Here is a 142,967-nt window from a genome sequence, read left to right on the forward strand (position 1 = left end):
CTGTGTGTGCGATGTACTTCATTGTCATTACTGTCATTAGTTCATTTTCTGCTTTTTCCTTTTTCATTTTGTTGTGTGACTATTTTTCGATAATGCAGTTCTTCATGACTATTAAATCTAGTTATATGTCAGACATTGTGTAAGCGTCAGAGAAAGAAAAGAAATAATATGTCTATCTCATGTCTATATTTGTATATTTATATGCATGATATACTACGCTACCCTTGTGTAGACAACTCATGCTTTGAAATATACAGCATGCGCGTTGTGTGGCTGGAATTCAAAGAAGAGTAAAATCAAACGAACATACAGTAGTTTGTCGTGACAGTTTTAATGAATAAAGTTTAGACATCTTTCTCTTATTCACATTAGCTAACTGAAGCAGACCAACAATTTTCCCCTTACATGCCTTACCATGCCTATTGCCTGCACTACTTTTTTTCTTATTCAAACAGGAACTGCTGGTGATTGGAGAAATGTGACATCGTATCACAGTCCCTGCAATTCATGTTTCAGGAAGATATCTGAACTTTAACTGCTTTAATTGTGTTGTGAGAAGTCATTTAAAGTCCTCCTTGATATTGAAATATAAAGGCCGTGTCACACCATTCCGGGCAAGCTACGCGGGCTTGTGGCGAGGAGATATATAGTTTCCAGCACGTAGAAGATTTTCAGCCGGCGAACAAGAATGTTTGCAATTTTCATTCATGCCTTGTCATACCGTACGGGGGAAGTTTTGCGGCTTGACTTGCGGGGAAACAAATTTACTCCCCGGAGCTCTCCGCAGTTGGTCCGCACCTGACAGTATCTAGCGCGTAGTTGCCCGGAGGTGCTCACGCAAGTCCGATTTAACCGCAGCCAAGTTTTGAGCATGACCAAAACTTTTTCTGGGTGAGTCGCGGGAATGCCCGTAGAGGTCCACGCAGAACGCCAGTAGGAGGTAATAGTGGCAGCACTTCCCAGGCACTCCCACGCAGGTACTTCGCAGTTCCGTATGCAGCCAAGATAATGAAATTCTGTGGGATTTCAGCCATTCCATTAGAGGAATTCCTTCACTGAGTTGTCAGCCTCCACGCGACTGGTACAAAGGTCACACAGTATACTCGCAAGTATAATTTAAGTAGAACGCGTCCAGCAAGTAAGACACATGCACTGACTCGCTTAAATCCTTTTCCGCCCTCAGGAATGTCCGGTATGCTAGAAAATCCCTACACGTAACAAGCTTGAGTAGCTTGCAAGGAAAGGTGTGACAGGGCCTAAACACGGTTGCGGGTAAAAATATATGCGTGCGCACCTCCGGGCGACTACGGTTGAGATACATGCTAGGCACTGTCATGTGCGGATCATCTACGGGGACCTCCGGATAGTCAAAAATGCTCTTTGCAAGTCGCACGCAAGGCTTGCCCGGAAAGGTGTGACACGGCCTTTAATATCATTGCGAGAGCTGCAAATCAAGCCAGGCTTAAAGGGGATGGCTAGTAACCGATCAGTGGGAATCAGTGGGAATGCTGAGGGATGATTGTTCCAATCCTTGTGGGATTCATTTAAGAGTACATTATATATCTACTGTTGTGTGAAAATTAAATGCTTCAGAACGGTCTCATATTCAAGTAATGTGCAGATTAATGCCCCGTCACTGACCAGGCACGCTAACCTGGAAGCATTAAACTGCACATTACTTGAATATGAGACCATTCTGAAGCAAATAATTTTCACACAACAGTAGATTTATAATGTACTCTCAAATAAATCTCACAAGGATTGGAACAATCATCCTCCAGCATTCCCACTGATTTCCACTGATCAATTAGGGTGGGATTTCACGGAGCACGCGAACGATTTGCGAAGGACGCGAATGACAAAATCCAACATTCGGAAAAGTTTTTCTCCGAATGCGTTCCGACAATGAAGCCGAAAACTATTCTTGCGCAATTTGTGCGAAGTTTCCACGACGTATGTGCGAATGTCGTGTGTATCATTGCTAAAGTACAGCATGTTACGTACACGAAGAACACGCGACGGAAATGCGAACAACGAAATTTATTCCATAATCATGGGAGAAAATGTACCCAAGGAGAGGTGGATACTGTCTTCAGTTGATTTTTTTTTTCTTTCCTCTATTTCTCCTTTCTTTTTCTCTCATTTTTCTATCGTGTGCTTGCCTACATTTTTTTCCTAGGACCTATCTCCACTAGTAAAGCATTTGATATTTTTTTGCAGTTCCTCCAACACATAATCTCTATAGTTCGAATGAAATTCTGCATACTTTAGATTAATATTAAGTGTATTCTGCGATTTTTTTTGTATATCAAACATTTCTTTCTCTTTGCTAGTCTTTAATTTATTTTGTTACTGTAGTTGTTAATAATTGTTTGATGTTTAGATGTATGCTACGATTTTTATTTGTAGAAAACGTATAGGTCATACATCCACCAAACGTGCGCTAAACGTTCGCGAGAATGTCTCAAAAGGTACGCGAACAGTTTGCCATTACGTCGTAAAATGATCGGAAAAACTTCGCAGATTTCGCGTAACATACGCAAGACATTCTCCAAAGTTTCGGAGTCTGTTTGGAGTTTCATGAACATTTTGCGAACATCGCGCGTGTCTTGCGAAGGTCTTGCGCATATGACGAGGCTTTGAAGACACTTTCGAGAACAATTCACGAGCAAATCACGACCAAGTGTGCGGAAAAGGTTCGCAAAAAATTTCAAACTTTTTTGAAATTCTCGCCGAAGTAAAAACAACATTCGTGAACAATTGACGGCGCTTCCGAACCCTCACGTTCGTTTGGCGATCTTTTGCAGACTAAAATACGAATGCTGGATTTTGCCATTCGCGTCTTTCGCAAATCGTTCGCGTGCTCCGTGAAATCCCATCCTTACTAACCATCCCATTTAAGCTGTAGCCCTACTGTATTATTCATTGTACGCTTGTATTGTGATACGTTTCTGCTGTACACTGTGTGAAGGCAATGAAGAAAACATATTTTGTTAACAACTGACGTTTATGTGTATGTATGGCTCCAACAATGTATATATATATATATATATATATATATATATATATACGTGTACATGTATGTTCATGTACAATGATAATACAGCAATCAATAAATCAAATTAAATCAAAATCAAATCAATTAATACATGAAATATATTGAACACTATATATATTTTCACCCTTGTTGTAGGCCTCGCATAGGTCTTTAAAGACATATATGGAATAGTAGGTAAATGATACAAATACCCAGAAAATAACATGATTTTTGTCTATATGAAACACAGATGTTTTCGATGCACGAACACCATAATATGCATTTTCTTTAACGAGAAGGTAATCTTAACTAATATGTTCATAACCTCCCTCCCTCTTTCATTTCGATACCTGAGAACAATAATGACATAATAGTAAATTTCTAAATAGTCAATAGTACTCAAGTCACGCTTGTCATAAAAGAAATTGGCACTTGAATAAAACAGATAACAAGACACGATACATTCTATTTAAGGGTTTTAACCACAGACCTAATATTCCAGCAGTCAGGCGTTTCTTCTCGAAAAATCTTGTCGTAATAACTAGATACTCTTAGCTTTCAGACCCCCTGTCAACTTGAATACTAATGTTATAGTGAATCATTCTAGTACTGATTAATTCCTTTCAGCTTGGTACCGTTGAGAGACACCGTAGAGAACATTTTGGACAATATGGCGTCAGTAACTGCATGTTGTCTCGAATTTGCATACTTGATCTAGGAGCCGGGACTGCTACGCAACTTGCTCAGACAGATAAGTTTTTATTGACCGCTGTAATTGGAACAAGAAAGTAGATAGACAAATTGAATCATAATTCAAAGTCTAGTATAGATGATTTTACAACTCCAACGCCATTGCTAACCATGTTTACATCACGTCAACCCCTTTCATTAAGTTATAAATCTTAGGCACAAGACACAATGCATTTTAGGCGTGTGTAGTTAGGTCAGGGACTTTGTTGTGCCTCCCGAGATATGACAACATGAATCGGGAGCTCTTTACTCAATCCCCTTCTCCCACCCCCAACAAAGTGCTGAAAGGGGCATTTCTTCACATAGTACAGTCTGCGTAGAAGATGTATCCAAACGAAGTCAAGGTCTAGGCGAACACAGACTCTTACACTAGCTCTTATGTATGGTGCGCTCATGATCTGGGACGTCCGTCAGTCGTGTAGCTGAAATTTCAATCATCTGAAGAAGACACGAGGAAATCTAAAGAAGCACTTTCAGCAGACGGTATAAAATCTAGCGGGAATTGAAATGGGGGCCAAGGCTGTAATTACGTTCCTCGCCTTGTGTGGATATCTAACGATTTATACAAGTAAGTGTATTGGATCGCTGAAGACAAGAGTCTTATTTGAAAGTTATGGTATAATAAGTTAATTTACACCTTTTGTCTTGTCTTCGCTTAGATTTAAGGGAAAAAGACGATGAAAAGTACCAAACATTTTTTTTTCGGAAGACAGAACCGCTGCAATTGTGTTAAATTTTGCTTTTAAGGTGGTGTCCTTCTATATGTCTATCATTTGCAGAGAGGAGCTGCTGTGGCTCAGTGGATAAATCCACGGGTTTTAATCAAGAAGTCACTGGTTCAAGTCCAATGCCAACAGTAGTTGTGCCTCTAGGCAAGGTACTTTATCCTCATTGCTAGTCTCTCGGAGGTTACTTTCTTCTAAGCATTTAATGCCGACATCTAATGTTTCATCCAGCAGGCATATAGAAACAATTTTGTGAGGGTAAGTACATAATATGTTTTACATTATACACATTAGGAGGTAAGACCACAACATATATTCCATTGAGTTTCTTTGAACAATATTACCCTACCCAGCAGTGCCCGCTTTTGGAGACATCTCTTGTGATTTCGAGATAGACATCTGCAACTTTACAGACGATTCAACAGACGATTTTGACTGGACCCGCAAGAGTGGCTCTTCAAGTACAGGCGACACTGGACCCGATGTCGACCACACACATGGTACTTCTCTGGGTGAGTGTTTTAATGTTTTTCTTTAAAGTTATTTTGGCTTTGCAGATTTGCAAGGATCTTTGTATCATTGGAAATAAAGCATAATTAGGACTGCATTGACGGTCATCCATGATAACTATACTTAATGATTATGACCTGCAGTGATTACGAATCGTATAACAAGATCACTTTTTGATTATTTCTTTCTTTTGCTGGGACCTTGTGAAATTAATCTGTTCTTTGGCTTCAAGTTATGAAACGCGAGCTTGTCACGCTCATCCTTATTGGAAAATTTCTGAAACGGACTATTTCACACACACAAAAAAAAGCGAACATTGCACCCCCTCAATGGGTGGATTGATATTGCAATTTCCACAACACCGCTCATGCTGTACAACAAAATCGGCGTTCATAACCCCCTGTTTAGCTGGTTACAGTTCGTTCGCACACATAAAGATCAAAGATATCACTTTTCTATATGAAAATTAATCTACACAGATTTTTTTTTCTCAAATAGCATTAACAATGATAAAATAACAAAACTGCACATATGCACTTGCACCGTAACTCACCGTTGCACTGATGCATTTTGAAGCTACCCTTTTCGTTTATACAATTTGATATGTATTAAATGATTTGTAAAGAAGTATAAGCCATATGCTTTTCCAGAGGCCGCCATCAAATTCAAGCTTCAGCTTAAGATGACGGTCTCCTGCATTTTGTATGTATTAACTCGATTGAAGAATCAATGATTTTCCAATTGTTTTTGTCTGATTATAATTCACCTATACAATATTTCTTATTGGCACATTATGACTATATTTCTAATCATCTTGTGTTGGATGTAATATGTATGATATTGAAAAACTGTTTGTTATGTCGTGTATACTTTGTGAAAAATGCAGAAATAAATCGAATCAAATCAAATCAAATTATTTCGAAAGGGAAACAAGATTCGTGTTTCCGAATGTTCGTTCATCCAAAAATGAATAAAACAAAAAGAAGAAGAAAGGCTGTTATTCCGGCGGGTCGTTGATCCGAAAACGAAATAAGATGATTGTTTTTCCATTAGTTCTTCTTTTCATTTTCGGATAAAGTAAAATTCTGAGTAAGGATCCCCACCTGTTTTGATAGGCAGAAACCACAGTATCGAGACGGGTAGAATTCAAAGTGAAAGGGATGTCATCTGAAGATATTCTCTACAGGTTACTACGTGTATGCCGAGGCGTCCAGCCCGCAGACGCAGGGCTCGGTAGCCCGCCTTATCAGTCCGTCTGAAGATGCAACGCAGTCGAAGTGTGTAGAGTTCTTCTACTTTATGTTTGGGGATCACATGGGGTCATTGAGGTAGGTGATTGTTAGATACTAACATGTTCCAATAAGCATGAAATCTCCGTTTCTTTCTTTGATTTCTTTGTTGTTGTTGCATTATACATAATGTATCTGAATGAAATACAATGCCCCCCCCCCTTGGGGGAAGGGTATAGATGTCAATTATATTTCACATTTCGAGGCACAAAGTCTTGATTTATACATGACAGAACACGTAAACATACACAATTGTTGATATGAACCATAAACATGTGGATGTACTTATGTATTTTTATCTCCTTGTGATATGTATTGACTCTGTTAAAAAAAAAGAGCACCATGAAATCGGATTCCTTCATCGAAAGCTCATATTCTCATATTTTGTTTTTTAACTTAACTTCGTGCTCGTATATTTTGTTGTTGTTTTTTCTTTGATTACAAGTCTTTATTATATAACTTGTGTAATATTTATGGTATATTGTCCTGAAAAGAGTGTACGTGAGAGATAGCGATTCGGCAACACTCGGTGATCCCGTTTGGGAATTTCACGGGGAGAGTGGGAGACAGTGGTACAAAGGACGAGCCAGCATCCAGCAACAAGCCGGCTCAGTTGAGGTGAGTACTATCAAAATATGGTGAACGAGACATTAAAATCAAGAAAATCCTATAAAAGAATGTTTCCTAAAACAGCTTTTTAATGTGACTTAATAAAAGATATTCGCGCCACTGAGAAATCGCGAGTTAAAACTGACTTGATTTGCTTCACCGATATTCACTCCGGAACAGCCGTCTTTTTCGAGCCCTAAAATATGACGTCACGAAATGAACAAAACCCTTTACGAGTGCAGCGGGACATCGAGGCCGCCATTCATAAAGCACGTATTTCTTGGTGAGCGGATGCATTATCTGGCCTGTCTTTAGTCGCATCTACTTCCTCGGCTGAGACATTAAAACGTCAAATTTTTATCTTATATTGTACGGAAAGACTTTGTGTTTGACATCGAGAGTGAATTGAGTGATGACAGCGACAATGACACTGCTAGTGACAGTGGCAAACTCGGGATGGTAGAAGAAGCGAGGGAGAGGCGACGGATATGGAAGGCCGCTGCGGACACAACTCGTTTGGGGGCATACATGGAAACGGGCATATGTATGCAACTGCCTCTCCATACGTACATGTATGCCCCAAACGAACCACGTCCGCAAAGGCCCTCCATAGACGGAGCTCACTGTGTGGGTGGAGTGCGTATAGCAGAGCGCACATTTCGCGACGTCATAATTTTGGTCACCAAAATTTCGCCGTCAGATTGGGTTCAGGGCCCTGTTGCATAAAACCCTTACCGCTGGACTTACCGCTCCTTTCTAGCGGTAAGTCTTCAAATTAGCGCTAAATTTTATAATCCTTGATGCTGATTGGCTGTGACGGCTTATTTTGACGGTAGTTACCATTGAAATTCAACGGTATGTTTTATGCAACGGGCCACAGTTGGTCTAAAAAGGATCTCAAAACACCATATCTCCATCGTTCTGAAGACGTTTTTACCTTCTGAAAATTAATTATTTATGTTCCTAGGGACTTAAGCTTTCCAGAAATGTATAAATTACCTTGTGTATGAATATCGTCCTTTTTTCTCGTGCACCATGCTTTAAAATGTATTATAGTCTGTTTTCGTATAAAAAAAGAGTGTTTATAGACACGAACATAATAATGCAAGGTGTGTGTGTATGGGGGGGGGGGGGTGCGTTCAGGGGTCACAATGGAAACCCTCACGTCGGAAACCAAAACTCTTAAGTATTAAATTGCACCAGACTTTATTAGTGAAGTTCACATCTTTTATTACGCTTTGATGATTCGTAATGATTCAGGCTATGAAGCATTTTTCACAGGACTGTAGGATAAAATACGTGATCTAAACATTCTCGATTTTGGATTATTCATTCAATGATTAGCATAAGTTATAGCATGAAGCAGAGGATATAGGTCGTACGTATTTATGTTCTCATCAAGTTGTCTGTGCCTGATGGGTTTTCATTCAGATGATTTTCGAAGCTGAAATCGGTTCCGGGGAGCGATCGGACATTGCAATTGATGACATCGCCTATTCTGACGGGCTCTGTGCATCAGGTAACTGCGTTTCGCATAAACTATCAACTCTCTCCTTTTGTTTTCATTCGTCTCTTTCATTACCAAAACGAAAGAAGCTCATATATAACAACTGACACTTATGAAATTTTCCCCACATAGCAGCTCATTAAACTGTCTCCGTAGCGGAGCTCATTATATAGGTCTCCACGTTGGAGTTCTGAAAGAAAAACTATTCAGCATGCATCATCCTCATACGTACGTATCACACGCGCTCGTGCCAACACGAGCACATACGCAACTGTGAAAGAGAACCAGAATTAGCTTGAATACGAAAATGGCAGAGAAGGAAATCTAATTATATCAAAAGTGCATTAAGGAGTAACGTTACACCTTTTTACGAAAAACACACACCAATAATTTAGCTAGTACAAAATTGATTCAAAGTAATGACTTGATATACGAACAGTTGATAATAAACAAATGGTTAAAAAGAAATAATAACAAAATACACCATCATACCATATTTGTAAAAATACCCATCCCCTCCTCCCAAAAGAAATGGTGGATATGAAAGACAAAGATAAAGGGAATAATAACATAGTAATGTATTGTTTGAAAGTCCAGAGTGCGCTGCATTATACTACCACACATTGGTTTCTTAATAGGTTTGTGTTGGGCGAGTGTGTTGATCATCTTGTAGAGCGTCGAGGATTATTCACCAAGCGCAAGGACACTTTCACAGAAAAGGACTTACATCACAAAAACAAAGTTTCATCATAGGCCCCCTTCATGCTATGTGGCTGACGTGATTTTTGGCAAGGGTGATGGGCAATTACCAGGACTAAAGTAGGCAGTCTTATCTTCTGTACATGTTGTAAAAGGCACAGATGTATATATACAGAAGGTAAATAAATCTGCCCAATGTCAACCCACTTTGCTGATGTGTGTGATCTACGCCTGGTGTCGGCAGGCACAGTACAGCACAATATCACAAGTAGGCATACACTCCTCTGCAGTTTATACCGATATCAATTTCTCAACTGGTATCTATGGCATCAATAGAATCCAGTGTACACAGCTTTTTTCCCCCTTAGTTCTACATGTGAGCATGATCATCTGTCATGCATGTCACAGCATGACTTCTAATTTCAAAATACAAACTGTATACGAATATATATATATATATATATATATATGTACGAAATCAAAAATGAAACTTCTGCGTCGGTGTGTAATAAATAGATAGCAAGAGTAAAAAACACCGCAGGAGCCAAAAAATTACTCTGACGTTTCGGTCAAAGACCTTTGATAAAGGTCTTTGACCGAAACGTCAGTCCTTTTCTATATATATATATATATATATATAATCATATGATAGACTATCACATGCAATGCTTATGAGCATTACCGGTAGCATAGTAATTTTTCCTATGTTGTCTGCCCTCCAGACTTCGTGAACTGCACCTTTGAATCAGGTTGGTGTGGTTTCGAGCAGGACGATACGGATGATTTCGACTTCATTCGCCAGGCAGGTTCCACTCTCTCCTACGACACAGGACCTACCGTCGACCACACGCTAGGCACAGACGATGGTAAGAGCTCCCACCTGCTTCCCGCTATGTGATGGAGTTTGGAGTTAAAAACAAAGCCTCATTCAAATTCAAATTCAAATAATTTTATTTCCATATGAAGTAATACAGAGTAATATAGGCCTCTACATAACGCTTACATAAGTACCGAATATTTTAAGATATTTTGACACACATTGGCTTAAACAAAACATTGTGTAAATTACAATAAATCAATTTGGTATTTCGACAAATCAATGAGTAAGCAAATACAATTTTATTTTTTAACTGTATATGGAAAAGAGGAATTCACAAGAAAAGCATAGCTTGTAATTTTAGTGAATTACTCTGGGAGATAAGGATAATATATCAATCCGACATAAAATGTACTCATTTATTTATTATGCAGTTTCACAAGGAACCGTACCATAGCGTACACCCATTTCCACACTAGCCAGCCAGTGAGAGTGCATGGACCCTTTTCTTAAACAGTGTGAAAGTCACATAGCGTTTTTCAATTTGTCGTTTCACATCTTGACCATTGCCAACACCGAGAGCTGATGGCGTACGAATGGAGACATTGCAACACTCTCAAATGAATACGGATCACATTGTTGTGTGTGTGTGTGTGTGTGTGTGTGTGTGTGTGTGTGTGTTTAATCACGGTATTACTGTGGCACTATTTCAGGAGAGAAAGCAATTTAATGTGTACTTTATACTATCGCACATACATTGCTTCTGCCCTATTGGTAAACTGTGCATTTTCATCCAAGGTCCTATATAATCCGTTAATGTCCACATCACCATTTTTCTTAACTCAGTTCTTCAGAGAGATCTTGCTGTTTGCCTTTTCGACTCGTTACGTGGCTCTTTGACAATCGAAATCGGAGCCCTTGTCCAGTTTCTACATTTGAAAATGGCAGCAATAGGTGTTCCCACTCTATGATTACAATCATATTTTACATCTTTATCAGTATCCGCCCATGAAGTTTATGTCCCATTGTTCGTGTTATCCAACGAAGATCGATCGACCAGGAGGCTGTTATATAGGTCGCTGTGCAAAGTGCAGAAAATCTGGCTGTATTGTAAGGTTATAAACACACACGCACAAACACACATACACACGCACGCGCACACACACATGATATACACAAATTCAAAGCTTGTGTTGATTTGGGGTGTCACAGGAATCATTGCAAATTTAGATCAACAATGTAACTGCATGATTCAATAATTTCATTATATCTCCTTTGCTTCAAAATCATTTCCTCAAAAATATACAATAACACGATTCAGACTCGCTCATTATTGTACTCAGGCCTACGGAATTCATGAAGATAAAAAAAAAACACATTAAGTTGCCCTAAACTAACAATGTTTTCAAACGTGCTGAATGATAAAAATTTATTCAAAGTTTAAGTATGTTTTGCATGATACTATCATGACTATATCTTATATTGTAGGAAATGACTGTAACTTCAGTAGAATGCAAGAAGAAACGATCGAGCACAGCATGTTTGCAAATATAAAAGGTTTTCACCGAGAGAAAATCTCACAAATACAAGCATCAAAATACAACTTCTCGTGTAAGCGTCACCGAAATTCTGTAATGCTCGTTTTTCTCAATATGTGATGTAATAGGATTACTTTATTCTTCGGAGATATTCGTTGTGATGGTAATTTCCGTCACCATTAAAAGAGCCAATTTCCACCGCATCGTCCTGATCATAACATCTGTTTTCTATCATTGACTCTGTGGAGCTAATCTATGCCATCATAGAAACTTTACGATTACACGTGAAAAAAAAATCGCTGCAAACGTAGAATTACGCCTAATATAAGTGAACTTGGCGACGTTGATGAAAGCTTTAAATGTTTTTGTAATGTCTCTACTTTTATACAACAAATAAAAAATTAATCATCTGCATTTTCCTATCATAAGGCACGATTTCCACCTAGTCACCATGGAACAGACATTGAATTGCAATCAATCTATTCTTCACTTTTCCTCACAAAGGTTTCTATGATCTAATCATCTGTTACATAACGTTTTCCATCTGAGAAAGAAAATGCACAGATAAACATGACTTGCACTCGACATCGACAATGTAGTTCACAAATTTTCACTTTTCTAGGTTTTTATGTATACATCGAGGGTTCAGTGCAAGACGCTACGGAGGTGGCCCGCCTGATATCCCCTCTTTTCCAAGGCGTTCAAGAGAACGATGCAGAGAGTTTCTGCGTGGTGTTCTATTACCACATGTACGGCGATGACATCGGCGAGCTCAACGTCTACCTGCGTAACGTCACGTCCCCTGATTTAGGCCGCCCCATCTGGTCCCTCGCCGGCACTCGCGGAGACGTGTGGCGGGGCGCCGAGGCAGTCATTAACACGCCGCATGATTTCAATGCAAGTATAACTACCTGAACTCCACCATCTTGGCCCTTTATCTTAGGCTTTATTATAATGTAGACTGTCAAGATACTATCCTCTCGTCGTTTACTATGCAGGGTGTGGTTGATTTGATGCGTACACTTACGTAGAACGGATGAGAAAGTGTCGCTGTTTCCTGGTAACAAAGGAAAGGGGCATTGCAGTATCTGGACCATGATGTCAAACTTTATTTTCTGAGCTAACAAGAGCTTTGGGTTACGTGAATGAAAATTTAGAGAATGACAAGTTGGGTGTAGATGAATGTATTCGTTAGTAATCATGACGTCTTTAAAAAGGGGCGTCAATTACAAGCAAGAACATAATGGATATAGCCGTTTGGAGAACATGAATGTCATGAGTCTTAAGAGTTTTGGATGGATAGGAACAACTTTATACATTCTTATGTTACTATCATTTCATGCCATTTATAATTTCATCCCTATCTAAGGTTTTGGTAAAATTGATATTTACAAGAACGATTACATTTCTTAATTATCATAATGTTTTTAGGAATTCTCAATTTGGGTTTCGTCAGAAACACAGCACCATTCATGCTCTTTTGAAGTTTATTGACAACGCCGCACATACTATAGATGACCATTCCCATCTTGTTGGTATCTTCCTGGACTTCTCCGAGGCCTTCGATACAATTAATCACGAAATTTTACTTCATAAATTGTCCCATTATGGTATACGAGGGAAGGCCTTGGAGTGGTTCAGGAGTTACCTGCAAAACCGAAAACAATATGTATCCTTAGACGAGCACAGCTCTAGTCTTGAAGTTATTAAATGTGGCGTCCCTCAGGGTAGTATATTAGGACCTTTACTTTTCATCATTTACATAAATTATTTTTGTAGATCATCGGACATACTTTCTTTTATACTTTTTGCCGATGATTCAAATATTTTCTTCTCCCACCAAAATCCAATCACTCTTGTCGATACTGTTAATTCCGAATTTAAAAAAGTGACTCAATGGATAAGAGCCAACAAATTATCACTGAATCTTCAGAAAACTAACTATATGTTATTCAGTAAGTCTATAGAAGTTTTACCCACAGATATCATCTTTGATGACGTTCACTTAGAGCGAGTATCTCATACAATCTCGGTATTACAGTGGATGATAAACTTTCGTGGAAGCCTCATATTATTAATATTAGTAAAATAATTTCGCGTAATATTAGTATTATTAATAGACTTAAATCTCATATCCCGTTGTCTTCTTTGCTGACGTTGTATTTTTCATTAATATTACCTTATTTAAATTATGGAATCTTAGCATGGGGTAGTGCCCATCAAACTTTATTAGATAGATTATTGTTATTACAAAAAAAGGCACTTCGTATTATTTGTGGCGTTTCTCCACGTTCCCATGCAGATCCATTATTTGTTAGATATAAGATTTTAAAGATTAAAGATTTGTTTTTCTTTCAGCTGGGTCAGTTTATATTTAATTATAACACAAATGCACTTCCCAGCATTTTTGATTCAATGTTTCCACGAAATCAATATTTTCATAATTATCCCACTAGGCGATCAAATGAGTTTCATTTACCCCTTCTGAGAACGTTATTGGCTCAAAATACATCTATATACACTGTCCCTAGATTTTGGAATTCTTTAAGTTGTGATATAACAAATTCTTTATCTTTGAATTCGTTTAAGCGTAAGTTAAAATATTTTTTGTTGAACTCATATTAAGATATATACGATTCATTACTTAGCTAGTCTTTACAGCCTAAGGGTTCATCGTCAATCATTGATTTCATCATTGTGTATTTTTTTTTACATTATCTTATTTGTATAAACTTTGCTCGGCTGATTGAGCTGAAACACCTCAATTCTCTCTTACGATCCCGATGTTCAGCGTGTTGGCTTTTCCTTTCATTTCCTTTTTCTTTCTCTCCTTCCTTTCCATTATTCTTTGTGTTTTATTACTGTCATGGTATACCCTACCGTAAAGTCATGTAATGTCGTTGTGTTTCTACTGTCTTGTTCTGTCCTGTCTTGTTCTCTCCTGTCTTTGTAAAAAAAAGTTTAATGTATTCACAAGAATCCTTTGAGTGGTTCACAATTTACAAGCATGCTTTTCAGTGAACCTCTCAGTTCTTTCTTTTTTTTTTCCTCGAAACATAACTTTGTATTCTGCCGGTATGCATGTATAATTTCCTATTTGTTAACCATTATCTACCATGTAAAGTCGAATACATGCCTATGTTATATCTTCTGATTAATTTCGTGTTATGTTTGACGAAAAAGAAAGAAGGAATGAAATAAATGAAATGAAATGAAATGAAATAATTCATTTACACTATAGCATAATAGGTCGAACAATGCCCCACCTCTTAATTCTTATTGTTTTCTGCTGTTGTGTAAGACCTTCATCACATTTTGTGGAAGAGAAAAAAAAGAGAATGGTGCACAGTCTAATGAATGAAATAAAACTAAACCTTAAGTTTCCTTCAATGCAAAAATCATTTTAAAAAAATCCCATTTTAATCTCGCCAGATCGTTTTCGAGGCCATACGAGGACCTAGCTTTGAAAGCGACATTGCTTTGGATGACATAGTCATAACTAACTACGCATGTCCTGGATATCGTAAGTAAATAACTTCATTTCTGTCAATCTCCCACCTTTCTAGATTTTCTACATTATACTAAAGGCTGGGATCATAAAACGAACAGGAAATTGTGTTTTTGGCAGATTTTCTCAAACACTTTTTGGTAGAATAATGATGTCTAAAGAGCCCCCTTTTAATTTCTTGAAACCCTGTCCATACTCTTCAATTCAACTCTAATTACTATGATACTGCTTTGAAAGTTGCCAGTCTTCATCTAGAGAATGCGTTAATAAAACATGTTCGATTTCAGTTTCATCTGATAATCCCTTCGTTGTTGTTGCTCCGGTGGTTAACACCCTGTTTTTAGTTCCATTCATCGCACAGCTAGCACGGCTTGGTAAAGATCAAGTGCTTGAGTACACCCTGTACTTCACTGGGCTCTTTTCTAAGTTCACACTTTCTAGAGTGTGTGCATTCTTTCCCATATATTTAGATGGGTTAGGAGAGTCCAATTGAACTGTATGTGTTATACATCATTTTAGAATATAGTCTGCTCTTTCAGAATCTGCTCTAACTAAAAAAACCATGTCTGTCGACTTTTTGTGGTTTTGTGATGCAAGGTCGTATATATAATATACATATACATTATAGCACACACACAAATACACACGCGCGCGCACACACACACACACACACACACACATATTTTTTTCTTTTTTTTTAATCTCGAAAGAAAAAAATCCAATCCATGCAATCTCACAATCTACTACATTTCGGGTTTGTTTCGTTGTTTGTCACAGTAGAAAATGATGGAAAAGACAAAACAGCTCTTTATTTTGTATCTTCCCGCGGCCTTTGTTTTCCTTTAAGACGTCATAAAAAATGAGAGCAGCGTGACGTGCGATTTCGAAGAGTACGAACTGTGCTACTACACACAAGACCAGACAGACGACTTTGACTGGGAATGGAGAAACAGAGCCACGCCGGACTCATACTCTGGGCCCGATGCAGATCACACCCGAGGCGATGAACTAGGTAACCCATATCATGATGTGTCTTTGGCCTTATAGGTTATGGTATCCCGCCGCTAAATCTTACATGGACACATCACAGAGTATGGGATTTTATTGTCATCATATAATGTTTTGAAATCAATTCAAACAAACTGAAAAACGTATCACAATTGACTATATCAATCGACGTCTGTCTGAGACTATAAACCATGGCTCTGCTGCATTAGGAGACATATACCGGATATCTTTAATTCTGACTTAGAATTATGTCTGATCTCAACTTTTATGCAACAGGGCCCAGATCTTTAGGTAGGTCTATCTCTTTACTCCAACGCGTTGCTGTATGTCCTTTTGATGACGATGTGTCGACTATTTAGATATGTACATTTTGGGCATACAGGGTTCTACATGCTGGTCGATAGCACCTTCTGGTCTGTTGCAACGGACAAGGCCCGTCTCATATCGCCCTCCTTTGCCGCCAAGAAAACACCCGAGTCGTGTGTGGAGTTCTGGTACCACATGTACGGGACTGATGTCAACAGGCTGAATGTGTATGTGACGAAAGACGACCAGTCGGACCCGGGGACACTCTCTTTCATGATGACCGGGGACCAGGGGAACTTCTGGCACCGCGCTTCCTTTCAGGTGTCAGTGGCGAGTGATGGGGATTACAGGGTGAGTTGTTGAAAAATGGGGGAGGGGGAAGATCTAGTGCGATGAATAAGGCGAGTTGTGAGATCTCGCCTTCTCGATATCTCTGGTCCGAGAAGTACAGAAGAAGAGATGTCACAGCCTTTTACTGTAGGTTAGTGCTGGTTAGACACAAAAATACTCTTGCAGTAGGCTTCGGGAAGTGGGTTGGAACTGGTGCGAGCATGCATGGTCAGGAACCTTTTATTTGTGTTCACAGGTATTCGGGTTACGAGAGGTTGTTTAGAACCAGTTTCCATATCGATCAATGGATCTGATGCGAAATTCGGTAGTGTGAAAGTACGTTGGGAATCATATGTAATTCAAGTGAGTTTGTGTTTGAGTTTGAAATCCCCCCTTTCCCAATAGTTATCAGATTGAAAAAAAAAAATCACGCCGAGATCGCATCCGGATAAAACAGAGATCCCGATAAAAGGAGGCCGGATAAGGAAGGTCGGACTATATTACTTTTTTTTGCATAATGTTTTTGGTACACTTAATTCTTTGCTGACCAAAAAAAAAAAAAAATGGATTACAGAAATGAATCTGAAATAAACTTAAGTTGTCATTGATAAGTAAAAGGAATGTGTATCTCTATGACAAGTGCGATTTCGTGGAATTTTCGTAATATTTTCATTATGTCGTTGTCCTACTGTGACATGAAGAATTGTTGTAGTGTTTTTATTCAGCGATTTGGTTTGATTTGATTTGATTTGATTTTTATTTATTTCGACAAGGTAAAAAGCCTGCTGTCAGGTTTGAAGCTGCTTTTGAGCAAGAATTTACCCCCCCCAAAAAAAAAACAACAACAACAAACAAACAAAAAAAAACAAAAAAAAAACAAAAAAAACAAAGCAAAACAAACAAACAAACAAACAAACAAAGACTAACAGGTACAGCGATGGCTGTACAGAGCTTTAAACATGGCGAAAGAAAAAGAAATAAGGAGGCAGGTTAGGCAATGCAAATTGCTAGAAACTTGCAAATAAAACTTTTCGTTTTGCGGCGCACTCATCAAAACACACACCCAAAATGACTCGATCACACACGCACCTTCACACACACGCACCCGCAACCACACAAACACAGTTGACACAGACTACACTCAAAACACACGCCACTTCCATGATTGCCTTTAACGATGCGATCGTAGCATTCACAATCGATTCTGTACGGCATTCTTGTCTTTACGAGATAGTTCGTAGGGCAACTCACCGTTCTTCGGATGTAGCGATGTAAACAAGATTTATGTTTGTCTAGGCCTGAAAGCCTATGTTTGTACACAAATTATGTACCTGTGCGGAACGTCGACAGTTACTGTTATGTGGAATGACTTCAGAATGTTTTTGCTTCAAAGGATACTATTTATTAAAGCTTGAGGAAGATGAATAAGAAAGTAAAGTCTAATAAGGCTATCACATTTTCTCTTACAAATACGTAGCTCGTCATCGAGGGGATGCCAGGAAGCGAAGACAGGGACGATATCGCAGTAGATGACGTCACACTTCACCAGGATCAAGCCTGTCCCGCCTGTAAGTAACACTTTCTACGTCACACCTTATGTTCCTCTACTCCCACAACAGCGCGTGCATATTATATCTGTCTTTCCTCTTGCATGGAAGCCTACCGATAAAGCTGCTGTATTATAGTATAGAGTATCCTATGCTAGCGTAAGGGAGGCTCGTAATACCAATCACCATAAGAAAGGGGCGTTTTGCTTACAAAGAAAATAACAAAATAAAACCTCATCCATAATTGTTTGCCCCAAAATCATCATGCCCCGTTCTCATCTCGAACCAGTTACCACCTTAGCCCCCGAGGTCCCCACGATGCCCCCAGCTACGGACGACATCTCTTGCGACTTCGAAGAGGGCTTTTGCGGCTACACGCAGGATTTCTCCTCCGATATGGCTGACTGGAACCGGTATCGTGGCAACCAGGCCAGCTGGTGGTCAACGACAGGTCCAAAGGTTGACCACACCTATGGAACAAGCACAGGTAAGAATTCGGTGGTTGGTGCTACCCTTTTGCACTGATTTTATTTTTGTACAGTAGATTTCATATCAAATCCATTGTAGGTGATGAAATTTACTATGATAATAACAAAATCAACAATCCTTAATATTTCTTTGATCATGATAATGATGATGAAAATGATAATGATAATGATAATAATAATAATAATAATAATGATATCGATAATGGTAATAACCGTTACAGTAATTATACACACTGACATGATTGATGATGATAACATATTCACTTGTAAAAGAGTTAATAACATATTCACTTGTACAAGAGTATGTACTCAAGTAAACTTACAAATTACAACGTAAAGTTCAAGTTTATTTGACAACACTAAACAGAGAGAAATTTCAGGAAAAAAAATCCGATGGAAAGGTTTATAAGGTATATTTTCAAGGTTGTACGTGATAGTTAAGTACGGATGTTTGCTAGGGATTGATTCCAACAGATGAGTTACATGTGATTACAAGCGTTGCCGACTGGCGTAGTAAAAAATGTGATACTATACTTGCCAGTTATCATATTGTGTGTTTGTTTGTGTTTGTGTTTGTGTGTGTGTGTGTGTGTGTGTGTGTGTTTCTCTTTCAACCGCACCTGCTTGGACAGACAACTGAAGAACAGTTACTGCGTGACTGATGTGCGCTTCCGTATCGGAATGTTATAAAACGACCTAATTTTGCATTTTATATTATTTTTTAAATTCATTTCAAAGTGAATATTTAAAAGCTTTATGCTGTGGTTGCGCCGGTGCGGAACCATTTCAAGACCATTACTAGTAGGTGTTTTTTTCTCAGAAAATTTGAAACCACTCCTGAATATATTTCTTGTAGACACACCCAAGCCTGAAAATGCTGAACTTTGCTGGAAATTTTGCCAGTAATGCACTTAAACATGTCTGAACATTGTCTTAAAAAAATCCAGCTTGAGGACAATGATGGGTACAGGTATAAATCACATAACCCTGAAAGGTATGCCAATGCTCACCCTGCTATTTTGATCTTTGCCTCTTCTTTTTGTCAGCATATTTCGTGACCTTTAATCACGCCCAAATGACTGGCATCAGCGACGGAGACAATGCCATTTTAGTGTCGCCACTCATCGCGGCAAACCCGTCGTCGCGCTGCCTCACCTTCTACGCGTACTTGGACGGCTACAATGTGGACTATCTCAACGTCTACGTCAGAGAGTGGGGCAGCACGCGTTCCATCGACCCGCAGTATGCCACCTACGGTGACCAAGGCAAAGAATGGATCGAACATAACGTTGATATTCCAAGTTCGTCGGTCGATTTCCAGGTAGAGTCGGAAGTGAGAAGAAAAATACATTAAGAGAGAGAATCAAATGATGCAGCAGCAATAAGATGCGAATATAACCGAACTGACAAGGTTCGTGTAAGGTCGGTGATGTATCTCAAGGACCTAGAGTTCCATGTCACACCCATTGCAACTACAACAATATCTCTCACAATGGCTACAAATGTATACACCAATCAACAGTGAGCATCATACTCGTTTGAAAATGCGTTCTGCTTGTTGTAACTCTCCACGATTAGAAAAGTCTGCACAAGGTTGGGCTCTGATTTGATATTGGTAAACAGCAAAAAAAAAAAATAATAAAATAACTTGTCAACGCAAATATTGAAGCTACATGTGATCCTCATGAGCCTGTATTATAGCATGATGATTTCTGAGTTCAACATCACTCTTTCCTTATTTCTGCAAACGGATCATTTATCCGTCCTCTTCATGATTTCTCTGTTTTTCAGATATTATTCGAAGCCATTGCAGGTGGATATTATTCAGCCCAAATCTCCATGGATGACATATCGTTAAACAACGGCCATTGCACCACAGGTACCGCACTGATGACGTGATATCTAAATTTATTGTCGAAGGAAACCTCATATTAAATGTTTTGAGGGCTGACAGTAACCTTTGCCATGGAAATAACTTTTAACCATGAAATACCAGTTCACGTCAGGCAAACTAATCAATACATAGTAGATTTAAGCTATGGAAGTGACATTTATGTCATCAGATAATTCGTGATATCGTAACAGTCACACTTGATGAGGAATGAAACTTTGCAACAGATTGACAAATTGGCCTACATCGACATTGATCGACGTAAATTTTTACGTCGATGTAGGGCAATTTGTCAATCAGCTGCAATGAAAGCATCTCGACGGAAGAATTTCATGAATTTCAATAATTACGCAGTACCCGCTGCATGCTATAAGGATTAGAACCAACACTTGCTGTCGGGCGCAAGCTTGGTGGTCTAGTGGAGCTGACGCCCGTCCGCAGATCAGACGGTCGTAGGTTCGTATCCTGCTCGAGTATGTACGCCCATGATTTATTTTTATCATGGCTATTACTAAAACACTGGTCAATTCAGTGCTTATGTCCGTCGATGTAGGGCAATTTGTCAATCAGTTGCAATGAAAGCATCTCGACGGAAGAATTTCATGAATTTGAAGAATTAAACTTTTATGAAACAATGGAAAAATATTAACAACCTGACCTGGTTGATGAACTAAATATTGTGGCAGATTATGTACAAAGTAAGATATAACATAAATACAAATCGAGTAAGAGACTGTAATTTTAAGAATTCAGTCCCACCCCTTTTAAAAGTTGATACGGCGCCGCTATATTCTTTCTGTTGCCATAGCTACTGAGGAACCAATGCCTTGGGCTGCCGACTGTAGCTTTGAAACCGGCGACTCCATATGTGGCTACACGAACGATGCCAGGAACTCCATGGACTGGATACTGCACAGCGGCAGTACGAACTCGGAGAACACGGGGCCGACGAATGACCACACCCACGGGTCTACGGAAGGTTGTATATAATTACAGTGAATTATGTACATTGAACGAACATGAACACCGTAGCACGCTCACCGTCTTCAGTTTTGTGCTATTAACTGAACCGTGCCAGAGCATTTAGAGCGATCCCAATCTTGCTTAGTGCGTCGGAAGCGTGCTTCTTAGGTACCCCCACGCCTTACTCATGCGAACAATGTTTAAAAACGCTTACTAGATTAGAAAAGAGGCCAGATTATAGCATGCACATTCTCTTGATCTAAAAATGATGATGTTCCCCGTTTTTTTTTTTTTATTGTTCACACGAAAATATTCCCCACCCATCACGTGCCCATGGAAGAACAATTCAAATAATTCGCTATCGCATGAACATAATGATTCCTGACTGGCATTTTATGTTATGACAATTATTGTATTAAATTATTATGCATAGGTCATTACGTATACTTGGAGGCTTCCCAGCCGGCCCGTCCAAACGAGTACGGCATTCTGCGATCACCGACCATCAACAGTGGGGGCCTAGATTTCTGTCTCCGCTTCTATTACCATGCCTACGGGGTCGACATCGGTGTACTCAGCGTGGACATCGAATCGACCGATGGCAACAGCTTTAGCGGGCAAATTTTCAGCTTGGTCGGTAACCAGGGCAACAACTGGATCCCCGTCAATGTCAACGTTGCCGCATCCCAGACAGGATTACTTGATTTTCAGGTTGGTGGAGACGTACGAAGCAGATGGCTAATGGTTTTACGAAAATGGAGCCGTTTAAACAGTTTTAGCTTAGTCCGTTGTAGATAGTGCTCCTTTTGAACCAGAGAATCGACACAACACCTCTGTTGCCTGTTTTAGCTGTTTAGCAGCGTTTAGAATGCGCCTTTCTAGTCAACCGATTCTGTATTGAGGTTCCATAACTTTCTTTTTGAATATTAGGGGGACTTGCTTTAAAAAGCCCATTACGAGGACTTTGTTTTTCACTTCTCTTATATATAATATTCAGCCCCAGTTTGAATTGCTCTGTGTTGAAAAAATTGAAAAAAACTGGTCTAAACATTAGATGGACAATGTATGTGGTATTGTAAAAGACCTCGCAGTGTGCGTTTTTGAAGCGTGTAAGGTCCATCTAAGGTAGGCTTTGTGTGTGTGTATATATATAATCAGACTTGAGACGGACGTTGCTCTCGATCTTGTTCTTCCAGTCATCAGGCCTTCATCAGGATCTACCAACAGAACAATAATGTTACCTGACTGGCATAATGTGCCATGATTATGTAATGCTTTATATATATATATGTATATATATATATATATATATATATGTACGAATAATGTATGAGTTGTGAGTGCATTAGGCACGAATATCGCACGAGGCGCCAGATAAACCACTGGTCTATTCAACAAGGCGCTACGCGCCTTGTTGAATAGACCAGTGGCGAATCTCGCGCCGAGTGCGATATTACGTGCCCCAATGCACGAACAAAATCATAAATTATTCGTTTTATACAACACCTTGTCCATAATCGCAGTACTAAATCAGTGAACGGCAACTCGGGAAGGTCCAAAAATAAATGTATCAATTAGGCCGAAAATTCTAAACCAAACACTCGCAATAATTCGACCACAGTCACAGGAATCGCAAACTCTGCAGGGTCTAACGTTAGGACCTACCCATTCTAACCGTTACGGCGTTTACTGATCACACTATCGTTAGATCGAGAACGCTAATGTTAGGTCTAAGCCGATCTGAGATGTCGGTAGATCGTTGTAGGCGTAGGTCTAGACAATGATTTTGTATAAAACCACAGAAAAAAAAAAATCAAATTACGGCTTCTCAACTTGATTTTGAGATCACTGTGGTCCACGTAGCAGATACGAGTCAAAAGTAAAAACACAGCCGTAGGCCCTACAAAGGCCCGTGTACCGAGTATGCAATACATATCACTCAGCACATGCAACTAGCTGCAGCTGCGCGCACACGTTGCATGTACTCAATCGCTGCGCCTTTCCTGTGAATGAACCAGTGCAGCGCTGCAGCCAGCACGTACAGTACATGTACTCTGCTTGTGAAGTCGAGCGGCCGTGCAATAGTAGCCCCCCGCGACGAAGCCGTGCATTAGTACCTGCGAGCCGTGCAATAGGGGGCCTAATGCACGGCTGTCACTCTCAACGAGTTTGATAGGTATTTTGTAATGTATGTCATGTGACATGTTCTTGGCCACTCACAATTCGACATCATTCTAAGGTGTTGTATGAATATACATAATTCATGTATATGTATGTATATATATATATATTATATATATATATATATATATATATATATATACAGTGTATGGATGTTCCATTTCATATCTTATTTGAATAAGACATAGTCATCACTTTACTGACGCGGTCATGTGTCAGATTGATCAAGTGTTTCCATTGTTTGTCGCATTTATTATTGACAACCTTTTGCATCGCAAACAGAAAGGCATTACCTTTTAAAAGAATTGTCGTTAAGTTAGGCAGAAAAAGAACCGAAAATAATCTTTCAATGTCATAACGACGACATGTCAAATCGATGTAGATTCTCTTCGAGGGAAAGAAGACCCAGGCTGGTTCCTATGGCGACATCGCAATTGACGACATCAAATTCATCCGCCAGCCGTGCGACGGTTACCCGGCCGAATCGCAGTGTTCCTTCGAGCAGGGGCCAGAATCGTGCGGCTTCACCAACCCGCAAAACGGAGGAGGCGCTTGGCAGTGGTACGACGACCTTGCCGTGGAGTCGCCGCCGCTACCTAAGGCAGGTGGGTGATCTGTCTGAAGAGTGGGGGAAATTCTCCTTGCTTCGATGCAGAATTAGGGTCAAGTGAAAGTTTATTCTTACGAATAATTTCACCAACAACGACGATACCAAGCATACCAAGGTTGAACTTGATGAAGGGCAACGTAACATTACTTAACATAATAACATTACAGTGGAATGTGATGTATTGTATCGTATTGCTTGGTTTTGTATTGTATTGTATTACATTGTATTGTATTGTATTGTATTGTATTGTATTGTATCGTATTGTAATGAAATGGTTACCTTGTATTGTAAATACACCAGCATGTCGTTGATCCTAATATCCAGTCATATGATTTAATCTAGCCACTTCGTCGTTCATGTACGCTGATGCGGGAACCGTCGGGCGGGGCAATTCCGCCATTCTGTACTCCCAACTCCATTCCCTCAGCGGTCTCGACCACTGCGTAGTCACCGATTTCGTCCTCTACGGCGACACGGCACAGAAGATCACAGTGGAGATCATTGAACAGTCGACGTCGAAGCGATTCGCCCTCGGTTCCTTCTCTGGCGACCATGGGCAAACATGGTTCCGGGGTAACTGGTCTCTGCCCGAAAATGAACTTGTCGACTCATTTCAGGTATATTGGATTGAATTTATTGCTCATGTTTCACGAAAAAGCCCATTCCAACACTGGAGAAAGACGACATAAAATTATAGATTTACGATTTGAAACAAAGAAATGCATAGCTACAAAAGTAAATACAATAATACATGAGCAAGTAGAGAACATAAAACTATTTTTGAATAAATGACGGAACAAAATAATGCTTGGGTCCATTCCAAATAAGATTGTGAAACATAATTGAACCACCTGAAATGAAAGCAGTGCTTGTATAATAGGTACTATTCAGGGTTTTTTTCAGGAAAAAGAAAGAAAATTAAAAGTTTTATGTTCTTATTAGCATAATATGACTATGTCCATTAGTTTATGCTTTTATTGCAAATTGCCCAAAGATTCACCATCTATCATTTACCCATTGGGTTGTGGTAGCTTTTTGATAAGTTAAAGGAGTATTGTTAATAGTTGGTAGTCAAAGCTTGGGGTGCACGTGAAGGAGGATGTCAGCTTTTTTCCCCAACTAACTAAGTGTATATCTAACCAGCTACCTAACTGACTCAGCTTGTCAGTTCTGCATTGTTATTATTTCATCCTTTCATCTTTCAGATCGTTTACACCGCTACCTTTGGAACAAGTATTGGCGGTGTTATTGCTGTCGATAATGTGGCAATCTCAACACAGCTCGAGTTGTGCACGCAGTGTAATGACATTTCCCTTTTTAAAAAGAATTTTCAAAGAATAGTGATTGAATTGGGAAAGGGGAAGGGGACACAAGAATTTTATCGAATGTCCAACCATTCGTATATTTGAGAGTCTCAAAGTTGTTCCTGTGTAATGGCTATTTATTTGAAGTATTAGCATGGTTTCAAGTGAAAATGATGACAGTAATAATAATAAATGACATAAGATCGTGCTACTGAAACAAAAAACGGGGCAGTTTTCCTAAATATGAAATCAATGTGACCTTTTCCATTTTCCATTAACTCAAATGTGTATTTGATGCAGGTAAAGTTTTGTATAACTTATCGTACTTTGATTCCATCCTGTCTTATTTCAGTAGTTATATCCTTTTCCATTTCTACTTCCATATCATTTGTTTTGCCCATATTTTATGTGGAATCACACGAAATCATGCACATCAAGACCTGGGTGCATGCAAGCATAAGCAGTGACTTTAGGACTAGGTAACCAAAGAGAGATATTTCGGATCTTGATGGCATTACTGAAGTTGTGAAATATGCATTCATATGACGTGGCAAAGAGAACATTTTCTAATGTTCTGTGCAAAAGGGGATAGCAGATTATCTTCATGATTATCATCAAGATTGTTATCAACCATGATTTTTTGAGAAATTTTCAGAAAGCACGACGGTTAATCACGAACCATGCTGACCATATAATTTTCTTGGAGAAGCTGAAATATCTCAGCTCAAGTCCGCGTGGCATTAAAGACAACAGCTGCTGCCCTTTGATATGTAATACACTGACCTTGCAGTTGAGACCTTATGCAGTATATTTCGCCTGCAGCTCTGTTGTAAATCCGTTCTTTCGGTATGGCTAACTCAATTCTTATTCATCACTTACTTCCAAGTTCTCGCGCATTCCATCTCTACGATCTGTGACATACATGACATATGGAATAGTATAAGATGATGTGCATCAGGCCATGTATATACGTATAAACATACTAAACCACTGTTTTTGTTTGCTTTCTGTCTGATAGACGTTCACCCACCGACCAGGACGCCTACAAGGAGGCCGACGACGACGAAGCCGCAGTCAAACCCGACCACACTCAACACGATGTCAACCGCAGCATCGTCCGACACAATTACAACAGTCAATGGCCACCCCACGAACAGCCCTATGACAGGTGGGCGTGACAACACACTGCTCATCGTCGGTATAATTCTGATCGTGCTCGCGATCGTCGTCGTTGCCGTCATCACAAGTGTCTGGTTTGCCGCCCGCCCTTCTCGCACTGGAAAGTTACCCTTCGGCATTAGCTATAACAAGGAAAAGAACCTAGACGGGATTCCTTTTTCTGAAAGAGGGGAGGGGCACGGAAATTTTTCCACGGATAACCCGTATACAGTAACGAATAACAGCTCGGGAGTAAGCACTACCGCTTAGACATCTGCTTCCATGGTAGTGCAATACTTTGAAGAGTTGGGATATTCTCATCCATTGCATTTTGTACGTGGCAGCTCGTCCATTTGAAACTACTCCCTTTACCTATATTCTATTGTCTTGACTATTTGATATCCACGATAAGTCGCTCTGAGAGTTTGCAAGCACTTTGTTTTAAACGCCTGAAATTATTATGAAAATTTTGTGTTCAAAACAGCAAAACAAAGCCCCTCCCTGGTCATAGTAGCGTTGGTGATGTTAATCTATGGCAAACGAGTTGTTCTTTTTTTTGGTCTTGTATCAATAATGTTCTTCCCTGGAAATCCCGCACCAATGATTCATAAAGTTACCTTGTAAAAATACTGAGATTCTTAACGACGTTAAAGACACTTTTCCATCAACATATTATACATATATTTCATGGTACTTTGCTTACTTCGTGCGTGTAATACAGTATTCCACATGAGGAAAATGTGTATAATTTCCTGGTTATAAGATTCATATCATCCAGAAACGTGCTATTAGAAAGTTCATCATGAGCCTTTTCTCTGTCACGCAGTCAAATTAATCTTTTCAAATAAAGTATTCAGAACAAGTTACTAATTTATATATATATATATATATATATATATGCATAAATCATTCACAGATGATCTCCCCGGAGTATTATTAACTATGTTTAAATGAAACGACAATAACTTATGCTTATCAAACCCAACATATCTTTTCTTTTCAGTTTCCATTTACCATAACATCTTTACCCAAAAAACAAAAAGTCGAGTATTCTCTAATGGACTCAAAGTCATGAATGACCTTCCCTGATAGGTCACGGTTAGCACTTCCCTTTCACTTTTTTTTTTAAGGAACAGAATAAAATCTTTTCAGTCAAAAAGTGTTCAATTTACCAATCCTGCCCCTTTCATGTGAACATGCTTCATGTTGATAACAACATCCCATGTAGCAGCAACACCATTTACAGTAAGGTAGGTTAAGATTCAGTTTGACAGGTTTATGTCCTTTATCAACCTTCAGATATATAGGTATTGGTGTTCTGGAGTAAAGCATACATGACACGTTTTGACAGTTTATTCAAATTTTCCTTGTTGTTTATTAGTAATAATATGAATGTTTCAAAAATTCTTTTAGTATATGTTTCAAGGATTCTGGTTTTTTTCGGTATGATTGAAGGACGCACTTCACAATAGAAACGAACTAGTGTTTACAGCCATTGCTTTAAGTTGATTCCCCTCTATTTCATGGTTTCGGTCGTATCGGACTTGGTTGTGTTATTCTTCTAAAGATAGGCCTTGTGTTATTTTCCCCCTATGCGTCAATGCTTGTATTTCGTATTTTCTATTCTTTCGACAGTATTTTGATGATTTAAACATTTTGTTTTTTAATATTCCCAGAAGTGATAGGCATTGTAGTTTGTTGCGAAATGTGGAAAAAAAATTATTCAAATTCACTATATCTGGTTGCTGACCTTTTAGAATCCTCAATGTAATCCTCATGTTTTTGTTTTTGTTTTGTGATCAAACATCCGTGAGTCGAATAACCTTTTGGATCATTAACCTCATGATCATTTCAAGGTGAGTCATCGAGTATCATGCACATTATAGCGGCAGTTTGCTGTCATTGATAGGGCGTATGTTCTTTCTCATAGCATTCACATGGGTTTAAAGTGGTACTGCGTGTACGTAAAATTTTGCTATAATTTACTAACACCCTGTAGAGACCGATTTTAGGTAAATACAAGAATTTTTCACATGCACATTGGATGTATTTGTTAGTTGTTATCAATTGGGGAAATAAAAGCCGAAGAAATTATCGCACACGTCTTACTAAAAGTTGCTATTTCTTATCTATCAATATCAAATCTATAGTAGTAGGCCAATAATTCAAATTGTAGATAAACAGGCATCTCACTTTGGCGATGAGGAAATGTTTCATTATTTTTTTCCCCGAGTCTGTTCTGTATTTGTGATTGTTCATGTGGATTGTCATGCAAGAAGTTCTAAGAACTAGTTCAAAGTAGATCATTACTAAGGAAGTGGAGACAATTATTACAAAGAACTAGTTATTCTTTTGATTTTGCTTGGATGTATGTATGTTTGTCTAAAACGGAAACACCGAATACATAATACCACGTGTTGATTACCGTTACTACTCAGTATAAAAGCAAGTCATAGACTTTAAACTTCATTGATATGTCTGTCAGACAAACTAACTGAAATGGTCACGTGACGTCGACGGCATGTGAGAAATAATGGATTGCAGACTTAATACACATGGTTTAGAGTCATTAACGTCTATACTAAAATTTAAAAAAAAAACGTTAAAAGAGTCGGGTTTTTATAGGAAGCGCAAGGGAAGTAAAAAAAAAATTTCTTGGCCGTCTCCATAATACCCTGTGATCGATTCTTGGATGCCTGTGGTCCCTGCAAACAAACCGCAAAATGCAAGTTTTCATATCTTTAATCTTCAAATGAGATATATCATAACACAAGCTTTGGAATTGAAATTATAGGAACAACACACGTCGTTAAACTCACACAAAGCAGTGGGTACACACACAAACACACACACACACACACACACACACACACACACATATATATATATATATATATATATATATATATTACCAAAATGCAGTGGCCTAAACATCTTCTAAAATATATCAACTTTTAAATAAAATCATATTAACAACAATAACATTCTGTTAATTTACCTGATGGGGAGTGTATGATTTGATGTGATGTCCCGCGTCACAGCAATGAGCTCACATTCTGTCAACAAAATATTATAATATATAACACTAAATTAAAATAGATATTATTTTACATATACAATCAAACATAATCATATAAAAATCACGAAATCATATTCTAAAATCCATCATACACCAACATAAATATAATTCATATAAACAAATCGACTCATTTCTCATAAAGAATCACGCTCAACATTCCTCTTATAATCGTACAACAGTTGAGGATGTACAAATAAGATCTCACTATGCATATACAACAGTTGCAATTTATCTTAACTGAAAATATGTGTATGTTTACCTATATTTGGCTATATGTCCTGTGTGGTCAAGACGTGTTCTGCGTGGTCGGAGTGTTCTGCTACGAATCTGAAGTCATTAGAATTATACACTAGGTATAAACACACACACACACACAAAACTAAAGCATAGTTAAAAAGGTTTGTTCATACATCAGTGTATGGGAAACTGGTATGTTCGTGCGCCTTAAACAAGATTAACAACAATAACATTCTGTTAATTTACCTGATGGGGAGTGTATGATTTGATGTGATGTCCCGCGTCACAGCAATGAGCTCACATTCTGTCAACAAAATATTATAATGTGTAACACTAAATTAAAATAAATATTATTTTACATATACAATCAAATATAATCATATAAAAATCACGAAATCATATTCTGAAATCCATCATACACCAATATAAATATCATTCATATAAACAAATCGACTCATTTCTCATAAAAAATCACGCTCAATATTCCTCTTATAATCGTACAACAGTTGAGGATGTACAAATAAGATCTCACTATGCATATACAACAGTTGCAATTTATCTTAACTGAAAATAGTTGTATGTTTACCTATATTTGGCTATATGTCCTGTGTGGTCAAGACGTGTTCTGCGTGGTCGGAGTGTTCTGCTACGAATCTGAAGTCATTAGAATTATACACTAGGTATAAACACACACAAAAATATAAAAAAAACTAAAGCATAGTTAAAAAGGTTTGTTCATACATCAGTGTATGGGAAACTGGTATGTTCGTGAGCCTTAAACAAGATAGTGTATCAATAAAAATGGCCTAAAGATTGAAATTCTTGATCTCATTGAATAAAGCCTGACCTTCTCTCATCAACTTGCTAAGGTTATCACAGACTGGAAAGTTTTATGAATAAAGCGGTGATATGCTTTGCTTAACCATTTGAAATAAATTACCAATAAATAAAGTGTTATCAGCATGCCTATCCACATCTATTTCTATTTAAAAAAAAAAGATTATTCTTAGATGTACGTCATAACACATGTTTTCATCGAGAAAAAAAAATGTGCTCCAAGATAGTTATTGAAAAGTTGGTTTCAACAGTTTCTTGTTTTATGGAGGAGACCATGTGGGTATTGTAAGAGCAATATCGGTTCAATACAATGAATTTGAAGTATTGTGCATTCCACGTGATCAATGTTGTTATCTTGGTGTTGGTTTCTATTTGTCTTTTTAACTTTGTTTAAGCGTGAAAAGGAATTACTTATGATTCATTTCATGTGTCAACGGACAAAGAAACGGTCTCAGTTCGATTTCGTAGAAACTTCGTCAAGAGGTCAATTTTGATCTATTTCTATAACGAAGAATCCAAAACTATTAAAATATCTGTGACGGAGTAATGGACCAGGAATAGTTATTTAATCAAGAGGGTTTAATTTCCACATTTTCCTGGGAATACGCCAGAGACTTTGAATCTTATTGCTTACACGGAGACAACTTCGGCTCTGTTTGATATCGCAGAATCTCCCTAAATGCCTTTGAGCAAATAACGTACGAAGATCAACAAGATCTATGAACTGTAATTGCATTTCAAGCTCGAAATAATTGCACCCAATAAGAAATAATGACTACAATCGGTCGTTCTCAAGTCTTACTTGTTTCTTTTTCCATCAGAAAACAGTTTGCTCTAGTACCTACTTAAAGAAGAAATCCACTCCATAAATGAATAAACTTCAAAAGAAAGAGAGAAATATTCCCTACAGAACAATACAAAAATGACAAAGATCGTATAAGAAATAAGAAACTTATATCATTTCGAAAATTCACATTTTTTCCACATTTCTTGACCAGTTGTTATGAACATTCAAATCAGCAAGTTGACGATTTCTTATTCATTTCGTAAACAAACAATTTCTTATTCATTTTGTATACAGAAATGACAAAAATCTCATATTTAGCTGTATAACTTTCCTTATAACCACCCCATCCCGCCCCCCAAAAGAACAGATGCTAACTCTAATATATCTTGGTGAGGGAACTTGCCTTTAAAAGTACATTTTTTTTTTGGAATTTCATATATTTCATCCATGCCTGTGAGGTTATGACATCGTCAACACACTTACTGTAAAAGTGGAAATTTTCGCGGTGTTGAAATTTTCGCGCATTTCGCGCATCCAAACACTAGCGCGAAAATAAAAGCAAGCGAATATTTTTGCTCGCCATATGTTCCAGTGGTTGATGTCTTGATTCCGCGGAATTAAAAATACGCGAAACTCTTCTTACCCCGCCGACCGCGAAAAATTAGTCGCGCGAAAATATCCACTTTTACAGGATACTTGAATACTCATAAAAACTGGTCAAGATTTTTTTTTAACCCAAAAAAGGGAAAATTCAAAACGACATAATCGTCCTTATTTCTTATCCGACTTTTTGCCATTTTTGTATCGTTCTGTAGAATATATTTTTCTCCTTCCTTTTAAAGTTTATTGACTTTTGGGTTGAATTTCCTCTTAAATAGTGTTTTTATTCTAGTGCTTCACGTTGCTTCACGTTTATCATGGCTTAGAGAATGGTAATTTGACAAGCGATGAAGAAACATGAGGCTGGAACATTAACCTCATCGCGCTTGAATACTTAGTCTATTAACCAACCGTATAGAGAGAAACTATAATAAATCCACGATACGAGAGAAGCGCTGCAGAGACACTGTGTGTTTAAGGCAAATGTATAGGAACTAAAGACTTAGCCCTGCCGATATTTTGATGATTTATAACGTATGTTTGAAGCTTATCTGGGAAATAATGAGATGAAATAATGATAGACCAGAATGTATCCCTGATTTTTCCCTTCATAGTTGCTTGCAGATTTTTATGATTTCATTTACTGTTGAACAGTGCAGGTCATATTTACAGGAAATACTAATAATTGGTCAGTAAACCTTGCTACTGGAAAGTTTGTTGATACGACGGGTTCAACGTCTTGTATTATCTATAATCTTGTATTCTAAAATATCCTCCTTTTTGCCTTGCGAAATTCACGAAGATACGCTGAAAAATTTGCCCCTTTGCCCTCACTACTGGTCTTGGTTGTGTGTGTAAATTTTGACAGTGTAGTAAATTTATGGAATTATATAAAAGCTCTACTTTTTAATAAGGGGCGTTTCCTTTGCTACTGGGCTGGAAGCCAAACACAATAAAAAGAAAATAATATCCACTGAGGTGCAGGAATGGCTAGCAAGACCAGATTTCAGTTTTTGCGCTGGGTTACTTTTTTGCCTCTCAAGTGCATCGCATGTTTCTGAAGACATGCAAACAAAAATGGCGTGTTTCGCTGGTGCGTTAATGCTGGCATTATGCATGACACTCGGTGAGTTTACACCTTCTTGTCTTATTACGGCTTTATATAACTTTTTGAATGCAATCTATCTCATAAGCGCAAATCAGCATAATGACAAACACTTTATCCATGACGCTTCTTAGGATAGAAACACACTGTACGGAGCCTTTATAGTCGTCATCGAATTTTAAAGTTTGCTTGTATGTTTGAAATGTAATTTTGTATTTTACTTTTATAAACAAAGTTAAGTAATGTATAACTTACTTACATTATAATGCTTACTTCTGTAGTACTTTCCAAATGGGAAAAATCCAACCAAGGGATCAAGACTTCTGTATTTGATTCCATTTTAATTACTAACTTCCGTATGATACCCTAGGATTGAAAATTGTATACGAATGAAAGAATCCGTCATTTATTACGACATAGTTGTCAAAATAGTGAGTACTCCCGGATTTGAATTGACGGAGTTTTTATTTATTCACTTATTTATTCTTTGGTGTTCATGGCTAAAAAAAAAAAAAACAACAGCTGCAAGTGAGAACAAACTTTTCTGTTCGTCGATTAGGTAACATTACAATACTATTGTCTTATTTGCAAAGGGTAGCCTTTTCAACATTAGCATTGTTTCTTTTGTTTTTGAATGCCGTGACATCATCATTGTCTGGATTCCATCCATTTTCGCTCTTGGGACATTGTGGGTAAAACATCTTGTCCAGGAACGAAAGCACTAGGCAGCACTCAAACTTTGAGACATCCGTTTCAAGTTCCAAGGGTCTTATCCACTATACTACAGTGCTGCATCACAATAATTGTGATGTGTCGAAGAAAATAATATCTTTGCAATTGGGAAGTACCCTTCTGTCTATGAAGACTCATGTCGAAAACTAAAACTAACGCAGTAAATGAAATCAATTTTAAACAGTACATAAATGCAGTAAATAACATCAATTTTAAAGGTATCCTCTTTCTGTAGAATCATATATCGCAGAGGTTATACACAATATATGAGAAATGAAACCGCACTGGCATAGAATGCGCATGTGCTAAATACTCTTCGATCGTCAATCAACCATGTCAATCGTTAGCTTGTACTCGTATGTGGCTACCCTCCCAATTATACATTTGATCTGCAGAGGTTGGGAATTTTTATCTTGATACATTTTGTTGTGGGTGTGTGTGTATGTGTGTGTGTGTGTGTGTGGTTTTTAATCAAGACATCAAATACATGTGTGATTATACATAGAATGCAAGTAAGGAGGTTTAGGAGACGGAGTTCCAACCAGCTGTGATTATTCAAACACTTGTCAGTTTTCTGTTGATGCACATAATATACTAGTTCCACAGCTGCGTCTCAGCTTTTGTTGACCGGGGTTCGATGCAGCCGTCTTTCTGAGCAATATGAAAATTTATTTTGAACGCTGCCATAATGTCAACTGCATTTTGTTTGTTTATCTATGGAATGAACAATGGAATCTCACTAAAGCAAATAAAGCATATCAAACAAGAGCAAATTCCCTCAAAAAAAAATTTCTAACAGTGTAGATCTGAGCTGTATGTCGTGAAAATATTTAACACTTTACCGTTACTGAAAAGCCTATTTTATCATCTTTCCGATAACTTCCGACAAATAAAACTGATATGGTGTAATCTTGAAGTGTAATTCATTATGTTAAATCAGTGTAAAATCATGTAAAGTCGAGAAATTCTGATTTCATTTTATAAATTTTGCGCAATCTTTATTCGCTCATCCCCGTCTCTGGACCTGTAGGCCTATTATTTTACCGCTCATATTTCATAAGAAGGGACGGCGAAGAGTAATTACCACGATAAAAACATAATTATCTTCCTTAAAGAGTGACTAGTGAGATGATGCAATGAAAAATACATCAATTTTCTTCCTATCTGTAGGTACCTATGTTGGCTCCAGTTTAGCACATATTTCAAATATTTTTGTGTGATCGCATTAAACATGCATGGGATCAAAAAGGGAGACTGTTAAATATCCTTGATGCAACATACCTCAGGCGCGGCAGCCATCCATGCTGGATATCATCCCTCATTGATTCTGTTGTACAAGAATCTCTCGGTTTACATGACGTGCCAGCTCCGGGAGTGTTACGGCAATTTACTGTTTTCGTTTTTGCTCTTATTGAGACATGAAGGACTTGCATGGTTTAAAATGTAACTAAGATTCCCGTGAACCTTTCCTGCCGCCATGTTGGAAATCAGCCCGCCCTTCACACGCTGGCTACGCGTGTGACTTTGAAAGCGACGACTGCGGCTACTTGCAGGACTCCACGGACGACTTCAACTGGATCAGACAGAATGGGACCACTCTCACAGATGACACCGGACCAGATGTCGACCACACGACCGGCACTTCACTCGGTAAGAGAGCGGGAAAATATCGACACCAGAGTCGTTTTAGGGTAGGCCTACCGAATTGTGTTAATGCTTCAGAGTTGAGACTTGGTGCGAGCTTGGCTAACAACAATTTTTCCTTGTCACTCGTTCCAACACTTCTGTCGTCTCTGGGTTTTTTTATCTTTGTTTTTTCGTCTTACCTTGTTTGCTCACACGCCTTAAAACAACGCTATACTTGCGTTGAAAACGAATTCAAAACCCTCGGATGTATATTGTAATAGTTTCTGATAGAACTTAGCTAAGATGCGCTAAGATGCCGAAGCCATTATGTTATATTATTTTGTCGATTCAAGAAATCCATTTTAGCTTTTCTTAGAGACTAATTTGTTTTCCCTTAAGACCTCAATTTTGTAAGAGCAGTATTGCCACGCAAACCGCTGAACTATGGACCCGCCAAATAGTCAGTGTTACATCGCTCAACGTATGTACCCCCTTCTTTCAAGAAAAATGAATAGACAAATCGTTTACCCGTATCAAAAAAATGAGGTCTTATCATAGCATGAATTTCCGTCATTTGAAAGTATTTGTTCATTCTATTCTAAATCAAGTCGTAAAAGTTGGTGTTAACTCGAGTTTTACGAGTGTAATAGATTTGAAAATACCATTGTATAATCACCTTTGATCTACATTTGGAAAGCCGTTAGCGAGATGGTTAATGGCTTTGTTGTTTTTCATCATTACCTGATAGAGGACTCAGTTGCAAGTTATCTGTATTAGTTATCAAACACTTTGTCTTTCGGATTCTTTTTTCTTAAACAAGCACGATTATGTATGAACCCAGGGTGGTATTATGCAAAATCTACTGTGGTACTATTCCCTTTCCACCACCATTTCGGGTTTCACATTTCTGTGGATCTGTTTCAGATATTAAGATGTATGTGCGTGTTGGCAGATATGTGACTGAATGGGTTGTCAGAAAAAGACTTTACAGATGAGTAAAGTACAAGATTTATATGAAACTCTGAATTCTCAGTTTTCTTAAAACAACATTATGTACCAAATTTGCATGCACCTTTTGCTTTAATATGTAAACTTTTAGGATTATATTTTGTCCATATGTATAAAAGGTTGTCTGTGCTTCTGTTGGTTTAAGGCCATAAATGGCAAACAAAACTTAAGACTTTATGAACTGCATCGTATGCAGAAAAATAATCCATTTTTCCTTTTGACCGCTGCAGGATTCTACATGTACGCCGAAGCTTCTGTTCCCCAGCTGGATGGTCACAAGGCGCGAATGATTAGCCCAGCTGAGTCCGCCTCCAAGGAGCAGTGTGTTCAGTTCTACTACTTCATGTTGGGCGAACACATGGGATCTATACGGTAAAAGCGGAAATGAAATTCAATTCCAAATTCCAATAAATTTTATTCTTACTCTTACCAGACTATACATATCATTCACAGAGGTCAGTGGACTATATCCATGTTCATTCTCTTTGTTTGATTTTTTTAAAGCCACTTCCGTAGTTGAGCTTCGCTTACGATGTCGATTTACAATCTCGTATTGTTATTGTTGTTTTTTTTAGGGGGGGGGGTTGCTATAAAGATTATGGTGACATCTAAAGTAAAGAATTTGTCCATTGCAATGAAGTTAAGTATCAAAGTTCAGATATTATTGCTTCCCACGTATAGTGTCACTTTATTTTCAATTTATAACATAATAATAAGAAAACAGGGAAGAAAAGAAAAGGAATCTGGTATCTAATAAAAAACACAGTTTTCTGAACATTTTATAATGCAGTTATGTAATCATTAATGTGAGAGGAACAAATACATTTTCAGTTAGATTTAAATGAGAGCTGACGTGATTGAACAGATAATTGATTCAACAGTTTTGGCCCTGTAACTGAGAAAGCACGATCCCCTCCATCCATTTTTTTTTCTTTTTCTGGGTGTTTGAAGGACTGTAGACTTCGTACCGAGATGAATTTGGGAAAAGAGTCTCGCAGGAAAAGAGAGTGAACTGAATGATGGACTATTATTATAGAATTGGAAAAATATGTGTTCTTATTTATTTATTTATTTATTTATTTATTTATTTATTTATTCATTTATCATTAATTTTTATTCATTTATTTATTTATTCATTCATTCATTTATTCATTTCTTTATCTATTTATTTATTTTTACAACCTGCATCCAATGTAAACAACGGAGAATGGTGATATGGAATAAAACATTTTAGTTAAAGTTCACAACTGGGCGACAGAATTTTGCAATCGTTGAAGTTTTGTGACGTTTTCTTTGGAAGATTTCAAAGCAGGGAATTCGAAAAATCCAAGCGAGAAGAAATCAAATCACGAAAGAGCATCTCAGTTGCGAATTGACAGTTCCTGAACTTCGAATATCAACTGAACCACAACTGCTTCTTTACCATGTGATTGTCTAGTTTCAGTATTCTTCTCTCGCAACAGTATTTCACAATGTGAATGAATACTACAGCCCTCATTATGACCACCAGATATTCACTTGATATGATTAAATCAAGGCCAAGTTTAAGTATAAAAAAACAAAAGTAATCATTACGCTCTGGACAGAATAAAGAGTTGGTGGAGGGGCTATGTTAAATCTTAACAATGGCTTCTTCAAACTGACTGCTGTGTCTATATAATTATTTCGAATTTCGTCATGAAAAGAGAATAATGATTTGGTGGCGATAACGAAAAAGCATAGTAAGATCAATGTCTTCCCGTCACCAGTGCTGACAGCATCATTAATGTTCTGTTTGTGTGTCCGTTTTGTTCGTCAACTAAAGAGTGTATGCCAGGGCAAACACGTCGTCAACGCTTGGTAGCCCTTTGTGGGAGAGATCGGGAGAACAGGGCAAACAGTGGTACCGAGGAGTCGCAACGGTTCCGAAGATGAACTCGGATCAATTTGCCGAGGTAAAGAATATTATGATGGAGACATAATTTGAGTGTTAAAGTGAGTGATTTTGGCGGTGAAAAGTAACGTTGTAACTGGCAACCTATTGACATTCGTTGGTTTTATTTGTTTTTCTGTACATACAGATCGTCTTCGAGGCGGAGATCGGATCGGGGGTACGTTCTGACATGGCCATCGATGACATTGAGATCATCAACGCCAACGGCGATTGTCCCCACGGTAAGTTGTTGAACGGAAGTTGTTGAACGATCGTTAACGGCCCATTAACGATCGCCCCGTCACTGTACAGGCATGCTGTAAACCTGGAAACATTAAACTGCACATTGCTTGAATATGAGACCATTCTAAAGCAAATAATTTTCACACAACAATAGATATGATTATAATGTACTGTTAAATGAATCCCACAATGATTGGAACAATCATCCCCCAGCATTCCCACTGATTCCCAATGATCAGTTACTAGCTACCCCCTAGGATATTCTTCTTCTTCTTATCATTATCATTATCATCATTATTAACATTATTATTATTATCATTTATTATTATCGTTATCATCATTGTTATCACCGTTATCATGTCACAATGCCAAGTCTAACACAACTTTCCGTTTCAGACTCCTTCCAGTGCGACTTCGAAAGCGGCTGGTGCGGCATAACGCAGGATACCCAGGACGACTTTAACTTCGTCCGGCAGAAGGGCTCGACAAGCTCGCTGGACACAGGCCCCACCACTGATCACACCACCGGAACAGGTGGACGTCATTTCAGAATCATTTGAGATTCCTGTAATCTCAAACTGCGTCATGATAATCTTATTTGTAGGTGTAACTGTAGGCCTACGTATAATGCTAAGGTAACATCATCATTAATTTTTTAGTATGCAACTAAGTACAGGTTGTAAGTGCAAAAAAAAAAATCCTCTACACAAATTTCTATATAACATGGTATGAAGATTATTCAATTACACACTATTTACTTTAAATACATTTTCTCATAAGTTGTCGGGGCTGGTAAAACGAGAAAATACCAGTAAACCTATATTTGGTTAGATATTTTATTCTACAGTCCTGTACAAATAAGATCGGTTAACACTTACCAGCTCACTTACAATGTCGATGACATACTGTACAAACACCATGAGATGGGATAGATTCTAAAGATATTGAATCTTTGCAGGCTATTACGTTTACATCGAAGCGACTGGACTGATTGCCGATATAAAAGCGCGCATCATCACTCCGCTCTTTCGCGGTGTCCAAGACAACGACAAGGACAACTTTTGCGTGGTCTTCTTCTATCACATGTACGGAGAGGCGACAGGCGAATTAAGTGTCTTCTTGCGCAACGAGAGCTCAACGCAACTGGGCGATCCCATTTGGTGGATCAGCGGAAACAGAGGGGATATCTGGAGGGGTGCGGAAGCAGAGATTAAGACACCAAAGGATTTTAATGTGAATACCAATCTATTTATTCTTGCCATAATCAACATGTACATTCATGTAGATTGATGAATACGTGTATACGTTCCTCAATTCGAATATGTTTTGATACTGGTTATAGATAAGTTTTTCCTCTCCCTTCACTTCTAACACCCCCGCCCCCCCCCCCCCCCCCCCCCCCCATCCAAAACATTGTGCACAACAAATCCTCTGGTCTGGACGCTTAGAGACAAAAGTCTCAGCAATACAATCGAAGAAAATTGTGCTCACCATGGTAATGAGTTCATTTGCCTCAAGTACATGTCTAGTATTTAAAGTCTGTGTTTACGCAGCCTTTGTGTGATTTTTATGCTATACCGCCACGAAGTGTCGCCGGACGCATTTTGTTTCCCTCCGTTTCGTCCGTCCGTAATCAATTGTGTGAACAGCTTGAAAGACTGTTTGGGTATCCTTAGGAAACTTGGCATAATATGTATGTACGAGTTGGCAAAGTTGCGCCTATCATAGGCCCTCCTGCTCAAGGTCAAAGTTTAGAAGTCAAGGTCGTTTGCAAAGTCATTTTCTCGAAACTCGTAGTATATAAGTGTTTCACAAGATTTTTTTTTCCTAGGAATAATTTTGAGCCGTGTGGTCAAAGGTCAAATGTCATAAGTCAAATGCAAATGCTGAAATGTCACTTTTTTCTCCATATTTGGAAGTAGCTCAAGTTATTCTCATGTAATTTAAAAATCTTACATATGCATATTGGGCCTAGCAGTGATTTTCTATGGAATTTGGGGTCATGGGGTCAAAGGTCAAGAGCAAATTCTCAGCATTTCATTGTTTCCTCCATACCAATGACCTTTGACCCATTACCCAAAAGTCCCAAGAGAAACACTGTCAGGCACAATATGCATATATGTAAGCCTTCAATACATGAGGATACTTTGAGCCAATTCCAAATGTAAAGAAAAATGTGAAATTTTAGCGTGTGCACCTGACCTTGACCTATGAGTTAAAGTTCAAGGTAAAATTCTCAACATTTCCCAGTTTCCTCCATGTCTATGCAATGCCTAAAGGTATTTTCTTAAAACTTAGTGTATCAGATAATGATTTTCTGTGAAAGTTTTGGGTCATGGGTTAGAAGGTCAAAGACCAATTGTGACCCTGCCTCACGTAAAATCAAGGGGATCGACTCTTTGTTCGTTTTGTGATGCACGGTCACAATAGTGATAGAATTTTACATTTTGTTCCCCATATCTCGGAAATGGCTCAAAGGTATCAGCATGAAGCCTAGTAGATAGTAGAGACACAGTAGACAGTGGAAATTACTCAATGCATCAACTTTAATAAAACTATGTATAATATAAACTGTCCATGCATTACTGCACAATGCTTCTGTAAAGAAAGATTTTGCCTTAAGGTCAACGGTCATGGGAAATTTTCAAATTTTCGAATTTGTCCCATATCTCGAAAATATCTTGAAAAGTGTTTTCATGAAAACTTATGTTACCAATTAGTAATTATTAAAAAAATGTGGTCCATGAGGTCAAAGGTAAAGGGCCAAAGGTCAAGTAAAAATGCTCACATACCCGGCCTCCTCTCTTGACCAATTTAGCCATCCGTCCAAATGAAACCTGATTCAATGAAAGTAAACGCTCAACGCATTTGTGACAAACAAATAATTCAGTTTATTGCTAATTATGTTAAGCTGTGGTCTCACGTTGTCAAGACATGCACTAGAGAATCACGCATAATGGCGGATGCATACCAGTTGCCATAGCGACAGTTCTAGTTATGCAATTGTGTGGGGTTTTTTTTAACCGTACAGCTGTATTTCGAGGCGATGAGGGGACAGAGTTATACCAGTGACATCGCGTTGGATGACATCGTGATCACCAGCTACGGCTGTCCCGGACATCGTAAGCAATGAACGTCCCAATTTTCAGTAATTCTAATTTGTTGACAAGGTGTTCCAGTTTGGAAAATTCAACTGATTTCACTCTTGTTCTTTTCCCTCTGATGAACAGTCATGAAATGACACATTGACATATCCATTGAAATATTGTAATCAGTAATTTTCCAACTCCAGTTTTTAGACTAATATACATCTATATTCATGAATGTCTTGTGTTACTTATTGTACTTTGGGAAAAGGGATGTTTAGGTCCAGGTCCATGTTCCTTCATATCCTCGATAAAAGATGGTTTCTGGCTCTTAAACATATTCTTTAAGGTCGTTACGGTGATAACGCAGAATGCCACCCCTAGTCAACGTGTGCACATTGCAAAGAGAAAAATGTCCCATATCAAATTTGTGTCGATTTCCAATTGATACAATCCAGATCTTATGTTGTTATTGTTTTATTTTTGTCAACCCTTTTACAAGATATCGTGGATGACGTCGCGAGTGTATCCTGCGACTTCGAGCAGGCAACTCTCTGTCACTATGAGCAGGATAAAACGGATAATTTTGACTGGTCTTGGAGGAATCGGGGAACCAGGGATACTTTCACCGGTCCATCCGTCGACCATACGAGGGGAGACGAGTTGGGTATAAAGACAAAAATCGCCAACCAAAATCACAATCATCATGTAAAAATCCACATAGACGACGTCGAAAGATGAACATATAATATGAATCACTTCGACGTTGCTGACAATAACTGATGTATGATAACATAGAGATTGACGCAAAGTACTTGACCGAAATCAATTCAGAGCAGTCCATTTTGTTTTCATACAAACATTAACAATGATATCATCGAGTAATGAATAGAATATACACCAAATCATATATCTGAAAAAAGGAAACTTGACCATCATCACTAAACATTACATAAAATGACATCCGTTACCCAAAGTTTTGTCTATCACATTAAGCTATTTTGTTAACACAAGCCTGTAATCATGAAGGTAAAGACATCTGTTGAATATTCATGGAAAGATGTCAGAGCAGAAAACTCAAACACACACCCATTCATATTACCCCTTCCACACCCACACACGCACGCACTTGCAGACACTTGCACTTGATTCAGGTGCCAAGAGGTTTGCACGAAAGAATGCTTGGGAAATCTTACTTATCAAACAATATTTCAGTCAATTTATTTTTCTTTCAGAGATTGCACAATGTAGATAGATAGAATAAGTAACAGAAGAGCCCTATACAAATTCAAGCCTGATGTGCAAAGCAAAAGTTTTTTTTTTCGAAACTGTTCAATGTGACTGTAAAACAATCTATCACTGAAATTGTTCTAAATGGTTACGATTCAAGATTGTGATTTACAAGTGTAACAGTGACTAAATATGAATCACTGACAATAATGGCACAACATTTATCTTGATGAATTTTTTTTTTAAACAATAATTTCAAAGCAATCGTTGAGACGGAATAGTTTGCTTGCATAATAGAAAAGACTATGAATATATGCATACTATTATTTGATTTATTCATTCATATCTTTACACACATCCATATACCATTCGTAATCATAAAAATATATTTGATGTTGGTCGATTTGTGTGTGTGCTTGTGTGTGGTTGCGAGCGCATGGAAACTTTTGGAATCATCAATACTTTTTCCAAGCAAGTCCATGATGTAGCAGAGTCTGCTAACCTACTGCTCTCATTTTATTATCTTCTTTTGCGTCTGTTACTAGGGTTCTTTGTCTTCATTAGCAGTACGTTTGCCCTAAACTCGGCCGACAAGGCTCGTCTGATTTCTCCAGTGGTAAACTCAAACGCGAAATCATCGTGCGTTGTATTTTGGTATCACATGTTTGGTGACGATGTCGAGACACTGAATGTCTACATCATGCCCGATGGTGGGACACCGCCGGGGAACAACCGGGTCTGGACGAAGTCGTCGAACCAGGGGAACTACTGGCATTACACCAACTTTAATATTCCGGCAAACAGTGGCAACGTTAAGGTACGTAAATCATTGCTAAAGGGTTAGGAATAGATACACATGGTCGACTACATCAATGTCAGTTTTACAAGGGCACGTCTACTCTATAATTATAGTTTCTTTCGTGTTCACAAAAATATTGGCGATATCGTATAATTAATTGATCAATATTCGACTCTTTGACTGCGTTCACAAGTAGCAGCCTGCTATCGACCTAAAACGTTGAGTTGTGCGTAGAAGTTGGTATGGTAGCAGAAGTAGTAGGAGTAATTGTTATTGTAATAAAAGCAGTTGCAAAGTAGCCGAGTTGCTGCCTGTTGTACGTATATATATTATGTAAAAGATATTTTGAAGACGCCAGAATTAATCTTTCCATTGATGCTCTCTTCCAGAGGGGCCCACATTTTAAAGCTCTGTCTTGTCTTTTTAATGGGTCCTTCCATTATTTGCACTTTACGGAAGATTATACCTGTAATTTACTTCGATCACTTCTGTTTCTTTTTTTACTACATTGTATAATTACTATAACTCAAATTCAATTAAAATTTTATTCCATTTTTCGAAAAGAACATAAACATTTCACTTAAGAAGTTCCTCAAATATTGTATAGTCTTTTCAGTATACAATGTCCTTATTCGTATTTCATTTTTGACCTTATTCTCTGTTATCAAAGGAAGTAAAATAAATGTTTTTCCAAAATGATATAAACTCTGAAATTAAAATTGAAAAAAAAGTAAACGCTTTGTTTGTGGGATGTATAATCTCCGAAAGTCCCAATGCATCGAGAGTGTATTGTATATGGACAGCAATGGGTTCTTGTGCCAGACTGATCTACAGTTGCTCCAAATTAAACATATTGGCAAAGGTCTAGTATGTAGGGTCTATGTACCTGTACGTGTTCCAGCAAGTACGTGCAAATTTATAATGAATAGGCTAGGCTACCCTTCGAAATTGACTATATTTTTCTGCAGTGAATTTCAGCGCTAGGAAGTGCAATAAAATTTTTGATTGTCAATACCGTCTTTTATATCTTTGCTATCATCATGATTACAGTAATTGTTACTATCGTCATAACTTTTGTTTCTGTTAATGTTACCATTACTTTCACCATTCAGTATAGTTCTCCTATAAGGTAGGCCTATATGTATGAATGCATGCATCATAAGTATCTATGCAGATATTCGTTTCATCACTTCGATCTTTACTATTGCTTTGCCAATTTTGTTTGTATAAAGTAAAAAGGCACCGTTTAGATACCAACTTCATATTTATCATATATGTATCAATAGCTATATATCATCTATATATTTGTAAATTCGTTCATAAATTTCGTTGGAAATGTATGTGTATATATATATATATATATATTAATATACTTACTTTGTTTCTATCTATGTATCTATCCAGCTTATCACTGAAATTACTCGTGAATGGATGAAGCTGTTTGCTTTGATAACGACATGTTTATGAAGGAAAGAGCTTTACTCGTCCGTCTACAATGACATAGCGGGGGCGCTGTGGCATAGTGGATAAGACTCCCGCCTCCCAATCGGAGGACCCGAGTTCGAGTCCCGCCCAGTGCTTAAGTCCTTGGACAAGATGTTTTTATCCACCGTGTCCCTCTCGACCCAGGTGTCTAAATGTGTACCTGGCAACGCTGGGGTAATAATAATGGCAGGGCCCTCTGGTAGAGCAGTGTTAACACTGAAGAGGCTACCCTGGATAAATAAGACCTTATCATTATTATTATTGTTATTATTATTATTATTATTATTATCATCATTATTATTGTTAAGATACTATAGTAATCATAATGTTCTCTCGTATTCATCCCATTGTTTTAGGTTGTTTTCGAAGGGTCACCAGGGGATGACGTCAGGGACGATATCGCAATTGATGACGTCATGCTGTATGAGGGTCAAGACTGCCCACTCTGTAAGTTGACAAGATTAAAAAGGTTTCCTACTCATACGCAGTTCATGTATGGATTATAGCTGCATTTAAAGTTTTCATGTAAACGAAGCTATCTTTCTTTTTATTTCTAGAAAGTGGTGCTGATGACGAGAATTAGACACAAAACCTTCTGTACTTGGCAAATTATGTCAATAAGCCTATAACATTGGAATGACATCGGTATTCCCTTGGTAGGGAATAAGGACCTACGGCCACTGTACAGATAATGTAATTTAGATAGGGGTGTGAAAATAGAGCTTGAAAACAAGTACGCGTATCACAATTTGGAGTGTGAAAACTCGACCAAAGACCAATCGTCGCCTCGCAGGTCTGCTCCTTCTGTTTGAATAAAAACATATTTATATTCGTTTCCTTCCATTTCTTAATAATCTTTTATGAGCACGAGATTCTTCCCACATTAGCTGATGAACTATGTAAGTAACGATAAGCAATGATAGGTTCCTTTTTTCAAGGATGGAATCTGTGAATAAAGAGTACTGACCAAAACTTAATGTTAATATTGTGTATGAACACAAACGAGATGTTTTTGTAATGACATCAGTATGAATCGTATTTAAATTGCATTTACAATCATATACATTATTACTAAGAAATAAGTCATTGAGATATCGATAGTTTTGGAGCATAAGGACACTTTAATGAATAAATTTCCATGAAAGATTAGACACAGAATTGTTCGAAGCAAATACCGTAAAGTGATTATACATTCTCACCGTTGTCATCCTTGCAGTCACTACATTAGCGCCCCCTCCAACTACCAAACCTCCAGCAGTCAACGATATTTCATGTGATTTTGAGAAGGACTATTGTGGCTACACGAACATGAAAGATGATGATGACCTAGATTGGTCTAGGGCCAAGGGAACAGGGTCGAGTACGTCAATCTTCACGGGACCGGAAACCGACCACACGCTGGGGACGGCTGCAGGCAAGACAAGCTCTCTCTCTCTCTTTTTCTTCTATTCCACGTAGCCATGTCTGTAAGTAAGGATCCGAGATATTGTTTAGGGCTCATGCGGGTAAATAATTCCCCATAGAGACGTGTGTTAAAAATTCAAATTTCAAAAAATTCTGTGAAATAGCTGGGAGAAATGAGGTGTTTCATCTTCACTAACCTGGATAAGTAGGCTATATCCTGTCATCCATCAAATTTCCAAGACAGATTCTTCGGCTCAAACTCGGTCCAAGGTTCCGCAAAGCCAGACTACGAGTTCTTTTTTTATCTTCAAACCGAAATGCAGTTTGTAGAGGAATTTATACTCAACATCTGCAGCTATTCAGTTTTATGCCAAACTGCATTAATGATTTTTAATTAATATTTTTCTTCATTCATTTTGGTATCTTTGGTACGAATTTGTGAAGGGGTCTGGGACATTCCATTTTATTTACAGGTGTGAGCCCTATAGTGGAGGTCATATTTCTTATTTCACTTTTTAACATCATAAATGTGTTTTTGATGATATTTGCCCCTACATCATATGGGAAATTGCACATTCAAGGGTTTTAAAGCTTCTCAAAGAGACACTTGAAAATGATGCCCTTTGGAGTTTTTTTTTTTTTCAAAAATAAATCTTGCAATTTTGATTAGTTTTTCATAAGATGAATACGTAGATGCAGGTAGTTGTCATTGATTAAGGGGGTGTCATCATAACCTTATTGTCTACAAAGTACTGTAAAACACTTTTATTTATCAAACAGATTAACTTGATGTATTTTGAGCTGTTTCAATGGTAGCCCAAACAAAGAAATACATTAAAATGACACAATCATTCAAAATTGTGTGATACTGATGACTAGTTTCTACCAAGATCTACAGCTGTAGTACCACAAGAGCCTAATAAGAAAACAAATTGTAGTTGAGCGGAGTTGGGGGGGGGGGGGTAGAGGGTAGAGGGGTAAGGAGAAAGGAGGGGGGAGGGGAGGGGAGGGACTGATTTGACGGAATAGATCATCATAAACCAGCAGAGTTTGTATGGGATGAATACTTCCAATTGACTTGTGTATACATTGCGTGCATTCTCTATAGGGCTCACACGGGTAAATAATTCCCCATAGAGACGTGTGTTAGAATTCAAATTTCAGAAAATTATTCTGTAAAATAGCTGGAAGAAATGAGGTGTTTCATATTCACTTACCTGGATAAGTGAGCTATACCCTGTCATCCATCTAATTTCCAAGGCAGGTTCTTCGGCTCAAACTCTGTCTAATGGTCCGCAAAGCCAGACTACGAGCTCTTTTCACTAAAAAAAAAAAATCACCTATTTTTCCGTACACGCACCCAATGAAATATAGTCCCTTCAAATTCCATGAGAAAAGCTGTTATCTTTAAACCAAAATGCAGTTTGTAGAGGAATGCATACTCAACATCTGCAGCTATTCAGTTTTATGCCAAACTGCATCAATGATTTGTAATTAATATTTTTCTTCATTTATTTTTGCATCTTTGGTACGAATTCGTGAAGGGGTCCGGGACATTCCATTTTATTTTGAATGCAGGTGTGAGCCCTATGGAGGGCAAGCAAAGTCATGAAAGTGTTCTGCTGACAGTTACAGTCTATACTCATCGGTGTCCACATATGCAGAGAGCAAGCAGTTCAAATTAGACATGAGTGCATATTGGGATGTCGCTTTATGCTCTTCCACTCCACGCAGTTTCTCTGGTTTATGATCTCAGCGATTCCTGTCGTGGTTTCTGTTTTTGAGAAAGGACTAGAAGGATACACGCAATTTCCCGAGAATAAATCGGAAGAGAGAAAGTACCCCTTTTCTTTTATTTTTTTTTATTTCTTCTTTTTTTGTTGTCTCTACTTCTCCCGTGAACTGCACGAAACAGGTCGCGAGTCGACAACTATAAAATCAGCGCACAAGAGACAATGTCGAGGAAAAGCGTGGTAGACTTGTACACAAACAAGGCTTATTAACTACTCGCTTTATCCTGCATTAGGAAACATGAAATTATATTTTGAGCAACCAGAAGAGATTGCAAGTTAGCGACAGAGAAACTTCTGTTGCTGATGGATCTTCTTATTCTCGTCTGTATTCTATAGGGTACTACCTGGTTTTTGATCCCATGCCCTTCCTCGGAGCAGAGTTGGAGGACAATGCCATCATGATATCCCCGCTTCTCGCGGCATCAGGCCAAACCCGCTGCCTTTCGCTCTATGCATACATGTACGGTTACAGAGTGGACTTCCTTAACATCTACACTCGTCCTTGGGGCGCCACCCGCAGCTTGGATGCGAACACTTTTGTGTACGGCGACAAGGGACAGATGTGGTTTGAAGTTCAAATGGAACTACCGCCTTCTTCAGAATCTTTTCAGGTAATGCTGTCAAACAGGTCCGGTTGTGTGAAGTTCTTTCTACTACTCAAGGGTCTTCCTCGAATTCACATGCACCGATGCAACTGACTCTTTTTTGGGTTTCATTTGCTATTGACAATTATTTCTTTTGATGCATGGATAATGATTTTTTGTTTTGGGTGTTTTTGGTGGGTTTTTTGTTTTGCTTTGTTTTGTGTGGGCTTTTTTTAGGAGGGCCGGAGGGGATAAAGTTGATAGTTTCGGACATGTGTAATCTGCAGGTCGTGTTGTCGGTTCTACCATCAGAGTAAGGAAAGTATCAACAACTGACGATGAACAATGGCGATGAAAAATTAATGTGAACAAGAGAAAATACAAATATGGCAAATTACTCTAGTTATCCTTGTCAACACCATGGATCATTATTAGACTTTTGCTCACAGAAACCCAGCTGTGACCTTAAGTTCCGAAAAAATAAAAATTCATAATTTACAAATCGTTTTTCTACAATTCAACCCGTCGAAGTGATTTAGACAATTTCTGCGTTAATTTGATTCCTAGCTCTAATTATTGCTTATAGATACCAGTTTTCAGGTATACTTTTCACCTTCCTGCAACCAAACGACCCATGTTTTTTTTTTTTTTTTTTTTTTTTTTTTTTTTTTTTGGTCATTGCCTTTTGCTGTTCCTGTGTCGGCGTTATGATCGGATACGGTTGATCGTGTGGATATATATATATATATATATATATATATATATATGTATATAGATCTTGCTTGAAGGAATATGTGGACGGTCCAGGTTCTCGTCAGAGATCGCTGTAGACGACATTAAACTTCTCTCCGGGAGATGTGAAACAGGTACGTAAAAGCCTTAATAGATTTATTTCTCAATTGGAATAAAAAGTGTCCTTCAGATTCAATGGTCAGAGAGGGCACAAGTTCGTATAGATCGTTTCTAATCCCTGTGATTTACAGTCGTTTCCTCAGTTAAACGCATCAGTTGATTAGTTGATTGCCTTGTTCTTTTTTTAAGTTATGCATCGTGAAGTAACCATTGATAACTTTAACTAGTAAAGTTCCGTGATTAGGATTTCTTCCAAGTAAAAACAAGAAAAATTCTTCATTGAAAGAGAATGTGCAATTCATGCAGGTCGAGATATCATCTCAAAACGTCAAAATGAAGATTAGAATGTGAGGAGGATCATTAAAAACTTGATTAGCACAAAACATATAGAACATAATCTTGAAACATTTGAGGTTATGGTTATGGTTAACTTTGTAGTTACATCTTCGATCTCTAGCTTGATACATTAAAGGGGAAATCCAGTCCAAATATAAGTTAGTCTGATTAAAAAAAGTAAAACTTAGTAGTTCGATGGTAAAAATGTGACTGAAATCGGATGAAAAATAAGGAAGTTCTGACATTTTGAAGTTTTGCTAATTTTTGCAAAACAGTTCTTTTACAGTGGCCATGAATATACAAATGGGTGAGATAACATGTCATAATCTCACAATTTTCCATTGATCATGCAAACAAAAATGAAGAAAATTCAATGTTTCTCTCAACATGGTAAATGAAGAAGGAAACATGACGTTATTCCTGATTGAATAACTTCAGAATAGTCATCAGTTAGATATACCAGGAACTAAGCCTCGGGGCGTAATTGCGTTTGAATGAAAAACTGGACATTTCAAAATGTAATGTGCAAACTATATGGCAAGCTGTGAGGGTATGACATGCTCACTTTGTAATTTGCATATTCATATTGACCCTTCAAGAAATGTTTCCAGAAAATTTAGCAAAACTTCAAAATGTCGTAACTTCCTTATTTTTCACCCGAATTCGATCTAAATTTTACCGTTGAACTAGTGATATTTCAATCTTTCTAATCAACCCCACTTGTATTTGGACTGGATTTCCCTTTAATAAACTGATTTATTGTTGTTGTAGGTGTTTTTCTTTTCATTGTTGTGTATACCGTGTGTAAGATATGTAAAAAGAACGTCTATGGTTCAAATATTAAAGGGTGCATTCACTTTTGGAAGAGAAGTTTGGCGCATTTTATCCCTCTTGACCAAGGTGTACAGAATATGGCTACCCGACAGTGCTAGGGTAATTACAATGGCATAGTCCTTTGAAAGAGCAGTGTTAACACTGGAGAGGCTATACTGACTGAGTAAGACCATAAATTGTGTCATTATTGTTGTTATTCTTAGTATTACTATCATTGTTATTACATTTATTCATTCATTTTCCATTTTCAACAGAAACAGTCAAAATGAACGTTTACACAAAACTGGTGGATTTATTACATAACAAGAACACGCAACACAAAAGGCAAATGCTTTTTAATCATCGAGGAAGGTTAAACCGAAAAAAAAAATGCACATTTAAATATGCTACGATGAAATCACTTTACCTATTGGCCTACACATAAATCTATCTCACAATTATGTGCATTTCCATACTCATATCATTAAATAATTTCAAAAAAGATACCCTTTGTCCCTGAATCATAATAACCATGAGTGTGGCGGTGTATAACTTTACAATTATAATGGGAAAAGGTCATATTCGATTGCGATACTGATGGAATGAATAATCATATTACTTGATCACTGTACGCAAGTTTTTACTAATATCACTATTGTTATCATCTTAATGGTCACTGATATATTCATGTTCTTCTTGTCATTATACATAATTATCATGGTTACTATACTACTACTTCAATTGTTTTATAACTATTGATATGTAACTACTATCGCTCTTATCATTACTAATGTTCTCGTAATCATCATCCTCATCATAACTTTACAGGTACAGTGCAGCCCATTCCGTGGGGAGTGGACTGTGATTTCGAGCAAGACGGTACGTTATGCGGGTACACCAACTATCAGTATGCTGACTTTGACTGGGTCAGACACTCAGGAAGCACGCCGTCGGACCACACAGGACCAAGGTTTGACCACACCCGTGGTACAACACAAGGTGATGATGATGTCGCCAAGCAATTGTAATGAGGGTGTATTATTCTCCCTGTTTTCTTTTCCTCGTTTTCCTGTGTCTTAAACATGGCATAATCCCACCACCTCTATTTTCTAGCTGCGGGTTGCAGCTGTGTCCTATTGATTCAAGTTTTTGGTCAGTGGGGTTGAGAAAAGGAGAGCACATCGTTAACACGACATAAAGCCACTTTTTGGACATACTTTCCACAGGTCTTGAAATGTGCATGGATATAAAGTGCATAAGTGTCTTCTTTAGTAGAGCATGTACTTAAGTGTTTTTGTAACTTCGTTAATTATCAATCGATAAGAAATTAAAGTCTGAACTTTTAATACTAAGGTTCCTACTCAGAACAGAATCATTTTGCAATTTTGTATGTTAAGGTTGGTTTAGTCTTTTAAACACAGCCTTTAATATGTATCACATGCCTCTAAGCTGATTAAACATAGCAGGACTACAATAGCAAATGATGCCAAGACATTCAAAATGATTAGTGTGGTCGGCGTACTGCAGTAGCTGCGCTGCACCGCCAAGCATACAGCAAAAAGAGAAGAAAGAACTATTATACCGTAGTGAATTTTCACTTCAGCTACATTTTGTTACTCATAGAAAGTCTGATTTGTAATTCCATGTAGAATTTCGTATCTTAAGCTAAAACCGCATAAATATTGATCTAGCAAATTCAGATGATAACGATAATAATAATAATAATAATAATAATAATAATAATAATGATAATAATAATAGTAATAATAATAATAATAATAATAATAATAATAATAATAATATGAATTTGTATTGCGCTAAATCCGCTCTATAGAGTGCTCAAAGCGCATACGTACTATTATAACCCGGGTGTCTGGATACATTATTTCCAACCAGCACTGACAGTGCTCACTCTCCACTCCTTGCGGAGCATTCCAGGGAGATGTTAGATTCCAGATGATTCCAGATGTTAGAAACTACACTCTTTAATTAATAATTAGAAAGGTGACTTACATTCAGGCATTAAGATCCATCAAAACTTATCAGGTTGCATGATTCAATACCTATAGTAAATGTCGCTGTTCGGTATTACATTTCATATACTGTACTTCGATGGGGAAGTAGCCTTGCATTGAAGTGCAGAGCACGCTCAAATTTAATTTCCCGTTATTCGCGATCAATGTCGTAAAATTGATTGTACGTCATATCCATCGATGGTTTAATTTGTAATCCCATGTTTCCTTGTTAGATAAACTTTTTAGTGCTTCCAATATATAGATAATTATTTCAAATAGGTTTTTCTCAAAGAATGTAATTTCCTCGACTTGATAAATAGACCCCATAATGTAAAATTCCGTAAAAACTGGACCCAGTCTAGGCTTCGACGCACATAATCGCTGATCGGTACTATAGGTGTTTTTCGAATGTTCTGCGGTGGTCAGCTGATGAATAGTGCCACTCATGATTGCCGACAACGATCATAGAATAATTCAATTTGTAACCCATGTCTCACTTTTCCAGGTCACTATATGTATATTGAGTCATCCGTCCCACAACGCCCTGATACTGATGCAATCCTAATATCGCCGGTGTTAAATAGTCATTTTGAAGATCTATGCCTCCGATTCTATTACCACGCCTACGGGGACGACACGGGCGCTCTGTCAGTGAAACTTCGGTCAGTTGTACGAGAAATCGACGTCTTGCTGTTCAGCGTCAGCGGTAATCATGGCGACGAATGGATTCCTGCTAACGTCAATATTCCTACCACAATAGCTGGTGGAGCTGACTTTCAGGTAAACCCTTAGCTGTCAATCTAAAATATTCTTGATCGTCTTCATAACAGCTTGATTTTATTTTTTAATGATATTGCTGATAAGCTCACATTTCCTCCCTCCTGTCTCCTGTCGTCTACCTCGTTAAAATATAGACAAAACAGATAGTGGAAGGAAAACAGATCAAGAAATTATAGCCAATAATTGAGATAATTTTTTAATTTTTCTGTCTTTCATTTATTTCATTTTATTCTTACATCAAAGATAACATTTGTAGGCAAAACTGGCATGGGTTTTCTCAGTGACATTGCCATCGACGACATAAAGTTCCTCCCCCAGCCCTGCGAGGGTTTCCCGTCCGAGGCCGTCTGCACCTTCGAACAGGGTCTCGATTTCTGTGGATATGACAACGACGAGAGCGCCGACTCGGTGTGGCGATGGTATGATGTCTTGGCGACAGAGGACCCTCCCATCAACGAGATCATAAGCGGTAAGTACGCTGCTACCGATGAACACAGGATATCCTGGATGTATTTTGTTTTACTTTCTTTTCGGGTTGCCAAATTGTTAACCTGCTTCCATGAAGTAAATCTTCAGCCTAACAGTAAACGAAAATCTTGAGCAACTTTTCATTGGTGTAGTTTCTTTCCTTGTGTGGCATCCCAGTGCCTTCCTCTTTCGTGTACATCCGGGGCTCACCGCAGACTGAGAACAAGAGATCGGTCCTTCTCTCGAACCCGTTCGATTTGTTGGGTATGACGCACTGCTTCACTGCTGACTTCATCCTCAGTGACGACAGCCAACAACAACTCGTGATCGAGGCTCAGGAAGTTTCGACTGAGAAGGTGGTTACCTTGGCGACGCTTTCCGGCAACATGGGACAGAATTGGAACCATGGAAACTGGACCTTGGGATTCGATATCTTTCAGTCGTCGTTCCGGGTAGGTTTACCCTATTTCATCACGCTTTCTGTTCTTTGATCTTTTCATATCTATTCACATTTGTCTTTATAGTACTAATGTCACAGATGGAAAGACAAATGCGTATGTCGTGTGTGGCCATGTAGATGTGGAAGCGCTAGAAACGTACCTAAGATTACGTGGTGCATGTAATGTGTTCCTGGATAAGAATTGATCCCAACATCCTGGCACGCATTGTTTTCATGTTCCAGCTGAAATTCACGGCAACAGCGGGTTCCAGGGGTGTGATAGCTATCGACAACACGATCATCACTAAGCAGCTGGATTCCTGTGCGCAGTGTAAGTTTAATATGTGTTTGTGTGTTTGTGTGTTTGTGTGTGTGTGTCGTCCTGAAGAGACTCTCTGAAAAAGGAGATTTTTTTTTTTTGGATCAGGACAACACCATTCATTGCAAAAAGTGCACGTCATAAGACCGACATCCACGAGTCATACAGCCCATGAGTTATACATCCCACGAGTTATACAGCTCACGAGTCGTACAGCCCATTTGAGTTGGACACTGAGCAGACAAGGCCCACAAGACTGACACATTAAGCCCCGTGTTATATCCGTCGCAGCCTTGGGAAGTTTCAACCTAGTGTCGAACTCATGGGCTTTATTTGTCTTGTGTCAAAACCCTGGGCTGTATGACTCGTGAGCTGTACGATTCATGGACCTGTTTTTAATGTCGAACTCCTGGGCGTTGGTCTCGTGGATGACCCTCATTTCAAATGCATGGTGTGTTATTTTTTGTGCATAGAAGTCATAAAAAACCCCCATAATAACAGCAATGAGATTGCTATCAAATAAACTTTTCATACATATCGTGGGATCTGCCTTTTTATTGGTATGTAGTTCACAAAAATAAAGTGCATTCTGTTCACGTTGTAATTCACCGAGGCACTGCGTTTGAATTGGCAATATGTAAATTTAGACATCTACACGAAAATTATATAGCAAACATTAATAAGATACAGCTTTATAGGCTCTTACGAGTGTGAAGACTGCAGCGCTTTTCTGCTCAGATTTACATTCTTATGGTCTGTTGCATATCATGCTTTAGACATTCCCTTGCCAACGAAACCACAAACAACACTGGCTACAACCCGAGGAGTCACCCCGCCCTCAACGTCACTCCCAGACGCATCGACAACAGATGACACGGGAGAGAATCCAAGTGGTATGTCGACGGGAGCGATTATCGGTATCGTGCTGGCAGCCGTTTTGACGATCGTCTTCGGCGTGCTGATCGGTTGCTTCGTTTTCAAGCGCCAGGAGGCGTTAAGCGGGAAGGGGCTCTTCAACATCTCCTACAAAAAGGACGTCGACGAAATCCCCTTCTCCCAGGAGAAACCAAACAATTTGGCCACTGAAACCGGCTTCGCCAACCCCGTGGTTTTCAGCACTCCAACTATACAGGGAAGCACCGCTTAGAGCTATCTGGGCTTTGTGAATGTTAGTTGATCTCCATTAAACAGGGAAAATATCCATTATCAGTAATAATGCCAAAAATAACTCAAAGGATTAGAAAGAGGAATTGATTGTAAGTGAAAACCAATGTTGTTCGCAGGCTAAATAAATCGGCTGACACTACCCTTTGAAAACTCTGGAATGGCGCATGAATTTAAATCCTCTTATTCAGATAGTTCACCGTTATTCATTTGATGCATACTGTGAAATGCTGTTTGGTAAATTTGAATATTGACTGCAAAATCCATGGCATATCCTGTCAAATTCCATATAGTTGTCGATGATATTATAATAGAATTATCATTTACATAGCTAAGCTCTCACTTTGAGACTGGTAGAAACAATATTCCGGAGCTGTATGTTATTGTCTTTTTTGTATTTTTCTGTTCATTGCTCGAAAAGAGACCTTTTGCACTGAGCACTATCTTTCCCTAAAAGAATGTAAATTGCTTCACTGCTAGAAAAATCGTGATAAAACTGGTTGAAAGTTTCATCTTGTTTCAATTGGAATCAATTGAGTGTCGTCACCCATGTTATCATATTTACAATACTCATATCTGAGAATATTGTGCTTGATCGTTTGTCTTATCAATATGTCATTTCAGTCTGATTTATTAGTTTTCTTCTAAAAAATCTTATTTTTTCATGCGGTTAGCTCTTCTATACAAAACTACCTCATACACACCTTCAATATCTAAAGCTATAGTTTTTGTGAACTCAATGATCGATCGATCGACAGATAGAGAGTTAGGTGGCATGGATCATCAACGACCCTATTGATGAGATGTACTAATGAATAAACAGACAACGAAGAGTTGCTAATAATAATAGTAATAATAATATGTGTATATATATATATATATATATATATATATAGATATATAGATATATACCATTGTATCGATGGATGATCAAGAAACTGGTATAGATACGACAGAGGTAGAAATAAATACATGTATAAACCCATGAATATTGACATTTCATCCATGAATTTTTGCATTCCTGCTGTTTAAAATGAGAATACCCCCCCCCCCAAAAAAAAAAAAAAATAAGGAAAAGATTTCGTGGTTTGAAACTAACGTTTTCATAGGTGAAGCATTTTCGAAATTGTCAAAATCAGTATCCTTTAATGCATCTTTAGATCCGATATTTTGAATATGTGATATATGCAATAATCGGGAATTTCTGTATGGTGTTATGCAAGTCACAATATCACGGGAGTATGAGAGTGACTCCCCTTTGGAAGGTTAAGTGTTGATTGTTAACGACATGATTAGGTATACAAATTGTTCATGAATGGTATTCTGTATTTGAAAACGACAAAAGATGTATTGCACTTTGAAGTCGTACATACACTATGCACATTGTGTTTTTGGTGCTTTCATTTTCTCGGTCATTATAATCATCGTCTGTGTGTATATGTGACAAGAAATCTTTCCTAATTTTTTTTTTCAAATTTCTTATTATGAGTACGGGCACGTGGTGTTTGAAATTATGAGGATTCATTGATTATGGCCAGCAAAAGTTTTTGGTTTAATTTGCCTGAACCTTTTGTGGCATTTTCGAGTTTTTTTTTTCATTGATTGTGTATACCATAGAGATTTCTTCTCCTACTTCCCCCTCTCTATTTATACATATGCATATACATGTATATCTATATGTTTCACAAACCATGATAATATAGTTTATATATATTTTTATAAGTATATATATATATATATATATATATATATACATATATATATATATATATATATATATATACATACATATATATATATATATATATATATATATATATATATATAATGATAGACATTTGTGCTTGTTTCTCTTTCGCTCTCTTTCCCCTTTCTTCTCTTTTGCTTATCGGTGCACATAATATATTCAATTGTCCAGTTGTAACCTGGTAATTTGCCTTTCTCAAGACAGCAAGCAAGTAAGATCTCTTTACCCCATCCTCGCTTCAGCCTGCTCCTTTGTCATATTCCTGTATTCACTTTGACTCTTTGATTTTTAAGGGTATTTCCTTCTCCATTTTGCCACTTTAATCTTTAGATAATGAGTATATTCTGTAGTACTGTATTAACGTTAATGTGTCATTACAATGGTCTCTTCAATCAGATCGAATTATGTTACACTTTGTGTAATCACTATGCATTCATTAAGTGGATCACCTTCGTCCACAGTATAGAAAGATTGGAATAAAATTCTGACATCTATAGTTATTCAATTACATTGACTTCCTCCGATGTCTTGTCAGTTTCACAGGCATTTACCAGTGAAATTGAAATGGTTCAGGAAATTTGAACTACCAACCGGGCATGCGCCATTATTTAGCCTACATTTAAGAAGTATCGCACGTACAAATATGAATTTAAACATGCATGTACCAAAGTATGTGTGTGTGTGTGTGTGTGTGTGTGTGTGTGTGTGTGTATGCATGTTGATCGGCATGTTGTACTTGCAACGTAATTCCAAAAAAAAAATGAATACAATTTTTTCCACACGTAGTGACTGATTGTAATTATTCTTAATTGACAAAAAACAAAGACAAAACACACACTTACAAATGTTTCAACAATCACAAACGAACAAATTACATAACATGCTTAGATGAGGACCTTCTTAGCTGATTTTGACAATAAGTAATGAGAGTTGATACAATTTACAGGATTACTGAAGTTATGTAAACATACTGTCACTAAGAGTTCTGATTTCCCCTGATGTCCGGTTTATTAAACGAGCTTTACTCGATTAAAATAAAAACACAGCAAGGGAATTAAAAGACTTTTATTTCAGTCATTTTCATTATAACATCGAATCTTATATCGTTATTAAAATGACAACTTACCATACTTAATCTTACAATGCAATACATGCATGTTGCAACCACAAAACGCAATGCAAAAGCAACTTGGTATCATAGATGGTCCATAACCAAGTCGGACATACAAATAAAATCACTACAGCTATAGCCATAATTGGTAACTTTGACAAATAATCACTATATACAAGTATGATAATATGAGGCGTTACAGACATCCAAATCAACAACCAGCAAACAGTAATGAGTAGGGGTAGGAAATTTTTTTATCATTGTGCAGCGATAAATACTGGAATATTTGTCTACTCTCTATACATACTAATAGTACTGCGTAGTGGCGTGTCCATGAGCCTTTAATAACTGTGTCAAATACTACGGACATAAGACTGATAAACTTGAATTCATAAATGACCCGTGATCGCTTTTTTCGGATATCTCAGCCATTTCAAGACCAATTTTCATCAAATAAAAGTTGAATCCTTCTTAACATGGCACGCACTTTTATATTTCATGAAGATGTTTCTCATTATCTCACCAAAAATGTTATAAACCTGAATCCTTACCTCAACCAGTGCTGTTCAGTCGCTTTAAATGTTCCGTAAAATAAACATGCATGTTGATTTGTGTTGATTTATGATACCCTCAACACCACTTTTGTGGTGAAACGAATATCTATGCTATCTGACTACTTTTTCTTCTTTTTTTCTTCAGATTACTTGGGTACGCCCCCCCCCCCCCAAAAAAAAAAAAATCCTTCCAAACCAATATTTCTGATGTGACCTCATCGGTCAATCATTGCTAAAGTACTGATATATCTAACAAAAGACATTGGAATGCACCTTCCCCTCGACTGAGCATAACTTGTATGTTTGCTCAGAGAACCTTTAAAAGTTTATCACAGACTTGTTTGTGTTTGTAAATAAACCAACGATATCTTTCGCTTAAAAGTTTGAAGCAAATTGCCATTCAATAAAGTGTTATGAGCATGCCTTCAGGTATATTTCTATAAGAGGAAAATCTGGAAACGGATTAATCTTAATTGTACGACATAATACATGTTCTCACTGAAAGAAACGAAAAAATACTCCAGACATTGAGAGTGTAATTTTCAAAAGTTTCGTGTTTTATGGACTAGATGTGAGACGGTTTAGGTTTTATGAGAGCAATTCCGGGTCAATACTTTGATTTTTCCTTGCAATCAACGTTGTTATCTTGAGGTTGGTTTCATGTGCCTTTTTTTAGCATTAAAAGGATTGAACAATGATCAGTCGACGGATTTCGTGTTTCAAGTTACAAAGTAACTGCCTTAGTTCGATTTCATAGAAAACTTTGCCTAGTATTCAATGCTTTTCTATTTCTTTACGAATAATAATAGTAACTGATGTTGGAGTGATAAGTAATAATGTGAGAAATAAATCGAGTGAGAATTAGTGAGAAATAATCAGGTAGTCAAGAGGATTGAGTTTGTATTGTTGCCTTACATATGTTTGAGATAATTTTGTTTTGGTAAAGGAGATAGGTTACCAAACTTTCTTATATTGATTATTGAGTTTGATTGTTTGCTGTGAAGACTTTGGCTATGTTTGATATTGCACAAAAATCTCCCTAACTACCTTTAAAAAATCAGTAATCGTGCCAAAATCAACAAGATCTCTGAACTGTAGTCGGCTTTCAAGCTCGAAATAATGGCATGCAATAAAAATGAATGATATAATCAGTAGTTCTACCATGCTTTTTAATCTGTTTTGTTTTTTTTTCTTACACAAGATAATGGCTGTCGTGTCTGTTTATTATGTGCATTGCAGTTTGAAGTTGTGTCACGTTAGCATTGTTTAGAGAAGGGTGTATTGACTAACGAAAATCAAACACGAGGCTGGTACATTGTGCATGAACACTTAGCTCATAACTCAGCAGAAGAAAGAAACTTTAACTTTGAAAGTGATGAATCCAAGTATTAAAGGCGAGACGCTGCAGAGACACTTTAGGTTCAAGGCAAATGCAAATTTCGAGGCATTACAGACTTAACCTTACTGAAATTATATTGATAGCTGATTTTTTTTAAAAGCTTATCTGAGGGAAAATCACTCTGCGATAAACTACGGATATGAAACGAGCATATAGCATTTTTTTATCCTTGTTTGCCGATTTTTGTGGTTTTATTTATTGTGGTGCAGGTCATAATTATGAAATATTCAGTTTGCCGACGCCCGGGTCAACCCTCGTTACATGAAAGTAACAGTGTTGGTACGATGGGTTCAACGCCTGTCTTTATTAATTATTTCGTTGTTATTTTCTGTTTGCTTTGTGAGTTTCGCCAACTTGCTCACACACTAAAAAGAGTTTGCCCCTTGCCCTTTGTGGGTTGTGTGTGTAAATTCCGATAGTGTAGTAGATTTATATTGAATAATATTTATGTCTGCTTAAATTTGTTCACGTAATAAGGGGCGTTTCCTTTGCTACTGAGCTGGAGGGAAAACACGATAAAAAAAAAAGAAAACAACACTTCTGAAATGGCTATAGCAAGACCAGATTTCATTTCTTGCGTTGGGGTGCTTGCGCCGCGGCCGTATCTCAATTTTCTGAAGACGTGCAAGCAAAAATGGCGTCTTTCGCTCGTGCGTTGATGCTGGCATTATGCATGTCACTCGGTGAGTTTACACCTCCTTGTTTTATCATGTTTCGAAATCACTTTTTGAATTCAATCAATCTTATAAGCAAAAAAAAAAATGTATCAATAGAATTACAAACGTTTTATCCATGATGACGCATCTTAAGATGGAAACATGTCATACAGAGGTGTGAAGTCGCCATCGAGTTTTGAAGTTTGCTTGTATGTTTGAAATGTAATTTTGTTTTGCTTTTACAAGCTAGTGGTTGAATTCTCTACGACACTTTGGGATTGAATTTCGTACCGTTAACGAACAGGATGACAGGATTCAGATATTTCGACATAGTTTCCAAAATAGGGAGTACTCCAGATTGAACTTGGAGAATTTTTGATGTTCTGAGTTTTTTTGTGTATGTTAATGCTCAAAAGAATGGACTACAGCTAGATTATGAGAACGAACTTATCTCAGCATCGATAAAGTAGCATTACAACACTATATGGTTTCAGCGAAGGAGGGTAGCCTCTTCATTATAAACATTGCTCTCTTTTTCCAGAAGCGTCGAAATTATAATCATCTGGATTCTACTCATGCCCGGGGACAAGGGAAATGATATGTGTATGATATATATATAACATATATATATATATATACATACATACATATATGTATATAGTATATACATTATTATTGATATAGATTACTCTTCTCTCTATGAAGACACATGTTGAAAAATAAGATGACATAGTGAATGAAATGGATTTTGAAACAAAATTTTTGTTTTTTCAGTTATGCTCCAAGTGATTACATTTTATAGATGTTGTAATTGGCTTTCAAACCATGAAAAATGAAACCTCAGTATACTGGTAAAGCTCTTGTGCTACATGCTTTCCGTTCACTTACATGTCTATGGCTACCCTTCCACTGATACGCTTGATCTGCAAAGTTTTTGCATTCCCCCACAAATTTTCTTGTCTTCTGCGGGGCATTTCATGAAGCATTTTGTCCGACAAAGTTGTCGAACAAATTTCTCTCAGCCAATCAGATGCAAGGATTTCAGAAGCTTGTAACAGTTTGTCAGAAAAATGTCTGACCAAAATGCTTCATGAAATGCCCCCTGATCAAGACATGAAATACGCCTATGGGTAGAATGCAATCCGCAGTCGTGTTGGCTATCAGCTCACTCTATTATACCCCTATTCCACTGAGATTTTCTCTCATCGGTCATTCATCGGAAGAAAAGTTTATCGCTTCCAGCCACCCACCGAAATGTATCGGATCGCATTCCTTTGAATCCGACTTGTGTTAGTCGACTGTCGAGTCAGTGTCAGACGTTTCGGGCGGTGATCCGATGAGGCAAGATCGTCCGATGAGGATCACGCGCGAGATGCCTGACACTCACCTGACCAACCGAGTCGGATTCATCAGACTGCGATCCGATACATTTCCGTGGGTGGCCAGAAGCAACAAACTTTGTTTCCAATGAGTGACCGATGAGACAAAATCTTTGTGGGGTGGGGGTATTAGAATAAAGCAGGCATCGGGAGTATACCGCTTTGCTCTCTTGCTCTTCTTGTTAAATGTCTTTGTATTTCTCAGTAAATGTATATGAGACGTGACGGAATTGAGATAAGTCAAAATGCAACTCACTTTCTTTCCCGCGGCCATGCACGTTGAAAACCAGCCCGTACATCACACGCTGGCTATGCGTGTGACTTTGAAAGCGATGACTGCGGCTACTTGCAGGAAACCACGGACGACTTTGACTGGGTCAGACAAAATGGAACCACCCTCACAGATGACACCGGACCAGATGTCGACCACACGACCGGCACTTCACTCGGTAAGAGAGCGGGAAAATATCGACACCAGAGTCGTTTTAGAGTAAGAAATGATGATGTCACAATTTCTTTTTTCTTTATACTCTAGGTTTAAACCTATGATGGTGCCAGCGTGGTTAACAATAATGAAGGGGAGGTTGTTAAGAATCAGTTTACATGAGGGAAATAAATTGGCTATGACTTCATGCTTTGGTACTTCGTCGTCATCAGTGGAAAAAGTTAGAAAGGCCTATAAAGCTACTTCCAGTTCCAAAGCCGCTATTTGCATGATTTCTGACAAATAGTGCCAAGTGTCCTCCTAGTACACATCCCATTGCTTCTTCGTTCTTATCGGAACACTTATTTTCATCTTGTTTCTAAACTTCATAGTGGTGTGATGACACAATCTTCAGGATAAATCTACCAAGAAATGTTTTCTTTTAATTCTACTCATTCCAAAACAAGGTTCCAATTACCTCCTTCTTATGCATTTAGATATGTGGGAAAAAATCTCTTTGGTGTCGAGAAACGTTGTTTTTCCTTAGTTTTAGTAGCAAAAACAATGCGTTCATATTTTGTCATTCATTTTTTTTTCGCTGTTGGGACGAATTAAGAGGTTGAATGAGTCGATTTATTTCTAAACAAGAATTATTAAGAAGACGTCATGTTGTTCATGTTTCTATGCCGCCGGTAGGCCTACTGTTTCAAAAGTTGACTTCCTCTGCAGAAAAGGCGTGACTGCATGCAGTATTCCACGTCATTTCTACTTCAATCACATATTTAATACTATAATTATGTATGTGTAAAATTATATATATATATATTTATGGATGTATGTATGTATGTATATATATATATATATATATAGCGAAAACTTTGAGCAAAGCAAAGTTTTCGCTATTTATTATTACAATTGTTTCTGGTCAGTTTTTCCTTCCTTGTTGCAATATATATATATATATATATATATATATATATATATATATATGTATATATATATATATATATATATATATATATGTGTGTGTGTGTGTGTGTGTGTGTGTGTGTGTGTTCATATAATGAAAACAAAGGGGAAACTGACTAAAAGCAAAAGTTGATGATAAACAATGAAAACTTTGGGCAAAAAGAATGGGTTTCCATCTGGATTCGAACCCCAAGTCCTTCTAGCATTGATAGACCGGTACTCTATACCAACTGAGCTACAGAAAGCCCCAGTACGGTATTCGTTCCATAGCCTTTGTCCATGGAACGAACGCGAAAGGCACGGTTTCCAGTGCTCCGTAATCCATGTGTTTATTGCCGAACAATCGATATGCCTTCAACATAAAAATCCATTCCACACTTTTGTTTTTGTCATCGTTTCCAATAAACGCTTACGATTATATTTCAAGTTACTATTACACTATCTTTGGTATTGAAAGCAAAATTGATGTATTCGAAATATGTTCTGAGAGAGGTTTTTAGTCCATATGATTATCTATCAATAGTATAATATCAATAGTTAACAACATTCATCATGGTCTTCTCATCCTAATGTCTTCCGTATTAAGATATGAGATGGAAGAATCAGGTATTGTATAATAATGCACCTTTATATCAAAATGAAAGACATTTAACTTGATCCATTCCCCAGTGACGGTACTACCTTCTTCTTTTGACATTATGGGGCTTAAAATTAATGTTTATTTGCGGTGCATAGCGGCTTGTGGAAGAGTCTCATGATTGCATGACTTATAGGGCCTACGGTACAGCTTGACGGTATACTCAGTAAAAAGAGGCTACAAGAATTAGCATCTTTTGCGCACATATTGGCATCCAAGTGGCATGCAATACGCTAAGTATGCATGCAGTGTGTCTACATGGTTTGCACGCTTTAATACTGCGGGAAACTACTGTCAATACCCTCGTCTTAAAAGGCCACAAAACGCAGGGTATCCTCGGGGTAGCCTCCGGCGAAGATTATGTATGTTGTGTCTGTTAAGAAGTAACACAGTGGACAGCCTCCGGAAAACCTCCAGAGAAATCTGACCCTGAGATAGCCTCCAGCGAACCGCCGGAGGCTACCCCGCGAAGGTGTCTGTGAAGACGCTCGCGGGGTGAATTGTCTCTGGAGGCGTCATGTGACCAGCGCTAAGTCAGGTGACGTGCGCTATATAAAGTCAGGTGACCAGCGCTGGGCCAATCAAATCCTATGAACTCTCCCTATTGACCGATTCGGGTTCGTTGAGGGCAGCAGACATTTTACGGCACAGGGCGCAGCCATAGTGGGTGTATCGGTGTGTATCAGCCGACCCCCCCTGCTCTCCCCCACCCCCGGGCAACATGTTTATCACGCACTTGTAACAAAGGTTCGCGCACTAGCAAGCATTCGCGCACTCAGTACGAGACGCCCATTGGCTAAAGCAGTTTTTCATTCTGCGCGCGTGCTAATGTAGGGAGAGGGGTGGGGGAGTGCGGAGGGGGGGGGGGGGGGGTCGGATGATACACCCAGTATGGCGCTGCCCATGCCAAAAATACACATAGCGCGTCACAGAATCGGTCAATATATGTATTAGGCTATGGTCGCAACTCAGAGCGGCGACCGACCGATTTGCAGCCTGCTCGGTCGCCGCTGAAATTTTGCCAATACCCAGCATTTTATAGGGATGTCAAGCAGGCTATAAAACCCAAGCGATGCCCGAGCGGATGGCCTGTCGATTTCCCGTTCTTCACCGGTCGATTTTAGGTTTAAAAAAAAAAAGAGGCGAAATATGGATATCTTTTTCGCGCAGAGACTGATCAGTCACCGAGCGATGCCCTTTTGGCAACTGGACGATCTCCCACCGGCCACCGGCCGGCGTGTATAGGGCTGTGTACGGTTACCTATGTATAAAGTCGTCACACTCATAGCTTTTGACAAGGCCCTCTCGCTGTATGGTGAAGAGGAAGGTGAAGAGAGCCCAGCCAAATGGGGTCGCGCAAGTGGGGCTGCGCGCTCGGCTGGACTCGCTTCGCTCGTCCGTATACAGCGAGAGGGCCTTGACAAAAGGCTATCACACTCATCGAGTTCTGTGGGTTGCACGGTATCGTAATAAGCGTACTCTTATTGTAAAACAAGTGGCTGATTTCATGACTTATACATTCTTTATTTTTTTTGAAAGATCACTACACTAAGAAATGAGAAATAAAAGGCGTTTGCACGGTCAACATCTTAAGGAAAACATATGTAAGGCAAAAATACAAACTCAGTCCTCTTGACTACTTGATTATTTCTCGCTAATTCTCACTCGATTTATTTCTCACATTATTACTTATCACTCCAACATAAATAATGATTATTATTCATCATAAAGAAATAGAAAAACATTGAATACTTGGCAAAGTTTCTATAAAATCGAACTAAGGCAGTTACTTTGTAACTTGAAACACGAAATCCGTCGACAGATCATTGTTCAATCCTTTTAATGCTAAAAAAGGCACATGAAACCAACCCCAAGATAACAACGTTGATGGCATGGAAAATTCAAAGTATTGACCCCGAATTGCTCTCATAAAACCTAAACCGTCTGACATCTAGTCCATAAAACACGAAACTTTTGAAAATTACACTCTCAATGTCTGGAGTATTTTTTCTTTTCTTTCAGTGAGAACATGTATGATGTCATACAATTAAGATTAATCCTTTAGGAAAAACAATGGCCCTAATTCAAACGCCTTTGTAGATAATGGGGCCCACATGCCTATAATCAGGACCACGTATAGACATTAGTAAGCAATCACATGCTAATGCAATGATAATAATGTGAAATATTTCCATTTTCAGCGTATTTGTAATGTGAATGGCCAAGGAGACTGGCTAATACTGGCAAAATGGAAGCAACAAATATATTACGCGCAGGGATTACTATTTCTTCCGCTAATCAATTTCATATTTAATTTTGTTACGATCTTTCAAACGGGGTATGCACATGACCTGAAGTTCATTTGGTATTACTAACAGACGCTAATATGATTCTAGTTAGTGGCCACCGTCTATTCTTCATTTTAGTCACCTTGTGTCCTACATAAACGGCTAGTTGTGGTTTCAAGTTAACAGAAAGTGAAATTCTTGTAAGATTTATTTCATGAACTTTTGAGTTTAAGATACCATGTGCAATATTAAAGTAATTTTGTAGATGAAAAAGTATATAATATATATTCGTATATAGTTAGAGCTCGCCTTTGATAAGTTTCTTCCTTTTTTCTACGTTAGGCGTTCTAACAATCATATCGTCTCTGTACTCAAACGTCATCTTATTTCCAATAACGCTTGCGGAATAAATGAGTGGAGAGCCATATTCAAAACTCTCTGATGTATTGTAATGTCAAATATGTCTATCGTTGCGTGAAGTTAGGTTATTTGCAAATTTTTGTTTTTGTTATATAAGATTTGAAATCGTAAAAGTTATGAACAACTGAAATTTTAAGAAACTATAGTAATAGATTTGATCATATGGCATGAAAGTCTTTTAACGTATATACATTCGTAAGGCCATGGGCGAGATGATATAATATTGCTCGGTTGTTATTTTTTCCTCATTAAAACAAGAAATATGGAAGGCTCAGCCCGAAGTTTTCTATAAAAAATCGGTAAGACACTGTTTGTCTTTCGGATTTTTTTTTTCACAAGCAAGAATTAGATATCTAATAAACCCAGGACAGTAGCGATGCATTCAATTACTACGGTTCTTTTGACTTTCCTCCACTATTTATGGATTCACACTCTTGCGGAATCACAGCATAGGCCCCTAAAGGAAGATTGGTTTGAGATGTTAAGATGGATGTGGTTAGAATCTGAAAAAGTGCACGCTCTCGAATGTGCTATGAATGTGCTTTTAAACTCATGGGAATCAAAAAGATCTGTCATCCTCCTTTGCGTCTGCCATTTTCAAAATATAAATAGACTTAAAAGACATTTTAGATTTGTGTCCGTAATCAGGGATTTTTAGCCATGTAACTCTGTACGACGTTAGGGCCTACCATGAGAAGTTCAAATCGCTTTAAACACAAGCAGCACGCACGCACGCACGCACGCACAAGCATGCACACACACAAACATGCATGGTTATACTTGTGTTTACATTATGTTCACATGTATATTATTATGTGTGTGCGTGATGGCACGTTCAACTCAACGTCATGCACTTGTAGAGATGTGCCTGAAAGTGCCATCAGAAACAGACTTCACGGATGTACAAAGTACAAGATCTATGTGTAGACATTGCGTTAAGACGCCTAGATAGTATCTTTAGTATCTCTATTGCCTATATTATTTTGTTCTAGAAGACTTCTACCAAGATCAAGCATTACCTACAGTGATGGCGATTACTGTGCGAGTAATGGTGTATCAAATTCGCATAGACTTTTTCCTTGACATGTTCGACATGCAAGCGTTTTGGGATAATATTTTCCCATATGTATGAAAAAAATGTTTGTGCTACTCATGCTTAAAGATAACAAAGATCAAACAAAACTTAAATCCTCTATAACTGTACTGAAAAAGAAAGTCTGTTTTTCCTTTGACCACTGCAGGATTCTACATGTACGCCGAAGCTTCACTTCCCCAGCAGAATGGCCACAAGGCGCGAATGATTAGCCCAGCTGAGTCCGCCTCCAAGGCGCAGTGTGTTCAGTTCTACTACTTCATGTTGGGCGAACACATGGGATCTATAAGGTATTAAATAGGCGAAAAAAAGTCAATTTCGAATTCCACTAAATTCTATTAGTTAACTTGAAAAGTTTACACACTTGCATGCACACACACAAGCGTGTATGTTTAAACATTTACACCATATAATGCGCACTCTTATCAGACTTAATACTCATCACAATATTGTAGCCACTATCCTAGTCGAGATGTGCTAATGATGTCGATCTACAATGATCTACACTCTCAGATTCTAGGAAGCTAATCGTGATTATCTATAAAGTATCAAGGAATTCGTCAAATGTAGTTACAAATCAAGGTTCGGATTTTTTTTCTTTTTACTTTCCAACTATTTCTGATATCAATTTGTGTGTCACTTTATTTTCTATTTGTGTTCACGTTATATAATGTAAATATTTAGGACAAATAAGTGCAGTCATTTCCAATTATTTTCACAATACTTCTTGAGTTTCTGTTCAGACTTCAAGCATGACAACTTTGGAAACCAAATAAAAAACAATGCCAGCGGGGTTTCTGTCCCCCCTCCCTGGAAATATGCCTTATATGTATGTATGTATGTATGTATTTATCTATAAATATATATGTGTGTATATATATATATATATGTGTATATATATATATATATATATATGTATATACATATATGTATATGTATATATATATACATATATATATATATATATATACGTATATATATATGTATATATATATATATATATATATATATATATATAAGCATAAGGGGAGGGCATTTTACAATCATCTCTAAATCCATATATACAGAGCTGCATCATCACATAATGGCATATTTGATGATTTACGTCAGCTATCCTATTTTGGGGTCCCTTTGAATAAGTTGAACAGAACCCTAACGCCTCCCTTCATTTATATTTGCCATTGCTGTTAGCCCAGCTATACTGACATTTTTTTTTCCTTCTAATTTAATGTAATCACAATGTCGTATAGACCTATGTGCTGCAATTTCAATTTCTTTCCACTTCACTATCTATTTTGACAAAAGACCCGGAAGTAATAGGCATTTTCACTTCCGGTGATGGTCTACCTGACGTGATTTGTTTTCGCATGAAATTTTATCTTACGTGTTGGCCTATTTGTATCTAACGATTTTTGTTTTAACACTGAAAGAAAAAATAATAACAGCAACAACAAACTGATATATTTTGAAAAGAGCCAGCGACAATTCCTTACAGTCAACAATAGTCCGACGTCGTTCGTTGTTGTATTTGCATTTGATTGACTGAATTGACTTGTATGTCCTGCTGCTGTTAAACGAAGTCATGAATGCTTGTCAGCAAGCGTCGACCACGGGACCGACGAGACCGCTTGAAACTTCCTGGAATATTAAGCACTTTGCTTAGGGGCACAACCAGAGGTTGCAGCTAGAGGACTTTAACTAGGAACCTCAAGAATAGACAGCCCCTCGAGTATATCATACTGAGTTACAATAGTGCTATTTTACCCTGTCTACTAGTACTTTTAGTGTTCTTCTCTTTGCAGTCGTATTTCACATCATGAATGATTATAACATCCCCTGAATTGATCACGATATAATACACTTCTCGTTCAGTCGAAGTCAAGTTAAAGTATACAAAAACAAAAATGATCATTACGCTCTTGACAAAATATAAGACTTGGTGAAGAGTTCTGTTGTAGCTTATAAACGATTTCTTTACGCTGGCAGCTGTGTTTGTCGTATATTCCCCCAAAACGACTTGATGGCGAGAAGGAGAAAGTTATATAGTAAGCCCAATGCCTTTCCTTTACCACCCTTGACAACACCATTTATGTTTTCCATGGATATTCGTTCGTGTTCCTGTTCGTCAACTACAGAGTGTATGCCAGGGCAAACACATCGTCAACGCTCGGTAGCCCCTTGTGGGAGAGATCGGGGGAACAGGGCAAACAGTGGTACCGAGGAGTTGCTACGGTTCCGAAGATGAGTTCTGATCAATTCGCCGAGGTAATAAATTCATCACGGAGACAGCATTTGAGTTTTAATGTGGATGATCTTTGGCTGTGAATAGTAACGTTGTAACTGGCGACCTGTTTAGTTTCGTTCCTGTCGCTAGTGCGCGCGGGGGTGTGTGTGTATGTGTACAATTTATGTGTGGATGTGTGTATATGCGTGTGCGTGTATATGTGTCTGTGAGATAATGATGATTATGGACATGTATGTTTGCGAATATGTATGCAAGTCTTTAAAGCGGCACCACTTCCCCATTTGAAGTGGAGTGTACAGGCATGACAGGTATAGGAGTATTCTCGAAAGCGTTGATAGCTGTATAGGAGTAGAACTACGAGATGTGGTCATAATGATTATAATGATAACAGGGATTATAGAAATAATACCAATAATTCAAAAAATCTATAATGATAACAATTATGACTTTTTAAAGTAACAAAAATGATAACGGTAGTAATTACGAGTGGTGGCAATAATTGTATAGTAGTAGTTGTTGTAGTTATTGTAATAGAAGTAGTAGTAGTAGTGGTAGTAGTAGCAGTAGTAGTGATATATGTGCTATTGTAAAATGTGAATATATTTGACTCAAATATCACCTTATTGCTTGTTGATGTTGTTTTTTTTTTCTGTGCATACAGGTCGTCTTCGAGGCGGAGATCGGATCGGGCGTACGATCCGACATTGCCATTGATGACATTGAGGTCATTAACGCAAACGGCGATTGTCCTCTTGGTAGGTTGTTAAACATCTGCTGCAAATACTGTCATATAACTCCATCAATTTAGAAAATAAAATCTGTGATAATTCAGCAAACTACTGATGACATGGATAATGACACCATTGTTACCTCCTTTTTCAAGGCTGTTGTTTTCCATTGTTTGAGCTTTTGACGGCGTCGTCAGCATAATAGACTTTGACTGAGATCGTAATCATGGCAGTTGCAATGCAACAATTGCTGATATTTGCTGGTAACATGATTATGTCGTCAGTGGTATAATCAATGGCATAATGTTGCTTCAGTGATGATGTTTGCTGCCCTAATCCACAGGGGAAAGCGTATTATAATTACTTTAGTAAGAATATTCATGACAGATCTACCAAGTCTGGAGTTCCATAAATCTTTCCCACGCTCACATGCTTCTCAAACTTTTGTTCTCAAACATAATAACCTCTTCCCCTAAAAATGAAAACAAACAAAAAACACGAATTCCGAACCAAAGGTGATATTTTGTCACCATATCTCTCTAGCAGAATGAGCCCAAATATTACATTTTGTCGATCTACAGAACGGAAATATAATGGTATACAGCTCCTTGCCGTGGAAGGGGGGAGGGGGGCATCCCTCTTCGACATTCACCTTCGCTTCGTTGCTTTGCTTTCTCGAACGTCGCTAATGCATGGCAAAAAACCTCGCCATATACATTTGAATATAGAGAAAGGATATCTCACGGAGAGGTACAAGCGTGTGTCTGGAATGAACTTTTCCTAACAAAAAAAAATCAAAACTAATTCATATTTCCAGTACGTCTTTCAGGATGTGCTAGAAAACACTAGTTTGAATGGAACATTTGAATGGATTGATGTCTCTATGAGCTCTTTGAGTATTCTACTCGGTCACTTCAAATACTTGATTATTGTTATTATCATTTTTATTATTACCATCATTATTATATTATTATTATTATTATTATTGTTGTTATTATTACTATTATTATCATTATCATTATCATTATTACTATTGTCGTTGTTATTGTTGTTGTTGTTATCATTATCACTACTACTACTACTACTATCATCATCATCGTCATTACTCAACGCTGTCATCATCACTTTTATCATATCTATTACTGACATCTCACATCACAACGCCTAGTCTTCTACAACTTTCCGTTTCAGAGTCCTTCCAATGCGACTTTGACAGCGGCTGGTGCGGTATAAAACAGGATACCACGGACAACTTTAACTTCGTCCGAAAGAAGGGTTCGACAAGCTCGACGGACACTGGTCCCAGCTCTGATCACACCAGCGGAAAAGGTGAATATTTCTGAGAATTTTTAAATGTACACGAATGCTAAGGCAAAAGCAATCGCCTGGATGTTATATCTTATATACATATTATGTAATTTATTTCAATGATTATACATATAATGAAATAAAAACCCCAGCACATTCATATTGCTTCTAAAGTCATGAAAAGTTGGTTGTGTCTGTATCATCATCCAGTCCTGGTGCTTTTACCTTGACGGAACTTCATGGACTTTGAAAGTAGTTTTGCTTTAACACAAACAAGTAAACGTTGGCATAAACATGGTCTCCGAGGTAGACTCACTATTGGTGCTAAATGCAAAATAGGCCTAATAATAATAATAATAATAATGATAATAATACTAATACTACTACTAATAATAATGATAATGATAACAATAATATTAATGATATTAAGATTGATAATAATGATAAGCAAATAATTAACGTTAGTGAAGGTGATGGGACAAACTATCACTTCCGAGGCGATCTGGATGTAGCTATCTTTCCGAAGCGCAGCTGAGGAAAGATAGCGTACACATTCAGATCGCCGAGGAAGTGATAGTTTGTCTTATTGCCTGAAACTAAAAGTTGATTATTTGCTTTATATTCCACATCCAGGGTCCTAGATATTCCCATTTTATTCCACATCTGAAACCGTTTGTCTTAGGGTATCCTCAGGGCTTATGGTACGTAGTTTACTTTGTAACGTATGCGCGTAGATGACAAAACAACAAATTTGCTCCGCTCCCCGCGCGTGCGGGATGGCACCGAAATAGAATGCACTGTAGTCTATCACTTGACCCAGGTCAAATGATAGACCACAGTGCAACGCACTTTCATTTCGCGCGTACTCAAAATTGTAAGTTATACCACATGTCGTTAGGACTGTGTGGACTAAGAGACCAGCGAAACAAAATGACTATCATCATAGAGTGTAACGAACTTTTCTTGTCAGGTGATGTGATGGGCAAAACTACGCGTTATCACATGATCAGCTCTTGGCAAATCCTATGGCAAGATTCTTAGTATGTGGAATATAATAATGATAATAATAATAATGATCATTCTTGTTTACAAATGTGATGTAAATGAACTTGAAGATTATTTACTTACTCAATATTTCCTGCAAATACATTTCCTAAACACAGTTAGGGTCTGGTAACATGGGATAATACCAGTAACGTTGGAGTGGACACTCTTTTTTTTTTTCAGTGAGCAGTTCTGTATGGATTTATCCCATCGGTTAACACTTACCGGCTCACTTCCATGAACATAACGTATAAACACCTTTGTAATGATAGGTTAGATTCTAAAGACAATATTGAATCGTTGCAGGCTATTACGTTTACATCGAAGCGTCTGGGCTGACAGCCAATAAAAAGGCGCGCATCATCACTCCGCTCTTTCGCGGTGTCCAAGGCAACGACAAGGAAACCTTCTGCGTGGTCTTCTACTATCACATGTACGGCGAGACTGTAGGCGAGTTGAGCGTCTACCTGCGCAACGACAGCTCCACGCAACTGGGCGATCCCATTTGGTGGATCAGCGGAAACAGAGGGGATATCTGGAGGGGCGCCGAAGCAGAGATAAAGACACCGAGGGATTTTAACGTGAATATTCTTGTGATAATTGACATGGGCTGACGAGTTGATGGAAAAGAAAGGGGGAAGGGATGGGAGAAAATCCTGCCGATACTACTGTGTCTCTTCATTCAAGTATGTCTTGAAACCTGTCCTAGATAAGTTTTTTTTTCTCTTTCCTTTACGTCTAATCCAACCCCTCCCCGTCCAGAAGAAAAGCGCAACAACATGTTTGACCTGCAAGCTTAAAGACCAAGGCCTAGCACGTAACACAATCGAAGAAAATGGTACTCACCATAGCCATGAGGTTATCTGCAGCAAGTACATCATACTGGATACACTTTAAACCTATTACTTAATGCTGTGTTCATGGGATTTTTATATTTCATATATTCAATTGTGTGTCTCTGTGTGTGTGTGTGTGTGTTTAAACTCACAGCTGTATTTCGAGGCGATTAGGGGACGGAGTTATACCAGTGACATCGCGTTGGATGACATCGTGATTACCAGCTACGGCTGCCCCGGACATCGTAAGCAATGAGAGTCCCTATGTATTTTTTGTTACCATGGTGTTTCAGACTTGCGAAGCCAATTTTGAACAAAGAGTTAATTTTGGTTCTTTTCCCTTTGAAAAAACAAATGATTATGAAATGAGATATTGACAGATTTAATTTGATATTATGCTTCCAATATTAACTTTATTATTAGACCTATACATAAGCATCCATGAATGCCTTGCCAGTTCTTGTACTTTGGGAAAAGAAATGTTACGGTCAATGACCGTCTTCCTTAATACCCTTAATAAAGGATGGTTCCTGGCTATTAAACCTATTAGTCAAACCGCTTAGTCAACGTGTGCACGGTGCAGATTGTGTGTGTTCTATAAAATGTATGTCAATCATCATATTGAATGCACATTATCATGTTGTTGTTATTTTGTTTTTCTCAACGCTTTTGCAAGACATCGTGGATGACGTCACGAGTGTATCCTGCGACTTCGAGCAGGCGACTCTCTGCCACTATGAGCAGGATAAAACCGATGATTTCAACTGGTCTTGGAGGAATCGAGGAACCAAGGATGGTTTCACCGGTCCATCCGTCGACCATACGAGGGGAGATGAGTTGGGTAAGGCAAAGGTCGCCAACCCACCTCAAGATAAGCAAGTGAAATCCACAGAGACCCTGTCAAAAGGAGAACATCTGAATTCAATCGATTTGACGTATAACTTCGTAATATTACTGACTATAATTGAGGTATGAAAACAAAGGGAATAACACAAATTACTTCAAGGGGTGGTATAGTTTTTTAGTCAAAAGTTTTTACAACGTTCATTCTGGATAAGACGGAGTAATTTGAAAGTTATGAATGTATACAAATACATTTATTGATTTAATTGATCGTTATTCATTTATCAACCTTACGAACACACGAATATATATATACACATATAAATAAACATAATGTATGTGTGCATGTGTCTGTGAGTGTATGTGTTTGCAAAGTCTTCAAAATGTTTTAATGACATCAATATTATTTTAAAGAGAGTCAATTGTGCATGCCTACAGAGGCTGCGATGACTGCTTTAAATTTATCATTTTCGTTTGTGTCTCTTACTAGGGTTCTTCGTCTTCATTACCAGCACGTATTCCCTAAACTCAGCCGACAAGGCTCGTCTGATTTCTCCGGTGGCAAAATCAAACGCAAGGTCATCGTGCGTTGTATTTTGGTACCACATGTTTGGTGACGATATCGAGACAATGAACGTCTACATCATGCCCGATGGTGGGACACCGCCGGGGAACAACCGGGTCTGGACGAAGTCGTCGGACCAGGGGAACTACTGGCATTACACCAACTTCAAAATTCCGGCAAACAGTGGCAACGTCAGGGTACGTAAGTTTAGAGGGCTGGATTATTCCAAAGCTCTAAAGTTAGAGGGAAATAGACATGGTCATCTACATCGACATGAATTTGAGTAAGCGTGGTAAAGGGCACATCTTTACTTCAGTTTCCTTTGTGTTCATTAAACCACAACAAGAGAAAATTATTGTCGGTATCGAATTACTGATTGACTACACTTCGGTCACTACTTCTAAAACGACTGTTTGACTATGTTCGCAAGTAGCAGTCTGTAGTACTTTCAGACGTTGAGTTGTGCGTGGAAGTTGGTTTGTTAGAAATATCGGTAGCTTTTGTTATAATTGTAGTAAAAACAGTTATAGAGTAGAGAAAAACAAAGTAGCTGTGGCACTGCTTTTCCTGCCATAAAACTCACTCTAGAATATACACCACATGGTATGTGTGATCCAAATAACCACTATTCACAAAGTGAATAGTTTTGTTGTGAGATAATTATTACTGAGTACTCATGCAAATTGCATTAAGTATCTGGTTGGGATCGTTTGTATTCCTGCCCCCCCCCCCCACCCGCCCCCGGTTATACATGTAATTTGCAATAGATTTTTTGAAAATGCCAGAAGAAATCAACGCATTCCGGGTTGTATAATCTCCAACAAATTACCCCTAAAGTACCCTCATCGAGAGTGTGTTTTTAATTCAGTTCAATTGATATCAATTTCTTAATTTCCATCAAATAAAAGACGACACATAACAAAACGTATTCAAGCAAAAAGTACAGAAGTATACACACTGTAAAGAATAGTATTTAATGTATGTGCAAAAGAACGTATAATAGTATAAAACAATACTTTGCAGGAATGACATGAAGAAGTAAATTAAGTGATGGAAGAGGGTGATCAACTAAAAAGCACAGTTTGGATCCCTCGCTAAACAATTACATTGCATATCCACCAAAAATGTATCTACATTGAATAAAAGCATTTGTTAGCTGTTGTGATAGAAGCATACTCTCTAAAAGAATCGAGTGAAAATATTCACTCTTGAAAGAGTGAATACAAAAAAAAAGTGAATTTAGAGTGAACTTGCAGTGAATTTTGAGTGAAACTGCTCATTTTCACTCATTTGGAGTGACCTCAGGGATCACTCGAAGATTTTGGGGTGATCCCTGAGGTCACTCGAAAACGAGTGAAAATGAACATTTTCACTCAGAATTCGCTCCAATTTCACTCCAAATTCACTCTTTTCTGTTATTCACTGCTTCAAGCGTGAACATTTTTTTCACTCGATCCTTTTTGTCTCGCCCACCGGAGGTGAAGGCGAGACTAAGGGATCCAAATGGCGTCCGTCCGTCGTCCGTCCGTCGTCCGTCCGTCGTCCGTCACAAATGTTAAAGTTTACCTGCAAGACTCTCTTATGATGCATAACTTGGCAACTGTTACAGCAATGGCAGCCACACTTGGGTGATAGAAGCACTAGGGGTATCTTCATGTTATGGTGTTGTCAGAGGTCATGTGATGATGTCAAAGGTCATTTGAGGTCATATATTAAAGAGTATGTGCAAGACTCTCTTTTCTATGTTAAAGTTTACCTGCAAGACTCTCTTTTGACAAATAACTTCACATAAGTTGCTTGGATTACAACCTAACTTGGGTCATAGATGCACTGGGGGTACCTTCATGTTATGGTGCCGTTGGAGGTCACAGGATAAGGTCAAAGGTCATTTGAGGTCATGCGTTAAAGTTTACTTGCAAGACTCTCTTATCACACCAAGGTGGTACAAGGCAAGCCTAGTACCTCCTTGATCACACGTAACTCGACACATGTTGCTACAATGGCAATCAAACTTAGGTGATGGATGCACTGGGGGTACCTTCATGTTATGGTGCCGTAAGAGGTCACATGATAAGGTCAAAGGTCATTTGAGGTCATACGTTAAAGTTTACTTGCAAAACTCTCTTATCACACGTAACTCAGCACATGTTGCTACAATGGCAATCAAACTTGGGTGATGGTAGATGTCTCTCGGGAAGTTGAAGGTAACCACAAGGTCAAAGGTTACATACAGGGGTCAACGAACTTTTAGGGCCAAATGTTAAGTTTTAGGGTGCATTTCATTTATGGCTCTTAACTTTTGATCCCTTTGTCCGTTTGTGACCAAACTTGGATGGAAGATGTCCCTTGGGGAGGTGAAGCTCGTCACAAGGTCAAAGGTCACAGACAGGGGTCAACAAACTTTTATGTCCCAATGTTATGTTTTTAGGGCGCGTTTTGATTGTGGCTCATAACTTTTGATCCCTATGTCCGTTTGTGACCAAACTTGGACGGTAGATGTCCCTGGGGAGTTTAAGGTCATCACAAGGTCAAAGGTCACAGAAAGGGGTCAACAAATTTTTAGGGCCCTATGTTAAGTTTTTATGGCGCGTTTCGATTATGGCTCATTACTTTTGATCCCTTTGTCCGTTTGTGACCAAACTTGGATGGTAAATGTCCCTTAGGGTGTTGAAGGTCACCACAAGGTCAAAGGTCATAAGCAGGTCAATTAACTTCTGGGAGTTATAAAAAAATATTAATTCCTTGTACGCGAATGGGCGAGACACAATTTGGCAATTGCCTTGTTAGACAGTATACAGTACTTATAGGGTAAAAATATACGAGCTTAGGATAAGCTGTCAATATCAATATTATCATGGACAATATCCGTTAAGTAACAAGAAACAATACATAGATAGATAGATAGATTGATAGATAGATACAGACATACATACATACACAGTTGTATTGCTTAATGGCTCTGTGAATCTCAAATATGACGGCTGCAGCAGACTCTTAAGTCCGAGACTAATTTACGGTTGCTCCAAATGCAACGTAGTAAAGGTCTTTATTGTGAACCAGTATACAAGACAGGGGTTAGTAAGCACAAAGTTTAAGGCCAGGCTGGCCTACGTTTACGAAGTTGACTTTGTCTGTTTTTCTGCTCTGAATTATCGTCTTTGATATCTTTGACGTCATGACTGGCATGATCATTATTTCATCATATTTTTTTCTGTTAGTGGTACCATTACTATCACTGTTTTTATCATATTACGTATATGTACGTATGTATGTATATGTATCAGAAGTGTAGATATTTGTTTCATCACCTCTTTACTATTTATCCATTTTTGTCTTTATCCTGTAAAGAGGCACCGTCCAGATACCAGCTTCATCTTTATTTTTTCTAACCCGTAGCTCTTGATATATATATATATATATATATATATACACATTTTTAGATATTCATTTGTCTTTGTTCATAGATGTAATTGTTATGAATATCATATATCAAATTATTTTCTAATGAATATCATATATCAAATTACTTTCTAATCTATTCAATTACGTATTATTCAAATCTATTCAATTACTTACTATTCAAATTACTCGTGAACGAATAAAGCTGGATGCTTTACACACTACCCGGCTCTTAGCAACATTTTTTTTAAATTTTTTTAATACCCCCAGTCTTTTGTCTTTGTCTGCAGCTCCAAGTTATTTAACGATATCGTTATAGCACTTTTTTTTTTGTGTGTGTGTGTAAACACGGCGAAATATGTACAGTCTCGTTTAAGCGATACTAGAGTATTCATGTGGTTCGATAGTTCGTTTTTAATACTGATCTTGCACTGGTACAATTTAAGTTGGTCGAGATAACATGTCCGTTCTCCGTATAATTTCACGCCTATAAATTCGGGAACCTACAGTTTTTACAAGCATCAGTGCTATTATGTAGGACCCATCATATTTCTGACATTTATTTGTGATATCTTCAGATGATAACGACCATTTATATTTGTGTGTAATGTTTGTTTGTCTTTTTTTTCTTCAAACATAAGATATGGTTGTATATATTTAGTACTTTTGTTTTACTGTCAATCATTTTGTAATCCCATCACTGAGAAAGTGGAAATATGAAATAAACTTGAAACTTGAACCTGAAACTTCACTAACGAAATGCTTATACTATAAACTTTATTCGCTCGTTTACGATACCATGATAATCATAACATTCTTTCGTTTTCATCCCATCGTTTTAGATTGTTTTTGAAGCGTCACCAGGAGACAAAAACAGAGACGATATCGCAATTGATGACGTCATGTTGTATGAGGGTCAAGACTGCCCACCCTGTAAGTTAACAAGGTTACAGGTTTTCCTACTCATGCGCAGTTTATGTATAGATATAGCTGCATAAGTTGTTTTTGAAGTGATGTAGAAGTGTTGTTAATGAAGAGAATTAGACGCGAACTCTTCTGAACTTGCCATGTCAATAGGCTTGTAGCCCTGGAAAAGTATTGGTATTCCCTTCACGGAATAACGACCTAAGGCATCTGTAAAGATAACGTACATTGAAAGGGGATTTGAAGGAGGGCTTGAAAAACGTAACAAATAACACATTTTGGAGTGTGACAACTCGAGAAAAAAGGTTTCACTCGCAGGTTTGAATATAACTACGTGATATTCATTTCCCTCTGCTACTTAATATGAGCACGAAATGCTTTCCACTGTAACTGATGAATTATATACGTAGCGAATAAGCAATGATAAATGAGTTTGTAAAGAATGAAATCCGTAATTCCTACAGAGCACTGGCCAAAGCATATTCTTGATATTGCGTATAAATAAATAAATACAACTGGAGATTTTTGTGGAATGAAATTATTTCTGTATTCAATTTGCATTTACAGTCACATGCATTATTAGCATTATTACTGAGGAATATGTAAATCAATGAAATATCGTTATCTTGGGAGCATAAAACACTTTTAAGCTTCCATCTCCACCTCTTAATCACAAACCATTTATCATTAAACACAGAAAGATGTTTAAACATACTCACCGTTGTCATCCTTGCAGTTGTTACAACAGCGCCCCCTCCGACTACCAAGCCTCCCGCAGTCAACGACATTTCCTGTGACTTTGAGACGGACTATTGTGGCTACATAAACATGAAAGATAATGATGATATGGACTGGTCCAGAGCCAAGGGTAGAGGGTCGAGCACCTCAACCTACACGGGACCTGGAACCGACCACACGTTGGGGACTGCTGCAGGCAAGACGAGCTATCTCTTGATTTATTACAGCACGTATAGTCAAGTTGGGTCGTGTTAGGAAGAAAAGATACGATGCATTGTACAAAGGGAGAACAAAACTGTTCAGCTAACAGTTACAGTAATAGCGGGTGACAATGGAAAGAGTGCATAATTATTACCAATACAATTTAGTTAGGTTTGGGACGTCGTTTTACTCTTCGAGAAGGCTCAGTTTCTCGGGCTAACAATTTCAATGTTTCATGCCATGCCTTCCTCTCATGAGGAAAGAATGCAAGAATAAGTTCGTACGTGGAATCAGACACAAGAAAACTAGCCCTCCATTTTCCTTCTTTTAGTTCTTGCATTCTCCTTTCTTTTCACTCTCCTCCCCTTAACTACACGAAACATTTTTTTTTTTTTTTTTGAACGGCTAGCAAATGAAGTCAGCACAGAAGAGACAATAGCAAGGGAAGAAGGAAAGGGGCACAACCAAGGCTAAGGAATTATTGGCTGGGAATACTGAGAGTATAACTGTTAACCTAAACTTCTTGATGATATACATTATTATACGCGAGAATGGCATAACTGAATGTAACACTCCAGATTCAGTAATCCTTTCTTAATAATAGGATGATCGGAACTTTTTACAGCCATAACGAAATGATGAAAGACTGTTTCATCCTGAGGGAACATAGCAAGATATCTCGACCAATCAGGGAAGAAACTTGTTGTTGTTATTGTTGTTGTGGTTATTGTTGTTAAATCTTTATGTTGTCTATTCTGAAGGGTACTACCTGAGTTTTGATCCCAGACCCATAAATGGAGCAACTTTAGGCGACAACGCCATCATGATATCCCCGCTTCTCGCGGCATCAGGCCAAACCCGCTGCCTGTCGCTCTATGCGTACATGTACGGTTACGCTGTGGATTTCCTAAGCATCTACACTCGTCCATGGGGCGGCACCCGCAGGATGGATCCAATCACTTTTGCGTACGGAGACAAGGGAAAGATGTGGTTCGAAATTCAAATGGATCTACCACCTTCCCCAGAATCGTTCGAGGTAATCAAACAGGGGAATCACCCCTAAATGTAATAGTAACTCTAAATGTAATACACCTTAACCCTAGATGTAATAAGTAGCCTAAATGATTAGAATACATTTTAACGCTTAATGTAATAATTGAGTCAATCCTAAATGTAATAATTTTAACCCTAAATGCAATAACCGGAGACAACACTAAATGTAATATATGCCAACCCTAAATATTATTTACACCCTAAATGTAATACATCGTAATCCTTAAATGTGATAACGGCCCTAAATGTAAAACATTTTAATGCTGTGTGCTGAATATGATAACGACCGTAAATATCATACACCTTACCCGTAGATGATATGACAACCCTAAGTGTAATACATTTTAATGCTAAATGTAATAACTAAAGGCAAGCCTAAATGTAATAGGCTTACATGTCAACCTTAAAATACAATGTAATAACCACCCTAGATGTCATGCAGTCCCATGTTAACCCTATGTGCAACATCCACCCTAAATGTAATAGTTTTTAATCCGTAAATGTACTACTACACTGGTATTCATTGTTTTTTTTTAAATAGAAAATCAATCGCAATCTGCAGTTTCTGTTGTCCGTTGTATGATCTGAGTGTAGGTAACGCATCAATAACTCATAATCTAATAGTGTAAAAGAGTACAAAGTAAAAAAAAAATAGCAGCATCCCAGGTCACTCTTAGTGTCCTTACCAACCAAGTGCAATGTTATCACGCAAATATTTACGCATGAACGCAAGTTTTGAAAAAAAAAAGTTACTACGATAACATTGATAATAATGATAATAACATTAACGATTATAATAATATTAATGATAATAATAATGATGATGATAACAGTAATACTAGTAATGATAATAATTATATTAATAATCAATAAATGATAATGATTATAATAATAATACAAATTATATATAATAACAATAAGAATAAAGTAATAATTTCGACATTTCTCACTCCGATTTGATTCCAACTTCAAATTTCTTAGACACGAGTGTTTCTAGTACTTTCTTTCTGAACAGATGCAGTTGAACACTTTTGAAAAAAAAAATGTTTGTGGATTTCCTTGGCCAGATCTTGTTCGAGGCAATATGTGGACGGTCCAGGTATTCTTCAGAGATCGCTGTAGACGACATTAAAATTATATCTGGGAATTGTGGTACAGGTACGTGAATAGGCCTCTCAGAGAGTTTTTGCTCAAATGGAATAAAAATTGCCTTTCAAATTCACTGGTGAGAGAGGGTACATGTTGTACAATATGTTCTAATCCCTATGGATCACAGCCAAATTCCTCCCTTGACTATATTTGTTGATTTAAATAATTGCCTGTTTATTCTTTTCTTAATCTCATGTTACACTCTGTGAAGTTACTATTGATATCTTTAACAATCTATGAATCAAACTATGTGACTGAAAGATATGGATAGCTTGGTGATCACAAAATCACATAAAGGCTAATATCCAAACCTGTGACTTCAAGCAGTATTTCTACTTTATAGTCATATCTTCGATTTTGAATTGATTTATTATTGAAAATAGTTGGGCGTTTTCATTTTGTGCGTGAAGTTCTCAATTTGTAAACAGAATTTTATTACTTCTTTTAAGAAGAATGTTTCACATACATCGTACCTCTTGACCAGGGTGGATGAATGGGTAACCGACAGCGCTAAAATAGTAATGGGAGGGTTGTTTGGGAGAGCAATGCCAAAACTGAGGGGACCATACTGGGTAAATGAGACCACATCATTATTGATATCATTATTATCATCATTCTTTATTTTAAAACAAATTATAATACGTTTTATGCCTGGATGTAATCGTCTCACCATAATTGACATGCACACTATCTTTTTTAAACAATCATTTCGGACTCCCCATTGCAGTGCAACTGACTTCCGTCTCTGAATATATCACAAACAAATTGTTTAACATTGATGTGCATGCTTTGATTTTTCTTCTTTCAGTCCAACAATTGGTATTTTTCATTTTCTTATTGTCACATTCTTCATACATTCGTACATTCTTCACAGTGTTACTCTCCCTTTTCCAATTTTGTGAGGTACATGTAACAGGCAATGAATGTGGTTAAGTGTATTTCTCTTATTTATTTCTCTGTTTTTGCATTTTTGTGAATCATATTACCATTTGTCATTTGGGGGTGTATTATACTGCGGGCGCAGTTGCAAAGCAGTTAGCAAACTAAATGTGCCTACCCTATATATTAGAAAACATGAATGAATAAATAAATTACACACATAAATTAAATTGAAGAAGATACCCATTGTCCCTACATCATATCACATCATATCAATAATGACCATTTTTGGGAAAGGGTTCGTATACGCTGCATTTCTAACAAAGAAATCATGATTTGTCAGCAAACATTTGTGCTCGAATCTGCAAAAGTGCTGTTGGGTGATGTCTCCGTCACTTCATTTTATTTGCATATTATGTGGTCGTTTCCAAAACCCATACAGGTGAAACTTCGATATTCCCGTACATGTTCGTACGTATGTCTATTTTTCATTACAAAACAAAACAAAACAGATGTTCTTTCCTTACACGACTCTGTTATTCTTATCACGCAATTGCGTTTATTGTAATCATCGTCGACATTATTGTTGTTATTACCTCCGCCAAGGGAGGAGGTTATGTTTTCGTTACCGTTGGTTTGTGTGTTTGTGTGTTTGTTAGTTTGTCCGTGTGCAAAATAACTCAAAAAGTAGTCAACGGATTGGGATGAAACTTGCAGGAAAGGTTGAGAATGACACAAGTAACAAACGATTAACTTTTGGTAGTGATCCGAGAATTGTTAGGGAAATAATGAAGGATTTTTGACATTTTGGCAGGTAGGGTCAATGAACTTGGGAGTTCAGGCTGCGCGTATTTGAGGTTTGCATGCGCGCACTAAAGTGCGTGCTCTAGTTTCTGCTAGGGCGAGGCGCGCCGTGCAGCTGAGTGTCTATGACGTAACAAAGGCTTCTATGTTAGGAAATCGGGCGGCTTTCAGCACACAATGCTGCAAGTACGTATGGGTGGATATCACTGATCTCTGTGGAAGAACAGGATCAGGGGGGTGGAAATGAGCTGCATGCTTGGAGGAGGTCTGCGCTCTCAGAGTGCTTCTGTAGTTTTTATTATTATCATTATTCTTGTTATTACTACCACTATCGTTACCACTGTCGACATCATTATTTTCCCAGCTACTGAGAAACCCATTCCGTGGGGAGTCGACTGTGATTTCGAGCAAGACGGTACGTTATGCGGGTACATCAACTATCCGTCTGATGATTTCGACTGGGTCAGACACTCCGGAAGCACGCCGTCGGACCACACGGGACCAAGGTTCGACCACACCCGTGGTACAACACAAGGTGATGATGATGTTGCCAAGTAACCTAACAGAGGAGCTGGTTCCCTCTCTTCCCTGGATCTAAAACAATTTATCCACTCACCCCTTTATTGTATATATATAATATTTAGGTGCATGGTTGCCACTGTGTCCTATTGTTTCGAATTTTTGGCGGGTGTCGATGAGAAAAGTAGATAACATGGTCAATATGGCACAACAGATAAAGGCCAATTTTGTGCAATGGACAAGAGGAAAGCAGTCCATGCATATTTTCCACAGATCTTTAAGATACATGGATATGAACTGCATAAATGCATTCTGTAGTTCAATATTTACTTTGTGCAACTTACCAGACCGGTCCCCAAATTCCACCTGTCTTATTACTCAGTAATCGATAAGAAACTGACGTCTGCACTTAACCTGTTGTAACAACTCGTGGTAACTCAAGAAGGTGTTCTGACAGTGTATCAATTTCTCATTACATTTCGCGATTAGCATTTTTAGGTTGGCTTAGGCATTTAGACAGAGTCTGCATTTGATAGTATTAGGTGCCTTTATTGTGACTACGCATAGCAGAGCAAAAATTCTGATCAGGTTAAAATAGTAAAGCAACATGCCACGACATTCAAATAAGTATGGTCAGCGCGTTGCAGTTGAATTACAACGAAGAAAAACCGGCAACGTTGTGATGCCATTTTTTTCTTTGTATTTATCTATACAAGAAAGGTAATTTTGTACCAGTAGTGTCTATTTCTAATTTCAGCTAGGGAATGATATCATTTAAAGGGGACTATGACTTTGATCAACGATAAACCGAGGTGATATTCTACAATATCCAAGCCACGTACACACATAAATTGTTTTCATAGTTAATGTCAAGTCTACTTTTTGCATTAAAGACAGCAATGTTAAAAAATGTGATAATAGCACACAAAGTCAGGTGGACACAGTACATTAAAAGTGTAGTGGTAAGCATGAATTAGTATGACGAGGTTCATTGCAGTAATCTTTATCTTATCAAGAACTATATCCGATGGCGAAAACAGCCTACATATAGGCCAATATGACGACATGCTGCTTGGTAAAAACTATGATCACCTGATAATAGTTGTGTATAATAAGCCTGAGTGCAAGCGTTATGAAGCCCCTGCAGCGTGGATATACCATGGAGTGGTAAGGCTGGAATGGCTTGGATTCATTTTTTTCTTTTAAAAAATCCCTGTAATGACATATGTGCAACTTTATCTCTATGTAAATACACCTACCCTCTAATAATCATGACTGGGCAATGCTTCTACGCGCATTTCGCTAATCGGTGTTATTCATGAATTTCGAATGTTGCCAGTGGCGATGGGCATAAATCGGGCGAATATATCGGCCCAAGCACGAATGACGGTGTACCGGTGAGGTGAATATCCTAAATAATTCAATCTGTAACCCACGTCTTGCCCTTTCCAGGTCACTATATGTATATTGAGTCATCCATCCCACAACGCCCTGATAAGGATGCAATCCTAGTATCGCCGTTGATGAATAGCCAATTTGACGACCTATGCATCCGATTCTATTATCACGCCTATGGGGACGACACGGGTGCTCTGTCAGTGAAACTTCAGTCATTCATAACAGAAGACGAAATCTTGCTATTCAGCGTCAGCGGTAACCGTGGTGATGAATGGATTCCTGCTAACGTCAACATTCCTTCTGAGATAACTGGTGGAGCTGACTTTCAGGTAAACTCCTTTGCTCTCTTAGTTTTTTTCTTGGTCTTCTCCATAACAGCCTCCCGAACCCTTACTCCATCCCTCGAACCCACTCTCATTTTGAAAATCCCTTGGCAAATCCATGACAACAGTGTTAATTGTCTACAAGTCAGTCTTGTATGGTGTCGTTCATTCATATTGAGTGTATTTTGTGGTCATTTACAAGGCCTCTAAATACGCTGCATAAGAAAGAAGCATTTATTTTCTTCGTTGTAACCTATAAATATAACTTATGTCAATGTCTTCTTTGATTATTATCATTATTATTATAATAATCATTAACATAACCATCATCATAATAGGTATGACAGTGCTCTGCCGTTACAATGAACACGGTCATAACAAAATTCTCGTTATAGGGAAGTCATTTCCAAGCGCCATTGACATAGAATAAAAACAAAAAAGGTATGCGCTCCGTTATAACGAAGTGTCTATCGCTCCCAAATTGCATATCATTGCAGAAAAATCAGTTACAGAACGTCTCTGTGTGGGCTAATGCTTCATATTCAGTGTGTTTAAATAGAAATCGCTCTGCGTCCTTTTCCTGTGTCAGTCACTGTTTCCAAGGAAAACTTGCATTATTTTATCTTAATCCGGAATGAAATGAGATTTGTAATTTCGAGGTTCGTTACTCGGAAGCCTACTAATATCGTATATAATATACTGAGTATATATATATATATATACATACATATATATATATATATATACATTGATGTTCGTTAATTCGAAAATGAAATAGAGTTCGTTATGACTAACATTAGTAGCGGTATGCCTAAGGTGCGTTAATAATAATGTTCAGGAATCAAAAAGAAATAAGTTTCGTTATTGCGAAGGCTCGTTATTAAAAGAATAGGAGGAATCTTCGTTGGTCAGAAGTTTGCTAATTAGAAAAATGAAATTTTAAAGGTTTCTCATAGTTTGAAGGTGAAAAAAAAAGTGGATATGCAAACAAACCTGTGGAATTACAAACCCTATATCGTTTTCGGAACATTGAAATCCCTACATAGCGAAGCTTTTCAATTATGGATTACCTAACCTTCGGAATAATCAACTTTATTTCACTTTTCACATCAACGAAACCTCGGAATAATGAACTTTTTGAAATTTTCAAAGCAGTGAATCTTTGGGAAAAAAAAAAAACTTCAACAACGAACCTTTGGAATAAAGAAGAGTAATCAGATCCCAAGCCATCACTTTTCATTCTTGTTCTTCTTTTTTTTTTTTTACAATTTAGATTAAAAGTATAACAGACAACTTTATGCTCTATCTTAAATATGAAATTAAAACGAAATTAATGAAATAGCATAGCGTTTAACATTGCTTTTTATCTTATAATGAGTATTCAATAAAAAAAAATTCACGCATGGTTTGCATGTTGTCGTTGTAATTATACTACATTTGTTTTGTTATACTGAAATTTCGATATAACGACAGAAAAGTGCCGGTCCCGAGGACTCTGTTATAATGGGAGTGCACCGTGCTACTATCATTAGTAGTAACAGTGGAATAAGAAGTAGTAATAGCAGTAGTAGCACAAAGTATTTTGAACTGTTTACATTACCATTAGTGTGAGCGTAATTGCCATTGTTATTATCATTGTTATAATCATTAATCGTCATAAGTACTATAAATGATTAATTTTATATATGGACAAGTTCAAGCTTAGATTTAAGAACGCATAAGCAATGTTCACTGCAGTATCATAATTAAAATTTGTAATTTGCATTTTCTTCGCTATATGAGTTTGACTCGATTTTTAAATGATTTTCACTGTCACACTCAGCTGTCCTCTTTTTCCCCTTACCTTGCTTAAAAAGAAATGACAAAACAAAAAAGAAAATGAAACAAAAGGAAAGTAAAAAGTTGTACTCGACAGAAATTGGATTCTTTTCTTTCTATTTTTATTTGATGTCTTTTATTTGTTTGCTTTTTGCTTGTTTGCATCATAGATCAAATTTGTTGGCAAAACTGGCATGGGTTTTCTCAGTGACATTGCCATCGACGACATAAAGTTCCTCCCCCAGCCCTGCGAGGGTTTCCCGTCCGAGGCCGTCTGCACCTTCGAACAGGGTCTCGATTTCTGTGGATACGACAACAACGAGAGTGCCGACTTGGTGTGGAGATGGTATGACGCCTTGGCGACAGAGGACCCTCCCATCAACGAGATCATAAGCGGTGAGTACGCTGCGGTCGATGACGGATATCCTGGATAGATCATGTTTTATACTTTGTGCTCGGGTTGCCAAATGCGGGAGATATGTTCATGTGTTCGAACAAGTTTCTCATTTCGAGATTATATTTACTTGCAACAGACATACAGTAGCATTTCAGGACTGCGCATAAAAGGTAAACCCGATGAATCAGGTTGTTTGTTTTTTGTTTTGTTTTTGTTTTGTTTTGTTTTGTTTTGTTTTTTAGTGGGGTTAAGGGCCAGAGGGATCAAGAAACAATAAGGTGGTTTGATTCATTTTTCTTAAAGAAAAGGTTGAGCTCCTCGCCCTTTCCCCTCCCGAATTCCGCGGCCCCTGTGACTAACCGATTAGGTCGAATAAAGTTCACTATTGCTTTAAATATTCACTTATCTCGCTTCTGAAATAATGACCATGATGACAACGTTTCAAATAGTCCGCCATGATCTGCCAGAACTGCATACCTCGATCTTCATAATTTTTGGATTTTTTGTTGGATTTTTTTAAGGGGGTCAATATGTCCTGAAAGCATTACGTTTAGTGGGTCCGAAATATCATGTATTACGGATAAATCTTGTTATTTCTCTAAAGTAAAACTCAAAATTTTCTCTCTTTTCTGTTTGTTTGGGTTGTTTTTTTTTTTGGGGGGGGGAGGTATCGCCATTTTTACAGGCAAAACTATGCAACTTGAGATTGTTGTTCTTGAAATGACTAGCGTTGTTACTTTTTTTTTTCTGGAAAAAGTACATGAGTAAAGTGATGTATTTGGAAAATCATATTCGAAGGCGGTTCGCTTTCTCCAGTTACGTGGTATTACCATAAAGTATACAGCCTCACTTAAAATGTATGAGCTAGGTTGCCCCTGGTTGTTTTTGCAAAATTTCAGCGTACCTCTAACTTGAAACAGTTATTTTACAGAACAGAAAGTTGCGTATTTTAGCCAGATTTCAATGCCATCTAGTTGATTAACATGCATTCATGTGACAGAACTTATGTCTTTCGAAAAATCGAAATATCTAATAGACGATGAAGAATTTGAATTTTGTGTAATATACAAGTATAACTTACTTCGCTCTTCGTCACGAAACATAACTGAGGATTATGTAAATAACTATGTAAAATACGGCAAGTTTGTAAGCTTTGTGATAAACAAAATGGTCAAAGTCACCAACATCATATTTATGACCACAAAATAAATATATAGGAAAGTAAATAACGACTAACACAGTGAGGGATAGTCGACAAATTGTTAATATCGAGTCTAAGAGATAGCATTTTTCTCAAAGGAATTGAATCTGTGGTTTTGCTTTATACAATTTCGCGTATTGTATAGAAGCTGTTTGATCTCTTCATATGAGTGACACGTTAAGGAATAACATCAACGCCTCCTAGTAGACCAGCCAAACCTCAAAAAAGGCTCTAGATAAGGATTCGACGGCATTTTTTGTTAATGCTCCGTTCTCATACTGAAAGTCTTGCAAAAATACTAACGAATAGCGTACGGCCGGATGTCACGCGCGTTTTTGCCGAAAAATGTCATTTTTAGCACAAAATTCAGAAGCATGTCAAAAATCACGATTTTTATTTTTTGCTTGCATTCAATTGATATTTGAAAGATCATGAGTTTCAATTGTCCTTTTTAATGAAATTGCAATTTAAATGTGTTTCCTTAGCAATTTAAAAAGTCATTTTGTACAGCCATATATGGGGCTCTCAAATGTTTGGGTGTTGTTTTCTCGAAATAATATTCACAGATTAATTAACGTTCTGCAAAGTTTGTTTTTCCAAGCTAATTAGATGATCTTCCAAAAGTAATTTAATGTTTTATGAAACTAAAAGTGCTTCTTTAATTGAATGTGTCAATATTATTTCTAGTTTTCTTGAAGAAATCTTTACTTTTAATCAAAACTCTGAACTTGCAGGAACTCAGAAAATGCATTTTCGAGCATTTTCCAGTAGCCCCGCGCAGCTTGTGTGTGCGCGAATACTTAATACGTGTGCGTACGTCTACCCCTACGAGCTAGCTACAGGTAAAATCTCTCGCGCGAGAGCTGCATGTTTCGGTCGTTGAGTTGGAAACGCGGTGACTGAAAAATGGACTATTTCCTTCGAATGTAAGTAACTTAGTAAATAAATACATAGTTCTTTATTGCACTGCATAACGGAACTTAAAAATCTGTTTTGATCTAACAGTCAGATATACAACTTTGATCTGAGACTTGGTTAATATCAAGGTTCAAGCGCTAGTACTACGTTAGGCCGATGTCTTTAATTAATGTATTTCGCACCGATCCCGTGGGCGCGGGCATGCCTACCAACCCCCGGGCCGCCACCCGACCGTGCCGGCGGTGCTTGTATAGTGGAACACCGATTATTCCGTAAAGCACGTCTTGACACGGTGCGAAAAGAGGCCTAACAAACATTAGGTCTACGTCTAGATTTAGGTGTCTTGTTCGTTCGATCTAGGTTTGTAATCTATGGCCTCATCACATGCAGTTGGACTGAATCCTCGTCTACTGTTAGGTCTAATCTATCTAACGGTTACACTCTCTCTAAACTGTTAATACTAACGTTAGAGTTAGACATTCTAGCTAGTAGGGGTAGTGTTACTCTAACGTTTAATAGTGTTAGTGTTAGAATGTACGGCTACGCCTGTTATTATGCCAAAACAATTCAATCGGGCTAGGCCCTATGATAGTGTAATCACAATGAACTTAACACCTAACGTTAGCACAGTAGCAGTTGTATAACGTGGACAGTACAGGCCCACTACTACTAACGTTACTGCGCTGGTTAGATGTATTTGTAGGGCTAGAGCCCGGTCCAGGGCAAGGGGCTGTAGTCTATACAGAAGGTGTAGATGTAGATCTACCAACGTTTAGAGTCTAATATACTAGACCTACAATATAAAATCTAGGGCCGGGGGTCTGAAGCATAAATAGCTGGCGTCTGGAATTAGGATCTAGGTCTAACCTTAGTCAAGATCTGGGCCACTGATTCTACCTAACGTTAGAGGTTTCTAGTAACCTGCTACTCATATCTAGGCAGTTTTGTTGTAAAGACCCAGCATACTAGGCCTAGCTAGACCTAAGTTTAGACATCTAGAGGTTCTAAAATCTATGCATAATAATCATACTATATATGTAGGCTAACTTTGATCAAAAAGTTCATGTTAGATCTAACATTAGAAGATCCTAACATTAGCTCGAACGTGAATTAGCTAGACTAATATTAGTCTCTAGAGCAGAGGTCTAAGGTTGATTCCACTCTTTCTTGTATTTGTTGACCTGTGGGTTCAGAAAAAGAGTCTAGGATTTAGGCCTAGGTGTTTTATATAAAAGCGAGTCTACAACCAAGTGATCTTGCCATTCGAATATGCCCGAAAGAGAGAGAGAGAGAAAGTGTTCAGTCCTGACTGCCAACCTCTCCTAATCTGTGAATCATTTACATGTACTCTTCTAATGATGCATTGGTCACTAAAATGATGCATTGGTCACTACATATAAAGGTACATTTTTGAAGTTATGGTCAAAAGAAGCAAAAATTGTCTTATTATTCTCTTTATTTTTCTTGACCTTTAATCGCAAATATCTCTATTTGGCAAATATGGACTTATCGGTTTTTGCAAACAAACTCTTCAAATAGATCTAGTCAAAGAGGAACTATTTAGAAATGTCTTTACTCATAAGTACCAAGTTCTTATGTTAATGTCTCAAAGAATAAAGGTTCATTTGAAAAAAAAAATGTAAATATTACATTTTTAATGGATCATTTATGCCGACTCACTGAAACCAAAATATCTTCCTTCTTCTTTTTTAACTTTTTAAAAAGCTTTAAAAAAAATCATCTCAATAAAAGAGATATATTTCTAGTTATAATTGATTTGCATAGGGAACAAAGAAAATTATGTCAATGTCAAGATGCCTTTTCAAAACAATCAAATTTCAAATTGATTTTATTTTTTGTTCACAGTTAGCTTAATGCTCTGCTTTAAAGATGAAAAAAAATTATTTGAGTCATGTTGATTTCTGTTTTCAGCTAGATATACCAACATTAAGTGGACAGACTGAGTCTTGTCTTCAAACTTCACCAGAGATAGAGACATAGGCCTATCCTGACTTGCCAAAATCTAATTGTAAAGACTGAGCTCTTTCTACCTGCAACAAAGTGCAGAACAACCAGAAGGTAAGAAACGTTAAATGTCTTAAATAGCGGTCTAATTTGAAATATCTTTTAAATACTAACTTACTAAGTGTTTGATTATCAAATGTATCACTTCAGTGCCTAGTTGAAAATAATGCCAAATATAAATACATTGAGTATCAAATATTCCTATTCCATTTGAATAAATTGTAACAAGCATGTTTTCACTTTGACAGTTGCATTACAGTGCAGTGTACAAGTACTTTGCAAACAAAGAGAGGAGAATAATCTTACACGTGTATCTCCATTTATATAAGAAGGGAAGCAAATCTATGATCAAATGTGTATTCTTGTTTTCTTGTAAATTCATTGCATGTTCTATTGTAGAGGATCATATGAAAGAATGGTATTCTATCTACTGAAGATGATATCATATAAAAATCAAACATAAATGTAATCAAGTAAGATATTATATGTAATGAAATATTTCTCAACCATGTCAATTGGCACAAGTGTATAATGTGTGCACAGATGAAAATACGTCTGTAGTCTCAAATCAATTAACTTTCCATTGTTATTATGTTGCGTTCAGTATGACGTAAGGGTGATATGCTGTGATGTATTGTTCTTTATTTTTATCAAGGTGTCAGCAACAAATTGACATGCTGAGTTTGAGATCACATCCACTAGAGTGAGGGGGAGATAGAAAGATGTCTTGACTGCGATGTGAATGCCCTTTCCAGCTCACAAGTAAGTGCCAACGATTTAAAATTAGGAATATCATCTCATGAATACAAACCAATTTATGCAAGGAAATCATATCCTAATCCACATACAAATGAGAGCATGATACAATCAAATATTTGTGTACAGGAATTACAGGTGTCAAGATGACTTCCATCCTATATAATTCATTTTCAGTAAGATATGGCTTTAGAGCATCAAAGATGATAATAACAATGACATGATTAATGTATTACATGTAAGACAAATAAATGTTGACAGTGATCTGAAGATCCAAAATCTCATACTAAGGGATTCATGAGATCGTGATGATCAATTCTAATTCATGATGAATGTGTTTGTTTTTTGTTGCAGTATGATTATCCTGTTTCACTCATAAAAATGATAACTCATTTAAGTTTTTGTTAATTGTATTCTCGACCAGAATTAGCACAAAGTGGACAAAATGGACCCTGCAAACCACAGCCAACTATATACGGACAAGAGAGAGAGAGAGAAAAAAAAAGAAAGAGACAGATGTCCGGACTACCAACTTCTAATCTGTGCATCCTGTACTCTATTTCGAAAGGAAATATGGGAGGTAAGCAATAATACATGTAAAATGTGAACCCCAAATATGTTGGAATATTTTGTCAAGCCTTTGACATCTTGACCAAATCTTTGACTGTCGATCGTTCATTGGGCAGAAAATTAACGCGTGTTTTTACTAAATGAATGCAGTACTGCATATGCATGTAGTCAACCACTCCAACAACGAAGATTTACATGAATTAACGCTGATTATTTTTTCTAGCCTCTGTCAAAGATGGTTGCAGGAGTTTTTATGTTGTTGCAGTCATCCATTCACACGCACATCTGTCCTATTCTCATCTTGCAATAACTTAACATTTACTCAGCAGATCATCTTCAACTTTGGTTTTATACAGAAGAGATGATTACCTGCTGAGCCTTGTACAAGTAGCATTTTAGTTATTGTGATTTTGCTGCTGATTGTAAATTACAGGGAAACCCTGATTTTTATTGACTGTAGAGCATTGCTACCATGACATTGTATTTACCTTCGGATGGCAAAGTTACCATAACCTCTAAGCAATTTGACTTTGATTAGTTATGAGGGTATTGATGTGAAAGGTCACGGGGACATTATATGCACGAAAGTGTTGAATGTATCCAGTTGCAGTATCAGGCAAGCACTACCTTGAAATTCTTCTGAATGGAATAAAAAGCTTAATGGAAAGAATTGGATATTTGGATCATGAAAGTTTCCTACATTTTTTATATTTCATCGTGTACGCACGGTTAAATTGCTACAATTAGGGTCTACTGTATAAAATAATATACTTTTTAATATACAGTTTCAAGGAAACACTACATATAGAGGAAATCAAGTAACCGTATGTCTTTATTAGCGTTTTATGTCACTGTGTCTTCACCAAAGATTAAAATGCCCATGTCACTTTCCTCATCAAGTAAAGACAGATACACCATTCTTTCTCTCTCTCTCTCTCTCTCTCTGTCTCTCTCCAGAAACAACCCTACCAGGCTATCCGGTCCGCAATCCAGATTCCGTATGAAGGATGTCATCAGAACCTGAACTTACATGTGGAATGCATCCATCTAAACATCTCAAATATAATCACAATGTGCTTTCAGGACTATTATAGAAGTTGAATATATAAAAGACATGTGTATATATTAGAAATTTCTACTAATCCAGATTAAATGCTTCTTTTCTAATCTTTTTTTTTTCTTTTCTTTTCCTTAGTGATGAAGTAAAACAAGGCCTGATATCAAAATGTGCACAACACTATACTTGGCAAAGAGCATTTACAATATGATTTGATATAGATCTACTTCCAATTTTGATGGCAGCATTAAAGGGATGAGGGATGGTCTACTTTTGGTTGAGATGGGGGCAGAGATGGAGATTTTGTAAAATAATGAGAACCCTGTTATGAAATATTAAAGAGTAAACAATACCAAGAGGAATTCCAAATTTATTTGTTAAAAATTGGTTTTGAAAAGGCTGAGATGTACAAAAACAAAGAGGTCCTAATAAAAGGTGGCACCCAATCCTAATTATTATCATTCTGTGTCACTTTTTAAAACATTTCTCGGCCGTTTCAAAACCAAGAACTTTAATCAAACAAACTTCAAATTACTCTAAGAATTTGATGCTTTTTCATATTTCATAAGTTGTTTTTATTTGCTTGCAAAAAGTTAAAGTCTGAATCTCCATCTCAACCAAAACTATATCATGCCTTTGAGACTCAGAGTTACAAGCCGCATACTACAACTGTAGGAGTTCATGGAAATTGATCCTGTTATTTCCTTTGAAGCCCAAACGCCAACATTTTAATCCTGTCAGATTGGAATGTCTTTTGTTTTTGTTTTTATGGGGGGCCAACAAAAGGGAAGTGAACTTTGCCTTTCTTCATCAGATGGAGGAAAATATGTGACATGTTAGTTAGAAAACTGCACGTTGAAGTGCTTAAAAGGAGAAAATTTCACAAAGTTACAGTTGGTGAATCTGAAGGGAAATAGCATAGAGCATGTTTTTTTCTTTTCTAGTTTAAGATATAAAAGAATAGTATGTAGCTTAAAGGAACGAACATAAGTAAAAGGTTTCAATAGAAACGCCAAGTACAAGAAGTAGTGAAAAGAAAATGTACTGGTCAAGATGTATGTTTTGCCAGGTTTCTTTCACATGTGCCATAATTGTCATGATGTTGGTAATACTGTAATATATGTTAGCTATTCAGGGCCCCAGCAATGTATTCTGGTACTTGGAATAAGGGAAAGTATTAGAGGGAAACATTACCCATGCATTTTGGAGAGGTGATTTATTTTTCTTCACTGAGAGACGAGTATTCAGTACAGATATCTTATCACACTGGTCTGTAGAACACAAAAATAATATCAGACTAAATGTGATGGATTCGTATGCAATCTCTTCAGATGGACACGTTGTTGCAATAAAAGAACAAAGAAATCCTCGGTTTAACGTGATGTGGGTTCTTTATTCTGTTACACAGCATTATCAGCGATATGTAACTGTGCATACTGCAAACTTGCGCTTGCTAGTGTGATATATTCAACAACTGTGTTGGAATGAGTGGTTCCTGTAAGATACAAACAAGAAGAAAATTATCCATATAAAACGCCATACAAATCAGTATACTCTATTTCAGCTCTACACAGAAATAGTAAGACGATAATGAATATTTTCTTTCTTTCCTGATAACGTAATTAAGGCCAGAATATTTAAACAACGTTTATATCTATTCTAACTAACTCATGAGGGTGGCTGTGTTATCTATAATCATGAGTATTGCCGTTATGTATCTGGTGTAATCTACAAGCAGAATAAACATAATGAACTTTCAATATTCTGTCTAAGGGGGTGTTGCAAGAAAGTCGAGTTGCAATTGATTGCAAATATCTATTGCAACTTTGCAATAGATAGATCGATTGCAAATTGCAATCAATCGCAAATTCCTGTTGCAAGAAGGGAGCTTGCAATTAATTGCAAGATGCAATTGATTGCAAGCTCTCTTGCTGTATTTTGTATTTATAAAAGCGACTGGCAAGACAAGCCTAGCCGATTTGTCCATTTTTCAATGCATTTTGCATGCATAAAGATGCTCAATGTGTTGTGTCTCTCTATCCTGTGGTGGAGGGTTGCTGTGCGATCGTTGGGGATTTGAAACAGAGTAAGTTACAAAAAATGTCGATTTTGATCCCATTATTTACTCACTATGTCTTGTATTTAAAAGAGCTAGTTCCTTAGACTTACTTCTTATAAGAATTTCGTTGGAAAATGGGAAAATGTGTTTCCTATAACTGACAGAGTCGTGGCCGTCGCGAACACTCAGTGGGCACACAGTACATCAATCATAGTCCCACACATGGCTTTTTGTGTTAGCATTTTTTTCTTGCATTGGCAAGCTCCTTTTTTTTTCTGCTGCCAGGGCTCTAGAGGTCTATGTCTATAGGCCAGCAGGCCAAAAAAGTCGATGTCAACTAGACTTTCTGAAAGTAAAGGATTTGAAAAGAAAGTTCATTATCCAAATCCGCTACTTTCAAGCAGGATTAACGTTAGGAGCTATCGGTAGAGTGCTGGTGAATGCTATGGCGATGAATAGAATTCTAATGTTAGGTGCTAGGCCTATACTAACTGCGACAGCCGCCACACGCAGTCTCCGGGGCTAGGCCTATACAGGCTACGCTACGCCTTACACAATGTACGTAGCCTATAATCTATATACTCTACGACTCTAGAACCATCTTGGATCTATGATCTAGATTTTGAATAGCCTAGTAGCCCTAGGCCTACTCCCTTGGCCTCATTCCCCTCCTGTATATGTGGGCTAGAATCCCTAGTTATTTTGCAGTGATACTGTCCATGTGACGCGAAAGCTTGCTGAATATTTGAATTGATGTGAGTATAGATTTACTTTTGATACTCAATTAATGGTAGACTCTAGATGTGGTCTAAGAATAGAGTCGCTAGACTATATAAAATAGTCTGTAGGCATATTGTAATTTGGGCCAGTTTCTAGACCTAGCTAGGGGTTTAGATCTAGGTAGGGCCTAGAGGTTCTAGTGGTAGAAATTCTACTATTGCAGGTCTTAAAGAAGGGTAGGAGGGGCCTACGTGCTCCACGATTTCAGTATTTTACATTTATTTTCAGTCCAATGAATGGTTAGAACTAATTAACCGTATCAACCGTACCAGCGACCCCAACACAGATGTGTCGTTTACCTATTGGTGTAGGCCTACAGCACCCCAAGGTTAGTCTAAAACCTTCTTTGAGCAGGGAGGTGGAATCAAAGAGGTTGGAGAACCTCTTTGGGTGGAATAGACCTTGCTTTTTTTAGGTTGTTCTGTTCTGGAATTTGGATGAATCAATTGAAATCTTGCAATTTAGTGTTGACTTGCTTGATTAATAAAAAGCTAGAATTTAAAACGAACAAGGGCCAAGTGCATCTGTTTGGGTAACTATACACAGCTAGCCCAGGGCCCCAATCGCTGTACTTCGCACTGCATCTTGTTGGGCTACTGTTTGGGGGGGGGGGGGGGGGGAGAGAAATTGAACCATATCTATAGCAAGTACCTACGGTACACAAGTAATCAGAGTTGCAATGATAGTACTGTAGTGTAAGTGTATCAAACAGTGCCGGTAAAACTTTAAGTTTTGTAATACAGTGTGTAAATATAGGTCTATAGTCACCAAGGCTGAAAATTCAGACAAGAAGCGTACGCATAAGATGAGCAAACTGACTGTAGGATATCCAAGCAGAAATATTTAAATGTGTCGGTGCTTTTGTTGAAAGCAAGTGGTTGAAGGGGTATATGAAAGCTACCTAGGCCTGGAATTCAAGTGATTTACTTGATGGAGTCATAAATATGAGTACAACAATTGTCTATGCTCTTTTTGTTTGTGGAAAGAACAAATAGGCCTAATTGTTAGAATGCATTTAAACAAATGGTATTTATGGACACTTACCAATTTGATACCAGAATTTGCATAGTACCGGTACTCTACTACTTACAAGGTGTATGCCACCCTATACAGGGTGGCCCAAAAAGAACGGGACGCCTAAGATTGTTAATTTTAGCAATATTGTTCCTAACATGTCATTATTTTGTATACTATTGGAAAGGCCATTCTTTTTCCAAAAGAATGACACAAAGTTCTTAAATTTTGGTTAATGCATCCTGGTTTTAGGACCCTTTTTGTCAACCCTTGCAATTTTCAAAATGTGATCATTTTGCACTCTCAGATACACCGAAATCAGCGAGAATTCGGCTTGCCATAGAAGCCGTAACGTTCACAATGTGTGGAATGTGGCTGTCATTGTCCGTTACCATTGTGAATGAGACGAGCTGACGACAATAACACTGTCCGCCCCACGTTCCGCACATTGCGAACGCTACTGGTTCTACGGTAAGCCGAATTCTCACTGGTTTCTGTATTTCTGAGAGTGCAAAATGATAACATTTTGAAAATTGCAAGGGTTGACAAAAATGGGCCTAAAATCGTAACACATTAACTGAAATTAAAGGGCGTGGTCTCATTTTATTGGAAAAAGAATGGCCTTTCTAATAGTATGCATCATGATGACATATTTGCAACAATATTGCTGAAATCAAAGATCTTAGGCGTTCCGTTCTTTTTTGGCCCACCCTGTATAGTGTAGTTGTAACCCCGTAGGCCTACCCAAGCCCCAAGTCACAGTGACCTCCGGATTTGGGAGATGAGGAAACATAGTTGAGAGTGCTTGCAATAGGCAGGACACATGAGAGCCTAATGGATATGTGGTTTGCAATGGATACGGCACTAAAAATATTGTGCATGTCTGCATATGAATATGAGTGGGGGTGATGGAGGATTGATGGGCAGTCAGCAGTTAACCGTGCCTAAGTCAATTTAATTTGGACTAAAGAAATAGATTCTGCTTCAAGAAAATTTGGCTTATGAAGATTAAAATTAATTGAATATAAAGAGAAGAGGATGTGAAAAGACCGTAGACTTTGGTGATCATTTGACTTTAATATGCAAGGTGAATGACTGTATAGAGGAATAATTTGTTACAGAAGGGAGGATATAAAAGCAGTTCAAAGAGTGTTCCAACATTATTGTAATATCAAGAAAAAAGTGCCTGCTTCTAAACATCAATGTCCATTTTGTTCCTACACTGTTTGGTTGTAATTTTGCAAATTCTCATTGCTCTTTTGTACTTCTGCACGATGAGACAATTTTATCAGTTCTATCAACAGGGAATGGAAGAAAAAGAGGAGAAAAACCATGTTTCTTCAAGACCAAGACTCACTCCAGCATGAGAATTCCAGCCAGTGCACACAGACAGTAAGTAAACATTGTACATTGTACGATAATTTCTAGTTAAGAGAGAGAATGAAATGTGTAGAACCTCTCAGCTTGAAATGTGAATAGATTGATTTGCTGGAATCTGTCATTATTGTTTTAGGATAAATTCTGATGTGATGTCTCATTTGAGGATACTTGTACAAGGACTTCATCCTACCGAACAAGAAAATGTAAAGCATGGCATAGTAATGAGTAAAGAAGATTTCGCGGCAGTTCATACAAGATTAAAAGCAAAAATGATGCATTGAAATTTACATAACATAAATTTACCCATAATGAAAGGAATGTTATGTACAGCAATGGCTTATATTATGTTTGATAAAGAGTTTAGACATTCAAATCTCTTCATCAAGCTCCCTGAAAACTGAAAATGCTCTACATATCCTGACAGTAGTATTCATGATCAGGCCTTCATGATTCAGGTACATTGTATCATTTTGGCGCATGAAGTGGCATGTAAATACATATTCTTCAGTATACATGTATTACTGATTGTTTGAAATTTCCCTCATTTTCAAATTAAAATGTTGGCGCCATCATACCTTTACACATAATGCCTTTTGGATGGCCACAAAATGACTTTGTGAGTGCAATGTTTCCATTTTTATTTCCCATTTCTTATTTCTTCAATATTTCTTGTATCATGTACCGGTATAGGTATAACTTCTGTGAATCAAGGGGAATGGCAGCTGAGGGTAGACAGGCCAAACTTGATGTCAGGAGACGGTATACACTGCAAAGGATGAGCAGCTCGCTGTCAACAATGAGGAAAAGTGCGAACAAAACAATGCAGTGATTTTTCAAACACATTTCATCAGGCTGAGGTCATCACACTTAGAAAACAAGGGACACACGAAGCAAGCAGTGTTTCAGAGCTGCAACAAGTGCATGGGCAGTAATAATCTCGGCTGCATCACATGCATCCAAGTGTGCTAGCTACAATACATGTCATAGCACGTTGTGCTTTTCAAAGATATTGAAGAGTCCTCTGGATATGGATTTCACCCCCGTCACTTATTCAGTGTGAGTCATTTATTCTGCAGTATTAGCACTGATAATGGGACACATCATCATCCTTTTACTGAACCAGTGTTCAAGAAGTTACGTGTAACATCCAAAACTCTCCACATAGAGATTGGCAGAAAACATATCGCAGAGCCCTGTTTTGTTATTTTCCATGGGAAGAAATGTTCAGTCCATGATGTGTGTGTCGATACAGGGAGGTGACTCACCTCCCTGGATAAATATGTATGTACACTGTAAAGCACCACAGTTTGAGTTTCTAGAGAGCTGTAGGACAATTATAACTTAAATATATACAAGAATAATCTGGCCATGTATTATCATGTCTATGGACATGTTTTACTATATTTTTTTTCCTTACCCTGGTCCATTATACACTGTAAATACAGCTACAACTGTTATTCATAATCTCCAAGGTAACAGTTCACTGGTCCTTGTTTTGTTATTTAAACCACAAAATATGGTTTGTTACTCTGAAGGCTTGTAAGTCTCAGCCATATTCCATTTAAGGCTATCAAACTTTTAGAATAAGGAACATTCAAAATAACAGTTTTAATAAAGGACATCATCAAATTCAAAACTGCCAAGGTATATTGTGAGACATTTCATGTTTCTTGGTGGTATAAAAATAGTTCTTTAATAAGTACTGGTTGAAATTATGATGATCTTGATCTTGTTTACAGTTGTGTAGCACCACCTGGGGGCAGATGAACCTGTACTGTGGCAAGATGGCACTGAATTTGATTTCTCAGCCATTGAACCACTTACTGTATTTGCATTGCATTCATGGGTCCTGGGATGGTTCCCACTAGAAGGTTAGAAGGTAGTTACGAGATATCTCCAACAAGCTGCATATGTTTCACACAAGCACAAAAGATCAGCTAGATACTGCTGTGAGTCAATTTGTAGATTACATTACTAATCAGTTGTACATTTACATTTTGATGAATCTTTTTTGGTTAATATGTTGTTTCCCAGTTGACATTGTGATATTGTAGCATAATTGTACACATTTCTAGGGCATTTGCATACATTTTTTGGCAAAAATTAACAGTTCTGCATGTCAGAACTATTTTTTGCTGTAACATTTGGTTAACATAAACTTAGTAAAGATATGTTTGTATGAGTAGATCACAGCACAAGTATACAAATGCAGATAAGTTACATGTAGATAAGCTAACTTTATGTGTGGTTGTCTTGATTATTCAGTAATGTATTAGTGCCTCTATGACCATGCATGCTGAAAAGATATGCATGAGTGCATGACAGTGGGGAACACACACACAGGAGTATTCAGCCATAGATGTGGGTTAATTTTGAGCTCAGTTGATGGTATGATCTGGGATAGATAGGGTTTATGCAATGGGAAGAGAAACTTGGTATAATTCAGATGTGATTGCATGATGTTGTCATAAAGATGTTCATGTCATACACTACATGTATGTGTTCAGTCCTGCTGAACTGCAGAGAAGACATAAGGTATAGAATACAGATTTCAATGTAGAGGCTTTGACACATTTAGCGATAGGCCTACATGTCCTTGGAAGAGAGCATGTGAAGTAATCCTATTTATGAGGATAGCTACAGGTAGATGACGGAAGGGTTTCCAGCAGACTGTCAACCAGTTTGCAATTAAGCATGTTACAAAGAATGGTCATTTAATTTATCAGTTTGAAGTATAAATGAATGTGATTACAGCTGTATTGATTTAAAAAAACCCATAAAAACAAATAGAAAAATCACAAGCAATTAGGGATTAACGAAAACATTGCTCTTTGTTCACCGTTTTAATGGAGTCAATCTGACACACAGTGAATAGGGAGATGTATTGAGCAACATACAAGAAACAAACAATCAGCAGTAATGAATTATTGAACTTAGTAATTATTCCAGTAGTTTAATGTTCATATATTATAATAATATCTTAACACTTTGATTTACTCACCCCTTCTCATTTTGTAGGCGTAACTAGTGTTTCATATTATGAGGAGTGTATACTAAGTACATATTTGGCTCTTCTGTACACAGCAAGGTGTGCATTCTCATTAACTGCCTTTTCATACTTGTAGTATGCTTTTCTTTTGCACATTTCTCTGTACTATCATTCATTATATCAATGAACATTTCTTTCATAGTTTCAATATGAGAGCAACAAGAAAAAAGGGAAAATGTAGGGGTCATACATATCTGTGAAAGTGCACACTGTCTTGTTCAGAGAGGCAGTATGTCTTGTGTCTCCATCATGTCTTGTCATCAATTGCCCAGCATCATCCGATATGGGGCAAATGGGGGGGGGGGGGGGGTGGTTGAGGAGCAAGCTTAATTTGCAATACTGTACACGCCATATATTTAACAAGTATTCATCAAGACTGAGACAAATTGTGCAAGTAGTTCAATTCATGATTGTGGGGTTCAAAGTACTGAATGTAGAAATATATGTTTGCAGATGCACCCTAATGTCAGTGTCAGAGTTGATATTTTTGTGTGTCTTCAAATTCATGGATACATGTAGCAGCTGTCTTGGGAAATTCATGAAGATATATGCCTTGCAGAATATTGAGCATATACAGTAGGTTAATTTTAGTGTGGTATGTTGTATATCATGTAATGCATCATATTCATACTTTACGTCATTAAAAATGTCATTCTAGTGCTTACAGCTGCTTTAATAAATACTTGAAGTGCACCTTTAACCATATAGAGCCCAAGGGGGGAGGGAGGGCACATTGTGCCACCCTACCAGATTTTCGTTTGCCACTCCTTCGCCCTTAATCTGATTTCAACCAAATTTGGTGACTTTTCCTAAAATCTTATTGTGAACATTTTCATATATAATTTAGCTATATTTGATGTTGCTGGTTGCCTTGGCAACCATAAACTGACAACCATGTCAGTCAGATTTTGCATCTTTTTTCTGTTCCCATTTCATTTAACAGCATTACAGTGTATGAAATGGGTGTTTCTTGGCTGAAATTTGTTGAAGGAGCAAAATTCGAAGTAATTATGGTCCTAGAAAGTTTTTCTTATTATTTCCTTTGTTTTTATGTGACAAAGGCATAAAACAATAGATACAATAGAGATAATTGAAAACAATAATATTTTTCTAAAGATTGCCCTTATATTTTGAGTTACTTTGATTCCTTCACCCAAGTTATGCCTCTAATATCATTAGTTTATCATATTATCAATTTGAAATCTCAAAATTCCAGTATTATGCAAATATGAAATGTCATAACTATACACGTACCCATCCCAAACATTTCATCTCAGGTCTCATAATGTATCACTATGTTGATATGAATAGCGCCCCCATGTGGTGACCTTGAGAAATTTCAACCATAACAAATGATAAAATTCCACTTGCTTATCATTTGTGGCAAATATGAAAATGGTTGGTCTATAATAAGACATATAATGGGGATAAAGAAATTATACTGAAATATCATGTGTTTAGCATATTTCCTATGTATTTCTTTATATTTTTGTAAATAGCGCCCTCCATGGGTGACCTTGTGAAAATTCAAATGTACGGTCATGTAGAGTATGAGTTACTCTACCTACGTGCCAAATATGACGATGATACATCAAATAATAAAAAAGTTATATGGGGGGGGGGGCACACTGTGCCCCCCCCCCCCCCGGACCTGCGAGGGGTCAAAATAGCTTGGGCTTAATAGGGTTAAAGTACCATCCCGACATGCGCCAAAATTTCTTCTGAATTTCCAGAAAACTGCAGGTGAATTTAAATCTACATTTTTAAGCCTGAGTTTAGGGTCAAAATGCACTGTTTCCATGACAACAGAATTTCAACTATACTCTTGTTAAATGTGTCTATCACAAATTTGCACTGACCTTGCTATGTGTGTTTGTGTGTGTGTCTGTCTGTGTATATACATATGTGTAGTACCTCGTGAGTATCTGGTGAATTTGACTACTTCACAATTGTGGAAGTAGTTCACTCAAAAAGATTTGAAGAAAATATGCAGTAACCATGGCAACACGTCACATACAAACACAAAGAGTGTCTTGCATAACTACACCTTTGGATCGTTACATGCCCTACATACTGAATTTGAAATAAATAAACTAGTAGTTTGTTCAGCAATGTTTTGGGAAGTTACCATGGCAACGCTTTCCCCGACAGACACACAAAAACATGTCTTGCATATCTACACCTCAATGACATTATGTACACCAAATTTGAGTTCAGTTGCTTCAAAATAGTGAAAGAAGTTCAAATCGTAAGATTTTCAAGAAAATATGCCATTACACCATGGCAACGCATTGTTGGGTACAAACACAAATAAGTGCGTCTTGCATAATTGCACCTATAGATCATTATACAAACCAAATGTGAAACGAATTGTTTAAACACTATGAAAGTAGTTAACTCCACAAGGTTTTTGGAAAATTGTGGTTACCATGGCAACGCTTTCTCTGACAAACACAAAAAAAAACATGTCTTGCACGTCTACACCTCAATGTCATCATGTACACCAAATTTGAGTTCCATTGCCTTAAAACTCGAAATAGTTTCACCCCACATGATTTTCAAAGAAAAAATTGCCGTTACCATGGCAACGCCCTGTCAGGTACAAACACAAGTGTGTCCTGCATAACTACACTTATAGATCATTATACATACCAAATTTGATACAAATTGCTTAAATGCTGTAAAAGTAGTTCACTCCACAACGTTTTTTGGAAATTTGTGGTTACCATGGCAACGCTTTCTCCGACAAACACAAAAAATGTGTCTTGCACATCTACCCCTCAATGTCATTATGTACACCAAATTTGAGTTCAAGTGCCTCACAATTGTGGAAGGAGTTCACTCCACAAGATTTTCAAGAAAATATGCCGTTACCATGGCAACGCCTTGTCTGGTACAAACACAAAGTGTTTCTTACAAAACTACACCTAAAGATCATTATACACATAAAATTTGAAATGAATTACTCAAATACTGTGGCAGAAGTCTACTCCACAAGGTTTTTGGAAAATTGTGGTTACCATGGCAACGCTTTCTCCGATAAAGACAAAAAACGTCTTGCACATCTTCACTTCGATATCATCATGTAACCCAAGTTTCATCAAAATTGCTTCAAAACTGTAGATGGAGTTCGCGAACGCAAGATTTGCAACGGACTGCCCGACCGACCACATGCTGATTCCTATACTAGTATACTGAGTAACCCCTTATACACTTTGCGTATGTTTAAAAAAAGTACCTTACACAATCATACATTACATGAAAATATCATTTATACGGAATATTTTCTTCTTTTTTTTCTTACAAGAAATGAACAAATTTGGAGATTTGTCCCCCACCATCTAAGCAGCCGCAATTATGACATTTGCAATCGATTGCAAAATTTGCAACTACCCCTGAATCTATTGCAAAGTTGCAATTGATTAGCAATTGATTGCAGAGATGCAATTGATTTGCAATCAATTGCATCTTTCTTGCAACAGAATTGATTGCAACTTGCAATTGATTGCAAATTTGCAATGGATTTCAGGATTTGCAATAGATTTTGGGGAGTTGCAATCAATTGCAACTTTCTTGCAACGCCCCCTAAGTCAGACAAATCATCGTCGGTTAATAAACCTATTTTACACAACCAATATGTATATATCTTGAATCTTATGATTGTAAACGCTCAATGCCACATCTCACATCAATGTCACTATAAGACGTCTTATCGCAAATTGTGCATTAATAACAACGAGCATTAGATTCTCCCTAGCAACCCTTTTTGTGGTCTTAAATGAGACTATCAAAGAATCTACGGCTAGACATCATATCACTATAACTTCAACTTTAATATCCCTCCGCGTGCATGAACTTCGTGCGTGGAGCGTTCCTAACACAAATACCTTAATGATATACATACGCGAAAAGATATAATCCAACTTTTACGTTTTAACGTGAGCAATACATAATACCAGAAAATCCGTTTGAAACTCCACGGATTCACATTCGCAATACTATCATTTCTCCGATAGGGATAGGTCTTTACAAAGACCGTCCAAAACGTTCAACGTATTCTCATTTTAGGATAATACACTTTCCACACCGCGGACCATGCACCACGCACGCTACACTGAACGTTAGGTAATGCACGGAACAATAGGCGCTAATACGTAGTATAGCGAGGTGCCCGCACCCCACTAAAAATTGTTTTGAGCGCACTAAACAAAAATGTATGCCCGGGACTGTACTCTGTACGCTTGAAACTTGGCAGGGCTACCACAATCAAGCAAATTGTGGTGAAAACCGAACAGTTTTTCGCGAAAATCTGAAATTTTCATAGGGCTATAGGAATACGTCTTAAAGTCACCCGCACGCATCTTTTACGTGTATGTCTATGGGAACATCACTGTCACCCGCACAGGTCTTTTACGTGCTAAGTCTATGGGAGAGCGGGTGACGAGTTGCGGGCCCCTTCCTTAGCGCGCAACTTTTTCGCATCGTTCGCGTTCGACGACGATAGCTGCAAATTTTCAATATCGATCAGTGAACTTGTGATTCCATTGGAATTTTCAGCATTTTTCCTGTATGTGAGTTGGATTTCAAAAAATTTCAGTGGCGAAATGTGATTAAAATATGGGCAAACATTAACTATGACGAGGTGCGGGTCACCCAAGTATACAGCGTATACGGCGATGACCTTGACCTTGACCTTGAACAATCATAACCTTATCTCTCATTTACGGTTTTTCCTCTTATAGTCTGAACTGCCTGACCATGGAAGCTTTGTTTGTTCCTTAAATGATGCACAAATCATAAAAGAACGATTGATGACATACCTTGGATTGTTGGACTTCATCACATTGTCCAAGAAACCCAAACTGTAAGCAAACTGCTGTGGCCAACTGCTGAGCAAACTGCTGCTCTTGTGGAACGACTGACCGGAACTCTTTGCTAACAGTCTATAATTCAGACCCTAATTTTGAGACTCGTACTATATTGTATCATTCCATGACACTAAAAGTAGATTTTTAAAAATTTGGCAGTCACCATTCTAATTTAGTTGTACATTTACGAAAGTTCAATGCAACAGCGTACAGTCATAATTAGCTAGGATATGTAACCACAAATTGTTAAAAAGATAGAGATATTGAAATATTGCTTAAAGAGAAAATTTTGTTTTTCTAACTGGTCTATCGTTTGTGATGCTGGACACATTATAGTATATGTCACATTAAAAAAAATTGAGGCTATCAATGCAGTTAATGTAGTCAGCGCAATTTGTATTGTTTTTCAAACTCTTTGGATGTATGTCACAGAGATTTGTTCATGAAAGACATTTTCAGTGAGGACTCATTCTTTTCTAATGCTTTTAATCATTTAAGAAAGATTGCTTTCAGATGGATTTTTTTGTTTGTTTTTAGATGTCCACAAATGGAGACTGAGGTTCTTTACCTTTCAAAACAAAATACTGTTGAAGAGAAATAATTATATATATTTTGCAGGATTCAAGCATGTTCTTACTGTGTATGGTATTCAATCAGCATTTTGGTAACCAGCAACATAGATGTCAAGTGCTGCTATTCTACTAAATGTACGCTAATGGCAAATCATTGTTTTAAAAAAGAGAAATTGCCTCGTTTACTGTTTACTGTATTTCATTCGTGAACGCTGTTTGAGACGGTGGTTGCGGGCGTGTGCACATTGTGTAGTACGTTTTGTTGGTTGACTGGGAATTTAGAGTGTTGGTGATAACTGAAATGATTTTTTTTTTCACAAATTTGTGATAATATAGAAAAAAAATCGAACTGCAAACAAACAAGTTGTTACATGTCTGCTCCAAGGATATAGAACTTGGCCAAGGATTAATATGATCTGCAATATAGACTCGATGATATAACCGACTTAATGATGGGAAGGGGAAATGAGGCTGTTATTGCATTGTACGCATTTCACTTCTACTTCCTTTTTACTTCTTGTTTTCTCTTTTGAGGGTGATATTTGCCTTACTTTTTCACACAAATCCGGGATACATAATAACATTTTTATGTCGCCAACTAAGTGTGCGTTCCAAACAACGTTCATGTAAACAATCAACCATCATAAAAGAAACATTTAGTATAAGTCTTCTGCGGGAGAATACATCAAAATAAAATGCAAACACCTCGCCTTAGAACATTACAAAAGTAAAAGTGATTTCATGCCTATCCCTTGCAGGGCTCCGTTTCAGGGCCTGAGAATTCAAACTATATAGCATTATGAATTCCAAAGCATTCTCGGGGGAAGGGGTGAGTATGCAGGATGGGAGATTTGGTATCGTTATTTTTCCCAGTAACACGTGATTTGTTATCACGGTTTCCATGACAACCATTTCCGAACATAGTAAACAATTTATATATAACTCTTAGGTTTCATTGTTAAACATAGATTAGTTAGATTGATACATTTTTCACACACACACAAAATGTTTCAACACTTTCGTACGTTTTACAATCATGAATATTTGAAATTTTCAGGGAGTGACCTAATGATGATCAGTTGCCATGGTAACAACACTACTGATTTTATTTTATTTATTTATTTATTCTTTTTTTAGGGGGGGGGGGAAGAAGCACATTTCAGTCATATCAAGGTGCCACAAAGGGTTTTGCAGTCAGCTATCCAACCTGTCCATTGACTTCGCCAATTATGTAAGATAAATACCTACACGCACTATACCATGTACAATATATATGGGCTTACGTTATACATTCGATTTTTCATTCAAAATGCGCGTCCGGTAAAAATACATCGTCCCATTTAGGATAACATAAAACGAGTTATCTTTCGCCTTATCTTGTACAATTTCTTTGCTGCATAAGATATCAGAACATATATTATATTTCGGAAAAATAAAAATTTTTGAATAGATTGATTTAGGTAGTTTAAAAAAACTTTGAAATATTGGTAGATTTTACAAAGTACAATTTTGAGTAAATCAAGTTTTTGTTTCATTGCGCCATATAATAATATGTGCGTGTAAAAATTCTACATTCAAATGCATATTAGTCAGGTTCTAAACTTGAAATGGAAGATAACACATTTCTAGTTTGAAAGGTACTTATCAACCATTACTTATTTCGGTAAAAAAATAAAAATCGTGATTTTTGACAGTCTTTCAAATTTTGTGCTAAAAAAGGCATTTTTCGGCAAAAACGCGCTTGACATCCGGCCATACGCTAAACTTGAGTATTTTTGTAAGACTTTCAGCTGGAAAACTTAGCATTAACAAATTTTGCCGTCCAAAGTAAAAATAATCGTCTTGGCTGGCCTACTATCCTGTTGAATGAAATAATTGTAAGGGAAAACAAAGAGTTAGTTTACTCTCGGAAGCCGCGAGGACGAGGAAAGATGAAAAAGGGGAAAGAGATATTTCCTTATCCTTAGCACACATACATACGAACACACACACACACACACATCTCATGCACAGAGAAATTTATTCAAGCTCTTTTCAAGCCCCTTCTGTCAATTTTTCTTTTTATTCATCTATATTTTTCAACTGTAGGCCGATCGTCTGTAGAAAACACGCATAATTCTTCTTCAGAAGAAACGAAATAAATCGGATATCCATAAGATTTGTGTAAATGACATCGAGTTAAGAGATGATAATGAAATCTCTGAAGCGTTTAATTCATATTTTGTGAAGGTTGGATCTAATTTAGCTGATGTTATTCCGGAAACGGATATACCTTTTTCTACGTATTTAAGTCATCGCAATAATCAATCTTTGTTTTTTATGCCTGTATTAGAATCCGAAATTGTTGACATTGTAAATAATCTTAAAGCCAAAAAAAGTACTGGTTATGATGGAATTTCTCATTATCTTCTGAAATATGTTATACATGAGATTGTTGTACCTCTCGCCCATATATTCAATTTGTCATTGCTGAACGGTATAGTGCCTACTAGGATGAAAATCAGTAAAGTTATCCCGATATATAAAAAGGGCCGAGAGGACGAACTGGGAAATTATCGACCAATATCGTTATTAACCTCTTTTTCTAAATTACTTGAAAAGATTGTGTACACACGTGTATTCCGATTCTTAAATGACTGTAATGTAATAGATGAAAATCAATTTGGATTTCGTAAAAAGCATTCCACAATTCATGCTATTTTACTCATGATAGAGAAAATTATCAAAGCGATCGATGGCAAGTGTCATACAGTAGGTATCTTTCTTGACTACTCCAAGGCCTTTGACACAATCAACCATGAAATATTATTATACAAATTACAACACTATGGGATTCGTGGGAGGGCCTTGGAGTGGTTTAGAAGTTACCTCACTGGAAGAACTCAATTTGTTAGTTTGAATGGCCATGTGTCCAGTTCACAGCCTATAACTTGTGGGGTACCGCAAGGATCCCTTTTAGGTCCTTTATTGTTTATTCTTTATTATGAATGACTTTCGCAGTTCGTCCTCTCTGCTCTATTTTCTACTTTTTGCCGATGACACCAGTATTTTTTTATTCAAATCGAAACCCTCATGTTTTACTGAATACCGTAAATACTGAATTAAAATCAGTATCTAAGTGGATTCAGGCTAATAAATTGTCATTGAATTTGACCAAGACAAAATTTATGGTTTTTAGCAATATAATCAATATTTTTGCCGGGTAAGTTGGTTGTAAACGACGTAGAATTGAACCAGGTGGAATATATAAAATTCCTTGGTCTCTATATTGATTGTAAGTTGACATGGAAAGTTCATGTTGATTCTTTGCGTAAATTATTATCAAAAAATGTAGGTGTTATGTATAAGTTAAAACAGTTTTTTCCTAAACATGTTCTGCATTCATTGTATTCTACTCTATTTTTGCCTTATATAGGTTATGGAATCCTGGCATGGGGAAACTGCTGTACAACTAGACTTAATTCTTTATTATTGATACAGAAAAGAGTTATACGGATAATTAACTTCGCCACATTTTTCGAACACACTAATGTCTTGTTCTTTTCCAGTAGAACACTTAAGATCCAGGATTTATATCATTTTAATATCGGGTCATTTATGTATCAATTAAACTCAGGTGGTCTCCCTGATGTGTTTTCTTCGATGTTTGTCAAAAATACTGAAGTTCATTCTTATCCTACTAGACAAAAAGATTCTTTTCATCTTTCTCCTGTAAGAACCGTATCTGCTTTAAAAACAATAACCACTACAGGACCTAAATTTTGGAATGAGTTGGATAGAGAAATAATCCAATCTCAGTCTCTTTATTCATTTAAACATAAACTTAAACTAGTTTTTCTGAATTCATATCTATAGCTATTCTTCAATCCTCCTCGATATTCTCTGTTCATACTTCACATTACTGACATAATCGATTATGTAACATGTGCCTCGCTCGTGATTTCTGTATTATCTCCTGAACTTCCTTTGTACACATTTGGTATCTCTGCTATTGTACACTGCATCTGACTTGTACCTCGCTCGGGTGATCACGCAACACTCAAGAAGTCTGTGCCGCGGACATTGTTTTCATTGTTTTCTTTTTTTTCTTTTTCTTTTTACTTTTTGGCGTTTATATTTCTCCAATTCAGAAATTGTCATTCCTTTAATTACATACCCAAGTAAGAAATAATCTCACATCCGCATCTGGGAATCTACACCCTACAAGCAATGCTTCTATGTAGATTCCTCATATTTCACATGTTTTATTGTCTTATAAGCTGTACGTGACAATTCATCCAGGCTTTTGTATTGTGATGTTTATGTTTTATGTATTTGTTGAAATGTGGAATATGGACAGTGGCGTATCTAGGGGGGGGGGGGGGGCAAGGGGGGCACGTGCCCCGGGCGCCACTCCCTGGGGGCGCAAAAAAAAACGAAAAAGAAACGAAGAAGAAGAAAAAAAAAAGGAAAAAAACGAAGAAGAAGAAAAAAAAAAGAGAAGAAGAAGAAAAAAAAAACACTCGCCCGGAAAAAGGGGGGGGGCAGAAAACCAAATCAAACAAGACAAAAAAAAAAAAAAACATGATGCCGCCGACAAAATGACAATGTTTATTGTGTTTCACACAAGAATTCCATATTCTGTAAGTAAGCTGAAGTACAAAAATTTTCGGCTCGCTCGATGCGCTCGCTCGCCAAAATTTATATGAAAAAGAAGGTAAGAACAAAACGTGATGATGACATGGACAAAATTACAATGTCTATTGTGTTCACACATGTCACTTTATATTTAGCAGGCAAAATGTTTCACGGAGCAGCGGCTGCCATTTCTTTCGTTCTGAAGCGATCGCCAATTGGATCAAAAGAAGGCGCCAACGGTTTCGAAACATACGGGGGGGGGGGGTGGGGGCGCAAAAAACCCCAACCCAAATCAAACAAGATAAGAACAAAACGTAATGATGACGCGGATATATTCAAATTTCGGCTCACTCGCTCGTACTAATTTAGAGTATTTTTTTAAAGTCCCTCAGTTTGTTGGTATAAATAGTTATCTATAAGGTCGTCACTATATCTTGTAAGAATTGTAAGATTTATAAGCAAAAAATGACTAGAATTTTATGTTTTGTAAGCTGAAATACACAATTTTTTCGGCTCGCTCGCTGCGCTCACTCGCCAAAAATTATCCCCCCAAAAAGAGATAAGAACAAAAACGTGATGATGGACGCGGAAATATACAAATTTCGACTCACTCGCGCGTACTAATTTAGAGTATTTTTTTAAAGTCCTCAGTTTGTTGGTATATACATCGTTATCGTCGTCACTATATCTTGATTAGAATTGTAAGATTTAATAAGCAAAAAATGACAAGAATTCCATGTTTTTGTTAGCTGAAATACAAAAATTTTCGGCTTGCTCGCTGCGCTCGCTCGCCAAAATTTATTAAAAAAAGAGATAAGAACAAATCGTGATGATGCCGCGGAAATATGCACATTTCGGCTCACTCGCGCGTACTAATTTAGAGTAGTTTTTTTCTAAGTCCTCAGTTTGTTGGTATTAATCGTTATCTATAAGGCCGTCACTATATCTTTATTAGAATTGTAAGATTTGATATGCAAAAAAATGACAAGAATTCCATGTTTTGTTAGGTGAAATACACATTTTTTCGGCTCGCTCGCTGCGCTCGCTCGCCAAAATTTAGAAAAAAAAGAGTTAAGAACAAATCGTGATGATGCCGCGGAAATATACAAATTTCGGCTCACTCGCGCTTACTTAATTTAGAGTATTTTTTTAAAGGTCCTCAGTTTGTCGGTATAAATCGTTATCGTCGTCACTATATCTTGATTAGAATTGTAAGATTTAATAAGCAAAAAAATGACAAGAATTCCATGTTTTGTAGGCTGAAATACAAAAATTTTCGGCTCGCTCGCTGCGCTCGCTCGCCAAAATTTATTACAAAAAAGAGATAAGAACAAATCGTGATGATGCCGCGGAAATATACCAATTTTGGCTCACTCGCGCGTACTAATTTAGAGTAGTTTTTTCTAAGTCCTCAGTTTGTTGGTATTAATCGTTATCTATAAGGCCGTCACTTTATCTTGATTAGAATTGTAACATTTAATAACGAAAAATGACAAGAAATTCCATGTTTTTGTAAGCTGAAATACAAAAATTTTCGGCTCGCTCGCTGCGCTCGCTCGCCAAAATTTATCAAAATTCATTAACATTTAAATCACCCTCAGAAAGACCTCTGTTATATAAAGTGGCTTGAAAAAGTACATCATGTCAGCATGATGTGGACTGTGTTTAAAGTTCCTGCTGGGATGGGGTTGGGGTTGAACACTTTTTCAGAAATTAGGGTCGCAATTTTTCGCGCTTGCCCCGGGCGCCGTTTCCCCCTAGATACGCCACTGAATATGGAACAATAAAAAAAAAAAAAACAAAAAAAACAAATTATTATGCAAGAGAAGTAAAAAAAAAAAAAAAATTAGTTTTGTCTCTTATTTCTCAGAGTCCTCAGAGTTAAAGTGCGTCCATTAATTAAATCCTTAACCCCACTCGAAAAAAAAAGGCTCCTCCAACTAATCATTGGTGATTTCTTTTTTTCTTATACGTCAACTTGATCTTTGGTGGCTTTTATCGTCAGTTACCTTAATTCACTCAACTATTTACGCACCCCAAAACTAGATATAGCAGTGCAGCTTTCTCCTCTACTGCACCTAGGGAGGTGGAATAAGCTCCTTCCTCTCTTGAAATCACTGGACAACTTAAAAACAGGACATTAAATGAATGAATGAATGAATGAATGAATGAATGAATGAAAACAAAATTTGAAGGGCCCACTTATTCTGATCCCCATACGGTTTGCGCTGCATTCGTACTGTCACTACTTTCACTGCCTGGTACTTCCAATTATGATAACCTATGGCGACCAGGGACGACTTCTCATAGCGCATCGTATCCAGTTGAAAAGGCTCTATAATTATCACTTTGTCCTTATAATTATTATCAGTAGTAGTGGTAGAAGTAATAGTAATAAGGATAATATTATCATTGTTATTAATACCATTGTTACTTTGAATGTTACAATTACCATTATTATTATTATTATTATTATTATTATTATCATTATTATTATTATTATTATTATTGTCATCATCATCATCATCATCATTGTCATTATTATTATTACTATTTCTCGTTTTTCTATACATGCTAGTGCCTTCGTCTTTCGTTTACATCCGGGGCTCACCGCAGACTGAGAACAAGAAGTCTGTCCTTCTCTCGAACCCGGTTCGATTTGTTGGGTATGGACACACTGCTTCACTGCTGACTTCATCCTCAGTGGACAACAGCCAACAGCAGCTCGTGATCGAGGCCCAGGAGGTTTCGACTCAGAAGGTGGTTACCTTGGCAACGCTTTCGGGCAACATGGGACAGACTTGGAAACCATGGTAAACTGGACCTTGGGATTCGATATCTTTCAGTCATCGTTCCGGGTAGGTATACTCTATTTCATCAAGCTTTCTGTTCTTTAATTATTTCAAATCTAATCCATCTCTATATCTCTTTCTCTTAATGAGCACAGGTTTATAGCTTTCTATGTTCGTTGATATACACCTGTTTGTATGTTAATGTCCATAGATGGAATGACAAATGTGTATAAAGTGGTGTAGCTTTGTAAGCGCTAGATACACACCTTAGATTATGTGGTGATATCTTCCCGGAAAAGAATTGTTCCCAAAGTCCAGTACACATTTTCATCATGTCTGTTCCTGTTCCAGCTGAAATTCACAGCGACAGCGGGTTCCACAGGTGTGATAGCTATCGGGACAACACGGTCATCACGAAGCAACTGGATGCCCTGTGCGCAGTGTAAAGTTTAGTGTGTGTGTGCGTGTGTGTGTGTGTGTGTGTGTGTGTGTGTGTCTGTGTGTCTATGTGAGTGTTTGTCACTGTTTATGTGCGTGTATGGCCTTGGGTCTCTTCGTTGTCCTCCCTAACAAGACTCCGAAAAAAAATAAACGGAGATGTTTTACTGACAACTTACTTACAAAAACCATTGCGAAAGACATGATGTTTTTTTTGTGTGTATTTTTTTTTTTGTATTAAAGGTGTTATTATAGAAGTCATGCATGTGTGTAAACAAGCAACTTGCACTTGGGATCGGCAATATGCAGATGGAGACAACGACGAGAATGCTATTAAAAACATAATTAAAGAGACTGTTTTCTCTGCTCTGACTAACAATTCTTTGGTTTGTTGCAATGTCACGCTATAGACATTACCCTTGCCAACAAAAACCACAAAACAAACACTGGCCACAACCGGAGGAGTCACCCCGCCCTCAACGTCACTCCCAGACGCATCGGACAACCGATGACACGGGAGAGAATCCAAGGAGTATGTCGACGGGAGCGATTGTCCGGTATCGTGCTGGCAGCCATCTTGACGATCGTCCTTCGGCGTGCTGATCGGGTGCTTCGTTCTCAGGCGCCCAGGTCCAGCGTTAAACGGGAAGGGGCTCTTCAACATCTCCTACAAAAAGGAAGTCGATGAAATCCCTTTCTCTGGGGAGAAAACCAAGCAATTTGGCCACTGAAAACCGGGCTTTCGCCAAACCCCGTGGTTTTTCAACACTCCAACTATGGAGGGAAGTACCGCTTAGAACTGTCTGAGCTCTGTGAATATTAGTTGACCTCCCTTTAAAACGAAAAAAAAAAAATATCCACCAACAGTGATGATAACAAAAATGACAGATCAATGACTACAAAGAGGACCTGATTACATTAAAGCAAAGCCAAAGTTTGTCGATGGCTACTGGCATCTGGAGGCTCGTACCAGATACTGGGTAGCGTGAATCACCAGATTCTTGGTAACATGTTACCTTACGTGATCGTCAAGACATCGTCACATCACATGCCAGTTGAGACATTAACTTCTTATTGAAAAAACAAAAGAACGAATATACAGTTTAACTAACGAGACCGACACTAGGCCAAGAAGGCTCACGAGAGCAACACTAGGCAAAGAAGACTCACGAGACCGACACTAGGCAAAGAAGGTTCACGAGACCAACACTAGGCAAAGATAGCCCACGAGACTGACACTACGCAAAGGAGACTCACGAGACCAACAGGATAAATAGCTTCATCTACATGTCAGTTACAAGTATGTACCTGTCCAGGGTGTTCCACGAAGGGAAAATAATATACTGGCTGATGCAATTTCGTCACGCTATCGAGCGACGGATTGTAACTAATTGAACAGCTCTATTCTACATATCAACGACATCATGTATGTATTTCTGAACGTGTGGCTTTTAGGGGGCGGTTCTGTCGCACTTTGGGGAGCGGCATTGTTACCAATTATTTCTGTTTTCAAAATAAAATTGTACTTGCCAAGGGACCCCCTAAAAATGAATAAATAAAAGAGGGCAAGATCGTTATATGGTTCGATTTTGGGTCTCTGATAATGCCATCGTGCTATTTTTAAAATGTTTTCCCAATTTCTAGATAGGAGATGGACAGGATGTAAGTTTCCGCCCTTTACTTTCTCACTTTCTCACACTCACATACGCAAACACAGATCTTGAAGATTTCAGGGGACACCCTGTACAATTGATTGGTCTGTAGGTGGCGCTATTAATCCTGTCGGTCTCGTGTGCTTTTTTTCACGTAGTGTCGGTCTCATGGGCTTTGTTTGCGTATTATCCGTCTTGTGAGCCTTTTCTCCGTAGTGTCGATCTCACGGGCTGTATGATTTATGAGCTGTATGACTCGTGTGCTGTGTGACTTGTGGGCTGTATAACTCGTGGGCTGTATGACTCGTGGGTGTCGGTCTCGTGACGTGCACCCGAAATAAAATTTATTGCTCTTCTTTGCGAATGGCAGAAGCCATGTTCCGGAGTTACAGATCTAGTAAATGCCATTACTTAAAAGAAGTTGTTAGCTGAAGTCAGCACATTAAAGCTCAATTCAGAGCAATGGCAACATACCAAAGTAAATACTTTATGCCATTAGCAACTATCGACTATAGAGAGTTTGAATCAGAATAAAAGATCGACTGTCACTACCCGCTGAGAACTATGGGAAAACGCATGAATTTAAATTTTCTGGTCCTGAGAGTTCACCGTTATTCAAGCGATGCATAGTGGGATAATGAGATATGCTGTTTGGTCAAATCAGACAATGACTGCAAAATCCATCACATATCCTGCCGAATTCCAAAGAACATATTATATTTGGCAATGATATTACAATTAAGTTATTATTTACATAAAATAAGTGCTCTGTTTACGACTGGAAGAAGCCATGTTCCGGAGTTACAGTTTCCCCCATTTTCTCTTCATTGTACGAGAAATGACCTTTTACATCGAGCAAGATTTTTAAAGAAAACATCCAGTCCAAATATAAATTAGTCTGATCTTACGAGTTCAATGGTAAAAAATTTACTGAAATCGGATGAAAAATAAGGAAGTGATGACATTTTGAATTTTTGCTAATTTCTGCAAAGCAGTTCTTGTACAGTGGATATGAATATGCCAATGAGTGATCTAACCATGTCATACCCTCACAATTTTCCATTGATCGTGTACAAAAATGACAAAATTCAATGTTTCTGTCATTAAAGTCTGAACCATAATGTTATTCCTGATGGAATAGCGTCAGAATAGTGATCAGTTAGATACACGAGGATTTGAGCCTCGAGCATAATTGCGTTTGAATGAAAAACTTAATTTTATGTACGAACTATATATGGTAAGTGATGAGGGAATGACATGCTCACTTTGCCATTTGCATATTCATATTGACTCTTCAAGAACTGTTCCCCCCCAAAAAAAAAACAAAACAAACGAAACTTCAAAATGTGATAACTTCCTTATTTTTCATCCGATTTCGATCAGAATTATACCGTTGAACTTGCTATAATTTACTCTTTCTTATCCGAATAACTTATACTTGGACTGGTTTTTTCCTTTAACTAAAAGCTAATAGATTGCTTCACTGCTATAAAAACGGTGATACAACTGTTACAATGGTTTATCTTGTTTCAGTTGTGTTCGATTGAGTATCATGTCGTCATGTTTACAAACGTATATCTGAGATTATGTGCTTGATCATTTGTTTTTGTTATGTTATTTTTGTTTGATTTTGTTCATTTTCTTTTTACCGATTTAGGTGATAAGCAGGTATAAGTATTTTACTTATTTTCATTAGTGATGACGTTTATGGTTTCTTTGCTTAGATTTCACTTGCTTATGAAAACTTTGCATATCACACGGTCTAATATTTCGTTATAACCTGCACCTTACGATGTGTTATCCCACATTCTGTAGCGGTGGATACTACATTTCTGCAAAGAATTTACTTTCATTCTCCATCATTGTCCTCTCCGTAGACCAGGCTAATCATTAAAATCATTAAAAGAAAGTTATATGAGATTTAACCCTTCTTTTATTTCTCAAAGTCTCTCGCCAAAACTTTGTCCTGTATACATAGCCCAAGTTTGTCAAAGTCATTACATTTAAAAGACTGTCATTTCCCCAAATGTATGTCAGTAAGAGAGTTTCAAAACGTAATTTCCAACTTGAAAATGATTGAGAATGAAGTTCTTAGTTGACGATATAGAAAGCTTATTTGACCTTGCTCACAAGCTATAACAAACCAATAGGAAATGACTACTTCAAAAGTTACTTGGCAGAATCAGATTTAAATGTATTTATCTATTTATATATCTTTTGTGCGGTTAGCTCCTTCTATAAATACCTCATACACAAAATCAATATCGAAAGCTATAATCATTTTGTATGAAGTCAAAGATTGATCCCCAGATCGACAGAGATATAGGTATAGATAACATGGCTGATGAAAATACTCTCTTTTTCGATTCGTGATCAAAGAGTCGGTCTGACGGAATGAATAGACGATGAGATGTTTTGATGAATAAACAGACTATGAAGAGTAGTTAATTATGAAAAAAACTTTTAAATAGATGAAAAATCTGGAAAGTAATATAGATGAGAAGTGTAGATGGGTAGATAGATAAATAGATAGATGGGTGGATAGATAGACAGAGATGAATAGATATTGGCACCATAACCTTTATAGCAGGACATATCATTATTGTTATCTTTAATGCAAATAAGTTTGCGTATACTGCAAAGCAACGACAAGTTTTCCACAGTAAATCCATAGAAACCGGCATTTTCGTAGATGAACCGTAATCACGATTTTCAAAATAAGTATAATCTTCTCTGCTGAAAATAACAGTGTCCCACAGTGTGAAACACAATGTACAACAAAATGTGAACTCAATGTGAACACAGTGTGAAACAGAAAACCACACCACAGTTTGTAATCGAGTTTGTTTTGTTTTTGTTTTTTTCATATTGCCGACAATGTGAACACATTTTAAACATATTGTGGGCCACTATGTTCTTTCCAGCAAAGCTCCAATGCATCTAGAGATCCAATATTCTGAATTTGTTATACACGCAAAGGCTTTAAAGGAATTATTCAGTTATTTACCACTTACAGATTAAACAAAACCCAAGCTTTAGTGCTTCGAAATAGTTCTAAAATGTGAGTTAGGAATAGAAACAAGCAATGCACAAATTTTGATTATTATAATCAATGTTAAATACAGTTCAACGGTTGTACTGTTAGATATTACACAAAATGTGAATAATAGTTTATGATAAAACTATTGCTTGACTGAATCATGTAAAGTTATGGTTTAGTGGGAAAAGAGTGATTTAGGCTTCACTGGATATGGTTTAGGGGTACACATCGATTGTTAATGGTATTCTGTGTTTGTAAACAATAGTAGGTGTATTGAACTTTAGGGTCACAATGTGCAAAGGGTGCTTTTGTTTTCTTGGAAACTATTATCATCGTCTCTACATGCATGAGACAAGCATTCTGTCTTCCATCTTCAAATTACGTACAGTGTAGCATGATAAAAATGACATTCCGATATACATTGATTATGGGTCGGAAAGGCTATTGTTTTGGTTGAACCTTTCTGGCATTTTCGAGCTTTCTGTCATTGATTGCGTATATCATAGAAATATTCTCTCTTTCATGCTTTCTCTCTCCTATCTTCTCTTTTTTTTTTTCTCCCTATATCTATCTATCAAATCATGCGTATAAGTAACCCTGCACCATACAACCAACTGAACGTCGCCAGACAAGATGGATTTTTAGTCCAGAGCAGATTCTGGGACAGCAGACTTTAAGCTATAAAATGATATGCATAACTCAATTCAAATAAGTCAAATGGACTCGCCTAACCTATTTAAATATTGGAAAGAAAGCACAGACTCTGGAAAAGTATGTATTGAGGGATGATAGTATAAAGAGATGAAGTATAGGGTTTATTCAAGTGCTTAATGTTACCAAACCTGGGCAATATGGGACGAAAAAAAAAACATGATTTAGAACTCTATAGCAACAGCAAAAAAAAAAAAAGGATTAATAGTTCACGCTGAAATTAAGCATGCACTAATTAACACACACATTCTTTACATGTCCAATAGCAACTTTCAAAACAGTTGCATCGTCCCTTCAAAAATTATAAGAGTTGAAACTGAAGAGTGTCTGAAGGTTTTTTTTTTTTTTTTTTAATATGCATTCGAGCGCTCTCCTAAAGCGAACTGTATTGTACCGTACTATACATTTATACCCAGCGCCAGAGGAGCGCTCGAACGCTACTAGAGTGTACCCTACCGTACTGGCCAAAAGTGGACCACGTGACTTCGCGATCTGCTCCATAAGGCTACCAAAAGCGTACCAAAAGTTTGCATGTGAAGAATGCGCGTAACGTGCACATACGTCATAACGCAAAGAGTTCATTCCCTCTGTTCGGGACATGCGAATGACATCTTGATAAAAATGCGTGACCTCCTCTGAAAATAACTCATGAGGTACAATACGGTACGATGTGTTTTGGTTCGCTTTTGAGCGCTTGAACACAATCCAGGACACACCTCATCACACCATTCTACACAAAAAAAAAGTTGCTCATGGAAAACTGCTAAAAACACAAATTCACATTCGTTACATAATCCGTAGCTGTAGAATAATGTAGAATAATGTTGGAGAATAATGCAGAAGAAAAAAAGTACCTCTTTCAAAAAGTACTTTAAACTGACCATTACAGTTGACTCATTTCCCTCACATTGTATTTCAAGCACTAACGTTAAATCAGAGAGCGCGACGTTTTGCTGGTTTTGTGATGCACTCTCACCGTCAAATGAAGTAGTAGTTGTAGTAGTAAGATAGATGAAGTAGCAGTTGTAGTAGTAATATATTATATACATTCACAGTACAATGAATATTTGTTTATATAGCATAAATGTATATAGATTTCTACTTGTTTCTCCTTTTCTGTTTCTTTCCTTCCTGTTGTTTGTCGGTTTACTTTCATATTTCGAGTTGCAACCTGCTGACTTTCTGCTAACTTCTCCTTTTCCCAGACACCGAGCTTTTAAGTTTCTTTTTCGTCGTTCTCCTTTGAGGCTGCTCCTTTGTCTTATTCCTATCTTCAGTTTGCCATTTTTTAAGCTACATTAGAATTTTTCACCATTTCTTTTGTTTTTTGCCACTTAAATTTTTTGTAAATGAGCACGTTTCCTTTCACTGTATCAACGTTAATATTCTTATCACAGCTAAGCGGTCTTTTCATTCAAACGAATTATGAATGTTATACTTTGTGTAACCACGGCGCTTTTATTTCTATGGGATCACTTCGTCGAATAGAAGAATTGGAATGAAATTCTCACGATTATAGTTATTTTTATTCATTGACTTCCTACAATGCCTTTCACCTGCGCTCATTTGTAAAATTGAAACAGACGTATCGCAGGTACAAACGACATAGTGTTTGTGTGTAACTTGAGTGTGTGGATGTGCACACGTCGATCGGTATGTTATAAGAATATGCAATGCAATCACACACCCACACACACATATATACACACAGACATAAGAATGAAAGTGACTGATTGTAACAATATTATTCTTTATTTTAACCCCCCCCCCCCAGATATTTCAATAATCGTAGCGAATAGATTAAATGTTATGTTAAGATCAGGATCGTGCAAGCTGATTTTGAAAATCGAATCAGAGTTGATGCAGGTTAAATGATTACTGATGTTATGTCAACGGACTTTTTGTCACTAAGAGCTCTGTTTTCTACTGATGTCAAGTTCATTTAAAGAGATTTACTCGATTAAAAAAAAGATGAGTGAATGAAAACACATATTTAAGTTGAATACACGATAATGTGCAATTCTATAAAAGCCCCTTTCGTTAGAATGCAAAAAGTACACTTCGACAGGCGTTTCTTTTTTTTTTCGTTTCAATTCAAATTCTTTTTCATGTTTCGGCAAAAAAAAAAAAGAATATATTCTTCTGGTAATTATACAAACTGTCCGTTGATTTGAAAACTGAAGTGATCGAAAAACATACTGTAATGTAGAATGTGGGTCATGTGGTAAAGAACATTTATAGAAAAAAGAAAGAAGAAAACAAATGGGAAAGACCCGAAATGGTCTGAAAGATCACTGTAAAGACAGGGTAACAAACAGACACACAAACACAGACTCGTATGAACACGAAACATAACTGGGACAATAATACATCTAAAGGAGAGTCCTCGGGACAAGACAGAATGAGACAAGACTAACAAACAACGAGACAACACAACAGTCAGACAGCAATCTTCGACAGAAGTATGTCGAAAAAAATAGAATGGGATGTGTGAAAAGCGACGAGGAAATAGACAGAAATATTTGCGGAAATAACTTAAAGAGAGTCAACTCCTATCACTGTACGTGTATTAGGAAAATAGGGGCAAAATATAAGTAGTCTACATTTAGAGAGACCCTTTATCTCATTTTGAATAAAACTATGTAGAAGGGGTTTATATATCATAATTCACGGAATTCCAATAATAATTTGGACCACTTTGAATAAAATGTTTTAGCGAAGATCGTTCGTAAAAGAGGTAAGTGAAATTAATTGCAACGCCGAGTAGGATATTCATGGATAATCATGGTTTTTGAGGAGCGAAGAATGGAAGATGGACGGAAGTGAGTGGTTACTCTACATGCACATGGATTGCCCTCAATTAAATAAAAACAAGTCTTTAATTTCTTACAGATTAGGAACCAACAACAAATTCGTTTGAGAAAGTATGGGAGAGTGACAGATAACATGGAGAGCTTTCTTTTCCAAAAGAGACCCTCTATTCAAAAGGCTCTATTGAGTGCTGCCCTAAACTAAGACTTCATTATTAAGATAAGACAATATCAATGGCAAATTTAACATAAGTAAAGATTTTCAATTTATTAAACGTATATTAGGCGAGACTGCGTTGCATAGAATTAAAATCAATATGTAATTTCCAAGAGAATTTATCATCTACAATGATATACATGTAAATGAATTTGAAATGCGATACTCTTTGTAAATGAGAATCATCCAAACCTATATCCACATAATGTGCTCAAAGTGTAGACAGTATTATCAAAAATCATATATTATTTTTTTTCTTTTAGCATTCAGCGATAACTTACGAGTTCTGACCCAAGTTGCCACTTTTTTTTTCAAATCAATATCAACGATTTGTGGAAGAAAGTCAATATTATTACGGGCAAAAAGAAAAAATGCATAAGTATCGTCAACAAAACGTATGAACCAAAGCACAAAATGTATTGTATAATGATAAGAACTACTCACTGTTTTTCGTTCAAAAACGCTGTTGATCGTGATACATGTGTATTCATTATAAACACACAAACAGTACATTTCAAATAAAAATCAGTTTGAAATACCATTAACACATACATTTTTGTTCAATTACACAACAAAACTTACATTGAAATATCCAGTATTGCACCAGAGCTTACACATACTTTCATAATAAACTGTGACTCTTTTCAAAATTAATACACTATACAGGGCATATTAGAACACAGCAGCTTTTCATCCATGAATCCAATTTAAAGGTATTCTAATTTAAATTACATTACATACGACATTTAAAAAAAAAAAAATATATATATATATATATATATATATATATAGAAGTATTGCAACAAGTTCACTCGGTTGACATCAGGTACATCCGAATTTTACTGCTACTCGGAGTTTCATTTTGAAACTCCGAGTAGCAGTAAAATACGGATGTACCTGATGTCAACCGAGTGAACTTGTTGCAATACTTCTGTCTAAAGCTCTTCCTTTGAGGATATCGAGCACTCTTCATAGAAGGATAGAATCACCAAGTGTATATATATATATCATGGATATTATACGTAGGTATACAGTACAAATGCAATGCATTTCAGACACGTGTGTATATAAACGACAACCCCTCAGAAAAATTCTTCTATCAATTTCACCTTCAACAATCTCATGCGGTTCCACATCAAAACTACATCAAATATACCTTCATAGTAAACATTCGAATTAACACAGGCATGTATATTTATTTGAAAAGAAAACAAAAACATTATTCCTGCATATTCATAGTTCCATTTCCCCTACCCAAAATATATAATAATTATATTCTATTGTTTGGTTTATCCACGAAAAACAGCTTTTACGAAACAAAAGTCTGAAATCTAATCGAAGTTAAAGATCACTTTCATAAATTTATTCTGATGCCTTTCAAAATAGAGACAAAACAGGGGAAACTGACCAGAATGAATATGATTCATAAAGGGAAAATGAGCAAAGAAAGTGGAATTCCATCGGGATTCGAACCCGGATTTCTATACTGGTGCTCTACGGACTGAGCTATTGATAGCCCTGGGTAGAATCCGGAGTTCTCGGGCCACACTCCAGCCTCCAGCCACCGGACATCGAGGATTTACAGCGAATAATATTATTCACTACCAATATTTATCGCCAAGAGCCAAGACCCATCCATAATGCAATTGACGTTGTCGTGTATGAAGTACATTTTTTCTACGCTATCAACGTTGCTTTCTTGGGGTTGGTTTTTGATGTATCTTTTTTTAACCATTACATGTACAGAGATTGAATAATGATCTACAGATGGATGTGTTTCAAGTGACAAGGTAACGGTCCTAATTCGAATTTTTAGAAACTTTGTCTAGAAGTCAATGTCTATCTATTTCCGTATGATAAATCGTAAACATAATTATTTATGATGGATCGAGTGACGAACGAGAAAAAATTGATAAGTCAAGAGGGTTGAATTTGCATCGTTGCCATCAAATATCTCTGAGACGATGTTGCTTTGGTGTGGGAAATGGTTACCCAACTTTTTTTATATTGATTACTGAGTTTGATTGCTTATCTTATATACTGCGAAGAATTTATCGTTAGCTATGTTTGATATTGCATAAAAATCTTCCTATATTTAAGGAGTAATCTCTCCAAGATCAAAAGATTTCTGAATTGCACTTGATTTTCAAGTTGGAAAGAATTCTATACAATAAAAATAATGATTGTACCCAGAAGTTCTTTTCATTTATTTATTGCAATCAGAATTTATTTTCATTTATTTTGTTTGATTCTTTTTTTTAACAAAAGATAGTTGCTGTAGTGTCTCCCTAGTATATGTATATACAGTATCGCAGTTTCAAGTTGTGTCACGCTAGTATGTTTAGAGAAGGGTGTGTTGACAAACAAAATTAAACATGACGCTGGTACATCATGGATGAACATTAAGCTCATAACTCAGCTGAAGAGCGAAACTTTAGCTTTGTAAGTGATAAAGCGAAGATAAGCGAGGCGCTTCTGAGACACTTTGGATTCAAGGCAAATGACAAGGAATAACAGACACAGGAGGAATCCAAGATGGCGCTGTGCGGTTAGGACGTGCCTGAGTGTTACGGAGGCATTAGGAGGAAATAAAATTGCAGCTCATTTCGCCTATTACAGTTTGAAAAGTCAAAATGACATCGAGAAAAAGGAGCTTAGACCAAGGAGTCGTTACAATCTCCCATTATTTCAAGGAAAAGGAGGATTCTGACCCTAAGATGGATTTTAGCGACGCTACTACGGAGAAGGCTACGCAAGAACACAGTGACAGTGATAATGCACACGGCTTAACTGACTCTGCAGTGCACACGGTAGTGAAACCACTTCACCGAGATATGGAGGGAACCAGCCCGGGCGCGTCGGCGGAATCACCTCCACGCTCCTCGCTTGAGAAAAAACGACGAGTAGACGGGGAGAAGTCAACCACAGATGAACTACTCGCGGCCCTTATCCACAAGATAGACGAAATGAACTCCAATCTCACATCCAGGTTGGACACAGCTCTTGGTAAGATTGAAACAAATGAGAAAGAAATCGGTAACTTGAAAGAGGAGCAAGAGTCGTGCCGTTTTGATATCAAACAGTTACAGGACCAAGTAAACAAGCAAGAAAAGGAGAATATGAAATTGAGAGAGCGTCTTGTTGACCTCACTGCGAGAGAGATGAGGAATACGGCTGTGTTTTACGGGTTTTCTGAAGGTGCTGAAAACGCTGGGAAGTGTGAGCAATTGATCAAAGAATTTGCCAAGTCAAATATGCAAATGGAAGGTGAAGTGAGCATTGAAAGAGCTCATCGCACAGGCCGCATCAGGCCAAAACCCGGCCCTCCTCGCCCAGTTGTGGTAGCTTTCAGTAGATACACAACCAGACAAACAGTGATCAGCAGTGCCCGCAGATATTTGAAGGAGAGGCCTTTTCAGCACAACGGAAAGGATCACCAGATATTTGTCGATGAGATGCTGCCGGCAGAAGTGCGAGAAAGCAGGAGGAAATTGCTGCCACTGAAACGAAAGCTGAAAGAGGAGGACCCAAAGCGAAAGGTGTACTTCAAATATCCGGCGCGATTGTTTTACAGGGAGACTGAGAGCGGAAAAGAAGTGGAGTACAAGCAGCACACCACAAGATAGAATGGATATTGGCAGTTTGCTTTTGCACAGTAGACAATGGTCTAACAAAATACGACATACTTTGAAAAACTCTTGACACGACTGCCATAGCTCAGCAGTCAGCACCCTGTCATGCCAGCAGTATATTAACAGTTGATATCTCAGAAGACAAGATACACTATTCATGTGATTAAGTGATAGGGAAAATCATTTGTTTTTGCCAACTTGAGGAAAAAATAACTGTGAAGATGCCCAGGGGCACTTGGATTCCTTGTGATCATGTTTTATTCGATTTCATGCAAATTGTATGTGTGTTTTTATCATTGCCAATGTTTTGTTGTCTGTTTTGTCTTGATCATGATGGGTCATAAGAATTTACAAGGTTACCTACTTGTGAAATATGTATATGGATCTGAAGTTAATGACCCATAATGTTAATGGGCTAGGGGACTTTAAAGCCAGGAAAAAATACTTTTGTTTTTTATCCAAATTAAAAAAGGACATTATTTTATTACAGGAAACCCATTCGACTGATAAGGATGAAAGTTTATGGAAGAACCAATTAAGAGCCGATATTGTATTCAGTCATGGAACCTCCTCTAGTAGGGGAGTGTGTATTATATTTCGGAAAACCCCACATATAAAATTGACAGAGACAGTGAAAGATTCTAACGGGAGATTTTTGCTGGTTAAAATGGAAGTATATGGAAAAAAATTATGATATGTAATGTATATGCACCAAATAATGAAAAAGACCACATGCATTTTTTTAAAGCTGTAGACTTGACTATACAAGAATATTATGATGCTGAACAGACAATATTAATAGGGGGAGATTTTAATTTTATTCAAAATTTGGCATTGGACCGAGAGGGCGGTAATATGAAGTCCACTTGGAAGCACTCTTGTGAAATAATAGAAAATATTAAAAACGTTTATCATGTAATAGATATCTGGAGAGACAAGAACCCGTTATTAAGACGATTTACTTGGAGACGCTCCAATCCTTGTGTTCAGTCAAGACTGGATTTCTGGTTAATCCATGAGTCTGTACAAAATATGGTGACAGATTGTGATATGGTCCCCTGTGTTTTGTCAGATCATGATTTTGTGAATTTACATCTGAGAATTAAAGAGTACACTGTGGGCCCATCTTATTGGAAGTTTAATAACAGTTTACTTTAATGATGTTGAGTATGTTGAAAATTTAAAGGGACATTATGAGATGTGGGTAAATGAATGGGAAGATAAAAATGATAAAAGAAAATTATGGGATTGGTTAAAATTCAAAATACGAGAATTTACAATCACATTTTCTAAAAGGAAGAAAAATATAAAAGAAATTAGAAGAAAAGAATTAGAACAAGAATTGAAAATAATAAATGACATGGACCCGACAGAAATGAATGAGCAAAAATGGGAAAAGAAAGAGAAAATTGAACAGGAACTTAACTGCATGTACAACTATTTAGCAGAGGGGCCATATTACGTTCAAGATGTACCTGGTACGAGAAAGGAGAGAAGAGTACAAAATATTTGTTATCATTGGAAAAGACACAAGCACAGAGTACAAACATAGATGTATTAGATACAGGTGAGGAACTTATTGAACATCCCCATCATATACGAAATTTTGTGATGAAATCTTTTGGTAAACAGTTTGAAAACAGGGATACAGTGTCTGACAAAGTGAGTTATGATTATATAAAAAGTTCCTGCTTAAAACACCTCACGGAAGATGAAAAGGCCTCTTGTGAAGGCCTGATAACACATGAAGAGGCAAGGGAAGTCCTCCTTGGGATGTCAAAAAATAAAACACCTGCAGTGTGATGGCTTATCGGTGGAATTTTATGAGACATTTTGGCCTTTGATTTCTAAAGAACTAATACGATCATTTAATCATGCTTTTGAAAAAGGAAGTATGTCCGTGTCACAGAGGCAAGGAATAATTAAATTGATTCCTAAATCCAATAAAGATAAGAGATTATTGGGTAATTGGCGACCAATCACCTTAATAAATGTGGATGCAAAGATACTTTCTAAATGTCTAGCGAAACGTATGTCCAAAATTATTGGTAATTTGATAAATCCTCAGCAAACAGCATTTATTAAAGGCAGATATATAGGTATAGGTATAAGACTGATTTCAGATTTAATGTTTTATGCAGATGCCAACAATGTATCTGGAATTGTGTTAGCATTAGATCTTACCAAAGCATTTGATTCACTCAGTCATAGGTATTTACTACAGTGTTTAGAATGTCTTAATTTTGGTCCGTCAATGATACAATGGGTGAGAACATTGCATGCAGGTATAAATAGCTGTGTATTGATAAATGGCTTTACTACTGGTTATTTTGAAATTGGAAGGGGTGTTCGCCAAGGCGACCCCCTTGCCCCCCTTTTATTCATATTAGGGCTCGAGATATATCTAATGAGATTGTTAAATAATCCAAATATTATTGGAATGGAGATGCTCGGAAAACGGATTAAATATACAGCTTACGCTGATGATATAACATGTTTTTGTAAGGATACAAAATCATTATCAGTAGTATTAGAAAGCTTTCAAGAATTTTCTGATATATCAGGCCTTTGCCTCAACCGAAGCATATCAGAAGGAATGTGGATAGGAAATGATAGACTATCGAAAGAAAAGCCACAGATGATAAAGTGGTCAGACAATGGTCTTAGAATTCTTGGAATCTTGGTTTTCATATGACAAAAAAGAAGCAATCCGAAGAAACTTTGAAGATCGATTGGGTGAGATTAAGAGAACATTTTTCATTTGGAAAAATCGTAATTTAACGTTAATTGGTAAAATTCAAATTTTGAAAACATTTATTATGTCTAAGATAATTTATTTGATGTCAAACATTGAAATTCCTCAAGATTTTGTGAAAGAAGTAGAAAAGTTAATGTTTTTCTTTTTATGGAATGGCCCAGATAAGATTTCAAGGTCAACTATGTATGCACAATATGCTGAGGGTGGTCTCAAATTCCCCAATTTACAATGTATGATTGATACGCAGTTAATTAAGTGGGTTAAAAGATATTATGGAAATCGCAACCATCAATGGGTGCTATTGGGAGATTATTTCTTAAAAAGGCTTGGTGGAATTCTAGTGTTTCAAAGTAATTATTCCCTTGAAACTATTGATAAGAGGGGTATCCCTCCATTCTATGAGAATATTCTACAAATATGGTTAAAGACAAACATACATGAGGATTTTATTGGTGATGAAAATAGCCAAGCAGGCATCCTACAACAACCAGTATGGAATAACCAGAATATTTTGATTGATAAGCACTCAATATTCTGCAGGCCGTTTTTTGAAGCAGGTTTATGTTATATATATCAAATATTTAGTATTGATGGACGGCTCATTGATTTTGAATTTTGGTTAAGGAAAGGAGTGCCAAGCAAATATAATATGATGTATATGGCAATTGTAGACTCTGTTCAAAAATACTCGAAATGTTCCTTCAATACACTCCTATTGGAGATGTTTTGGAAAGAAGAAGTGGCTCAAAAACAAAAGGATCTTATTATTTCACAGTTACAAGATGTGAAATCAAAACCAATATATGAGGAATTTTTAAAAGAGATTAAATCAAGACCTGTTTGCGAAACAGTTTTCGCTGGCAAGTATGGAATTCAACCAGAAGATTGGACACAAATATATATGTTGCCATTTACATGTACAATTGAAGTAAAATTGAGGGAATTTCAGTTCAAGTTGTCGCATAATATACTTTACACAAATGAAAGATTGTTTAAGATGAAAATATCAGAATCAGAGTTGTGTACGCTTTGTAAGTCATGTGCTGAGATCCCTGTACATCTGTTTTTTTATTGTAAAGCTGCCAAAGAATTACTTCAAAAATTTGTGGATGAAATTGGTACGATCTTTCATGTCAAATTAGAGGATTGTACAAGAATTAGAGTAATGTTTGGATTCATCAAAGACTGGAAAGGGCCCCACAAGAGTTTATTGAATCATTTAATATTGTTATACAAAAGGTACATATATATTCAGAGATGCAAAGATACAGGTGTGAAATTTCATGGATTGACAGCATTTATTGTTAATATCCGATATATAGAATCCAACATTGCAAAACGAACAAACAAATTAAATTTTCATTATAAGAAATGGTCCCCTGTAGAACATATTTTTTAGGTCATTGTAGAAGAACATATAACAGTCGACTCTCGTTATAAAGAATATCCATATGGCAGAACCCCGACGTGATGGGGTAGTTTTTTGGGGGTCCCAGGGTTTGAAAATTTTCCTATTCAGAGGTATTTGTGCCCTGGATATGGCAAGGTTTCAAAAGTGACAAGATCACGGTGGTTTCGCTGGGCCCAAGGAGTTTATTGTAACGAGAGCTGACTGTATCCTTAGGATATTGTTCAATTGTTGAAGAGTTTGATACCCGTCTTTTATTGTTGTTGTTGTTGTTGTTGTTGTTGTTGTTAATTTGTTAAACAAAACATGATTTGTAATATGATTTTGTATGTTACGTTGTATAATGAAGAGGAAATAAATAAATTTGTAAAAGAAAAAAAAATAACAGACACAACCCTACTAAGATGTAATCGATAGCTTGGGTTCAAGGCTCATCTGGTAAATAATCATTATGCGATGAAATAAAGACTTGACTGTAGAATGTAATTCGTTGTGTGGCGATTCTTGTTAGTTCATCTATAGTTGATGAACAGTACGTCCTCTTCATATTTATGAGATATCTAGTTTGCCGACAACCTTTTTACAGAAAAGTAACAGTTTTGATATGATGAGTTCAACGCATAATTTTATTACTTATTTTGTGTGCTACGCTGTATTTTTACTAACTTCCTCACACATTCAAAAGCTTGATCTTTTTATGTACATTCCAATAGTGCATTAAAATATATGGAAAGTACATAGCTCTTCCTGTATTTGTATATCGAAATAAGGGGCGTTTCCTTTTGCTACTATGGGCTGGAGGAAATTCACACACACACACACACACACACACACACACGAAGGTTCGTTATTCCGAAGGTTCATTTATCCGAAACACACAATTCCTATACCTAGAGGTTCGTTAATCCGAAAATGAAAAAGGGATTCGTTAATCCGAACGTTTGTGGCGTTATTCCGAAGGTTCGTTGATCCAAAAATGAAATTCGGAATAACGAACTTTCGGAATAAAGAACCGTCGGACTAAAGAGCCTTCAGAATAACGAACTTTTGCAATGACGAAATGTAACCCCCTCCCCACATACACACACACACCCGAATCGATACCACCTTCCTTCCTGATGAAACGACCTTCCAATGTTGATACATAAGACATAATGGACCGTATGCATAAAAGCAGCATCCGCCCGCACGCAAGCACCACTCCGAATTCGTCCAACAAACCCATCAAAGTCAAAGCAGCTGATAAAATCAATATCAACGTTTATGCCAGCAACAGCTTACTAGGTATCCCTCCCCACGCGCAGCCACAACACATACGCAAAAAGCTGACATAATAAACATTTTTTTTTGTTTTTAGTGATCTTTTTATTAATTCCATTTCCTTTGAAAATATAACAATTCCAAGAAAAAAAAATACACACATTCTACATAACATCTGTCATAAATGTTTTTACATGTATGAGACATAATCCATAATCCATAAAACAAGAATAATCATTCAATTCATTTTAAGGCAGACATCAAACAGAAGAAAGAAAATAGAATGAATTATCCGATCATTCCTTTTTAACTACAAAACAAACAAGAAAAATTCATATGCAATTGTAGGCAATTTAGCTAGACACTAGAAAAACAGAAAATGAAATGTCTATTATATTAAAAGAACAATAACAACAACAACAAAAACCGCCCTCATTCCCACCTTTCCACCATACCCAACCCTCAAGTACTCATAACTTTACCCCCCCCCCCAAAAAAAAAGAAACCGTCCCTCTCATCTCTAAACCACCTCCCCGCCCTCTACACCACATCCACCTCCTTACCCGAGACAGACACACTCCCTCTCATCCACCCACCCATTCACACCCCCCCCCCTGCACACACATTCACTTAACACAACACACAATTATTTCTGCTCGCATTCAGAACATAAATAATTATACTAATTATTCTTATGATTATGCTACATACACACAATACATGCATGCACATACACATATTATACACACAATATGCATATCCACATACCTGCATATATATCTTATATACACAATACTTATCTCTGAACTCAAAGGTATTTAGAGAAAAAAAAAGTCAGTGATCAAACACACACAAAAGGGGAGAAGTACGAGTGCATAAATAAACTAATCCTTTACAAATTATTTAAGCATTTCCATTTCAGCAAATGCAAACCCGGTTTATTTCTTCTAATGGCAATATCATTCTCTTCCTTTCGACATATCAATAATGTCTTTTTTAATTCTGCCAATGTCGGTGTTATTAACTGTGACCTCGCTTTATACAACATATATTTAACTATAAGAATAAGAGTGTTGTACAATTTGATTCTGTGAGAAGTTCCTTCTAAACCAATATGTATATCCCGCCAAACTAAATTACGTAACTCTTCTAGCTGAAAGTAGTCAATGAAATCATGCCATAAAGATTTAACTTTTTCACAGTTCCAAAATAAATGCGAGTAAGTTTCAGAGCTTTTTTCCACAAAAGGGACATAAATTATCAGCCACAAAACCAAGTTTTAGGAGCTGTTCCTTGGTATAAATCGCCCCGTGTAATAATTTATATTGAAATTCTCTTAGATCTCCAATTAAACACATTCTTCCATCATACACACACACACACACACAACGGACACTGAATTATCATGTGCGCGCGCATATACACACTTCCTTGAAACCTCACCATGACTTTTTACATGGCATGTTTGCATGGATATAGCCATGTAAGTTATGTGTTGGTATTTCAATGACTATGTGAAGAACGATATTACCCAGCAAAATGTGCTTCGAGGGCGGGCGACAATCCTTGCCGCCAGCCCTCGTCACGGATTGTCGCCAGACGACAATCCTTGACGGGGCGACAATCCTTGACGCCAACTCCGTCAAGGATTGTCGCCCCCGAGCCGGGGGCGACAATCCTTGTCGGGGCGACAATCCGTGTCGCAACATTTGTGGTTGTTTGTGTGTGTTTGGTTGTTCGTGTGTGTATGCCTTGTGTATCTGTGTTTATGTCTCTTCTTAATGAGACACTTTGAAACATTTAAAATGGAGATTCTTAATTCTATCCATAAAGCTAGTCAAGTGTTCTTACTTGTGTTTTTGGAGTAGCGACGGTTCACGTCCTTTCCGGGAAGCTTCATAAGTCCGACTAGTTGTCGGGCCAACCGGTTGTTGGCCCGTAGCAGGGTCGGGAATTTCGGAAAGCGCCGAGGAATCTTCCGAACTGCCGCATTGTAGGCTCCGGCAGGCTTGTGCCGCAGGCCACCTCTTCGGTATAGGGATGGCTCCTCCCTTTTACTAAGATAGACTCTTTGACTCCCTCCTCGAACAACCGTGCTGCACGATCTAAGATCACCGCGTCCTTGTTGTCAAAGATGTGGTTACTACTGCTCAGAAGGGAGTATACGGCAGAATCTTCACATTCAGACGAGCCAGCTCATCTATGCTGGTACATACGTTTGGTTATTAGTCTGCTTTGTCTCTCGTATGTAGAGCTATTCACACTCGTCATCCTTGCATTGAATGGCATAAACCACCTTATTTTGTTGGTCTTTCGTGTGGATACAGCTGTTGGACATTTGAGAAGGTGCTTCATAAATCCAGACCAAGACCAAGGACAAGCCCACTCGCAGCAAGATACCAACATAAAGGCTGTGGTACAATGTGACGGTTCCCTATGTTTCCGGACTTTCAGAGAAAATCGATAGCATCTTTAGCAGCATCCTATTCATGTCTCTTTCAAACCCTGCAGTACATTGAAACAGAAGATAGTCTATCATGTAAGGATAAGACTCCAAAGGACGAACAAAATAATGTGATCTATACCATTCATCTATACCAATCTAGTGATCCCTCTCCTCTCCCAAGCATTTTTTCTGAGTCTCCCTAAAGCACTGCTGGCTTTAGAGATCCTGTTGTTGAGCTCAGCCTCAGTGATACTTTACCTGGATGACTGAGAACATTTAAAGACAAAAGTGGAGATGTTTATTGAATCAAAAGGGCAACGCCGCTGCAAACGCATTCTGCGTGTGTGTGTGTGTGTGTGTGTGTGTGTGTGCATATGAAAATAATTCATACGAAACAGTCTGGTAGCCATGTGTGTTACGATTAGAGAACTAGCCCAGTTTTACCCTTAAACAATGTAAAACAAAGCAATCATAATAAAAGGTAGGTCCCACCTTTTCATAAGGATCACTTTGTTTTGGATATTTCAGCCATTTCAAAGCCAATTTTCTCCAAATAAACTTCGAATTCCTTTTAGAATTACACCATGTATATGCTCTTTCATACTTCATAAGAGGTTTCTCATTTAATCTCAAAAAATCCTCGTCAAAAAATGTAGGAAACCTCAAGCCCTATCTCACTCAAAAATGTACTATCCCTTTAAAATCCATTCAGTTTGCGTTCTAATTTGCTGAGGCACTACCTTGAAATTGGCAATATGAATGGAAATACCTATCTGAAAATTAGTAATGCATTAATTTACTGATAACCGGTTCTTACGCTCTTTTGTTCTGCTCAGACTAACAGACAGATCTTTATGGTTTGTTGCATGTCACGCTGTAGACATTCCGTTGCCAACCCGAGGAGTCACCCCGCCCTCAACGTCACTCCCAGACTCATCGACATCCGATGACACGGGAGAGAATCCAAGGAGTATGTCGACGGGAGCGATTGCCAGTATTGTGCTGGCAGCCGCCTTTGGGATCTTCGTCGGTGTTCTGATCGGCTGCTTCGTTTTCAGGCGCCAGACGTCGATAAGCGGGAAGGGATTCTTCAACATGTCCTACAAAAAGGACGTTGGCGAGATTCCCTTCTCCGAGGAGAAACCAAGCAATTTGACTACTGAAACCGGCTTCACCAACCCCGTGGTTTTAAAGACTCCCACTATGGAAGGAAACAGTGCTTAAACCTACCTGCACTCTTTGGATGTTAATTGGCCTCACTTAAAACGAAACCCCCCCCCCCCCCCAAAAAAAAAAAAAAAAAAAAAAAAAAAAAAGATATTCGCCGTATAATGATGATAATAAAAAATAAAAGACAAAATGTAGAGAGTTAACTTACTTTTGACAAACAGAACTTACATACTTCACACCGACGCCGACACTATGATAATTATAGTGATAACTAGTATCAACGGAAGGTTGACGGTTGAAATCAACACGTTTTATTTCGTCGTGCGCGTGGCAGATTTGTTAACCCTGTGCGCACTCCCACACCCCAACGACAATAGGGAGCTTTAGATTTTGACGCGCGGACGTTTGAGATGACGAGTGCCTGGACGTTCTCCTTTCCCCTGCGTCGCGTTGAACATGTTGAAAAGTAGCTGTAGATTACGCTGGGACGCAACGTATAAACATAAAATGGCTCCCCCATATGATCGGTGCATGAAGTAGTTGTCTACGTTGAAAACCGTGCGGACGTAAAAATAGCCAAGTACGCATAGTGAAAAAACTCTGGCGACGCAAGTTAGAAATAGATCGACTTGACGCACGCTTCTGCGCATGCTCAAAACATGTTGTTGTTTTTTTCCTCTGAACGTCTCCGTCGCGAAAATCTAAAGCTCTCTAATCTGCAAGGCGCAGGGAAGCGCTGTAACTACAATTTGCCATGCGCATTTCAAAGCAATGCTATATCATACCAAAGTGAATTATACATGTATAAATATTTACAACGCAAACGTCAAGACAATGAAAATAAAGCGACAGACACCATACCATGATATGAAAATTATCCATTAAAAAAACGCATGAATTTAGTACAAAATCCTCCAATACAGATATGTCCTATGATGCATGATTTGAAATAATATTTGATAATATGATATAAAGACTGCAAAATCCATATCCTGTCAAAATCCCAGTAACAGAAATGTGGTGATGATATGACAATAGAATTCTATTAAGAGAGTTCTGAGACATATTCAAATGAAATGTTTCACTTGAGAATGATTCATTTGACTGAATAATAAAGAAAGCTTGCATGACTTACTTACTTAGACTTAGTAGCTCCCGCGTCGTCCGACGCATGAGGCGGTCATCTTCTTCCAGCTTCGTCTATCGGCGGCTAGGGCCTTGATATCCTCCCACTCTTTTAGGTCTTTAACATCTCTGCAGACAGTCTGTTGCCAGTTCATTCGTGGTCTGCCTCTCCTCCTTCTGCCTGAAGGAACCCACCAGAGGGATTGGTTAGCTATACGATCAGGTGGAAGTCGTGCAGCATGCCCAAGCCACTTAAGCCGCCTTTACAAATGATGGAGGATACTGGAAGTTGACAATGCCGACAATCTACAAATCAAGAGGACCTAGTTATTTAAACCACATGGTATAAATCAGAATACATATAATACCCCATCCCCCTTTTCATCGCGCGGTAACAACTCTTTCCAATATCTTATGCACACTTTCAATACTCAAGCTATTGTTTTTGCGAACTGAAAGATCGATCTATCAAAAGATTAACTGCCCATTTTTCGAAACGTAATCTTAAAGAGTCTAACTGAATAAACTGGATTGATAAGATGTTTTGATGAACAAACAGATGAATAGAGAGAAGTAAGAATTCAACATGAAGAGCTGAATAAATGGGAAAATGTATAGAGATGTGGGAGAAGTAGGAAGATACATAGATAAATGGAGAAAAAGTGACATTTCATCAATTCAAAAAAATTAGGAAAGGAAATATTACTACTGTTATCTTAAATGAGTACTGTATCACTTACTAGAAAAAGATGACAGGTTTAATTATAAGTAATTATATATATAAGTAATTTCTTATAAAGCGCTATGTCCAGTTACAAACTACTCAAAGCGCTTTCTGCTCTCTCTTAAGAAAATAGAAAAGGTACAAATAAATAGTACATTACAATACAGTGCAATACCATACAAAATAATACAATACAATGACAACGCCTAACAGAAGAAGAAAACACACACACACAAAAAAAAAGAACCCTAATCATATGATTGAGCAAAAAGATATGCCTTGACATGTCGTTGAAAAGTATCTAGGCTGTGCATGTTACGAATATTATCCGGAAGTTTATTCCAAAGTGAAGGAGCCAAATGGAGGAAGGCGCGATCCCCGTAGGTTGTCCGAGTTTTGGGAACATGTAGCACCGTCGAAGACGAAGAACGTAGGCTGTAAGCTGACTGCTTTACTGTGACCAAGTCCTGAAGATACTTCGGAGCCATGCAATGTAATGCCTTGAAAACAAGGGTAAGAATCTTGTACTCAATCCTCTTCTTGACTGGAAGCCAGTGGTATTGTCTTAGTATTGGGGTGATGTGAACATTCTTCCTCACACGAGCTAGAACACGGGCGGCACTGTTCTGTACTCTTTGAAGGCGACAGATAGAAGAGTTAGGCAGACCAGCTAATACTGCATTACAATAGTCAATGCGTGACGATACTAGGGCGTGAATAACCTTGACTGCATCAGATTCAGACAAGAATCTGCGAATTCTTGCAATGTTCCTCAGATGGTAGTTGGCACTCTTACAGGCACTTGTGATGTGGTCATTCATATTCAATCTGTTGTCTAGGATCACTCCAAGGTCACGAACTGATTCCAAGAGCGACAGATTCTGGCCATTCAGGGAAATGTGCTCCATCTCAAACACAGAGTGTTGGTGTCGGGAACCAATCAGGATCACATCAGTTTTGTCATTATTAAGTTTCAGGAAATTGCCACTCATCCAGTCCTGCATTGCCGCCAAGCAATCCTGAATTTGCCGAACAACAGACCTGATCGGTTATTCCTGGCTTGAAGGCAACATAGAGCTGCGTGTCGTCAGCATAGAGATGATAGCTCAGGCCAAAACATCTTGCTATGTCACCAAGAGGAGAAGTATACATGGTAAAGAGGATAGGTCCCAGCACGGAGCCCTGCGGGACACCACATTCGATGTAGCACTGCTTTGATGAAGAATCCAACAAAGTAACTACTTGGGATCTCAAAGTCAGGTAAGAGTGGAACCATTTGAGAACGTTTCCAGAGATTCCAAAACGATGCGACATTCTCATCAGCAGCAAATCGTGGTCCACAGTATCGAACGCTGCGGATAGATCTAAGAGGACAAGGAGTACCATCTGTTTCTTGTCGAGGGCTAGGAGGATATCATTTGTCACTTTGACAAGAGCAGTTTCCACACTGTGCCCTGGTTGATATGCGGACTGCAGGTTTTCGAACAGATCATTTCCCTTGAGGTACTTGCACAGGAAATTTCCAACAACTTTCTCAAGAACTTTGGAGACAAACTGTAGTT

General features: G+C 37.5%; 2 protein-coding genes across 2 annotated transcripts; both read left to right on the forward strand.

Annotated features, from left to right (window-relative positions):
• The first annotated feature begins 4,294 nt into the window (after window positions 1–4,294).
• On the forward strand, window positions 4,295–56,491 carry LOC139741904 (MAM and LDL-receptor class A domain-containing protein 1-like). Its single transcript, XM_071652476.1, has 39 exons — window positions 4,295–4,355; window positions 4,869–5,024; window positions 6,209–6,350; window positions 6,806–6,929; window positions 8,352–8,439; window positions 9,849–9,992; window positions 12,104–12,378; window positions 14,914–15,004; window positions 15,837–16,001; window positions 16,380–16,654; window positions 18,111–18,201; window positions 18,470–18,667; window positions 19,715–19,989; window positions 20,460–20,547; window positions 21,368–21,538; window positions 21,956–22,233; window positions 24,086–24,308; window positions 24,656–24,930; window positions 25,519–25,612; window positions 26,636–26,815; window positions 35,644–35,802; window positions 37,017–37,158; window positions 38,591–38,720; window positions 38,847–38,940; window positions 39,338–39,475; window positions 39,900–40,174; window positions 41,973–42,063; window positions 42,530–42,694; window positions 43,803–44,074; window positions 45,898–45,988; window positions 46,758–46,955; window positions 49,075–49,303; window positions 50,130–50,188; window positions 52,152–52,322; window positions 53,844–54,118; window positions 54,362–54,587; window positions 54,764–55,038; window positions 55,269–55,356; window positions 56,121–56,491. The coding sequence occupies exons 1-39, from the start codon at window positions 4,295–4,297 to the stop codon at window positions 56,489–56,491; spliced, it is 6,843 nt and encodes a 2,280-aa protein (XP_071508577.1).
• A 12,874-nt stretch (window positions 56,492–69,365) lies between these two features.
• On the forward strand, window positions 69,366–90,393 carry LOC139741905 (MAM and LDL-receptor class A domain-containing protein 1-like). Its single transcript, XM_071652478.1, has 15 exons — window positions 69,366–69,475; window positions 71,321–71,450; window positions 72,092–72,185; window positions 73,350–73,487; window positions 74,817–75,091; window positions 75,501–75,591; window positions 76,023–76,187; window positions 76,680–76,951; window positions 80,996–81,086; window positions 81,814–82,011; window positions 82,778–83,052; window positions 84,137–84,227; window positions 86,266–86,436; window positions 87,873–88,147; window positions 90,130–90,393. The coding sequence occupies exons 1-15, from the start codon at window positions 69,390–69,392 to the stop codon at window positions 90,391–90,393; spliced, it is 2,616 nt and encodes an 871-aa protein (XP_071508579.1). The 5' UTR covers window positions 69,366–69,389.
• Window positions 90,394–142,967: the final 52,574 nt, after the last annotated feature.

This window comes from Diadema antillarum, unplaced genomic scaffold (genome assembly GCF_040938485.1).
Source record: "Diadema antillarum isolate AM-2024a unplaced genomic scaffold, OU_Dant_1.0 seq00000962_RagTag, whole genome shotgun sequence".
NCBI classification, from domain to species: Eukaryota; Metazoa; Echinodermata; class Echinoidea; order Diadematoida; family Diadematidae; genus Diadema; species Diadema antillarum.

Excerpts from the sequence above, each read along its gene's own strand:
- LOC139741904 (XM_071652476.1), top strand. The coding sequence starts at position 4,295 with ATGGGGGCCAAGGCTGTAATTACGTTCCTCGCCTTGTGTGGATATCTA. Across the intron at positions 54,119-54,361 it reads CTGGTGGAGCTGACTTTCAG|ATAACATTTGTAGGCAAAAC; the intron begins GTAAACCCTTAG and ends CTTACATCAAAG. Across the intron at positions 55,357-56,120 it reads GCTGGATTCCTGTGCGCAGT|ACATTCCCTTGCCAACGAAA; the intron begins GTAAGTTTAATA and ends ATCATGCTTTAG.
- LOC139741905 (XM_071652478.1), top strand. The coding sequence starts at position 69,390 with ATGATTAGCCCAGCTGAGTCCGCCTCCAAGGCGCAGTGTGTTCAGTTC. Across the intron at positions 73,488-74,816 it reads TGATCACACCAGCGGAAAAG|GCTATTACGTTTACATCGAA; the intron begins GTGAATATTTCT and ends GAATCGTTGCAG. Across the intron at positions 84,228-86,265 it reads ATCTGGGAATTGTGGTACAG|CTACTGAGAAACCCATTCCG; the intron begins GTACGTGAATAG and ends TTATTTTCCCAG.